At 36.0% G+C, this 102,620-nt stretch overlaps 2 protein-coding genes across 3 annotated transcripts; both read left to right on the top strand.

The window, feature by feature from the left end:
• The first annotated feature begins 10,548 nt into the window (after window positions 1-10,548).
• On the top strand, window positions 10,549-54,013 carry LOC121428697 (TGF-beta receptor type-1-like). Of its 2 annotated transcripts, XM_041625510.1 has the most exons (10): window positions 10,550-10,688; window positions 15,131-15,442; window positions 30,810-30,971; window positions 35,563-35,802; window positions 36,987-37,217; window positions 38,696-38,863; window positions 41,793-41,939; window positions 43,129-43,263; window positions 44,196-44,326; window positions 45,301-54,013. In XM_041625510.1, exons 1-10 carry the CDS (start codon window positions 10,628-10,630, stop codon window positions 45,562-45,564), a joined length of 1,851 nt encoding a protein of 616 aa, XP_041481444.1. In that variant the 5' UTR covers window positions 10,550-10,627; the 3' UTR covers window positions 45,565-54,013. The 2 variants fall into 2 exon arrangements, with proteins under 2 accessions (XP_041481451.1, XP_041481444.1); XM_041625517.1 differs by lacking the exon at window positions 30,810-30,971 and having other exon boundaries at window positions 10,549-10,688.
• Window positions 54,014-55,506: 1,493 nt separating this feature from the next.
• LOC121428691 (protein PXR1-like) lies at window positions 55,507-81,273 on the top strand. Its single transcript, XM_041625499.1, has 3 exons — window positions 55,507-56,122; window positions 76,478-76,592; window positions 80,482-81,273. The coding sequence occupies exons 1-3, from the start codon at window positions 56,082-56,084 to the stop codon at window positions 80,560-80,562; spliced, it is 237 nt and encodes a 78-aa protein (XP_041481433.1). The 5' UTR covers window positions 55,507-56,081; the 3' UTR covers window positions 80,563-81,273.
• Window positions 81,274-102,620: the final 21,347 nt, after the last annotated feature.

The raw sequence follows: 102,620 nt of genomic DNA, 5'->3' as shown, positions 1-102,620 counted from the left end.
ATCTACTGTAGAAAACTGGTGTCACCTTTCACTATCCATAGTTAGAGTACAGTTTAGACCATTATTTAAGTTAAACCTGACTTCAGGCATTGTGGATTTATGAATATCATCATTCGATATGCTATACAGATTGAAAGAATTAATTGATTCAATTGAATTTGTGTTTTATACTTTTTGTCTCACCTGCGAAGCAAAGTGAGACTATAGGCGCCGCTTTTCCGACGGCGGCGGCGTCAACATCAAATCTTAACCTGAGGTTAAAGTTTTGAAATGACGTCATAACTTAGAAAGTATATGGACCTGGTTAATAAAACTTGGCCATAAGGTTAATCAAGTATTACTGAACATCCTATTAGAGTTTCATGTCACATGACCAAGGTCAAAGGTCATTTAGGGTCAATAAACTTAGACCATGTTGGAGGAATCAACATCGAAATCTTAACCCGAGGTTAAGTTTTTGAAATGTCATAACTTAGAAAATATATGGACCTAGTTCATGAAACTTGGACATAAGGTTAATCAAGTATCACTAAACATCCTACATGAGGTTCATGTCACATGACCAAGGTCAAAGGTCATTTAGGGTCAATGAACTTTGGCCAAATTGGGGATATCTGTTGATTTCCCCTCATAACTTTGAAAGTTTATGGATCTGATTCATGAAACTTGGACATAATAGTAATCAAGCATCACTGAAAATTTTGTGCAAGTTTGAGGTCTCATGATTAAGGTCAAAGGTCATTTAGGGTCAATGAACTTTGGCCGAATCGGGGGTATCTGTTGAATTACCATCATAACTTTGAAAGTTTATTGGTCTAGTTCATTAAACTTGGACATTAGAGTAATCAAGTATCACTGAACATCCTGTGCGCATTTCAGGTCACATGGCCAAGGTCAAAGGTCAATGAACTTTGGCCGAATTGGGTGTATCTGTTGAATTACCATCATAACTTTGAAAGTTTATGGATCTGATTCATGAAACTTGTACATAAGAGTAATCAAGTATCACTGAACATCCTGTTCGAGTTTCAGGTCACATGATCAAGGTCAAAGGTCATGTAAGGTCATTGAACTTTGGCCATGTTGGGGTTTTTTGTTGAATAACCATCATATCTCTGTAAGTTTATTGGTCTAGTTCATAAAAAGTGGACATAAGAGTAACCATGTATCACTGAACATCTTGTGCGAGTTAGAGTAGTATTCAAAGTCAGCACTGCTGCTATATTGAACCGCGTGATGCAGGTGAGACGGCCAGAGGCATTCCACTTGTTTATCCTTTTTCATTTACTTTGGTAATTGGTCAATAATAACTGACTAGCATCACAGACTGATGGGCTGTGTACATGTATGGTCAACCAAACATTAGCCAAATCTCTTGGAGAATAAGCAAATTGCTTTGGCATTAACAAATTAACCCACAAGCTTCAGGAACCAGTTGGTTTGTACAAATAACATGTAGTTGGGGAGAAGATAATTTGGTGTAATTTACTGGGTTAAGTTTATGTTTGTTAATTTTAAACTAGGTAGTACTCCAAAGACAGATTTTATGTTAACCTCAACCTATATGCAATATTTCAATCTACTGATTCGGCTCGCGATACCATGAACTATATAACGATTATTATAAACTTTATGGTTGTAATCATGAATATTTCCAATGTGTTCATTACTTTAGGGCCTGCACATCCTCTATATGTAAGTGTAGGCATGTGTGTGTGTTTGGACATGATGATATCTCTAAATCTGTCCTCTCGCCCTTAAAACTGGGCCAAATCATTGCTAAAACAAGTCAAATTGGATTATTCTCACTTAGAGTGCTGACAAAACAAGAGGGTCCATTGTTTTTTGTGGGCTTTTTTGTAATCCAGGACTAATCCATGGATAGTCAGTAACATGAATCATAGAAATATGATAAGATGGAGAACCATAGATTGTTTAAAGGTAAATGCTAGTTTTGGCAACAATATCAAAATGAGTTCGTACAGAATCCAATGAAATAACCACCAAACAAACGTATGAGCCAAAGTATTCTGGAAGAAATTTTGTAATTGCTGAGAAATCAGCAAATAAGCACAGGATTCTGGTAGAGCGTCGGGCCCCGACAATCGAAGCAATAATTATACACTGTCCCACATGCGCTTATCTGTGTTGGGGATCTTCAGTCTGAAGACTTTTCAGCGTAGATTTCAAGATTTCACAAAGTTCAGTTTATGTATAAACTGTACCAGATCTATATCCCTGATGATATACTGACAATTGAGCCTGGTTTTAAAGACTTTCTCATGAAATCAGTGTTTACTGCAACTACTGGAATATCTCTTTAAGCTGCATTGAGCAGTAGTGGATTATCCATAGACGATTTACTCCAAGGTACTTGGTTTGGTTCCTCATCTTTGAAATGTTTTTTCAGATGTATTTTGTTGAAACAAAGAAAAGACCATTCCTTTCTCACTTGTAAAGGTTTTGCTCCTCATTTCAAGCTAATATACCACAACTAGTGTGAACAGCACCAAGACTCAAGGCTACATTTCCCAGAATGTTGCATTGTGGTTAAAGAACATGGCCAGATATGAGGACTTGAGGCGATGGAATAGGTTACACTTCGTAATTCTGAAGGTTCTTTATTCCGAACACGAAATAAGGTTCGTTGTTCCGAAGGTTCGTTAATCCAAAACGAAATAAGGTTCATTGTTCAGAAGGTTCGTTAGTCCGAAACGAAATAAGGTTCGTTAATCATTACGTTTTCGGACTAACGAACCATCGGAATTACGAACCTCATTTCGTTTTCGGATTAACGAACCTTCGGAATTACGAACCTCATTTCGTTTTCGGACTAACGAACCGGAATTACGAACCTTCGGAAATACAAACCTTTGGAATAACGAAGCTTCGGAATAACGAATGTATGCGGATGGAATAAAAGGTTGCTTGAATGAGCATATTGGCTTAAAGATCTATTTTCAAAATATTCTTTATGTAAAAATGGTCTGTTGTAATACAGCTAAGTATTCTTGTTTTCCAAGAAAAATTAAACTGCCAAACAATTTTTTTATTGTTTTATTCCGTCCCCATTAATTCGTAGAGAGAGCAATAAGCCAATGTATATTTTAATATCATTATGATATATTGGTATATATATATATATGTATAAAAATTTTATAAATTAAGCTATTTCAGTGTTCACTTTATAAAGTTCATGATTTGATGCACATGATATATTTGTTTTTTATTCATAACTTTATGAATAAATAAAAAGGTGTCCATAGATATTTATCAGTGTTGGAAATGTGTTTTTTTTTCTTTGTGATAATAATAAATATGGGATAAGGAATGGGGACATCATGGATGATACACATTATATTCAAGTAAACTAAACATAAAAATGCTCAAAATGGTACTGATAAACAATGTAAATTTGAATGTGTGTACTTTAGTTTATTTTTTTTGAAATCATTGTAGATGACACTCTATATAACCAGGATTATTGGTAATATGCATGTATTACAAACAAAATATAATTATAAAAGCATTGGTGTCCTCTGTAAATTATGTGTAACCCTATGTCAAAATGCGTCATTTAGTTTGTATAACTCTTTAATTTTACCATACTTACATTATTGAACCTCTACCTGGGCAGCAGGGGGAAAACTCAATAAGAACCTTTGTATAAACTTCAAAAGAAAGCTTGTAGAATATGTGTCGATTCTCACGTTCAAGCTCACTCTCATCCTTTTTTGGTCACTAACACTTACTATTCATACACTTCAAATTGCTATATTAATGTTTAATGTTAATAAAAAAAAATTCTATTTGACTGGATTGTTTAATATACTGCATGGCCTGATCGAAAAGGGATTTGTTATGGACTGTTTGCATTTACCCATGAAGAATGTCTAGTTATCAGCTTGAAATATCATTAATATTCAACAAAGATATTCCTCCCCACGCAGAGCAGTGAAACTCTGAAATTTCAAAGGGCGGACGTTTCATTGAAGGTCAAGTCCACCCCAGAAAAATGTTGATTTGAATAAATAGAGGAAAATCAAACTAGCATAATGCTGAAAACTTCATCAAATTTGGATGTAAAAAAAGAAAGTTATATTTTAAAGTTTCGCTTATTTTTCTCAAAACAGTTATATGCACAACTCAGTGATACCCAAGAGTTGATGTCCATCACTCACTATATCTTTTGTTTCTTATTGTTTAAATTGTACAATACTTCAATTTTTACAAAATTGACAATAAATGTAAACCTTGACTGAACAACATAATGGTAAACAGATGTGAATTCATGCACATGCATGTTCAGGGAGGAATAAATCTTGATTTCACATGACAAGGGGGAGAAAATAAGTAAATGTCAGATTTCATATAATAGAATACAAAAGAAATACGGAGTGGGTGATGTCATCGGTCACCCCATGTGTATACAGACCAGGATCTGCATATATGTATTACTGTTGTGTGAAATTAAGCGAAATTTCAAAATATAACTTTCTAATTTTACATCCGAATTTGTGCTTGTTGGATATTTCTCTTTTTATTCCAATCAACTTTTTGTTGGGGTGGACTTGTCCTTTAAATGCAGATATCTCTAATACCCCATCCGCTCTAAATCAATTGATTTTCTGAGATTATTGAACTTCATTACAAGGAAAATAGAGCGCAAAAACTTGAAACTTCTGTGATTTATTTAAATTATATAAAAAAAATGATGTATAATTTCTTTGACTCATCCTGAAGCGCTTAATCTTGAATGATTAAGAAATTTCAAACTGACTCGTAAAATAAGACATTGATGAATGTGCAGGGAAGTGACATGAAGTTTCAGAGAATTTAGTAGATCGTGGCTTAGGAATATGAGCAGTGGTAGACCGTGACCCGGAGGAGATTGGAGGGGCACTGTATTGTTTGTGAACAATGCTGTGCCCCTCCTTGCTTTGTCTCGATCCTCCGGGTCATGGTCTGCCACTGTTAATGAGTATGCAAATTGCTGCCAATAGCCACCTGTGTATTAGTTAATCAGATGACAAGAAAATCAAACTATTTAATGGAAAATACATTGTAATGTTACATTGAGTGAATAAATATTGATAAATAAAAATATGTTAAGAAATAATTCAAGCTCTGATTTTGTTTGAGAAATAAAAAAGTAAAATTCTAGCCAATATTTAACATTTTCGAACTTATTTTCTGTAAAAATATAGGTGCATATCTCAACTTTTTCAGGACATACTAGGATTAGATTTGCAAGAGCAAAGTTTTGCTGTTATTTTGGGACAATCCGGGCACTGATTGTGTCAATATCTTCGCGCGTTGTTAAATTCGCGGCCGATCGCGTAATCCGCAAAAATAACAGCTTCTAAAATAGGCCTATCTAATATCTGAATTAGCATTAATATATTATCATTTGAATGCAAATATTGCTTGTCATTCTAGTATTTTAGCTGCCAAAAATGGCTGTCATGACATCCACAACGCTACATTACCTCGGCTGACACTTCTTGACAACAGCCATGACAACGCCCAACGGCAATTCCGTTTTCCAGCTATTATCAACAAGATTTGCATCCCTGATTTGCATACAAATCACAACAATGACGACCAATTAACAACATATGATATTGAATCACTATACGAATGAAATCCCATTCATATCGATATTCACGTTTATCGGACCATCTCCGTTCAAACAGGATCCCCACGGATACCCCATCTAGAACAATTCACAAAGGGATTCCGACTCTATTCAGTCAAGGGTGAAGTGTTCTTTGTCCACCTGCTTATCTGCTCTGCAAAGTGTAAACGCTTTTTTTTTAAACTGCGTTTGGCTCAAGATCGCCTTCCAGTAATGTATTCAAAATCCCGCAACTTGAGATTTTTTTCCCGGGGATTTTTGTTTTTAGCTGGATTGCACTCTGATGAACCTACTCCCATAGCATTGAAGAGTATATTCGGCAATCAACTGATTCCAGCTGCTCCCATGAAGAGTCCCCTCAAGTTGATAGCCATTTCCCGTCCACTGTCAATCCGTCACAAACTAATATTGTTCATGATACTACTGATATTGATAGATAATTGCAGATTACAGAAATAGACAAACACCAATACAAGGAACTATCTGATACAGTTGATAATGACGTTCATTCGGACAGTGACACTGAAAATGCAAACAAATCCTTTGCTAGAAAAGCGTGGCAGAAAATTCAATGATGGGTCCAGTAAGTAAGCAGAATACAATGAAATCCTTGCAGACGCAAATGAAAGCAGATGTGCAAATTATTATTATTATTTTATTTGGCATTAAAAAAACAAAGAATACAAACAGATCAAAGGCAAGATCAATCAAACTTGTACATGATAGAGAAAATAAGACCTGAATGAGAGTTGGAGAGGCTGCCTGGGTATGGAAAAGGCTAACTTAATAGCCATAACCCACAGGTCTTCCTCCCCAAACCTCCCAACCCCATCCAGGTCATAACACTAATGGTGAAAATAAAAATAAAATGAACATATTTAGAATCGGCAAAATACAATGGTCATACATCAACATGTGACTTGGTCACCTCAAGCCAACTCCCACAATACCTCCCCCAATCACATCATTATGTATCTACAAGCACTAGAATGATAAGCATCAAACATTGAAGCAATCGTAGATTTAAAATAACAAATTATAATACTGCATCTACCATAAATAATGGGATATAAGACAATAAGAATATATAAAACCATGTAAGAGTGATCAAATGACAATGTTGAGGCTGAAATAGGCCGGATTAGATTTAGTGTATAAATTATGAATAAACTTGCGCTTTAGTTGAAATTGGTCAATGGGGAAAATAATGAATTAAACATCATAAAAGGAAATATCATATAAATCAGACATCTAATTATTAAAAAAAACACAAAGAATTTCACGACGAAGGAGGTTCAGAACTTTTGAGATGTTTCCAGATACAATTTCATCTTTGATATAGGAGAAATAGGAGACTCTATACTAAAGCAATTAAGAGGGTCATTAAATCTCTAGTTTGCAAAACTCTAAATGGAGTTAGAATTGAAGATGCGTATGATGATGCATTAATCTCGCCAATGAATTCGGCAGAAATAACAAGATCGGATGGGTCGGATGAAATAGTCGTGAAGACCAGGGTTAGATCCAGGATTTTCGAAAAGGGGGCATATTTTTTCCGATGAAAATTTGACAAAAAGGTTCTCACTTTCAAAAAGGGGGCACACTTTAGTAAAAACGGTACATTTACATTGCAAATTTTGATTGTGGCTCTAAAAAGGCCGGGGGGGCACGGGCCGGCTGTGCCCCCCACCCCGATCCTCCACTGGTAAAGACAATGCAATATCCCAAATGTATGAAATTCCTTTGCTACATCCATCATTATGCATAGAGAGAACATGGAGCTATTAAAAAACAAAGAACACACCAAAGTTTGAAACGTGAACCCGGCAAAACTTTCAGCCAATCAGCGAGCCTGGTTCGTCATTAGCAATGATTACATCGATCCCGCCCGTCACCTGAACGTAGATGGCGTTCATCCAATTCGAAGTGGGACAATGGGGGGGGGGAGCTGGGAGTGGTGATGAGTTGAAGTGAGCTTGTGTGAGTGTCTGGGGAGAGAGCTGAGGTGGAGGGGAACATGGGGGGGGGGTAAGGTGAGTATGTAGGGACGGTTCAGGATAATCACCATTCTCTATTAACCTTTAAAATAATCTTTATCCTTTTCTATTCTTGTACAATAATATGTGCAAAAGATATTATTTCTATTCTTTTCAGGGAAAAAGTCATCTTTTACAAAGTATGCTTTTTTATTTTGTCGATTGATACGGCTTTTCCCCTCTGCTTTTAAATTGTTATAGAAGAGACATTTGGCAGTTCAATTTCATTTGTAATCATTTCAAAAATATTTGTAATCTCATTGATATTGATATATTTATTTGTTTATTGATTGTATACATGAAGAAATCTTTATTTATATGAATTGTGATTGTAAACTTATTGCTTTGAAAGAGGAAGAAAATAAAGTATTATTCGAAACAAAAAATCACGTTCCCATAAATATCACTTTTCTCCGGCGAACATCGACATCTGCACCACATCTAATATTGTAGAAAAATTGAATTCTTTCATCTTAATGAATATTTGAATATTAATGAAACAAGTTTCAATCAGGATTAGACCACTTTTCTCTACAACCACATATAATCATATTGAACTAAAAAAATCTGGATTATGTTAAAAAGCATCAGAAATAGAGTAGATAAAGGGTCTTTGAAAATGGTTCAGAATGCATTGTTATCTTCTCACCGAAACTATTGTTTTGTCAGTAGGATAATGCTGTCAAACATCTTATACAGAGAATTCAAAACTGGGGTGTCCGCTTAATAAATAACAATCCCTGATTTTTATCCGGTAAGAGCGGAATTTTAACCCCCCTATTATTAAAAAAAATATAGAAAATTATACTGCTATAATAATATATAAAGCAATGGCAAGTTCCTCCCTATATCAATCAACTCTTTATAACACGAGACAGAGTATCATGTGTGTTAGTCGGCAAGTACAGATTCATATTTGACACTTCAACCAATAGCAGGTCTAGAGTGAAGACTAGACTCCAAAGACTCTGTCTATGTCAAAGCCAATACACACAATGAATCTAGTCTCACGAATTCAGACTCTATTATGCACTATCCGAATTGCGAAAATCAAGGGTCTATGCCTGCAGACTAGATGGACCTCGCCCCCCAAAAAATTCCGAAGGTTTGAGGTTCATAGGACCAAGATATATGAAACTCACTTATCGAGGACACTCAGATGTCCTCTATGGTATCGGAATTTTCGATAATACATTATGTTAAAAGACTGTCTTTTATTGTTTACTAAATAAGATGAACGAATGTGAATGGCTGTCTAAACAACTTTGAATATTCCATTGATTGTCATGCTGAATCAATGCATTGGGATGGAAGAGATTATTGCGTATTTTGCCATTCATACTTTTTGGTTTGGTTTTCTTGCCATTATTACTATAACTTTAATCTGTAGCATGTCCACTATTTTCAAGATTCTTCTTGAATTACTTATTTATTGCTTTCTTTTTTTGTTTAACTTTCTAACTACATGTGTAATTGATTCTTTTAATTTAGTTTGTACAATAAATGTCACATTTGTTTGGAAGTTATTTAACAAATCAATATCTCAATTATCTATTTTGTACCACTTTGAGTACCTCTTAATCATACTGATAACATATAGTTTACATTGCTTAGAAAAGACGAGTGTTCTTATTTTATTCGCACTTCATTATTCAATATTGTTTATCTAGAATCAGTAATTCTGCTTTTTCTATCATGCAATTCATTTTGCTACACCCCTTTTTCTTTCCTAGATTTTATACATGTATGTGTTGCAAATTGGGCGTGGCATCATGGGTGGGCATCAATGTACATTCAATTCAACATCCTTATGCAAAAAAAAGGTATTTTGAATAATGACACAAGATATAAGCTACAAAGTATTTTATTTTATTTTATTTATTTATTTATTATTATTATTATTTTTTTTTGGGGGGGGGGTTAGTTTGTTTTTATTATTTTTGATACGAAGGAACGTTAAAATTTATGTCGTGAAATAAAATGTACCCAAATTTATTCTATTTCTGATTTGTTTGTTCATTGCGTTATCAGCAATTTTTTGTATGTCATGTATATCTTTATTCCTTTGCACGTCCCCTTTGTAAATCAGCCTTGCAACTGAATAGGGCTTTTACCGTGAATAAATAAATGGATCAACGCAAATCAAATTTTCAGGTGAAAAATGTGTTGTATGTTAACTTGAAAACTTGATATATATTTTTAGCTCCATTTCAGCCTAATGAGCAAGATATGTATCTCATCCGACAGGTACGAAGCGCGAGCAAAAATTGTATATTGATCTGTATTCCTTTATTATTTTACAAGTTTCCCCCTTATCTTATTTTTCATTTTCCTTTTTCGCCCCTCCTCTTCCCTTTCCCATTTTTTTGTTGCACCGCTAATGTGGAGGGGGGGGGGGGGGTGAAGGGGCAGCCCTGTAGTCTTCCTAGATCCACCTATTACTTTAGTCTCCTATTTCATAATCAGATAATATCTTCATTGTTTTATGAAACTTTTTATACATACTTTATGAATTTATGATAGAAATAAATTGAATTTAACTGAACGGAATTTTGTAGAGACATTTTTAATCTACAACTTGTAATCTTAAAATTATTTTCTTTTGGGGGCCTACCATAGTCCTGTGGAAAACTGTCGAAAAACCTGCTTCAACCCACCCTCTAAACCGTTGCTAATATCATACTTAGAGCAGTGGCTTTCTTTTTTACCGATATCTTTCATAAATTTTAAACCTGGGCTTTTAAATTTTTGATGAATCCGGGATAAATCAAATTCAAACTTCTCCATCATCAGTATATCGCGCGTAAATCCCGAAATTGCTTGCATCCCTTTTCACTTCCGGGTGTCCCCAGTGCAGCAAGTAGGGCAAAGTTCAAAGACCGATAATAAAAGCTCGGCGATCGACGACGAGGTGAATTTACCAGCATGTAAAGCAAGCTAAAGACTCTTCAAAATGGCATTGAAACATTTTATATTTATCATTTTGGTTGTAATATCATTGAATTTTGTATCAGGTCAGTACATAACCATTCTTCACGTGTGCATTTCCAAAGAACACGTCTTATTTCGTAGAATTTTAGTAGCTTTCTTGCGTTGCTGTGTGCGATGTGTTGCAAAATGGCGTCTGGTAAACTGTTTTGAGTGCAGTAGTGTGGGGGCTGGTCACGGTCAAATCTGCACTTACAAAATACAGGGAGATTCGCTTGGCAGTGGCATTGCTCTTGCCTGGTATCAATCATGTTGTTAGCTTCAACGATAGGTTAGAGTCTACTATAGGCCCTAGGCCTAGACTAACTTCTAAGTTTAATTTGCCTGTTGCTGAGTCTTAGTCTTGTCACTTTGTAATTTGGTGATCGGCATTCTTCGTGACCACAATGTCAATGATTTGCGCACATTATCATAATCATGCATTATAAGATGGCTAAATAATTTGCAGCTGCTGATTGGTCAAAGCGTACCACGTGATCATTCGCGAAAAGTGTCTATCCCTGCACGCCCGTGCAAATTTCGCGCACCCAAATTGTCTAACCCACGGTAAGTGCAATTTCAAAATTTTTGATATTTGATTTAGATCTATTTCATTATTTCTTTCTCATATAAGGTGCTTAAAATTGCGATCGAAATTACTTAGCCATCTTATAAAAGGAATAACGCATTTTACCCGTCGTTTTTCAGCGATATGCAGTGCACTCGAGGTTTTTTCTTCGCATGCACACTCCACACTCGCCTCCGGCTCGTGTGGAGTGCGCATGCTCAGAAGAAACCTCTCGTGCACTGCATATTCGCTAAACAACTCCGCGGAATGCGTTATTCCTATACTATGCAGGCCCTACCGGCCGGTACTGTGTATGATTGATGGTGGGCCCCAAGTCTGCGCACCTAACAATTTGAGTTAAGATTTAACATGAATTTCTTCTTATTTCACAAAATCTTTCAGTTGATAATGTTCCTTACATCATAATGAGTTAGTGTGCCAAATATCTCATAAAAATGTGAAAGAAATATATGATTTTCTTGGAAAAAACCTCGGGCAGTCATTTTCAAATTGAAAAAAAAATGGTACCCCATGTCTGCGCACTCATTCACTTTGCACACGATTCGGGGATTTTGATGAAAAAAAGGCTGCATTTTGAGGCTGTCACATGAAATGCCCTGAATTCATTATTTTTCCACCATTTTGAGTCGGATTTTTTAATGAATACCTGTCTATGTATTGCATGTGTAAAGTTTGTGTTCATTGCGTATCTTCTTTTACTAGAATCGCGCAGATACGCGGGTGCGCAGACTTGGGAGACTGCGCAGACATGGGGGAACTGACCATACCTAACGTTAGTCGATTTTCAATAAAAAATTTCTCACTATTCACCCAAATTAATCAAAATCATAAATACCTGACGGAACGTCACGGAAGGAAGATCCCACAATCACATTCGCTTGACTGACGGAATTAGGGTGTGTTTATTCGACACTTTTTTACCCTAGAATCATGATTAGAATCATGATTCAAATCACGATTCTGCAGAATCACGATTGCGTTTAGTCGAAAGTGGAAATAACGTCTTTCAAATCACAAACATGAAACACGGAAAAAGGGGCGTTTGGAAAGACGTTTCTGTAGAATCACGAACGAAAAAGGTCGTATAAACGTCATTGTGTCGTGCTTCTTCCGGGTTCGACTCAAAGGCGCGCGCTGTGTTTCGTGCAGGTTAATTTTCGTGTAGCAGTATTGCCAGTGTACTAGTACCGGTATATGCCAATTGTCACGTGCATTTAGAAATTATCATTCTGTGTATTGTACCCCCGGGGTTGTACTGTAGCGTCATTTGTATATTTCATTGTTTTCATCAATCATATCTTCAAGTTCCAAAGGCACAAATTGGACTGACGACGAACTCAGGGCTCGGCTTGTGCTTTGGCCTGAAGCAAAAGCATCCCTTACCGGGATTCACAGAAATAAGACGATACGAATCCCTTTCATCGGCGCTTGGGAGGGAGGGATTTCTTCGGAGATGTGGCACCGCCTGTCGAGACAAAATTAACAGAATTCGTGCCCAGTACTACGGCTACCGAACACCATTTTCGATGAACCGACAAGATTTAATACAAGTAAACAAAAACAATACGAGGTACAATACACGGAATTCTGGAAGTAAAAGGTTTATTTTTCGGAAGCCGAGTAAACGTTGCACAAACGATCGCGCGTTAATAGCTTGGGCGGCCGGCAGCAAAAATCTAGCAGCCGACTTGAAGTTAGAAACAGGCGCGAAAATGTTGACCTATACTTCCAGGGTCAAACTGCGCACTGTGATGCGCACTGGATCGGCCCGAATTCAGGGAGAAACAGCGTTAGAAAGATGGTCGTATAAACGCTGATTCTGTCGGATCGTGATTCATGTTGCTGTTTTGAATCATGATTCAAATTGTGATTCAAATCATGACTCTGGGTTGAGGTCACATAAACGCAGCCTTATACAATGTATGTCAGTAGAGGCGCAAGGCCAATATTGGAGACTGTCTCCCATGAGAGAGATTATCTCCAATATCAGAGACTTTCATAAACAATTTTGGTATCCAATTTCAGAGACAGTCTCCAGTTTTGGAGACCAATTTTCTTTGTTTACATTTGCTTAAAAAGGATTACTTTGGCGGCAAATAAAAATGTGATAAGCAGATTCCTCATGAAATATTACCCCTTTTCACCGTCTACTTTAAAAATTCACCGTCTACTTTTGTTTTTATAAGGATTTTTGTTGTCATCCACACACAAAACAAACGGGCTTCTGACCTCGGTGGGACAAAAGTTTGGGTGGAAAAAATCATACTTTTGTTGGTGTTGTTTCTTTTGTTCTTTTGCAAAGCAAGTCTCCAATATGGGAGATTGTCTCCCTTATTGGAGAGAGTCTCCCATATTGGCTGTGCGCCTCTACTGTAAGTACAATGTAGGTCAAGGCCAGGGTTTCATTGGTAAAAACTAATAATAGGCCTAGCGTAATCAAGTAAAGACAACAGTCCATGAATCCATGGCGATCGACTAGAGTCTAGATCTAACGAGTAACGTTCATGTTAGATCTAGTGGCTGAGTGCGCTATTCTGAACCATGATAAATGTGAACGTTTGCTTTTTTGCTCCAATTCTCAACTCAACAATTAGACATTGATACTGTACCATTTCCATCTCAGTCAAAAACTTTCCCTTGTTGAAATCATCTTACAATCTTAGTGCCTCCGATACATGTATGTCCATGTCCAATAAGATCACAAGCTTTTTGCACATCTGTTCACTATCAATTGTGCTACTTTGGCTTGATAAGGAAATAGAGTTACTTATTTCTTTGCAACTTGATTTTGGTAAAGGCCTCGTATGCAACTTTTTAATACCGGATTCTCAAATTGGAAAACTGCAAAAGTTGCGAAATGCTGCAACACACATTGTAACTTTTATCCAGCAAGTGCAGTGATGTCGCCTCCTATTCTGAAAGTCTATTGGTTGCCCCTGAGAGAACATATGATCTTCAAAATCCTTCTTTTTGTTTTTCACATTGTCAGTATCCCCCAACTCCCCCCCTCCCAACTCCTCAACTTCTAACCTATTACAAATTCTGGTTTTCAAAAAATCATGGAGGAATGGGCCTTTGCTCCCTCAGGGTCGACTCTGGAATTCTCTTTCAGAGAGTTTGAAAACCCAGGTGTCAGCAACCCCTTCAGGGGCAACCGATAGACATACAATGGTGCTTTTAACAAAAAAAAAATCATTTATGTATTTCCTTGTTTGAATCTATATGTTTTTTTCCTTATATTTTTGCTTGCTATTACATCTTGAGCATCTAATTAAGATGGAAAGTGTGCAATTTTTCTAATTATTATTAATATGATTCTATTGTGGGCAATATATTTGGTGTTCCCATCAAGGCAGTCAGTGTTATATAAATATCATAAGAAAATAATGTCTTAATGATTGAGTGGGCAAGAGGAAAAAACATGTAACAAGTGACATCTCTGGAAATATAAACAACATGGCAGATTGATAGATTGTTGATTATTTATTTTTAAAAAAATCAAGAGAATTGAATCATAAAAAGAAAGAACTATGTAATTCTTCAGTTCATAACACATTGAGATGTAAGATGATGGAGATGAATAATACATGTGAGTTTGTTTGTATGTTTACATGAGGATGATGAACAACAACAAAAATACTGTAGGGAAAGGAATTATGAAGAGAAGTCATATATGGAAGTAAAATGGTAATGGATAACATCACAAAAGCTGTATATATGTTCAGTATGTACAGGTGAAGACAACCTGAATGTCAAGTAAAGTGTCCTACATAGTTTAGATTTTTTGGGGGCTATTTTTTAAGATATTAGATGAGAATGGAAAAAGGTACAGTACCATTTGTTGTTTTTAATCTTTTTTTTTTATTATTAATGCACTTATTCTTGTGTTCATTCTTACAGGGAGTAATAAAGGCTTGATTTGTTCATGTAACCAAGATATTTGTGCGAGGACGAACAACTCGTGTGTTGTACAGACAGATCACGGATTATGTGTATTCAGGTTGGCCCGCGGGATAAAACAAGAAGAAAAGCGATTCTTGACGTGTGAGAATGAGCCTCATGGTGTTCCACCAGAGAGATATTTCTCTTGCCAGGACCCACCACCGTCGTCATTGTACGTTTCACTTTGTTGCACAGATAGTGATTACTGCAATGGTGTAAAATGGAAAGATGTTCATCTGGATCCATTAGAGCCACAGGAAACTCCACCAGGTAAATGATAGTGATAATAATAAAAATAAGAATGGTATATTTATTCAGGGTAGCCACTTCATTTCCGAAAAACTGTTCTCCCAGCAGGCCTTGCTACATGTATTATTATTACCCGGGTAAGCTAGGCTACCGATTTGGGTACACACAACTTTTTGAGGAATTATTTCCTGCTGGTACCCATTTACCTAATCGGGGTTGAGTGCAGCACAGTGTGGATATATTTATTGCTGAAGGAAAACATGCCATGGCCAGGATTCGAACCCATGATCCTCAGTTTGAAAGGTGAAAGTCAGTACCACTAGACCATGACGTGCCAAAATAACCATTTTCCTCAGATTGTAGGTTTTATAGGGAAAGTTTACCCTGACTTGTAAAAATAGCACAAAAAGAAAAAAACTTTAAAGGTTAGAGGAAAATCCATCAAAGAATAAAAAAAAAATCAGAATTTTAATTATTTAATTTGTGATTGTACATGTATGCGAACAGCTTTCTTACAAAGCATATGGTAAAAAATCAATAAAATGTAATTTTCTCAGAAAACAGATAATAATTTTTAATGATGTCAATAGACAAATAATTTCACACCCATCCCTAAAAAGAAAAAATTGAAAAGTCATCATGAACCATTGAAAACAAGAAAGAAATTCTTGTATTTTATATTACATCTGTCCTTCACGTTTATAATTTCGTGGAACTCAATAAATCGCTCTCCTTATTTTTTGAGGAGCTCAATTGAGCTCCTCAGAATCGCTCGCCTTGAGGAGCTCAAATCAATTCAATACAATACATGTATGATGAATTGTAGATTTTTCGTAACATTGTATATGCAATAGCTGTGTAGCTATTAATCTGTGGTGAAACTAGGCCTGGGTCAATTCGTTTACAAAATTTCGCGCTCCTGCCAAAAAAAATTGCTAAAATTTCACATTTTACATCTTTAAATCCCTGAAATGGCCATCTATTTTCTATAATTCCTTGAAATTATTTTGATTAATAGTTCAAAACTATCACTTATTTCTGGGTACTCTCGGTAAATATTGTAGTCCCACATGTAGACTTCAATTCTGTTGCCATGTAGGGTCAATGAACTTAGACCATGTTGGGGGAATCAATATCAAAATCTTAACAAGTTAAGTTTGTGAAATGTTGTCATAACTTCAAAAGTATATGGACCTAGTTTATAAAAGTAAGGGTAATAGTGTATCACTGAAGATCCTTCATGAGATTCAGGTCACATGACCTAAGATCAAAAATCACTTAGGGTCAACAAACTTTGGCCATGTTGGGGTAATTTGAGGAATTGTCATTTTAACTTTGAAATTTTATGGATCTAGCCCATGAAACTTGAACATACATGTACAGTACATGTAAGAGCAATCAAAGTATCCTTGAACATCCTATGCAATTTTCAGGTCACATGACCCAGGTCAAAGGTAATTAGGGTCAACAAATTTGGTAATGTTGGGGGTATTTGTGGAAATTAGTCAACATAACTTTGAAAGTTTATGGATCATGAAACTTGGACATAAGAGCAGCAATGTATCCTTGAGGCTGTTCTCACTACGTTCCTAAAACTAGTTTACTGGAAACTAGTTTAGTGGAAACTTGTTTAACACGTAGTGAGAAGAGTCAAAGCGGTCTTGGAAGCGATCTTCCAAACCAGTTTGGAAAACCACCTCGCGATGTAGTTTTCAAGATCGCTTTGCCTCGTTAAACTGGTTTTAGCGTAAGTGAGGACACAATCGTTCTTTGGGAAGCGATCTTCGCACATTTTGAGCGCGCTACTCTACACAACAGGTGTAGAATGCCTATGCTGCGGTTTCGAATTTCGCGCGAAACGTCTCACCCCACTGAGAGCGTTTCCATAGCAACAAGAGCGCTTTACGTGAAGTGATTTTGAAAATCACTTTCGTGTGATCAAGTGAGAACGCTAGCAAGGCGATCTTCCAAAGTGGTTTCCTGAATCGGTTTCCAGTATTTTAGAAAGCGTAATGAGAACGGCCTCCTTGAATACCCTGTACATGTTTCAGGAATATAGCAAAGGTCAAGGCTCATTTAAAGGTCTTCTGTGAATAATTATTCATTAGCTGTTTTCAAACTCAAAGGCAGCACTGTTGCTCTATCGAATTGCGTAATGCAGGCGAGGCTGCCAGAGGTGTTCCACTTGTTTAAACTTGTTTTTTACTTTTGACTTTCTCTTTTTTTTTCTGTGGTGTGAAGAATGCTTATATTGAAATTCTATTTGTCAAGGGGCCAGCATCATAATTAGAGTGGAAATGTACATGTACATGTGTGGAAATTTTTCGTTTGACATCACAGATGGAGTCAAATTGTCAAAGAAATTGGCAGGTCTTACTTGGCTCAGTCAGTTTACAGCAAAACATTTTTGTTATGTACTGTACATTTTCTTTATCTGGTATCTTATTTGTCCACCCTAGAAAAGGGTTGATTGGAATAAAGAAAAATCACACTAGCATAAATGATGAAAATTTCATTAAAATCGGATGTAAAATAAGAAAGTTGTGAAATGTTAAAGTTAATTGAGTACCGTATTAATGAGTACCGGTATGCAAATAGCTGCAAATATATGTGTGTAGAGTCAATCATATGACAATAAAATCAAATCATTTCATGGAAAATACATGTACATTGTAATATTGCAGTGAGGGAATAAACATACCCATGTTTAGGAAATGATACAGGCTCTGATTTTGTTTAAGAAATAAAAAAGTGAAATTCTATTTACTATTAAATTTGAATTACTAACTTTTTTTTGTACAACCTAATAGGTGCTTTATGTATCTCCATATTTTTACCACACGTTGCGCAAATTTGCGGCTGATGGGCAATTCATGAAATCCGCCAAAAAATAACAGCTTAAGTACACACATGCTCGGCCAGTTGGCAGAGCAATCTTGATACATGTACACAGTAGCGTACACATGCTCCAATCTGAACACGCTCACAGCTTCATGTAGCTAGTGCTAGACCAAAGATTCTACTGTACGTGTATACTGCCATGATGCGCGTGTGATCTACCACACGTGTACTCTACAAGTCAATGAGTTCCGGAGACCCCGTTTTAAGACCAAGGTTTAGTTCCAGAGCCCCCTATTTTCGAATTTGGTGTGGCATGTAATGTATAAGGATCAAATCGAGTACCCCCTTAAGAAAAAAAAAAATTCTTGATTTTAATAATTACACATGTACCTTTACCCCCCCCCCCCCCCCCCGCCGAGTACATTTACATATTCATGAATATGAGCTGTAGGCATTTTTTTTACTTAAAAGAAACACAAATTTGCACAGTGAGTTTGATGTCTCAATATATCATACAGTGGCAGGAAGTGAATAAGCATGATAATTGATCAATCACGAGGCATTAGTTATTTTAACGAAGTATAACCGAGTTCACTGGGCCCCTTTGTTGCTTCATTTACATGCCTGACAGGTGGGACAATGTACATTTAAAGGGGTCTACGTACCTACATGTACTACTTACATGTTAAAATTGTAGATTACTGATAATTTGTGGTTCCATGCTTTTTATACATTGTACTTCTACAGTACATTTTATGTACATCATCTTTTTTTCTTCTGTGTTATGCCATGTCTCCAAAGGACTGCGGATGATTAAACAGGGAATTGTCACTAACAAAATTACATGGTTTAATTTTAATAATACATCAAACAAAAATTTGAAGCAATGGGCAATTAAGAGTACATTATGTAGAAAATTCATGCGGATTTATTTTGTGAGAAGTGTATTGCTATACATGTACATGTACACTTCATTTTAGCGCATTCCAATTCAGATAATGTATGTTTTTACCAGTCAGACAGCAACATAATAAAATTAAAAAATTTACATTTTAATATTGATAAACACAATGACAGGCTTGGATACTCACTTTCAATTTCAAAGTTTGCTTTTTTTGGTCTTGCCCTTGCCCTCCAGAGATGATGGTGGTGTCTGTCAATTGTCTGTCCATCACTAGTGTCATAATGCATAACCTGGCAGCTGCTGGTCCCATTGCAACCAAACATGGATGGTAGATTTTGGGATACCATCATGTGAGGTCATACATTTGAGATCATATTGTTATAGAGTACTTTCATGACTTTGTTTACATCTAGAAAATTGATGGCCAGGGGGCCTGCCTCTGTTAGGAAAGAAATCAGATGTAAACATCCCAAACCAAAATGGGGCCACCTTTTAATGAGCCTACCCAAGTCTACCTCCAGAGGTAGTCTTGGGCAGGCCCCGGACCACTGATTCGAAAAGGAAACACGTGTACCTCGAACCTGTCTTGATGTGTTCGCCAGCCGTCGCAAATTACATGTACGTCATAGCGCACAAATTTCCAGATACTGTATACACTAGGAGAGGGGAAAAGTGTACATTTGTAGCAATTGAGAAGAAGAAAAAGTGGGAAAGATTATATGCCAGCCATGGCGTAATTTCCTTCAGCAAGAAATTTATCCACATTTTGCTGCACTCGACCCAGGTGAGGTGAATGGGTATCCGGCAGGATTAATTCCTTGAATGCATGAGCTCTAAAAGGCAGCTCGAGCTAAAGCCGGGGTACATGTACATGTAGTAATAATAACAACAGCCTCGGAATAGAATATTTTTAGATAGATGGCGTCATATAAATGCTTATTATAAAGTTTATAAATATTTTGTGGAAACAGTATTATGCATATGGTCATGAATATTCATTAGGTGGGCTAATAATGTTACTTTCCCACTTTCTTTTTTTCTTATAAATGTTATATTTTTACAGGAATAATGCAAATATTTAAAATCCAATAACTTCGTTATTTGTTATCTGATTTTGATCAAATTTTCAGCATTTTGCTCTGTGAATTTTACTCTATTTATTTGAACAGAAATATTTTCAGCCTGGACCATCCCTTTAACTTGGATTGTAACTTAAAATAAGCTTGGGATACAGGTCTGTAAGCACAATTAGAGGTAACATTGTATAGTACATGTATAAAGGTCAAGGTCATTTAAAGTCAGAGATTTCAGTTTACCTGCATGACTCCCAGTGTGAAATCAAACTTGGTTAGGAGTGTAATTGGGGGAAACTTCATGCACAGACAGTAGTGATACATGTAGGTGGGCAAGTGACAATCTGGCTATATCATGTACCTTGTAATTTTTTAATTATTCCTCCACTTTGAGATGTACATGTACATGTACATGTATGTACAGGCACATTAATGATGCAAACACAATTGCATTATGATGTAGCCAATATCCTGAGCATGAATCTGAATTTGTCAACAAATGTTTTGAAAGGACATCATAATACAGTATTCTGTATTATATAACACAACATACATGCAGATCCTTGACAGCTGATTGGGTGAATGCATGTCCCGGGGGGGCTGGGGCACTCGACCCAAAAAACGGTGGCCTTGGAGCGGGCTTATTGTAAAAAGGAGGGTCCTCGGAACGGGCTTCGGAACGACAAATGTTTGTGAAAACGGGGGTCCTTGGAACGGATCGCCAGCGTGTGAGTGCGTATGCATCCCTAAGGAACGGTCATGCGTGCATGATGCAGCTAGTGCGGCCGGGGGAGCTCTGCGGCCGCTTTTCACCAAAATTGCAGCTCATTCAATGCGATTGAAGCGGCGTAACGAAAAATATGCGAAGCTTCGGAGCGGATTTCTTGTTTTCTCGATAAGAAGAAAATGCTATGCATTGGAGCGACTTTCTTTGTTCTTTTTCTCAACAAGGCATAAATGCTATTCCTTGGAACGGAAATTTGAGTGTGAAAATGGGGGTCCCCTCCGCGGCACATACCCACTATGCATTATACATGTATACTGATTGCTCCCCGGATGCATGTCACATGACATTCAGAAGAATCAGCTGTAGAATGCCAACACATGAAAGGTGTGCAATAGACTCTTGCACGCTCGAGCAAGACAGCTGGCAACACCATGGCAGTGCAACGTATAGGCCTACCCCTTTCATAAACCCAATTATGCGGCTATTAGCAGCATAATTTGGTCGTAAAATCAGAGGAGGACCAGAGTTATCCGCATTATTTTGATGCTGCAATTATCCGCATAATAGCAGCATTGGGTCCAGATTTTGACTTTATGAACGCATTTCGCAAGTAATGCGGATGATTGCCATGGTGCGGTCACAAGGTCACCCTTTTCCAATGCAACCGCATCGGAGGGGGTCTGTGCGTTTGCCATGACGATTGTCCGCCTTTCTCAGGACGGGCGCTCATAAAAATAGTGCGGATTATTTTTGGAGTTTGTGAACGCAATTTTTATTGAATTATCCGCATTACTCTTAGGCCGCTAATTGGAGGATGGGTTAATGAAAGGGGTAGTAGATTCCAAACGCAATGTGCGTACATACATGTACATGTAGGCTACCATGGGCCATGGCCTGCGCCTACATAATAATTGCATGCATGTACCCACATCACTGTATTACATGTACATGCACCACGCGCAGGTAAAATGATATTTACATGTAGCAAAATCAAAGGCTAAAATAAGACCCGAGTACATATAAGTCTTACTATACCTGTAGTCCCGTTCCTCCATCATAGGCCTAAAGTTTGATCTTTTTGTGGTTAAATGTATTTGGTCAAGTTAGAGTATGCCTACAAATCATGTGTTGTATAAAACAAATTTTGATGTTTTGTCATTCGTGCAACCGTTCAAATATTGAATTTGGTGCAAGTTGAAGCAGTCCATTCTATTCCACTTTGTGTCGTTAAGTAGATTCTTTCAACTTGCACGCCCATGTACATGTAATATTCAGAACGATCGCACTCATAAAAATTGAATATTTGTATGTATACAGTATACACAGTGAATACATGTACCTGTACATGTGTATAATGTTGTAACCGATTTTAATTCCAATTCCCGATCCGATTTTCTCCTTTTTTCTACATTTTTCCGAACTCTGATTTTTGACCTGTGAGAAGAAAATCGGATAAGAAAAACCAAAAGACAAAAGACATGCGGTGACATGTTTGCCATCAAATTGCGCTGATGATTTGTTTTGATTTCAGACAAAAACGGAAGGAAAAGAAGATAAAGGAGAAGAAAATTATGATTTGTTTTGATCTCCGATATTAGCGGAAAGGGAGAAGGAGGAGAAGATGATGATTTTGTTTTCATCTCCGACATAGCGGAGGAAGAAGATGATGATTATTTGTTTTCATCTCTGACAAAAACGGAGGAAGAAGAAAAACAACAAGAAGATGATTTGTTTTGATCTTAAGCAGAGGCAAATAAAATTTAGTTGAACATGCTGACATGCGCCATGTTTATGACTACATGTATGCGTCCTCTAAGAGTTTACGATTACCTCGCCATCACTACGATGTTATAGAGAAGGTGAATATCGTCGTAAAAATTTTGGATAGTAGTGCGTCTTTTTCAGTTAAGTACTGCGACCGCTAATACAATGTAGTTCACAACGGATTCCGCCATCACTACATGTACATGTACGATGTTGTAGAGAAGAGGACTATCGTTTGAACGGCGGTAGTGTCGCGAGCTGCATCATCATTATCTTCTTTTCCTTCCTCCGATTATGTTGGAGATCAAAACAAATCATCTTCTTCCTCCGCTTTTGTTGGAGATAAAAACAAATTCTGTCATCATAGTAGCTTGCCGCATTTGTCCACGTGCCGGCCACCCACAAATTCTAATGTTTTTTTTTGTTTTTGAATATCTGCAGATCCAATATCCGAACCGATTTCAATTTTAGGAGCAAAACTTCCGAACCGAACTCCGATCCTGTTATCGCTCTAACTTACAACATTACATGTGTATATTATTTTCAAATTGACCCCTACATGTACCTCATATATTCACATAAGGTTAATGATCTTTGTAATGAAGATGACGGTTAGTATAGCATGTGACAAAAATATCTTATGGATCCATGTATCAACCTTTATTTCTCTTCACCAGTACATGTAAATACTGGACTGCACTTAGAAAGTTTGTATATTAGTACATGTACATGTACATGGAGCTACTCAAATTAAATTTGCATTGTATTGTAGTGAATCAGTGTTGACTCAGGGAAGTTTTCTATAATACCTCCATGGTTCGCATTACTGCAAGCAAAGCAGATGTATGCTCCCGGGTTCCTGGGGTGCAGAGCAGTGCCTTCTGGCTTTGTGTGCTTCCCTCATAAAACCATAGCACCAATAGCAATGCACAATTCCTTGTGAGCTGTACATTCATGCATCGCCAAATTACACACATCAATCGCAGCAAAAGGGTGCATTGCATTCAAAGGGTTTGAATGTGTAATTGTGCGGTTGCAACCACATCGCACATTAGTAATTCAGCTCCCCACTACATTTATTCCATTGTGAAGTACTACAATGTAGGAACATATTCTCTATGTTCTGTATAATGCACATGTACATGTGTAAATCTACATGTACATCATGCGGCAATATCATCTCAATTGGTGATTCGACACAGCAGAGCTCGCCTTCATATTTCTTCAATCCTCATCTTCATACAATGGTTATAAGGTTCCATCTTCCTTCCCCTGTACATTTACATGAATCTTCTATCAGATGATAAAATTTAGCGAACCTACATGTACATGTAATTCTAATATTAGTATTTCTGTGTCATGCTATTTTTACCCTAAAATCAGTTACATGTAGGCCTAATCATCTTTTTGTTTTATACTAAGAAAATTACTATTAGAAATTGTCGTATTGAGGTACACGTAGTCACTTCAAAATGGGGATAAACCAAATATAAAGAATTAAAATAAGAGCTGAAAAGTAATCACCAGACTGGTTTATGGTCTTGTGTAGAGGGTGGGGGGGGGGGGCACCAAAATGCAAAATTCATATTTGAGCACCACAGAACAAGTTACATTTAAGTCTTATTTCAGAAAGATTCAGTAATCCATTCAGCTAATTAATAAAGTATTTCATCATTTAAAGCCAGAAAAATGATTTTCCAAAGTTACAGGTGTATTGTTGGGACACAAAAGGTTTTGAAGTGGACACTTTTTATATGCCCGTCCTATGGGACGTACATGTACATGTATTATGGTATCACAGAGATGCCGAGTTTAAAAAAAAATGTTATGCGTGAGATTTTCATGACTCGGCGTCTCTGCGGCACGCGACCATTACTTACACTTGTACGTTTTGAAAAGGCACGCGCGCGAGATATTGGCTTCATCATGATATCAGTGGAGTGTTATGGCCCAGTCGATTAGTCTTTGGATTTTGAAACAGAGGGTTGTGGGTTCGAATCCCAGCCATGGCGTAATTTCCTTCGGCAAGAAATTTATACACATTGTGCCGCACTCGACCCAGGTGAGGTGAATGGGTACCTGGTAGGATTTATTCCTTGAACGCTTTAGCGCCTACATGTATTAATATGGCGGCTCAGCTACGTACAGTCGGGGTAATAATAACACAAGTATCAAAGCGCAGTTGAGTACACTGTATATGCACATAAAAACTGCGCTATATAAACAGAATTCTTATTATTATCGATCCATAATACAAAACCATGCGATGCACACACGCGATTCATTGTATCACGTACTGACTGCACTCTCGAGTCGTCTCGCATTCCAGGGTAAATGCGACAGCGTGTTAAGGCTGTTGGTCAGTGCGTATAATCTAGCGAATAATGCTACTTTTTCTCTTTTTCTGTCGGGTCCCGATGCGTGAAAAAAATGGGTGCCATGCATGAGATCGTGAGACTTGGTACGTGTAGCTCTGGTGTCACGAATAAAATAATGCAGATGGACCTTTTCAAAAAGTTCTTTGTCCCAGGAAGACCACAAAGACCATTGAAATATTGGTCCAGTATTGAGTGAGATCTCAGAGATCATTGAACGTTCATTGAAAGACCATTGAAAGATCAAGCGAGTTTTACGGTCTTTCATGGGTCTGGTTCAGCAAGACCTGGGAAGCATTTCATCAACATTTTCGTCTGTCATGTTGGACATAAGAGCAATCAAATATCCATGACCATCCTGTGCAAGTTTCTGATCTAATTTCACATTTATTTTTCCTGAATTTTTCAAAGTGCCATTTAACACACAAGTCTATGGGAAATGTTTTAGGCGTGTGACACCATATGGGTATCTCTATAAACTGAACAACCCCCTCTTTGTCAGGTTCTTGCCCAACTGGATCTGTGTGGGATGTGCCCTTTTGCTTTTTTGGTTGATGAACAGTAAAGAGTGCAAGAGAGTGGAGGTAAAGACCAAACAGGATCAGTGTGCAAATTATCACAGGAAATTGGTGTCTGACAAGAAGACAACTCTCCAGACTCTGTCTCATGAGAATTTAAAGATAAATGTATGCGTACATAATGAGCCTTACTGTATTCCATATTATCAATGGCGGATCCAGTTTCGCCAATAATGGGGGCCAGAAAATGTTTTTATCCATGTTTTTCCTGATTGGTCGCTTATTAAAATCTGATGTGTATTATTATTTTTTGAGGGGGTTAAATGTAGTCCTACATGTATAAAGACTATCATTCTTGAAAATGATATAGGCATCGATATTGAGGCCTTTAGTAATGTGAACGTGAAGCATGAGCTATTTTGATTTTCTTCCTCCTATCTTTCCTCTTCTTTCATCTCCTCTCCTCTCCCTCTTTTTTAAAAATTTTTTTCATGCCCCCGCAGACGAAGTCCGGAAGGGGCATTCAGCGTTACCCCTGTCCATCTGTCCTTCCAATCAGTCCGTCTGTTCCTCCACTTGGTTTACGCGCAATAAGTCGAAAAAAATAATTGATTTAAAAAATTTTGGGTCTGTAGGTAGATTACACCAATTCAGAGTCTGCAGGTCAAAGGTCAAGGCTCATTAAATATGCGAGTTGGTTTTCGCATGATAACTTGTGAAATATTCAACAGATTGTAAAAAATTGGGGTGTGTAAGTAGATGACACCAAAATGCAGGCTAAGTTCGAATTCGGAGTCCGCAGGTCAAAGGTCATTAAATATGCGAGTTGGTTTCCTCATGATACGATTAGCATGAATGACAAAAGCCACCACTTCCGCCAGTACACGTGTGTGGAACGTCCCGGCAGGCTAATTATTAGCCTCTTTGTCTAGAACGGTAACTTAAGCCAGATACACTGTATTGCAGAGTATGTTCCTCAATCTGTAATGCTTCTCTAACTCTCTGCTAATGCCAGTAGGGGACACATGTGACCAGTCTACTTTAGGATCCGCTGATCGATGATTGCAGACTTGTCTCTCTCGTCTCTCCTACCATTGACCTTATGTTCCGTTAATCCGAGTGTTAAGGAACGATCCGTCTCGCTGATGTAAACTTTACCGCATTCACAAGGAATTCAGTAAATTCCAGAGAGGTCCTTGGAATTGCGCTTGTCCTTATGGGTAGTGAGGGCAGATTGAAGCTATTTGAGGAACTATGACAAACCTCAATGTCAGCTTCTCTTAAAATCCTCTGAATCTTGTTAGAGGCTGCTCCCAGATATACGTAAGAATGACTCTCCCCTTGGGCTGTTCTGCATGAGGGTTCCATGGGGGGGGGGGAGCTCAGTGCAGATCTAATGTGAGGGGTAGTTGCATTTCAAAACATGTTTGATATTCTCAAGCTCACCTCTCGGGTGGATCTGGTGACTCTGGTCACTAACCTCATTTGCTCGTTTGACTAACGTCTTGTTGATGGATCTCGGCACTGATGGGTGGTGGAATGAACGATACATAGTTAAGTCCTGATCAGTGTGAGTAGGTTTGCGATAAACCTGATGGGATAGGGATCCCTGTGCCGTCCTTGTAATCTTTGTACCAAGAAAGGGGATAGACCCCTCATTCTCTATTTCCATGGTGAACTTGATACGCTCGTGTTGAGAGTTGAGGTGCTGTATTAAGAAATTGGTAGTTTCCTCAGCTCCATGTTACCAAACCACAAAAGTATTGTCCATATATCTAAGCCACACTTTGGGTTTATGGGTTGCTGACTGGAGAGCCGTCTCCTTGAAATGTTCCATGAACATGTTGGCTACCACAGGGGATGGGAGACCCCATGGCAGCCCCCTCCATTTGTCTATAGAATATATCCCTCCATCTGAAAGAGGTGGAATTGAGGCATATCTTGAGCAGGCTATGGATCTCTCATGGAGACAACTGTGTCCTGTCAGAGAGAGTTAATTTGTCAAATTTCAATCTCTCAAGGATGATGATGCAAGCATCATTAACTGGTACAATCGTGAACAATGACTCAACATCAAACCTGATGAGGCGGTTATTGCTAGAGACGGTCATTTGACAGATCTGCTCAACAAAATGTTTAGAGTTTCTCACGTGATGTACGCCCTGACCAACAAGAGGCTGTAAGATGTTAGTGAACTGCTGAGCCAATGCGTACGTGGGAGATCCTCTAGTAGTAGTAGACACAATAGTTCTGAGGTCTAGATAAGACATTCAGAGTCTGCAGGTCAAAGGTCAAATGTCACAGCTCATTAAATATGTGTGTTGATGATATCTAATGAAATATTCAACATATTTTTAAAAAATTGGGGGTGTATGGTTGTAGGTAGATGATGCCAAAATACAGGCTAAGTTCGCATGACAACACATTGGTGAATGTATTAATAGGGACTAATGGTGGAATCTATTCTATTCTTTCTCCTCATTTTGTACATATTTTATCTCTTTTCATGTGTATATTATTTTTGTATATGCATATTGGTTTCTGCATGATATTAAGTTCAATCATATTGAATGAATTTCTTATTGCGTAAAGCGGGGGCATCTGTGTCCTTTGGACATGTCAAATTTCTGGTTTCTTTCTCTTTCCCCTATATTTTTTTTCTCCGCCTTTGCGGGAAGGACGGGGGGGGGGCATGACTACTTCGGCCCCTCATGATCTGTCAATGATATATAAAAAAACAATAAAAATTGTATCATTTCTCAACAAGCTGCAAAGTAGTGTCGTTTGCAGGTTTTGATCTTTCAATATAAAATTTCCCATGAAGATTAAACAGGAATTGTGCAGGAACTTTAAATTGACATAATTATGCTTTAGTTCATGTTTATTTTGAAAAGTTTACTTTAAACACTAATAATGGTGGGGTAAAAAATAAAGACAAAAAACAAACATTGAAAATAAAAATTTTCACCCAAAGTTGCTGAAATTTCACATTTTGCAAATCTTTCAATACATCTATGAAATGGCTATCTGTTTTCCATATTTCCTTGAAATTGTTTTGATATTAAAGTGTATAGGGACAGCGATTTTCCGTTTAAAAAAATTGCCTTTTCCGTTTCAGAAAATCTCAAATTCTGTTTCAGCATGTCAGAAAACCAACAACACAAAAGAATCACTTCTAATCGGATCTATGCAGGTGCATAAAATATTTTTACAAACATATTTAGCATGCTTACATCCTCACCTTTCACATTATTAGCATTATTTTACTGTGAAGTGATATTTTCATCGATAATTTGGTTTTTTTTTGGACATCGTTATCATCAGTCAACGACTTTCGCCAATCCGCCATCTTGGACTTTAAGACCACGATATCGTGCTGTTACATCTTCAAATGTAGAGGGCAGCAACACGCGACCGTTTAGTTGGAACGATATGTGTGCATGTGAAGCCCAACCCGGTGGGTCGGGTACGGCCGCAGGGTACAATCGAGTGTGCTGATGTCGAATGCAGTCACGATGTGTGAATTGTCATGATTGTAGCGAAGTGAGATCGTGTTTTCTAGGGTTTTGTGGCCATTTTAATATTCTCATTTTGTTGTGATTTTGGAGTAATTTCTGTTGCTATTCTGTGTATTTTGAGGGAAAATACTTTTTCTTTGATTTTCCGTTTGAAATGCCACTTCCCGTTTCAAAAGGCCCTTTCCGTGAATTCCGTCCGTTTTTTCCGCGATCGTGGAAAATCACTGTCCCTAATAGTTGGAAACTACATGTATGAAGATAATATTTATTTAGATTATAATTTAAATCGTGTGTTTTAGCGCATCATTCCGGAGCAATGACTCTTATTTTTTCTATTATTTTCATTAATTTTTTTGCTTGTCACATTTTTCAGAAAAATACATTGTAGCATCTCCTTTTAATAACCCCCCCCCACATGTAGATCCACAGCAGACAGTTGGCACCCTGTATAAGTGTCACAGTTTCCATGTGTGGTAAACATGTACATGTACAGTGACATTTATTATTCTGTGGGATTTGCAATTCCTTGAAAGAACTTTTATTAAGTACAGATGTATGTAATTTGTATTGTAAATTTATGTTTTTATGAAAGTTCAAAGTAAAGAAGGAATGTACATGTAGACAGGGATCACAGGACTAAATGCAATGAGACTTGTCAAAAACAAAATAATAGAAGTGATAATAAAACAATATTAGTTGACCAATAAAAGTTTAATGTCTACATCTTTATCTGTTGATTTTTTTTTGTATTTTGCATCAAACAATGTGTGAATCACTTAAATTCACAGTATATTTTGTATTAAGACAATACTATGAAGCAATTGATCTGTACAACTTTCAACAATACTTGACCTTTAATCTGTCAACGGAGGTCAGAAGATGGGGTGAATTCCTGCTCGTCCTCAGTTTTTGTGTCAACTCCAGAAAAGTCTGGTCGGAAATCTAATAACAGGAAAAGCGGTGACTCAGATTTCCTGTAACTTTGAATGTTTGGGGGAATAATTTTGCCAAAGTGTTATTCCTATTGTGGTGTGATAGGGATTGGCCATTGCATGTTTTTCATTTGCACATGTATACACTTCAGGAGAAACACTGTGTTCTTCTTTGATGGATTGAATACTGCACCCAAACATTTTTCTAGAGGAAGCTCTTCTTAAGTTTGGAATAGGGTGTTATATTTCCACAGCATTTCGAAGGATGTGTATTGTGGACTACTACAAGCTTCATGTAGGCCTACGTGTACACTTATGCTTGTATAATACATTGGGTCTGGTGCTTACGTGTTGTGTGATGGTGACGTTCTTCTATAGAGCAGGGCATTGAATTCAGCTGTTGATACGATTGCAAAACTTTTCTTTGACATATTCCCGATAAAGTGAATTGCATTGCATCAGAGACAATCTGTGTTTTTTTCTCTGCAAATGTGCTTTAATCTATACCACTTATGAGGATCTACATGTACATTGAATTAGAGACTTGATTTGAAGAGAAAGTAGTAAACTTGAGCAAGAAATATGTTCACTACGCCAGCTATACGATCTCAAGCAAAACGTAGAACCACCATGACGACGACCATGATGTCAGTTGAAGACCGTCTTAAGTACCACATAGAAAAGACTTACAATGAATCTCTTCTCTTTCCCCCTCCTACTTATCCACCTGATCTAGACCAATGCCGCCAAGTTCCGCAGAGAGGACCGTGTAACATGCACGAGACGCGTTTCTTCTATAATCTCACAAGTTCTAGCTGTCAGGAATTCATCTATGGAGGCTGTGATGGCAATGACAACCGTTTTATGGATTCAGAATCCTGCATGGATGCATGTAAAGGTAACTTTCATTCTTATCAATTTGACTGTTTGATCTCCCTTGAGTTTCTTTTTAAAGAAGGCCTACAATCGGGTGCTACATAACTTTTCAGAAGCACTTGCCCAGTCGGGCAAGTAAATATTTAAATAGTTGAAATAGACTTGCCCAAAAATCTAATTCACTTGCCCGAAAAAAAACCCCTGAAAAAAACGTTTTACCTCTTCAAATGAAAGTACATGTATTGCGGTTTTATAATCCATTGACATATTTCTCTCTTTTGACATGAACTGATCTACCTTGTTATAGCATTTCTTTTTCAAAAGTGATTTTATCTTGCCTGCCATGACCAAAATTATGGTCTAAATCATATATTGACCTTACTTTTTGTCATTTTACTGTGAGAATTTTGCTTGCCCAATTCAGGCAAGTAGTTTTGGTCTTCAAAACACTTGCCCGACTCTTAACTTTTACTTGCCCTGGACAATCGGGAAAGTGCTTATGTAGCACCCTGCTACAATGTACATGGGAAAGTTAAGTTGCATTTATTAAATTTCTTGTTAATTTTATGTGTCTACATTTGGCAATTTGTGACTACCACATATATATATTTTTTTATTATGATCCTATTCCTATCATATTTCGTGATTGAATGCGGTTTCAGACCGCCTCGAAGTTCGTCAGTTCCAGGTATTCTCTGATCGGGAAATTTACCCCAATCAGAAAATACCAAGTATTTTGGTAATGTGAAAGCAAACTACGCGTAATCTCCCCGAAAGAAAATACCCACTAAATAGTAGGTACTTGGCGAAATTACAAGAACTTTCGCGGGGATTTTTCCAAGGTCGCAGGTATTTTGGCGATGTGAGAGCAAATTACGGGAACTTTTAGCCCAGCGTGTCGTTGGGCGTCGTTGGGCGCGGGAGCTGTGGGTGGCTGCTAGGCTAGTGATTTTGAATCTCGCGCCTTGTCTGCTCATCAGACCATACTATGCGCATGCTCGTAACTTCAGGAACTTATCCCGAAGGGTATGTTTCGGGGCGGTGTGAATGCAGGAATAATTAATGGGTATTTTTTAGCCGAAAACAGTTCCCGTAATTTAACGGGGATTCTTGTGATCGAGGCGGTTTGAAACCACCTTATGTCTATGTTATTTTTCAGCGTTCAAAATTCAATCGATTGCATTTTTAGTTTGGTGGCAGAGGATCCATGATTTTTGGTTTACCCTGGTATTCTATTTGATAGCTCTGAGGAGTCAGAGTCAGATACCAAAAGTCATAGGTCCCAGTCATAGGTGTATATTAAATAAAGTTGATATTCTTCACAAATTGCATCATGTCATTATCTTTTTTTTCTTTGGATATAATAAAAAGCTATTAAATTGTCAATGAATATTTTAAAATCTGTTTTCAATTGCCAACTTCTAAGCATAATTTTGTCAATTCAACGTTACATGTAGTGGAGAAAATAAATATAAAGGCCTAGTTCATTTAAAACATGAAAACAAAGTTGATTTGAATAATTCAGGTAAAATCAGATAATGCTATTTTTGATGATGATTTTTTAATACTATTTTTACATTCAAGACTGAATGGTTCAATCAGATTTTCACCCACAAGACATACTTGTCATCCATGTGTGTAACAAATCCAAAAGTTTCTACAGTTCAGGTGTATATGTATGTGAACATGTAATTCTGTGAATGACACATGTACATGTAGGTTCAAGTTTTGTCAATGAGCTTCTCCATAAAAACACAGGAAAACAATGTAAGGCTTAACCACAAATCTATTGTCTGTTTCATGGGATATATACATGTACGTGAATACGGTGTATATATGTTTCTACATGTACATGTGCAATGTAACTTGGAACTGCAATAATTTCAATATTTCCACTGTCCATGGAAATAAAGACAATAGTTTGTTCTTTCTTTCCTATTAAACAGACTACAAAATGTAGGCCTACGTGTATTGCATGTTTATGTGTAGGTATTGTACTTTGCCTGTCTCTCTCACATCCTTCCTAGATATCCGATCTGATGCGTGATGGGGGGGTGTACATGTAGTTTGTTAGGACAGCCGTTTGTTTAATACCCCTTTCATAAACCCAATTACTATGAATTAGGCGGCTAATAGCAGCATAATTTGGTCGTAAAATTGGAGGAGGACAAGAGTTATCCGCATTACTCTGATGCTGCTTTTATCCGCATAATAGCGGCATCGGGATAAGATTTTTAGTTTATGAACGCATTTCCAAATAATGCGGATAATTGCCATGGTGCGGTCACAAGGTCACCCTTTTCCAACACAACCGCATCGGTGTGTCCAGTTGTCATGGCGATTATCCGCCCTTTTCAGGATGGGCGCTCGTAAAAATAATGCGGCTTATTTTCGGAGTTTATGAACACAATTTTTATTGAATTATCCGCATAATTACTCTTAGGCGGCTAATTGGAGGATAGGTTTATGAAAAGGATATAAGTGTCTACATATAAAGGGGAAGTTCATGCTTGTGTGAAGCTGTAGAAGTTTAAAAATGTTGAGTATTGCGGAACATCAAAATGGATTATAGAGTAGGGGTCCTACATGTACAAGTAATTCTGCCTGTGATTTGATTGAAATAAGATAAGCCCATATTAAAAATGGTGCATTTATGTATATTAAATTATCAGATTTGCTTTGATACTGCTTTGGAATGGCCAGCCTGTATTGCCTTTTAATACACATTGGGCAATAGAACACTGCATCAAGAGGTGATTTCAGACCGCCTCAAAGTTCGTCAGTTCCAGGTATTCTCTGATCGGGAAATTTACCCCGATCAGAAAATACCAGGTATTTTCGCAATGTGAAAGCAATTTACGTGAACTTTTAGCCCAGTGTGTCGTTAAGCGTAATTGGGCGCGGGGGCTGTGGGTGGCTGCTGGGCTATTGATTTTGAATCTCGCGCCTTGCCTGCTTATCAGACCATACTGCGCATGCTTGTAACTTCAGGAACTTATCCCGAAGGGTATGTTTCGGGGCGGTGTGAATGCAGGAATAGTTAATGGGTATTTTTTAGCCTCAAAAAGTTCTCGTAATTTAACGGGGATTCTTGTGTTGGAGGCGTTTGAAACCACCTAATGCAGCATCGAAGTAATTACAAGTAGTGGCATTTGTAGACTTATCCCATCATGAAGGATTGAGACAATACACCCACTTTGTCTTGATCTGTGTGACCTTTATTATGACAAGGTCATAGTGATGGAGGAGCTTACTTATCTTGTCTAGACATGGATCCTTTGGGCTTTATTCAATATACACTTTTCTATCCTACTTGAGAGAAACATACATGTACATTTAGCTTTCAAAGACTTTTTTTCAAACCACATTTTTTTTTCTTCTGTAAAAATTATTATCATAACACAAGCATGCAATCCCTGGAAACGGTGTGTTCTAAGGGCGTTTCTGAAGACCAGCAGAATTTGAGATACATACATGTATCTACTTCTGGTTGGAGCTCACGTTGCATTCAAAGTTTCATTTGGCAACCTGTACAGTGTTTTGGCTTCTAAGAGAGAATCAGATATGATGAAAAAAAATTGCCTGAATGCTGACCACTGACCAGCAATGACCATCTATGTTTGTGGTAACAGCCCCCCCCACACAAAAAAGCAATGAATTAATGTACAATAAGTTCATTGAATTTACTATCTGTGCTTATTTAAACATTGGCTAGAATGTAACTACATCAACATACATGTATTACAATGTGTAAAAAGCCATATCCAACAATTGCCTTTGTATTAGTGTGTTCGTGACCCTATTCTAATTACATTCCTCTTTAGATACATGTAGATCACGCTATGGATTCGTTGACCCAGTTTAGATAGGTAGTTGAAGCACGATCAATCTTGTTGCTATGGGGACATTCTCAGCATTAGGCAGTGGGGTCAAAGGTTTCATGCCCAATTTGAAGCCAAGTTAGACTTTTGTCTTGCCTTTGAATTCATACAGATTTCTTACACACCACTCTGGGTAGATGGCCCTTCCTGGATCAGTGGCGTTCATACATGTAGTTTGTTCTGAACTGGTTAAAGAGGCAAAATGATTGTAAAAAGCACTTGGAAAGTGTGGTTTAGTGAACTGCTTTAGAATATCACATACTGAAAGATCAATTCCAAGATTGATGGGGGGAGGGGGCTTTAATAAAAGTCCTTAGTAATTAGAAAGTATTCATCAACAGGACTGCATGAATATACATAGGTTACAAATACATCATTTCACTTCGAAGGACAACATGTTCTGAGTGGTATATGGAGGAAGCCCTTGATCACCTTCATATGTATAACAAAAATAGTACATGTGCTGTATTATATCATTTTAAAAATAATTTCTTACAAGAAAATTTAATCGAAAGACCAATAGCCAATAAAGAATTTTAGAATCAATGGCATGAATGTATTTTGTTTGTGTGGAGAAACATATTCACTTTTTTTTCTGTCAGACTTATCAAGGTTACTTCTGATTTTTCACATGTACGTGGACACTTGTTTCCGTAACCCCCCCCCCCCTGAAAAGGCTCTTGATCCAGTTACGTAAAATAATTTTTGCTGTTTTGCCTCTTTATTTTCCAGATTACAGGGTAGGTGGACCCGAGTCAGGTATAAGCATTGCTGGTGTAGCAGCACTAGTGGCAGGACCTATCTGTCTGATCTGCATATCAGTGACAATCTACCTACTCCTTAGACAGAGCCCAGGATGTAGAGATGATGGTCATGGTCAGATGCTTGATATTGGATCTAAGGATAAACTTATCACATCTCCACAGCTCAGTGATCTGGTAGTGGATCCAACCACATCTGGATCAGGATCAGGTAAAATAAAAATATCTTCTGTAAGGAAATAAACCATGGAATGAATAACGTATGGCAGATTTTATTTCATTTCATTTTTTTGTGGGGATTGGTGCATTTATGGATAAAAAATGGTTATTTTATTGTCTCAGTCAAGTAGGTTTATGTTAAAAAGGTCCATTTAATTCAGGTCTTCCAATTGATATAAGAACAGTAAAATAAAGAAATTGAAGTAACTAACTTCTAATGATGAAATGAATGTAGAAAGGGTTCAGATACATAAGGGAAGTCAAGGAATGAGGCATGATACAGACAAATCTGCTATTTCATGCCTGCAATCTGCTATTTTGTTCCAGAGTATTTCAGGATTTTGTGAGCTTTGAAAGGAAGATGTATAGTGAAGTAATTAAAGTTGGCTCGAGCCTCGAGATATGTGTAAATCATTGAAAACGGCACATCAGTATCAGAATTGTTTTGTCAGTCCCCTCTGAAAGCAAAGTTCTGTATAGCATGAGTTAGTATAGCATGAGTTAATCAGCCTGTCTGCTCTTTTTCAATACATTACTAAAGATGGATAAAAGGCAGCAGGTGGTTGATACCTAAGCCTTTCTTTATACCTAAGCCTTCCTTTATACCCTAAATCTTGTTTTCAACTCATTATCAATATCTTTACTGATAACTTTGTTTTGAGAAAAAGAGTTAAAGAATTTAAAGAGAATTTTTATTGGGGTGACCATATAAACTCTTGATTATTGCATCCAAGATTAAATAAATATAGCTGACACAGGCAATACGATGAAACTCACTTTGTAGTTGCAATCTGTATACCTATGGGTTGCATATCCTCTGGTAATACTATACCATTGCTTTTATGGACATACATGTAGTAGTGTTTCTGTTTAATTTCTATGAGTACATGTAGGCCCAAAATATGGTAGTGTGCTTTTCATTTCTAGAGGTTATTTCTGTTACTTACATGTATGCCCTCTAACTATTTGAAGAAGGATACAGTTGTAGGTAACCTAAAGAACTCTGAAAGCAGACAGGTCACTATGCCCATCTATATTAACTCAAGTAATACCATTTCTGATTCAGCACATCTTATTGAGAACAATCTGTAACAAAGATTGTTGACTAGTTCAATTTCCACGTCAAGGTCAAAGAAGGTTATTTTATATGTTCTTCTTTCTGGTTTTATGTACTAGGTTTACCACTTTTAGTCCAGCGTACCATCGCTCGTCAGATTGTCATTCAGGACTGCATTGGGAAAGGGCGGTATGGTGAGGTGTACAAGGGTAAATGGCGAGGCGAGTCTGTAGCTGTGAAGATATTTAGCTCTCGTGAGGAACGTTCTTGGTTCCGTGAAGCTGAGATCTACCAGACTGTGATGCTTCGACATGAGAACATCCTTGGTTTTATTGCTGCAGATAATAAAGGTAATCAATGCTTTGGATATAGGATACGATAGGGATATATCTGAGGAAGAAATATTGAGTATATATGCATTTCAGTACATAGTGATTTGAATGTGGTTTTTGTGCTAATTGACACTGTGTAAGTTTACAGTATATTGTTATTAACCTCATGAGGAGTGTAAACCTTACAAACAAAATGTTACCACCTCCTACGAATTAAAATAATAAAAGGGAACAAGACTGAAATTCAATCTAGATTGAGACCTGGTATTCTTGTTTGTCCTTCAGTAAGGCTCCCATAGTCCTGGAAAAATTTGTGGTCATGGAAAGTCAGGGAATAGTAAGGGAATTCGTGAAAAGTCATTGAATTGCATTTACCTCTTGGCTATGGCAGCTTTCCATTTGGTCGTGTCTTGCAACTCTCATACTCTGTGATCTTACTTTGCTATTGTAATTGGTATCCATAATTTCCATTTTTGCCAGTTTTGTGACATCCAAAATTCTACATAACTCCCGGGACATCACAGGAAGTCATGGAAAGCAGCAATTTAGTCATGGAAAAGTCATGGAATTCTGTTTTTCAATTTCTGTGGGAACTATGCTACAATGAATTTGTCTTGCCCTTTTCCTCCCTTTTACAACTACTTTTTTTTTTGAGCTGGTGTCTAAGGCCCTGCAGTCCCACCCTACGGGAAAAAAGTATGAGGTGTAGGGTAGTGAATGCTAGAGCAAGATTTGGGTTTATGATTTCCACATTCTAGGGGTTGAAGTTCAGACATTTATTCTTTTAAAACTAAAGCATTTTATTTCTTATTTTCTGTTTACTGCTTAAAGACAATGGATATTTAAAAAAAGAAAACAGCCACAAACCCTGAATTATCATTTTTGTCTCTCAAGTTTTGTTTTGGCCGGTGTAATCAGGATGTAAATTGTATTGTTTTTAGATTTCTATTACTATTCATTAGGGCTATTGTGTTTAACACCATTTAAACAACAGCTGAAAGGATAATGATGATGACAGGGAATGCATACTCATTAATATCCTGCAGTAATTGGCACATATTTACTAGAGTATAATCCACCATCATGTGGTGAAAATTGTATGTATTCAACAGGGTCAAAATTTTCCAAGCAATGACAGATTCCTTATATAGCCCATGATACTCATTGTATTCCTTTTATAGCCCATGATACTCATAAAATTCATTTTTTACATAGTTTTTTCCCCATTTTGCCTGTAAACTAATGAGATCGTCCTTTTGCTTTAAACCTCATCTTCATGGCTGTGTCATTCTTGTCCCATTTCATTTGGATGCCTTGCTCTAGGTCATCTGTTTTCTTCTCCACAAGCCTCCCATTGCTTTCTTTGCAGTAGGGTATTAAAAAGGAATAAATTTGTTGCAAGTAATTGATTCTATGAAGTACACAAATTTATAATGCACTTGATTACTCTTCTTGTATTTTACAACATGAATGTGGAATATTCTCTATTTTATTAGACAATGGAACATGGACCCAGCTTATCCTTGTCAGTGACTACCATGAAAATGGATCCCTCTTTGACTACCTGAATGCCCATTCAATTGATGTACCTGGAATGTTGAGAATGGCACTCTCTATTTCTACTGGACTAGCTCATCTGCACATGGAGATTATGGGCATGCAAGGTATGGTGTCTTTGAATGAAAAAAACCCCCAACAAATTGTTTAAACAGAGGTCTAATACTGCTTTAAGGAGGAACAGTTTTAGTCAGAGGGTTGTAGACCTATGGAATAATCTTCCTTCATCTGTTGTGTCGGCACCATCTATTGACTCTTTCAAACATAGACTGGACAAACATTGGTCTTGCCGTCATCAAATTCTCCCCTAAATGATGAAAAAAAGAAAAATATCCGTCCACCCTCCATGCAACATGCATGCATGTAATTCACAAGACATTTAAATAGTGTTGTTATCTAGAAAAAAAATCCCGGTCCGAAACTGTCCCGGCAACTTCAAAATTTCCTTATCGGGATCCCGGCTCGTCCCGAATCCCGAAACATATCTCCACGCACAAATGCAATCCAAAAGTGTATACCTACATGTACATTGCGCACTGGCGGTGCACCAGACAGTCAAAGCATAGAACTATTAACTGTTAGCTCCATGGTCAAAGTGTGCATGCCACCACCGCAAATTGTAAACATTCACTCAAAACGTGGGGAAAATAATGATGAGACAGTCAAAGCATGCCACCACCGCAAACTGTAAACATTAATGACCACTGACATGACCCGAATTATGTTTGAGTCGACCCAGCTGCTGATCTGACAGTCCAATAACACACGTGTCGGTACGGTGCCACTGATCTGTGGTCGGTGCGCACGTGGTTGAGAGTTATAAGCAAATTGCGTAATGTCTTGTCAGTGCGCCTGTGGCCCTAGCTAACCCGGAATATGGATTAACTTTCAGTTTCACTCTCTCTCTCCCTCTCTCGTATTCTGAACAGTATGATATCACCAAGGAGATATCTCCTTGATATCACTACTACTGAGAAAAGTGAATACTATCTTATCAGAGAAGCTTATTTGGAAATTTACACAAGATTAGTCCCGGCGGCCAGCACTTCGCATCAAAACAACAAACTCATTTTTTCTTTAATCATGAATTACTTTCGATCGAGAAAACATTATTTGAATAGATACTCAGACTATTCACAGTAAAAAAAATATTTTGAACAACTATTTAAATATTAAGAAACATTGTTTAAGCCAGTCAATATACAACTATTTTTAAACTATTAAACCAATAAAAAAAAATTTAAACTTTAAACAGTTTGTTTTTAAATATTTTTTGCAATTTCCAAGGATATCATTTAAAACTGTTAATATCATTGATAATTTGTTTGATGCATTTAACAACATATTTTTACAACATATAGGGTATGATATGACTTTCAAAACAATGTTGTTTCAAAGTTTAAACAACGCCACTTTAAACATCGCCAATTCTAACAGCGTTTTGGTACAATTTTATAATTTAAGTCGAAATATATCTAGTAGAAATGATTTGACCATAGAGCTATTAACAGCTCCATGATTTGACCGACTGGTTTGCAATTGTAAACATCAAGTCAACAGATGACAGATGGTCCCCAGTCGTGAACGACCAAGCACTTCCCGTAACCCCCCCCCCCCACCCTTCTCTCTCTCTAGCTCTCTCTCCCGGCTCTAACCAGCTGAAACATGATACGCATTCGTCTAGTTGTTATTTGCAAACCCTTTCGCAAGAAAATACCCCAACAAATACAATCATCACAAAATTAATGGCGACTTTTTTTAAATGACTAAATTTGCAAATACTCATAGATCATCATCGTCAATTGTTAGTAAATTATTTCATGATAAATTCACTAGTCCATACATATCATAGCAGATTCAACTCGAAAGTATGGGGTAAATGAATGACTCAGTAAAACGAACTGAGGCGAAAGAGGTCTGCACATGAGACTATACAGTAGACGATTGTTGTCTGTGTATATCTCTCGGGGCCGTGTGCAAAGCTAGATTGCGTGCATGCTCATGCGATCGACAAGTACAGATAGCTATGTAATTGCGTAATATTTCGAGGTGCATGTGCACACAGCCAGTTGAACTAAATTGTTCTCTCGTATTTCGTAAGTACAATTACTAATTAGGGAAATATTACAACATGAATTTGGCCATTATTGATTTTATTTTCCTGCCGGGATACGGTCTAAGTTGATTGATCCCGGAACCGTCTCGGAACCGTCTCGGAGCCTCAGATCGCCGGGAATTCATCCCGATCCCGGACCGACTGACAACACTACATTTAAATAGTCATGTTGGAACAAGTACAATCAGAAGGAACGACCGGAAGTCTCGACAGGCTTGCCTTCTTCCATACACTGATGATGATGATGAAATTATATGATACATATCTTTCTTTAGAACCACAAGATAATTTAGGCCATTCCAGCTTCTGTAGATTGTCTATGGGGACCTGATTGCTATATACTTGTCCCATTGAATGATGGTGCTGAAGAGAGACCTATGCAAGATTTTTTTTGTACAAGGAATTTATCCTTGAAATTTCTTGCGACAGGGGATCTCTCAGGATTTGCTCAGTTATCAGGATAGCATTTTTTTTAATACTTAAGGTAAAATGTAGGATGCAAAACCCAAGTATATCAAGGTGAAAGTGATGAGGAATGTCTTCATGTATTACCATCTTGATATGTGAGATATATTGAATCAATTTTTGGATCTGTCGTGTTGTGAAAATTTTTATTATTTCATATATCATTACATATTTTAGCTTTTGAAACCATGTATGAAATATTAGTTTATGAGCCCTTTGTAATTAAAGAGTTTTTATACAATGGACAAGGATAGTCCAACCTGTAGAGTACTGGCAATCATGCATCTGATTAAACATGTACGGGGAAAGGGCAATTAGTAATAAAAAAAATCTTGATATACAGATGGCAAACATGTATAAAATTCTTTGAACAATGTTGTCATACCACAAGTCATCAGTTAATACAGATGAATGCATCAGCCAGACTAAAATGATTTTCTTGTTTGTATCTCCAGGTAAACCAGCCATTGCCCACCGAGACATCAAGTCCAAGAACATCCTGGTTAAACGCAATGGTCAGTGTGCTATTGCTGATTTGGGACTTGCTGTCAGACATGACTCTGTTACAGATACAGTGGATATCTTCCCCAACAATCGCATAGGTAAATTGAAGCTTGTGAACAATTTTGATAATAGATGATAGAGAGATGATAAAAGTGTTAGTTGATGAGCTAGCAAGGCTCTTGGCAAGTATTACTGGAATAGCTTTGGTAAGAATTAGAGGTAAATTGCCACTTAGTCCTCACCCACTTTGTCTACTTTACAATTGGTCTCATTCCATATGGTCTATTCCTTCGTCTATAACCGGTTCATCTAACCGTTAGGTCTAATTACTGTTAAGCACATTTTAACATTTCGTCCAATTTTATTCAAGCTATATTAATTTTGTTAAATATCAATGTGGTCCAACACAATTTAGTCTAGACATTATTAGATGAACTGTGTATGGACCTAATTTTATTTTGACAATGTGCAAAATAATAAGTAGACAAAGTGGAAATTAGGTCATCCGAGAATCATCTGAGAGTTAGACCATCTGCCAGTAGACCAAGTGGGCTGATTTATGATGGTAGACAGTTTTGGAATTTGACCATGTGCCAGTAGACCAAGTTGGTTCAGCTATGATGGTGTTAGATGATCAGAGAATTAGACCATTTGCTAGTAGACTAAGTTGGTGTAGCCATGATGGTGTCAGACAGTCTGAGAATTAGACCATCTGCTAATAGACCAAGTGGGTTTATCTATGACTAGCAGCAATTAATTACCCTTGGCAGCACAGGGGGTAGGAGTCATTTTTCTTCATCATGCTGGGTGTGTGTGTTTGTGTGTGGGGGGGGGGGAGGGGTGACATTCTTGAATGTAGAGGTAGACTGCCTATTCACACTGAAAACCAAGCAGTTTATGGATGAAATATATTTATATAACTGATTCATAGCAGAATTCTCTTTCAATAGAGATAGGATGTTCAATTAAGTTAAACATCTTGGGTTTAATTGGAGGAAGAACTTCAATAATCATTACAGAGTGAAATCCAAATCTAACTATAAAATGGAAGAATGTAATAGAACATGGTGTATTCAGGAAGCAGTCAAGGGGCAATTATTGTGATATTTAGAAATTTGCTATGATGATGATGATGACAGTGATGAACTGATGATGATGAAAATGATGGTGATGATGATCATCATCATAATGATCATGAAGATGGTGGTGATGATGATGTTGATGGTGATGATGATAGTGGTGGTGATTTTGACATTGATATCTTTCTGTGTCTTGATATCATTTCAGGTACAAAGCGTTACATGGCTCCAGAGGTGTTAGATGATACCATTAACATGAATCACTTTGATTCCTTCAAGCGGGCTGATGTATATTCCTTTGGATTAGTACTATGGGAGACGGGAAGAAGATGCTCAGTATTTGGTAAGATTCCTGCTTTCCATTTACTAGCAAAATTAATGTGTCACGTATACTTGATAGTGAAAATAGTGATTGTTTTCGAGATTCAGAAATTCTCTCGGGGGGTATTGATCCTACCAAATATCTTTCTTTTTGATAAGGAGTATTAATATTTTGGATAGAGAAAAAGAGCATTATTCACTCTTGTGTTTGTGTGTAATCAGTCTACAGTAATATGTGTGTATGCATTCACATATAGCTATTAGGGCAATCCCATAAAATGATCAACATTTTCGTATGACCAACCTCCCCCTGCCTAGCAGAGCGAGACTATAGGCGCCGCTTTTCCGACTACGGCGGCAGGCGGTGGCGTCAACATCAAGTCTTAGCCTAATGTTAAATTTTTGAATTGACATAACTTAGAAAATATATAGACCTAGTTCATGAAACGTACACATAAGGGTAATAAAGTAAGTATTACTGAACATCCTGCCAGGGTTTCAGGTCACATGACCTACGTGAAAGGTCATTTAGGGTAAATGAACTTTGGTCATGTGAGGGGTATTTGTTGAATTTCCATCGTAACTTTCAATTTTTATGGTGCTAGTTCATAAAAATTGGACATGAGAGTAATCAATTATCACTGAACATCCATCATTGAATATCCTGTGCGAGTTACAGGTCACATGACCAAGGTCAAAGGTCATTTAGGGTCAATGAACTTTGGCCATGTTGGGGGTATTTGTTGAATTACCATCGTAACTGAAAGTTTATGGATCTTGTTCATAAAAGTAAACATAAGAGTAATCAAGTATCACTGAAAATCCTGTGCAAGTTTCTTACTAGACTTCATTAACAAAAAAATAATAAGTAGGAGGAAAAGCTATAAGTGAAGAAGGTGGGGATTAGAGTGGATAAGTTATAATGAAATGCCATATTTGTTTTCATGTATATAGGTATCCATGAAGAGTTTTGTCTACCATACCACCCATGGGTACCAATGGATCCTCCTATTGAAGAAATGAGGAGGATAGTGTGTGTTGAGAAGAGGAGACCACCCATTCCTAACAGATGGAACAGTCATAAGGTAAAATACTAGACAGCTATTTAATTATCGGGAATGTTAAAAAGATTGCCATTCTTCAAAAAATCACCAGACAATGACTACTAGTCTATTTTTTCAGTTTTCTAGGTGAGAATATATCATTATAGTGGCTGCATTAAAAAATAACGTTCTCAGCATTTAAGAAAAGAATGCTGATGTTTTTTTTAACCCATGATATTTCATTCCATGATGCAACTAGTAAAATGACTAATATGTGCATAGTTAATCCCAAACATTATCCTAATCCTGATACTAATCAATCTTTCTGAACCAAATACTGTGTCACAACCCTAACCCTTACCATATGTCTTCAGAGATAATTTTTGTCTAGATTAATAATTGCAGTAGGTAATGTTGGGTCTCTGATAATTCCCTCATTTAGGTATGCTCTCCACAGCACTGGCTTCTTAATTATATACCTCCCTTCCCAAATGTATATATCGTTAGAATGCTATTAATCAAATGAAAACTTGTGCAGCCCTTTCATATATCTTTTTCTCATATAGATTCATTATTTATATTCACATTTGTTTTCATTCCTTACAGTCATGAGAATTTGGGCTGTTGGCATCATTTGAAAATTATGATATCTGCATTATATATACATACATGTATATATATATATGATAAGATAGTTATAGTATTGGCATATCCATAACAGAAAGAAATTAGTCTATTTCCTTTTATTTTAATTCAATTCTTGCTCCTATGATCTCATTCTTTTCTTTCATATTAACTATTTCCTGTCTATCACTCTCTACACAGTTAAGAATGCACTGAGTTGTGATGTCTTTATGCCATTTTATACGTACCTTCTTGAATATTTCTTTTGCTTCATTTTCAAACATCTGTGTTGATTTCTATTTAACATGTTTTCAGGCTTTCTCACTTTATTTAAAACTAATTGAACTGGGATCACTTTATTGATTTTCATTCTACCCTTGTTGCTTATGCAGATCATGGAATCTTATGCTAAGGTGATTAAGGAGTGTTGGTATCAGAACGGAGCTGCCCGTCTCACTGCACTTCGTATCAAGAAGACCTTGGCTGGTTTGATGGGACCCTCAGAACCCGAGGTCTTACTCCCACCGGCAAACATGCAGAATACATGTGACCCCTCGCAGAGCGGGGACGACCTCAAGGGGAGACTGCCCCCCTCTGCCATCATCCCTACCTCGCATCCTCCGGTTGGTCCTAACCCATACCCCATCCTCAGCTAGTGGGGGGTTTTACCAACAGCTCTTTTGGTGAAGGATGTCTACAACTTTGTTCTGAGATAAGAGTTCTTCTGTCAGTATTGTTGATGGATGGAGAGATTCTCTGGAACACAGACAATGGAAGGTGGACTGTATGCTTTGTCATGTGAGATTTGTGCAAGTCACCATAAAGAGAACATGGGGAAGGATAATGTGATATCACTGTGTCATTATTAAAATGCATCTAACAGACAAGTACAGCGAATATTGTGCATTTTAGAGACCACTGTTTTGAGAGAACAGCTCCTGACTTCCCGTTACTAATCACAGAAACATTGCGTGATTAAGACAACATTACATGTTTCTTTAGTATCCTACCATGTTAGGTATACAGGACTACCTGATTCAACAATCCCCTTTAAAACAGGCTCTCTCGATTATAAAATGGAATGATTATTTCTGAAGTTAGTTGGTGCTTTGGACAGCCTAATGATGGAAGTTTGACCCTACTGGTCTTGGTCATCAAAACTTCGGATCACCTCTTACTTGGTCAACAGAAGTTTTTGTCTGCAAGAAGTGGATAAGTGAAGCTACAATCCTAGTGCATCTTGTGTGGCCGTTGAATCACGGCTGCTTGAGACTGCATCTCGGAGGAGCATATCTGAGAATAACCAGCATTTAAATCAGAAGAAATCGCTTGAATGAGAATGTTTAAAATGACCAGAATTATTATAGAGTGTTGAGTTCGTTTTCATCTATCTAACACAAACAGAGAGTGGCTGGCTGGTAATTATCAGATTACCAGTAATAGATTTCTGCTCCTCCTACTTGAGACATCGATTGTGTTTTTTAAATCAACCAAATGAGCTGGGGTGCAGAGAGCAGACTGTTGAATATAGAACCCAAGTTTAAATGAGGACCAGAGAAAGAACAAATTTGAGTCATGTGAAAGAAATCCATTAGAGGATAACGATAACAGATAGTTTGTACTTGACATTTACAGTACACATGCACTGTGAGACAAGTACAACAAATCCTTAACATTAAAAGATATCAATCTAGCCTTTATTTTATTAAAGTAAATCTTTAAGATAGATTATGATACAGGGTTAGAAAAGTCTTTGAGAAAGATGGTTCCTTGTTGGTAGGACAATGGTTTGTAAGATGAAGTCACCAAACTGGCTACGAGGAGATGAGGCAGCACCTTTGCCTCAATGGGTCAGAAGAAGAGCTCTTCATCATAAAACTCATCTATTCAGGAACCCGATTAGCATGATACCTCAAATTGCAGACAAATAGGTCTTTAGGATGATATCTTCTGTTACCTTAGCTTTTCTTGTTTATGTAAATCAAATCAAGCAGTGCAAGGTAATTTCTCTATTATAGTGGATGGGTTAGTCCGTGAGAATCAACCTTTGATTGGTACAAATAGTAAATGTAAACAATTTGAAAGCTCAAGTGTCATGTAAGAAATAGTTTAGCTTGAAGATCCTTCCAAACTTTTTCTTTGTAGTCAAAGTAGCGCCAACAGAATGGCAAGATTATCTCAGGTTTTCAAAATTTAGGAACGTAGCTCAACTATTACTCGGCGCTGTATTCATATCAACATTACTCGTCAATGCATAGTGCAATTAGGAATATCAACCTAGAAATTCAACAACAATTTTGTTGAAATTGAGCATATTTGTCTAGAAATGCATCATGAAGTAAATCTGCTTGAAGAGATGGATTTCGGAAGCTAGTTTGTCATCTTATTTTTTGGTCCAGCTTGTATGTAAGCTGTGCCTTGAATTCAGAAATAATCAAAAACATTATCAGAAAAATTTGAATTTTTCTCTTGTTACAGATATAAATTGGATGGACAGAGAATGTGTTATTCAACAGAATCCCAAATTGAAAACTGTCATCTGTAACTTTTTGCAGGGTAGATTACAGTCACAGTTCATCATTCTCTTGTATATGAATCTTTTAAAGAGAGACTGAGAGAGTGTGTGTGAGAGAGAAAATTGATATATTTGTGAACAGCAACAGATATATAATGAATTATTGGATTGTCAAAGTGATCTCAGTCCAATAGCCTTGTTTTCATGTTGGTGTTTTCAGATATATCAAATGATGGCAGGTGTTGATAATATAGACCTTGATATCTAAGCTGAGTTTGTACAGATCTAGGACAGTGAATGGATCAGCATGATCAGCTTGTATAATGGGAGATTTAAACGGTGTGTAGGAAATATAGAAACAAAACATAAATGTACTGTTTCATTCTATACATAGAGTCTGTATATAACTGTGAAGTGAATGACTTGTTCATCATGAAAATATTCATTTTGCCATTCTCAATGTAACATGCTGTACATACCGCTGCTTGTAAATACATGTATAGTGTGTTGTAGCAAACCCATGCCCTATCCAGTCCATATAGTGTAATGTATCTCATGTATGAATCAATATTCAAAATGGCTATTTAGAATAACTGTATGTATATAGCAATGTTGCACATTATGTTGTTCATGGCTGAAAAAAAAATGATTTGGGGAATATTGTGACTGAAGTACACAGAATGCAGGAATGATTGTTCAAACTCGTATATGAAATAAGAGCACCCATATTTGTTTTGTGTATACATTTGCAAGTACATAATTAGATATAAGTGAATGTTTGTTGTTTATGATACCTTTTCTTTCTCACTTAAATGCTGACATTCTTGTAAGGAAAGAAGATGATAAATTGCTAAACAGTAGGGGTTATGCACCAAACAGTATTGCATTGTTCACTCGAGTGATAAGAACTTTAAACAGGAACACATACAAGTCAGCTATGGGTAGCTTTCATCAAAAACACTGAGAGTCAAACAGGATGGTATGCAATGATTGGAGAATAGGGACTCATTGCATAAAGAGTTTCAACTACATAACTTTGCAAGAATGGTAACTACCGTTGATACCTTGATTATGATTAGCTGCTGAGCCCTGTTACTATGGTAGTTGCTGTAATAGCAAGATTACAACAGTTAAAATCCTTTTATCTCTGATGGGTATGCAAGAAGACAGCAATGCTTTTTTAAACTAAAATTACTGTAGGTTTTTTAAGAAAAATATTTTCCCCACAAACCCGTATCATGTACAGGTTTTTCTTGGACAAAAATTGAAAATACTGTTTGGAACTGAATCTTGACTGAACTTATGGAAATGTTTGGGGTTCAAAAATGTTTTTTTTTCATAATGCTTAATGAAAAACTCACTTGTATGAAACAACTGTCCAGTTCTCCTAGCAACTCTAAATCATGTTAATGTAGAATTACTATATATTGATGTAGTTGATAGAATTGCTCATCAAATCATGACTAAATTGTTTATTGCAATAGCGAGTATCCATTGTGATGATTTAATCATGCTGGAGATGACTAAACTTGCTAGTACTGCAATGTTTGTGTGATCGAAAAAATTAATGAGGAGAACAATTCATCTACCCTTGTTCCTGCTTATCTTCTATATCTGTCTTTCATCCTCTTAATTTTTTTCTGGTTTCTTTTTCAATTTCTCAAACCCTCTTCTTTCTATCGATTTTTTCAGTGTAGTCATTCTAATCTTGCACCCAGAAACAGATATGATAGTAATCTGCTTTTAATATATCGAAACGACGTCTCTAAGCGCTTTACAGATAATGAATGATTATAAAATACAACATTTTAAATGTCATTTCTTTGAGAGTATTCATACAATTTTTCATCAACAGTAATCTTCCCCCAATATCTATCTTTGTCTTTGCTAAAATGCATTGTGCATTTTGACTCCGAGAGGTCACATTCACAGTTCCAATTTTTTTTTGCTTCTACAGGGCAGTATGAAATCAGTGTAAACAGAGTTATAGTGCTTCTAGCAGATTTCTTTTCAAAACTCATTTTTCAGGTGCATTTGTAATTGAATTCTCAGTAATCACAAAGACAAAAATTGTATGAAAACATTGTTTTGAGTTACAAGCCTTTCAAAACATTGTACCTGGTCTGGAACTTGGTTTGAATGACGCTTACGTCTTTATATATTACTCTCTTCTCTCCCACCTCATATCTCTTTCTTTTTCTCCCTCTGTCTATCCTCTAGCATTCTATCTTCTTTTTCTTTCAGTTTATCTATCATATTTTACAGTCATGTAATAACCTGCCCTACAATGTTAAATCTGTATGTTGTTCACCTTGCAAAGAAAACATTGATGCTCTATTCATACAATGGTAGTAGATATGTTCTGATTTCTGTATCATGTTCAGTTTTTGTGATTTTGTGAATTCATCATGTGTTAGGATTTTAAGATATGTGTATGTGATTCTTGTATCTGCTCACAACAGCAATTTTTAATGCTGTTCAAAGTTCACCTGCAGAAGGGCATAATAGTACTCAAAACATTAATTTACAGCTGTTTATCGCTGGATGCTGTATTTTCAAAGTCTAGGTGGTGTAATGAAGTATATGATATGTCATGGTTCATGAAAAATTTCAATTTTCTTTATTCTTTAAATACAGCCTTATCTCAAATTAAGCACTGCCAATTGGCCATCAATTTCAGTCAGTAAACTACAGGTACATATGTTTTGGCCCAAACTAAAGACCATTTTATGGTTACTAAAAAGTGAAAAAGCACTCTTTACTAAATTGTGATGTTATATTTATCATTTAGTTTTTTATATGCCCTTGTGTAGGAGAACATATTGATCCAGTATTAATGACAATGCTCTTGTGAGTGAAGACTTCTAAAACTTCATGTGAATATTATATGTGAAGTATTTACCGACTATAGAAGGTAAATGCTATCTGATTTTATTTCTGTCCTCTTCCTTGTGATAATGATGCTGCATGTGAACCTTGTTCAATGAGAAGGTGAATTTAAAGACAGAAGTGAGACAAATTTATCTCTCTATATTTTACAAAATGTTATTTTTTATACATTTTTCTGATGTGGACTGGGCGATTCTCCTTACAAAAACATTAACGGCTGCATTGATTAAGTGTATTAGGTTGGTTTTTCTCTTAGAGTTTAATCAACCATTATAAACGTGTGTGTCCAAATTTAGTTTTAATCAATGATGATATATAAGCACTGTGCTGCTACATTGAATGTCTACCACTAGAAAGAACCAATGGAAAACTATAAGATACTTCATGACTATTCTAAATCTCTTGTAAAATTTAGACAATGTGAGAGCTACAGCCTTTATTTGATAAAATTCTGTATATTTTGTGTTATGTTTTTAATGCTTATACTTTTAGAGAGATTTTGTGATGAATGATGTGTTGTTTAAATCATATTTGGATTATTGATGATTTTGAATTGACTTTTAATGATTAATGATTTGTGTGTATGTAGCCTATTCCATCTGTCTCTGGTTTTCATCTCACTGGCAAAAAGAGGATGTAAATATACCCCTAAAAGAAGAGAATCACTCACTTCATCACTTAACACAGTAGGAGACAACCAGTTATTCTTGTTTGGATTGATAAGAATTATGCCAAACATCATAATAAGTAATATGAAAGATTCAGTGGACCTGCTGCCTCCGTACATGTAGGTGCATATGTTGATAAGTCTATTGATATTTTTATTCAAATAATAGCAGAATTGAGTTTCTGTAAAAGGGGAAGCCATATTAATTGATGATTCCCTAATATATTCTCATGTTTTTTAATAATGGTATTTTAATAGTGGTATTTACTATAAATGATCCCTAGATCTCAGTGTCAAAAGTCTGTAAAATGTGAAAACCCTGAAGACCAGAAAGTATTTTATGTTAACCAGAGAGCAGCTGTATTATTGTTAATGATGAGAGGGCTAAATTGTAATGAAAATGAACTACGCAGCTGTTATACCAGAGCTATGCATTGGCAGTAGAGCTCTTAAGAAACAATAAATTGCTTGTTTTGCCTTTGTTTCAATGAGAGAGATATTACAGAAAATTTTAGCGAAACAACAGATTTATTAATATAGATTTCTTCATGTGTAGTGTATTTTTTAATTTCAGGATATTTAATAATGAAATGCTGTACAAAGGATAAGGGAGTATTTTTAATGTTGAGAATGACCTTATTTGGTTACCATTTCTTTATGTGAATAACCCAAGTGGCCAATTTGTTTTCTTTTTTTTTAATTGAAGTGACAAAAATTTATATTACTGTTCACTGTTGTTTTTTTTCTGTTCCTAATGCTCAGGCATAGGTTTAATTTCATCCTGAAGTTAATTTGTAATTATGTGCATGTCTGTTTGTGTGTGAGGTTGAGAGTGTGTTTAGGGATGAAATACAAAGGCTGTTATTTGAATTGCTGTCTGTATTCAATGACGAGGTAGGTCATCTTTGTTTAGCTTCTTGATGAATGATCTTTATTTTCTTATGATTTTTTCATGGTTTGAGAGATGCTCTCTTTATCATATACTATTCCACATAACTGTTCGACAATTTATGTAATATGATATTGTTTTCACTTTGTTTAACAATAATAAAGCAGAATAATTATTACCTGGTACTATAAAAACAAAACAAAACCCAAAAGATTTTACTTTGTACAAGGAATCAATGACAGCAACTCCCATTTTTGTGATAATGATGATATTCGGATCAATGTAGCACTAGTACAAAGTGCTATTATAGAAAGTTAGTTGCAATTTGTAAGTGTATTAGAGACTCAAGAATCTCCTGGGAGTCCTGGATATCACGTTTTCACCAAGAGAGGCATCACACACACCTCTATATGGGAACAGTCGTGAATACATTTTATGATATTGAGAGGCTATAACTTGTTACTTATACTTTGTATATATGTCTGATAGCTGCATATCAGATATTCTTTTCGCATTTACTGTCCATTGATTTCATTGTTGTATAGGTGTTTATGTATTTCACTTAATATGTAAGCACACGTGCACATGATAACTGCTGTATTTTGATCCATGCATCACCCTCTCATAATACTTGTATGTTATTAGGTAGAGAGGATGTGAATAAGGAAGATTATATGTGCCATAAATATAGGTTGTGTACATGTACTAGAAATATATATATATATAATGATACCAAATCAAATTGCATAGTTGTTAGTATGTTTATGTGGATCTCTGGTATTGAAAAGGGACACCTGTATGGCCTTTTAACGTGGGGCAGGAGTACAGGAATTAGAATTTGTGAGTTGCGAAGAATAACGTGTATTCATGTATCAAATGTACAAAGAATGATTGACTTTCATTTTAGATAGCCTTTTCCGTTTACGTGTATGACTCTAATATCTTAGCACTGTGGACACTTCTCAGAATATAAACTGGCTGTAGAATGTTTGAGTGGTAGCATACATTATTGAAACAATGTCAATTGGTATACTGCATTTGTTGTTATCCTGTATATACATTCTGTGAATTGGTACCTTTCATTACCTCTCTATATGTAAAAAAAAAAGAAAAGAAATGACAAAGCTTTTAATTTTTTTTTAATAAAGCATCAATAAAATTGAGAGCAGGATCATGAGAGTTTGGACTTATTTTGCTCCTACAGAAGAGTGAAGATTTTATTAGACAAAATGTGATCACTAGAACGCAATTGACAATTCTCTGTCATGGTGTGCAAGCTCACCTTCCATTGTATTTTGTGCCACATTCTTTTTAAAATAAATTTTACCATCAGTAATGAACTGTAGGATAATATTGAAAGATTTTTGAATTCTTAATTATAGATTCTGTTTTTAAATGTTTTATTAGATTCTCTAAAGTTTAGGTGATCAAACAGAAATGTGTTAGCATGATTCATCATAAAGCATTTCATTTTTGAACGATTAATCACCATATAAGAATTTATAAATTTTTAATTATGAAAAGTATTCTTATTGGCTGAAGTGAGTTTTCTTTTAACGAATAAATCCAATTGATAATTAATTAAATTCTTCAGAAATATGTTCAGACTCTCACTATCATGTTCCTCTCATTTTTTTTTCAAATTCAAATTTTTTTTCAGGATGGACTTCATATTTTAGGCGGATGGTGTAAATCAAGCAAGGGAAAAAGTGTGAAAATATTTGATACAGTGGGTTTTCATCATTAAATAATGCAATCTAAATTCTAATGGGCATTTTAGTTCATAATGTTAAACATTTTCAGCTTGATTTGTAAGTATTTATAGGTGTTCATGTTGTTTACTTTTATTTAGGTCCCAGAAGCTGTTTTAATTTTTTTTTATTTGTTGTTGGAGTATAAAGTACACATTAAGCTTTTTATTAAAATGTAGTTTCATTTTATCATGATTTTTGCAAAACTTATAAAAAAGCATTAGAGCGTAAGTGTAAGCTCATGCTTTGGTTACCATTGTCACTGTTGTCATTAAATGTGTCATTGTTGTTTGTGTGTTTGGCACATTGTGTAAACACTATGTATTTTTGTATCCTGTTTATCGCTGTGTGTTGCAATGGTATCGTCCAATAAATGATTCACTCATGTTATGGACTATTTCTGTTTTGTATTATTTTATTTGAGTATCGTATTGCGATTGAACATTACTTTACAGTGTCAAAGACTCAAGAGATTGCATACAAACACACACACATCCACCCCACGCGCCACACATAAATATTATTTTTCATCATGTAATTTAGATCCGTCTCCGTGACCATCTACGGTAAATTGCCAATTCATCTACAGCCAACTCGTCCACTCACCACATGGTCTACTTTTATTTAGTCTAATGCCATTCTGTCAATCAACATTTCTTCTAAACATTATTTGGTCCATTAACCATTTGGTCCAATAATCACTTTGTCTAATCACCATTTTGTGTCATAGCCAGCTGGTCTAATATCCATTTCATTTTCATTCATATTGCACAATTAAGACTTAGTCCAATTAGACCATCTGGTGTATGGACTAAATGGCTATTGGACCAACTGGTTATTAGACGGAATGGCCTTGGACTAAGTGAAAGTAGACCATGTGGTGAGAAGACGAACTGATGGTAGACAAACTGATATTAGACGAGTTGGACGAATTAGCATTAGATGAATTGGAAATAAACACCATCTACCGGGGTCAGGTCAGATACTGCCCCTTTTTCGTCTAATTGGTAGAATGAATAGGAGTAGGAAAGGTGTGGACTGTGCTTTTGTACAATACCTCTAAAAAAATAAACAAAATAATAAAAAATGATTTATGGCGATCATGTTTTTTCTGCTCTTGCCCCTAAACTCTGGAACAATCTCCCCATCTCCATTCGTAATGCATCCACTGTTGAATCTTTCAAAACACTCCTCAAATCTCACCTCATTAAGCAGTCCTCTTAATTCCATATCCTGTTCTCTCTCACTGTATTTTGCTACTTTTTTCTCTTTCCAATGAGCGTAGAAACTGTTGTATTAAGCACTATGTTAATTATTATCATTAAAAAAAATGAATTAAAAATGATTTCACTATTTGTTAGTCTTACCCCCTCCCCTTTTTGCTGCTCCTAATGACTACTTACTGTTGATCCCTTAAAACTTGCCCCTTGCATAGAATGTCTACTGCCATTCTAGCATCAATGGCAGTAGCCAATCAAAATCAATGATAAGAGTAAGCCTAAAACAGCAGGTTTCATCACTGGCGGCGGAAGCCAAAAAAATTAGGGGGGGTCTACCAAAAAATTTTTGATGGACACATGTAAAAAAAATTTGACAAGAAAAAAAAAAAGGTCATTAACCTAAATTTTAAGGGGGGGGGGACAAGACACATTTTAAGGAGAGTTCACCAGTATTTAGGGAGGGACGCAGAAAACAAAATTGACAAGCAAAAAAAAAAAAAAAAGGTTATCAACTAAAAAATTTTGGGGGACTGTCCCCCCACCTAATTTTTTTTGGGAGATCTGTCCCCGCTTCCTCCGCCTATGGGTTTCATCCCCCACCCACACACCCGGGCCACACACACACACACACACGACAACAAAAAGACAAAACCATGAATTAGATTTGATATAGCGTCATCTGCGTTATATACACGAACATTCGAATTGATTTTGGTGCAAAGAAACGCTCCAAGCGGAGCCAGCAAGAGCTAGAGAGGTGAATGACACCCACCCCCTGAACAATGGATGCGCCGTATTGACTTCGCTGGCCTAGAGGATAATTTGGGGCGGTTGTTGATTGTTTATCTATCGTAAACCACCTTGTTTTATTCCACGTGCTTTTCCGTTGCTATTCCGGAGTAAATGATGGAGTCACTTGTTACCGATCTACGGAAATATTTCATATTTTAGCCGTGATTTGGTTTGTAGGTCTTGTATCTTGAATTTCTTGGACCTAAATCCTATTCGACTGGGCATCTTCCCTTGAAATTTTCAGCGGGGTGTTGGTCCGAATGGTGGTATCCTAGCTTCGGCGCGACCCGCAGCTGCAGGGGCTGTTCAGGGTCTGCGATCAGTGCATTGTGCCCGGTTTGTGCTTACTGACTGGGTGATTTCAATGTATTGTAGAGGCTAAAACGCTGCTGGATTGCATTCAACAAAGGACACTTGCAGATTGGGTCGTGAAATTTATTTTTAGAGAAAATGCCGCTTTCTTTTGAGAGACGTTGGAGCTTGGATAGAAGGTAATTTCTTCAATTATATTTTTATGTGTGTTTGCAGAACTTGAAGGCTAGAGAGTGTAGTGGGGTCAGGAGGATGATGATAATAATCACCCCGAGAGGATTGAGTATAAGGTCGAGACTCTCCCTTTTTCTCTCTCACAAAATCTACCCTGATTGGATTGTAATTAAGAAAAAATAAAATTGATAGATTCATACATTCGAGAAGCATTTACTATTAATCTATTTATGATGATCTTGATATAAATGAATGATCTTGATAATCTGTGCTCTTATTAATATTACTGGTATTTTGTGAGTGAACAGGTGGTGGCACAGTGGAACTGTTTTTTAAATGATCTTTGACTTGTCTGGTAATGTTGATTAATCAGATTATATTGAGTAATAAGACATGCCATAAAACAATTTTGTTTTTCATTTGTTTCTCATGTAAATAATAAATGGAAGATTATCAGTTATGAAATTCAAGCTAATTATTAGTTACATGTAGCTTCATGACCTCTGGCTAATGTGCAATTTATGAGACCCCCCTCTTACAAACAAAATACCTCTGTTGAATTCTCACTTAATTTAAACTAAGATAAATTTGTTGATTAAACTACTGCATGGTGATGCCTATATATGATGAATGGTAGGCCTACATTGAAAACAAAATTGTTGTGAAAAAAATAACGACAACTGAGCATGACATTAGGTGGCCTGTCTATATACCTGGGGTGGTAGCATATATTTTTCAACAGTAATAATACTGCCCAAGCACTGTTCTGAAGATAAAGAGTTAGAGTGGGGAAGAAAATGACAAATTTTGACGCATAATGAAGAAAACCTGGTTTATTATTCATTTTTTAAGAGAGTTTTTTTTTGAGAGAGAGAGTTTAAATGCATTTGAATTTCAAGCTGTATTTTTCTTCATGTTTTAATAGTGTTCCAATGGAAACCATCAATTTAGGAGCAACTGCTTCTTTGGTTTCCAGCTGTTTTGTTTGTTACTATATGTTTTTATTTGATCCAACAAGCTTTCATAGTTTATGTAATGTATGAACGGCTCTCTCTTTATGTGTAGGCTACCTCCTGTATGATTCAATAAATGTAAGATTGGATCTCAAGTTTCCCCATTGCTTGTACAAGGTTGAGCCAATCCTTGCATGAAGTAGGAAGAGGATGATAGAAGGGGGAAAAAATGGAGCACAAAATGTACTTGGTAATGAAGAGCATTGGTCTATAAGATGAGTCATCTCTGTAATAAGGAGGAGGAAAAGCCGTCATGGCATGTTCGATTTAAAGCCAGTGTCATGGACTTGGACACGTGTATGGTTTAGACATATGTTTGAAAGCAGTATTATTTACAATTCGCCTGTTGAAGGTTTTCATTATTTTTGTACCTACTCAAACATGTATTTTGTTGTTAAGTTACACCAATAAAATATGATTTGGGCTAATGATCATTATTACAAATATTTGCCTAAAATATGGGAAAATATTGAATTGAGATCCATTGATCATGCCAATAAAAAGCCTTTGGACTATGAAGTATAATTAAATCTAATCTTTGTTGTATATGAAGTATTATTTAATTCATTCAGTTGCATATATGTGTTTGCTGATGCTATATTACTTTCATCATGTGAAAGGGAGAAGGAGAAGAAATAATTTCTTACATAATTTAATGAAAATTTACTCAGAAGAACATCAGCTGTACAAGAAGAGCTTCTTGTACACGCAATGTTCCAAGTGAATGCGATTGCAAAATTTACTCTGCTTCAAACCAGATCAATTGAAATTGAATTCCTTGGAGTCAGATTGATTTTGTACAATCTTGTACAAGGATATTCAGCAGGACAGAGGAGATATTGCTTGAATATGAAACTTGCCTTAGGATAAATCAAATAAAATTTGGGGGAAATGAAAATTTGTGTAAGAAAGATGGCTTGGGATCTTAAAGGTTCCCTAATAATTAGCTCAGATATTCCTATGAAACAAAGCAATATTTTGCCTGTATAAATTCCTCTTATTCTTATGATAAGGTTAAGAAGTTAGGAATTGTCAGCTTCGATTATTATATTCTTTGCTCCAGATATTCAGTAGATTAGTGGATAGTGTTTTGTTTTCTCTCTTCTATCTTGTAATACAGTAGTACTTACATTTTTTTTTTTGGAAGTCATATCCATTGAAGTGGATGAATGTACAAATGTATCTACAATGTATGTATCTGGTGCAGGAATATATTTTTTTTAACTAAAACAGAGTAAAACAATTACTGAAGTTCTTGTCTCTTGATTGATTTTGTCTGCTTTGAAGCAATTGTTCATAGAATACCCCAAAGCTGGAATCTGTTCGAACCCAACTGCAAGAATTTAATTATGTGATTATGGAAATTATATCTTTGATGCAGATCCATTTTATATAACTTTTCAAAATGAAGAATAGATCAGCTTGCTTAATGATCATTTGCTTATATAGGTTAGGTATACATTTTGGTTTGTAAATCATGAAGTAGAAGTTTGAAAGTCAAGGCCAGTACTGTAGTTGCTGTCAGCCTTGTGTGGAAGTTCATTGGCCTAGTCTTGTTAAGATTCTACAAATCTTCATGGACTTACTCCCTCATCTGGAAGTTGTTGTGAGTAAATTAGGAAGTAATGGGGCAGGGAAGCTGTCACAGATGTTGCTGAACTTCGAAACAAGTTTGACCAAATCCTGTAGAGCCCTGGGGTGGAGAAGGGATGATTAGAAGTTTGGGAGTGAAGGTACATGACACGGCATTTTGGTGAGTTTCTTGTACCTTCCAGGAAACTTTGAATTGTCCTGACAATTTTGATAAAGATATGCAGAGTAAATGCTTGGATGATCGTGCAACTTAAACTCTCACTATTTTCAGGTAAATCTTAAAGAGCAAATCCACTCAAAAACTTTTTTGGGCAGTTTGTAAAGATTTGCATTATGTCACAAAACAGAAATGCACATCCTGGACAGAGAGTATACAGTATGCAAGTGAAGTAACCAATGATAATGTCACTAAATTTTTATGTACTTTATAAAAAGTGAAATATCAAATTTTCCTCATGATAATGTGATACAAGGAGGAATCAACATTGTTACAACCTTCTATGGTATGTTTTAATGCTGATATTTTTCCAGAGTGCGCTGTATCCAGTCCTATTTGAGATTTGAAGTAAAGATTGAATTGAATTAAGATGATTATTTACTTATTTCCAAATCTGGTAATATTGCATGGGCCGTGGAAATGGGGGGGGGGGGCTCCACTTTTTCCAAAACCATGTACAAAAACATAAAAATTACCATCTGATGATGATTTTTTGCATGGTTAGCCCCCCCCCCCATTTTCAAATCCGTTCCATGGCCCCTGTATTTATGTTGAGTATGTGACATCAACTTTATCATTTGCATATGATGTGCAACTGTTTGATTAAAAACAAGCAAAACTTCAAAATGTCACAACTCTCTTATTCTATCTGAGTTTGATGAAATTTTCAGACTTAAGCTTGTTCATTTTTTTTCCTATATATTTAAATCCACTTTTTGTTAGGAAGAACTTGACTGTTTTGGAGAAAATAAATAATATTTTGTCAAACGAGATAAGATGAAACAAAACAGTGATACTAAAAACCAACGATATACACAGCGTAAAGTGGCTTGGGTCTATTGAAACATCGGCAAGCAAATTACATATGTAAGGTAAATGGTTTAAACAAACAAATTAATTCAAAGTTTCATTTACACAGGAAAAAATATTCATGGGTCCATAGTATAAGTCAGCGTTTAAGTGAGTGTTGCTTGAGTTATTCAGAGATGATGACTTCTGAATGTCAATGCTATGGTTTCAGAAACCTCCCTTTGCATCCAATAGTTTAAACACCTGTATTGAATCAGATTTTCTATTTCGTAATTATTTCAGGCAAACTAATAATGAATGCCCTTTTCATGAAAATTTGGTTGAAATTGTGTTTCAGAATTTCTAACATTGCATTCTTGGAAACATTCATGTTTTGTTCAGGTTTTGTCCAATTACTGGCAAAAAGGGTACAATTTTGATTGGCCTTGTATTTTCTGTTGGGATAGGGCCTCAATGTTTCCATTTTCTTTTCTGAATTTTTAAAGGACAATTCCACCCCAACAAAAACTTGATTTGAATAAAAAGAGAAAAATTCAACAAACATAACACTGAAAATTTCATCAAAATCGGATGTAAAATAAGAAAGTTATAGCATTTTAAATTTTTGCTTATTTTCAACAAAATAGTTATATGAACGAGGCAGTTACATCCAAATGAGAGAGTTGATGACATCACTCACTCACTATTTCTTTTGTATTTTATTATATGAAATATGAAATATTTTGATTTTCTTGTCATTGTCATGTTAAATAAAGTCTCTTCCTCCCTGAACACGTGGAATTCCATTATCTTAACATTTTGTGCTTCAGGCAACAAGGTCCTAATCGTCAAATTCGTAGAAATTGAAAAATTGTATAATTCAAACAATAAAAAACAAAAGAAATAGTGAGTGAGTGACATCATTGACTCTCTCATTTGAATGTAACTGGCTCGTTCATATAACTATTTTGTTGAAAATAAGCGAAACTTTGAAATGTCATAACTTTCTTATTTTACATCCGATTTTGATGAAATTTTCAGCATTGTGCTTATCTGATTTTTCTCTATTGATTCAAATACATTTTTCTGAGGTGGACTTGACCTTTAATGTATTTAATGGCTACATTTACATGTACAGTACACTATTTGTGTCCATCGCTGTAGACTAGTCCTTAAGTAGGCCTAAATTAGTCTGCAGGCACAGACCCTGATTGGAACTTTGCTCAACAAGTGTGCCTACACACAAAGACTCGCACATACCTTCAGTACACTAGGCATGAGTAGGCTGCAATTCAGACCCTTTACTCGAGTGAAAGGTTTGCACAGCAGACTAGGCCTAAATGATGCTTGCTTTTCCTTGTAAAGTTCAAAATACTAGTATGGAAAGTTCCCAATTCCACTCTTAATGAAGAATAATTGCCCCAATGGATTAAATTGACTGGTCAACTTGAAGAAACTCCAGGGAGTGTACTTTGAATTGGGCTTTATTATTAGGCTGTTTTTAATTTCCTGTTTGTAGTTTTTCTTATCTTAACTACAAGTTTGTTTTAGATATAATTGCTGGTCATAAATTGCTAATACATGTACCTGTAATAAATGTATGTTTTTCTTTACTCTACCTTGTTTGTATACTCTGGGGATTCTACATTATATCAAACTACCACCAAAGTAAGTTGATTTGAGTGGAAATTAGGAAAATCCTTAACTTTTTTAACACTGTACAAATCTGAAAGTTATGGCATTTTAAATTTTGCATACACTTCTCTAATGTATGCATATTTTTTTCTTCTCAAAAACAGTGCACAACACATGTATAAATACATGTATACAAAGAAGGGAGCCGATGATGTCATACAATAGATGAAATATCAAGTATCTTGAATTATCCTTCATGTTAATTTTCCTCTGAAATTTATGCATGATTCCAACTACAGTATAATTATGATTCAATCAAAAACTTCCTTTTGAAATTAATGGATCTTTCAATCGTCCTTGATGTGCATACATTCGTCTGTTTTGTGAAACAAAAACTTTAGACTAACATCTGATTTTGATGACTATTTTGCCATTATGTTTGTTTGACTTAATACTGGAGGCCTACATTACATACATGTACACACCTTTTCCTATTATGTCATTGTACATGTAGGCCTAAGAATATAGGCCTATATGTACATTTGTAAATCAATCAGTCAACATAGGCCTATATGTATTGATTCTTCCACACTATAACACGTTTTGATTAATATTTCTTTGTGCCTCTGCTTCAATTCAGCCACTTTCTACAAGGAAAGTCACCCACTCCCTTTGTAAAACAGTCATTTTCTTTCTTATCCTCAAAGCATTTCAGGACCTTGGACTCCTGCATAACTTGACTTGGAGGATTTCATCTGAAATGGCAGGTCATTTAAGGTCACCACAGCACAGTAGATGGGTGTTATCCATTCATCTTAAAAACACATGTGAACTTAGCCTTAAGGTTGTAAGCTCCTGTGGAGTGAAAAGGGAAGGGATGGAAGCATGTTCTCACTCCTGTAGTCTTGACAGGAAAATTATTGTTATTTTTTTGTTAGTCGCAGTGGGTACTTTTCCCAACCTATCGGCAAATCTTAAATATTGGGGAAGCTTTAACATATTGCAGCGAATGGGGATTTGTTTCATGTCACTTTTAATTTTCACCATCTCAGGGGGATCAAATGGCCCAACCAAGCCCATTTTCAATTTTTTGAGAACATGTCATTGATTTTTTTTTACTAAACGATCTATGGGGAAGCTACTTGCATATGGCATCACAAATTTCAAAAAAATAAAAAATTGTAATAACTTTTTAATATTTGATGGATTTTCCTCAAACCTTGAACATAATTTCTTAACTTTTTGTGTAGGTGAACCGTGAACTTGTCCGGATGAACCCCTGTAAGGACCTGAAGTTAAACATTTCAAGATTTCTTTAACTATTCAAAAAAATTCCTGCCTCGGACTGTGATGTCACTGTACATGCAGCTTTGCAAACAAACCTTCCTAAAGTCTGAAATGTGGAAGGAAAGTTTTAGGTCCTTTCTACAGGCTACAGCTTATTTAAAAAAATAACTTTGCTAAAAGCATTCCAATTTGGTTCTGCTGAACAAATACCAAATGTAGCAAAATGATTTCTACATGTACTTTAATGATAAGAGCTACTATTATAATAATAATAATATAGGATTTGTATAGTGCATATATCCACCTTGCTAGGTGCTCAAGGTGTTCCTATTATTACCCTGGCTAAGCTTGTCTACCGATCCAAGTGCACACAGCTTTTTGAGGAATTACATGTACTTCCTGCCGGTACCCATTCGCCTCACCTGGGTTGAGTGCAGCACATTGTGGGTAAAACTCTTGCTGTAGAAAAACACACCATGGCTTGGAATAGAACCCACATTCTTCAGACTGAAAGACAAGAGTCTTTAATAACCACTATGTAGACCGCGACGCCCCCCCCCACATTCTGTCAGAATAGAGCACAACAGACAACATAACATTATGTTCTCTAGACGCTGTGTGTGAGAAGTAGGAACGTGCCCTTTATAACCACTTGTGTTTGAACCCAATGGAATTTTTCTTTTTGACCCCAATTTAGGAACCTCCAAATTGAGATGATTTTGAGTCCTGTGGGTGGTAAATATGGAAGCATAATATGGCTGCCTCATGTTCCCCTTGCTGCTCTCACAAGAGAGTCATCCATTGGAATATGAATTCACTATCTTCCCTTTTGCATGCCTAGCATGTATCAATTTGGTTTTGAGAAATAGGAGTTGGAATTAGGATGAATTTTGTGATAACTTTCATGGCTTCAGGGGATGGCTTTTTTCCTTAGTTTTTAATACATGCACAGGTTGGGTGTACATTGCATTCAGGAATTTGCCTATTGAGACTCAGAATTTGAGAAGCAGTTGACTTTTGAGTTTTGAGATTGAATAGGAGATGCTGATTTCTAATACATTTATGAAAAAATTCCTGAATTATATCAGGGAGTGTACACTTGTACAAATGGGAATCATACAAAAAAGAAATGGTAGGCCTACATGTATGTAGCCATTGTGTACTCTGCATATATTTTCATTTAATTCTTTAAATAGATTTTATATCCTATAGGACTATAATTGATCAAAGATGTGTTTCTGATCTACAGTAGTTTAAATATCTGGTATTTGTCTGACCTTCATGAATCATGCTGGTGAGAAGGTAGCAACACTTGTTGATCCTGTGAAATAGAACAAACCACTCATTATTTTATGTGTTTGTGATTTGAATACTAGTATCTGTTTATTGACCCATAAAGTTGATTTAATACCTCTCATAAAAATCTGTATGGAATCTACAAAGATTTGATTAAATTTTGACCTCTTTTATTTTGTTAATTGTACAGATTGGCCTACATGTACTTGTAGGCCTACATCTTTTGAGGGAGTTCTTTTAAAAGGAAAGGTACAAATATGATAAATGAGTTGCTTTTTTTGTTCCTTTAAAATATACTGGTAAAAGTGTTATTAATTTACCAATATTTAGCAAATTTCTGGCATTCAGTATTTACTACATGTATTTCAAATTTTGTAAAAAATGGATTGAACAATTTCTTTTCTTTTAACTGAAATGTATTACCAGAAATGATTGATAACAACAGAACAAATGAATAAAGTATTAATAGATGAAATCAATATGTTTTTGCAATGACTGTATCATATCTAAATGCAGATCCCTTTTTTGTTTAGAAAACAAAAGTATACTATAAAGGTCAGAATGCAATTGCCTTGTAGACAGAGGAACAGACTGCACATGTACACTGTATTACTGTGCTATTTTCTCTCCATTTAAAAAATTATAATTTTTCATCAATTATCATTAGCATGGTATGACTACATGTACATTATGGATACCAGTATTCCTCATGAGCCAAACATTCATGCCAAATTTCACTTTTTCTAACACGTGTATGCTCGAATGATGGCGCAATTAAAATGAGGCTGATATACCCAGGGTGTTAGTCACTGCTTTCGTTGATGACAAATGTTTGGTCTGGTAAAGTGTAGTCTTCTCATCTTCCAGAATCTGAAGTGCTTGAACTTCAGAATTTGATAGCTATTTCTAAAAAAATATTTGAACCTGTTCTATGAAAAAAAATGGATTCATCATGGACCGATTGACCTGTCTAGCCCTAAATGTAGATGTAAATGTAGGCCTATTTCCTCATTGGCAGTTTCTGAATGTCCAAATTTGTTGTTAAGTCCTCCTAATAAAGCATGAATTCAATGTAAATGAAGCAATTTTCCCTTTTACATATGTTTTACAGCAGTTATGCACTAATACAGATCATCCATAAAATTTTCAATCATTTAAGTGCGTCATTACGTAATCAGAACAATGCAATGTAATCAAATGGCATACTTATTGTTTGGTCTACTACTTCTGTTAGAACATACATGTATGTGAGCATTCAATTTATAGAGTATGCATTTATGGCAAATTGATATGTGTAGTAGGCTGAAAGGAAGATTTGTACATGTTAGTGGTTTGATAATGATTGCTCAATATTCTGTAGAAAGGGGTTTGGAGATGAGACTAGTGCTGACTCTGTACTTGTCAATTTGCTGTATTTTCATTGCCCAGAGCAGAAGAGAGTTGAAATCACACACATACCATTCCTCCAGGCATTGTAGGGGTTAATAAAATTGAGATGCAATAAGTGGTTTTTATAGGGATTAACATGTTCAGTGCCGGCATTGAAGCTGCCTTCTAAATGAGTATCGTATGATTAGATTAATATGAATTTGCATCCCAGGCTTTAAGTTGGTGAAAGGTATGAAATCAGTGAAGTAGGATCCCTTGCTTGTGATATTTTCCTTCAGGCTTTCTGGAATCCACGAGATACAGAGGAGAAAGCAGATCTGTGTTAGCAGATGGCAATGTTATATACCCTGGTAGAGTGCAAGATAGATCATGATTAACGTACTACAATCTATGTTATTCACATTGAGTCATTATAAATCCTCATATAGTTAGCTGACAGATTTGAAAATCCATGGCGTTCTATAATGATAATGAGCTTTAAGTGTATTGCACCCCCCCATTTCTAAATTTCACAACTCTAAACTTCTGTATATTGAAATATTTTCTTTTTGAAAATAATGATATTGGTCACACTGTAGGCCCTACATTATTTTTATGATTTCTTTTTTCTTATTCTCTATGTACAGTAGGCCTCTTTGTATATCGTAGTTTTGGTTTTATTTGAATTTGCAGCCATGGTGTTACATGAAGGCGGAAATTTCATCAATTTTGACTCTCTAATGATAGAAGATTATAGCAAGGAAATTCAGAACTATATGAACATGCATTATAAATAGGTATCCTCAAACAAATAATAACAACAAATGATTATATGTTTTTTGGTTTTTTAGGTGAATATCACTGTTTTCTTCAAATTCTTTTCCCCTCTGCTCCAAGCATTTTGTTTTTATATAGAGCATTCACCCATGTTGAACATTATAATATATTTTATAATGATAATGGTTCCTACAGTACTACTCTGTAAATTATTTGTTTTGCCACATCGTGTGCAAGGTGCATTGTGCCAGAATCAATTCAGCATAGTTTATATTTGAGCTGTAATTGGATCTTGTGTCCATTCAAACTACTTCATCTCAGAGATAATTTATCATCTCGTTCCTTCTTAGGAGACATCTTAAATTGATGGATGACTTCGAGTTGAATGTCTTGACAATTATCCTTGTCATTCACCATAGAGATTGCCAATTTGCCATATTTTGGGGAGCCTGGCGATTTATGGAGGCCCTATATTTCATTTTTCAGAGTGCATTACAGTGTATAGTGGATTTGGAAACATTAACATTTATGTTGTGGAGAGCATTAAACTCCATTCAAACTCTAATAAGGATAATTATTTAAACTCCATTATGAGAAAAAAAATAATGCAACTTTTTCTGCTTGCATGAATTGCCTGTACATTTTTGTGTGGATACATTAGTTAGAGTTTTGTCGATTAAAAATAATCTAAGATAAATTTTGTTCAAATGGTCATACAATGTATACCCCTCTATTCATGCATATAGAGATTTACATAGGCCTCCAGACTGCAACTTATGCACAGTACTTTATACATGTAATCTGTGGAAAACTAATTGTATACCTGCATTTCTACTCATGGAGGTACAGGTACCAGTAAAAAGTTAATACCCTCTTTAGCATTACAAAACTTTGGCACCTGTTTGCACCAAACCATACCTCGTCTACATATTGATTGCGTTTACATCTCTCATACATCTTTGTATATATTTTGGGACCTCTTTTCACCCCCTCATGACTATTGTTACTCTTCTATTCTCTACTTTTCAGAGCGGAAATCCTCATTGTTTGATTAGCCTGCCCCCCTTGGGTGACCTTCAATATAAGAATAGATACATTCTGCATTAAGCTTATTTTATTGTTGACTGGATCTGTCTGTTATCTTAGATTTTGTAAAGCAATGATAAATGTGAGCATTCTAGAAATTAGCTGAATCTAATCTGCAAGAGAATTCTGTTGAACATTTCACACTCTTCGAGATTGTAACAAAAATAAGAATACCGGTATGTCTATAACATTTTACATGTAACAGTTCTTGTATAGCTCATGTCACATTTTAAATGTCTCTATGCACTTCCAAAGGACTTGGATTGTATTACCCTGGCTTGAGCTTGGCAGGCCTTACAGTGCACAAGCATTTTAAGGAATTCATTCCTGTCAGGTAGCTGTACCCATTTACTTCACCTGGGTTGAGAGCAACACAATATGGATCATTATCTTGCTGAATAAAAATTATGCCATGGCTGGTATTTGATTTTACGACCCTGCTTCAAAGCCACTATGCTCGATGTTTGGCTACATGTACATATTGATATTGTAGTAGGCCTACATATACACGCAACTTCTCTTCTATCCTATCTTTTGGTTGGTGCCCAATTCAACATCTCCAAATCACTTGAGTTTGGAAGATAATTTCCAAGAATTTTTCATTGAGAGCACAACGTTCTGATTTCAATACCAAATTGTCTACATTAATGATTTTATGTGAGAGTCATGTAAAAAAAAAATCTTTGGCAAGCATTTGGTCATTGGCTTTCATAGAAGGTCTTTTTTTCTTAGATGAGACCAAGTTAGAATGGATTGATCGTAGGTGATTGAAGCCTCCAGGTTAGTCTGTGTCAGAGAATCCTGTGTACCCTCAGGTATTTGTAGAGTATCTGTCACTCATTCACTGTCAACTCAACTCCTCAGGTAATAATGGCCTGTTGAGATATTCTGAAACTTATGGCTTGGGTATGTTCAGATACGCCAAAATGGATTCTGTTCAATCCTTGTTTTCAGGTTACATGAATTTGGGGTATATCATTCACAATATTGAACTTGCATGTGACCAAATTTCAGATCAATTAAAGCCTAATCAGGTATTCAATTGCAATATCAAGAAACCAAGGAAATGCAGAGGAAGAGGATTTTCTATTTCAACAAAATGACCCCGAGATTCTTCCCCATGCTGAGGTTTATGCAGTTTAAGCTGTTCTGATTATGATTTATAATTAATTAGACAGGATGTAACTTGAGGATGAGGGTTGAACCAATTGAGTACATGTGAGACATGAGGTGCCTTGGACAATCAAGAAAAGCAATGAAAAAATGAAAAACTCACAATGTACAAAAAGTTCATTTCAACCCACCTTTGAACTTTATTAGTCGCTATGCTTCACACAGTCTTTGAATTTTGTTTCTATTTGTTTTTCCACATCATGTTTATAGAGCTGTAATGTTTAATCAAGCGGGCAAATGTGACTGCAGGACAACACCAACAAGTTGTAGGAATGCGTGTCAAATGTTGGCAAACTATTGACACTCCTGTTTAATCCCACACATGCATGACCCTGCAGCAATAAAGGTGAATCGTTAAGGTGGTGTACTCAGAAAGTGCAGGCAAACCGCACACATAAAAAAAATCAAAGTGATTTTAAATTTTTTATGTTTCAATCTATTTTGTAAATGTGTTGAAGCAGGGAGCTACATGTATTTCCTGGCTGAATACGCATTAGGCCCTATATTTCTGATATTTGCAGTTTATTTTCACACAAGCAGGTGTGTTATTCTGTATGTTTATTGCAATCACTTAAAAAAGCAAATGTAAATTTTTCTTTCAATGTATTTTGTTCTTGAACAAACATGTAGTGTAGTTCTTGCCCCCGAACTTCTTATAGTATCTTTATGCAATCTTAAGTTCTATCTCTTCCAATGGTTATTGCACCTTTTTAAAATGTTTCTGTTACTTTTAAAATTCAGACAGCCAAAGACATTTGGAAATTCCATGTAAATTCTTATCTTACCAACAACTCTTGCTACATACCATTTCATAACTTCCAACATGAGACCTATGAATAATTAACTGCAAAGTTATGAGGGGGCCAAACATGGTATATGGGGCAAATTTTGCAAAAAAATTTAATATTATATAAACTGTTATAATATTTCATCCTTTTTCCTTTCCTTTCCCTTTTTCTTTTATCTCCCCCCCTCCCACCCATTTGATCGTGGAGGTTAAGTCACCACCCCAATGTGCAAGTGATGGCAAACTATCCATTCAGATGAATAACATTATTAGATAGTACAATACATCCACATGAAGGTTCCTTAAAGGGGAATCCAGCCTTGGCCATATAATGTTGCGTTGGGAAGGAGAAAAATGAATTAAACAGAATGGTGAAAGTTTGAAAGAAATCGGACAAGCAATAAGAAAGTTATAGCTGCTTTAAAATTGAGATCACTAATACCATGTAGATATCAAATTGGCAACTGGGTAAGTAAATTATGACAAGGGGCAAGGACAACTTTCCCATAGGCCATGTACTTTATTATCAGGGATTTGTGGTTTTCTCCTAATTACCCATTCCCCTGGGGCAGTAATCTAAATATAACCCAGGTAGTATATTGTTTAATGTCCTCATGAAAGAAAAATACAATTTGAAATAAAACTTTTGGGGAAAATGACATTTTAGCCATAATATGTATTGAAGTACATGGAAGAGTAGTCCTTGCCTTACATCACTATGACATCATATAAGCGGCCAATTTGAAGTCTCCATAGGTATAGTGATTACCAATATTTACAACTTTTAAAAATTCATAACTTTCTTGTTATTTGTCCAATATTGTTCAAACTTTCACCTATCAACTTGTCTGATTTTTCTTTTTCTTATAAAAACAAGTTTTTATTTGGGTTGGATTCCCTTTAAATGGCCTATTGATTTTATACCACATACTAGTGCAAGGAACCCCCATAAAGATTATCAGAATAGGTTCTCTAAAAACATTCCTTGTCATACTGTCTACAGATACCTTTCATCACTCAAGCTATACATACCTTTGTCTTTCACAATACCCTGTAGGCTTGAGCAGACATTTTAGGTTATTGAACCCCTTGAATCCCTCAGAACGGTAGTATGATGAGAGACATTCATTATTTTGGTTACTATTTTTCTTTTCTCTTTTTTTTATCATCATTATTATTTATTATTATTATTTATAATAATCTTTTTTTTGGGGGGGGAGGGCTGCTCATTAGCAGTAGAAGGCAAAAAATTTAGGGGAGGTCCACCCAAAATTTTGGAATGGACACAGGTAAGAAATTAGACAAGCAAAAAAAAGTTATCAACCAAAATTTTAGGGGGGGGGGTCCACCTGAATTTAGGGGGATGCAGAAAACAAAATTGACAAGGAAAAAAAAAGGTTCTCAACCTCAACACCTCTCCCGCTTCCGCCACCTACATGTATGGGGCTGCTTATATAGTGACACAACATTTTTTCCTGCAAATAAATTGCTCTGGTCTTAATATCTCATAGGGCATAGCCTAGGGTTTAATAGAGAAAAGAAATTGTAATAGAGTTTTTGGTTCAGAATAGTGTAAAGGTAAGGATTGGGGTTTATTTAGCTTTGATATGGAGGTTGGATTTTATGTTTGGCTATAAAATGTGGAGAGAAAGTCTCTTCTGAAGACCTATAATGCCAGGATGCTATGATATCACCTTGCAGACTTGCTATTCAGCTAAATCGGCATGACATGTAATCATTCACTGGGGACCTACATGTAGTTGACAAAGAGCAAGGAACTCTAGAGACATCTTAGCTTTATTGCATATGTGAGCTGACGTAGCAGTGGAATAATAACTTCACTTCATGAAGAAAGTTAAGAGTCTTAAAACTTTTTTTTCATGAACTGAACTTTACCCTGCTGCAAGAGTGAACAAAATGATAGAGTACTGTCTGTCTACTTCTGTGTAGGTTCTTTTACACCAACTCAAATCACAAAAATCTTGGTATTTTGCCAGAGTAAAAGCAATGGCAAAATACTTTCTGTGGAAAGTTGGAATATATTCTCAAAATTCAAGATTGTATTGATTTTTGCAATATGAATGCAAATTACAAGGACTCTTGATGTAACAAGAATGCGGGAGCACTGGTGTCTATTCAGGCATATCTGAATCTGCGAAATGGATTATTGGATATTTTGAGGTCAAATTAGAAGTTCTTGTAATTTATGTGTATTTTTGTTATCAGGCAGGTGTTAATACACCTTATGTTCTCACTTTCCTCCCACACTGGACTCCTTGAACTTGATTCAGAAGTTTGGATGAAGGGAAGGTCAGAAGGAAAGAGATGAAGATGGAGGGGTAGTAGAAGGATGACAGAGGGAGTACACAAATCCTTTAGACAGGTTACCCCATCCACACATTACCTCTCCCTCATGAGTACCTCAATATATGTATTAGAGGATTGTAAGAGGAAGAAAGACGAGAGAGAATGATGGAAAGAACTGAAAATGAGGGGATGGTAGGAAAATTATGATGGGTCTAGTGATGGAAAGTATGACAGCTCTGAGATTCCTCCTACATGTCAACTCTTTGACATAGAAAACCAAGAAGTGGGCTGAGTATGAGGAAGGATACAGATGGAATAGACTGATGATTGAGAAGGGGTCTCGATTGAACAAGTCACACTCACTATTACTTTATTCTATTGCCTTAATGCTCATGTGTAGGCCTACATGTAACATGTATTCTTAAATTAAAATATAGACCTAATTCTTTTATTGGGGTAAAATTGCAAAGTCCTAAAATTGGTACAAAGGGCCTTAATCACAAGGGTGCAATATATGGCTCAATACTAGAATATTACATTCGAAAGTATGAAGTGCAGATCAGTGGAAAAATTGTAATCTTGAACTAAAATGCAAAAAGGAGATTGTTCCTATTGATAGATATTAAGGGATCTTCTGCTGTTTGTCAATAGAAATAAGACCACTGGAAAAATTGTAATCTTGAACTACAAGTAACATACCAATAGGAGATAATTCCTCTTGATAAACTATGATCCTCTGCTGTTTGCCAATGCTTCATCAATAGTATCAAGCATATTCCTATCCTGCTTTATCTCCAGTGTCTGGCCAATTAAGACTTGACCTTGGAATGCATCGTTTAGATAGAGTTCATATCTTAACATGCAGAAGGACATCAATCTTGCATCATGTTCATATTCCAAGGTCCTTTTGCTTTTAACATGCACATTTTATCTGAGATATCAAGTTCTAGAGCAAAAGGGTACAAGGAGTCTGTGGGAGGAGGCTGCTAATTTAAGTTTTGCTCCTCGGAAGGGTAATATAATTTCCAAGGGAAGAGGATGTTTGCAATGGGAGGTAGTCCATATGCCAAGAAGGGGTGCGCTATTGCCCCCCAGGGATGGTGGTATAGAGGTGTCTTCAGGGTCATAGACCTGCAAGATAGAGATGATCTGGAAGGATGAAACCTCTTTGACTTTAAACAATTTTAGGTCAGACTCTAATATTAACATTGAATGTCAAAGAAAACTTTTTTGTGTACCAGCAAATAGGGTGTGTTCTAAATATTTTGGTTTTGATTAGACTTGGAGTGAGACTACAGGTTCACCCTGAAAAAGTGTAGAGTTCGCTCTCTTAAACCAGGAAAAACATGCCAGTCTATATATACTGTATTTACTGGTATTATCTGAGTTAGTACATTTATAAATTTCAACAACTTACTTTCAAATAAAAAAATTGTATTTGCTAATAAAGGAATAAAGGAAAACACAATTGTTGAATGCAGATGGTGAAATATTTTTTTGATAATTTGTATTTCCCATCATATTGACTTTGGGGTAGGAGTATTTCAAATGAATCAGAGAGATTAGAATGAACCTGATGAGTGGGTTGAAGTTTAATGTTCATGGAGGTGATATTTAAAGTAAGTGAATTATAAGTATGGAATATCATTATTAAATTTTAAGGCATACATGTACCACCAACCCATTCCCATAAAACTGCTTTAGATCTGCTTGATAAAAAACATTTTTCAATATTGCTAGATTAATTGTATTAATAGTAAACATGAATTCCTTTTGAAAATGTATGTTGAATCCTCAAAGCTGAATGTTTTTCACAATGAAGTGTGTTTCAGTGAGAAGACATTGTATCTCTCAAAGTTGATCCATTCTGAATGTTTACCCTATTCAACAAGCACGTCACCATGATGAACTGGCTGAGAAGCGCTAATGTGGGGCCAAATGAAGTGAAATTGGACGTGTTAGAGTCGGATGCACTCTATGCATAAAGGCAGGGGATGAAAAGGGGGGCTGCTGGGTAGGAAGATACACATAAGATGTGCTGAAATGGAGCTTGGATGCAAATGTGTAATGGATGCAGGGGAGTGGGATGGGGAGGAGGGTATGAAGAGGAGGATGAGAGTACAGGGAAATGAACAGGTGGTGTTTTAAGACTGGTCTTGATTTATGCGATCTTAAAATCGGTTTTGACCTTCAGATACCTGATAAAAGATGAGGGGAGGCTTGTACAATGTACTACTTGGACATTGGAGGGTGGAATGTAGAAATGGTAAGATGGGGAATAGACAGGGCTAGATGATTGTATAGTGAAGAGATACATTGTAAGAGATAACTGGTATTGAGGTTCAGGAGAGAGAGAGATAGAGGGAAATAAAGAAAAGAGATAAGAGGGATCGGTGGAAAATAGAAAATATTTTAATGTTTGACATATTTTGTGAAGGTGATACATTTTGAATTATATTCATATTTGAAATATAATATTAGACATAGTGTAAGAGTTAAGACTAATTGATAACAAACTAAATGAACTCCCTTGAGATGCATAATAAAGAAGAGAATGGATCAATAAAAATTGCTTCCAATTACCCAATTTTTTAATGTAATTATACATGTAGAATGTCAAATTAGACAGACTTACCTATATTAAACTGTAAATATATTGTGGTGAATCTTGTGATGTATTGATATTTCAGTATCTATAGATCTTTATCAATAACAATCACAATCATCGGTTAATTTTTAGTTTAATATACATAGTACGTAGGCCTATTTAGCAACACTGCTCTATTTTTAGTGATTGCTTCAGAAGGCTTTTAGGTCATTGGCATGAGCATATGTTATGGATGAGGGCCTATTATTACCGTTTCTATTATTACATGGTTGACCACTATTAATCTAACGCTGAATCTGCTGTAACATATGGTTGAAATATTGCTAACATGCTACTTGCAGTGGTATCCTGTCTCTAATCGCATTAATACATAATGACATCACAAACTGCTATAAAAGTGACCACTGGGAATATATTGCAATGTAACTTTAATCAATATGTCATTTACTGCTCACACTGTTTAGTGGTCATTGGGGTGCATTTCTAGAAATCAATAATTCACAAAGAGGATACGAGTTGTAGTATTTTGTGTGCAAGCCGAATGAGACTTTGTATGAAATATTCATTGGACCAGGCCTACACTTTATACTGCAAATGAAAATACATGACCCACACATGCCTACCGTATCTTGATCTTTCTCGAAAATAACAAGCATTATCAGTATATTTAGGAGTCATGGTAAACAATTAGCACAGTCAAATCATGCCCACACCCCTCATATTGTTTTGTAGTCTACATTTTTTTTTCTTCAGTTTTCCATGTACTTGTTCAACAAAATGGTATGACACATTCAAATTTTATGTTGATGATAATGAGAGTTGCAATCATTCACACTATTTCCGCTTAAAGTGATGAAGTGCCCTTGGATAAAGGTATTGTGCATTCATTTTGTCCTCAATATTATAAGTAACACAAAGTCCATACATCGTTTTCTATCTACCCCATTTAACTGAAGTATCTTTACGAACAAACACAATGAAGTGTATGCATAGCGCAACTCCTGAAGGAGAACTAAGATTTCTTTTGATATTTGCTGTAACCATTAATTGGTGTATGGTTGACAGAGCAACTGATAATGGTTTTGAGCATTGGATTAAAGTCTACATGTATATGAGGCTATTCTCACTACGTTCCTAAAACTACCTTACTGGAAACCGATTCAGGAAACCCCTTTGGAAGATCGCTTTGCTAGCGTTCTCACTTGATCACACGAAAGTGGTTTTCAAATCACTTCATGTTAAGCGCTCTCGTTGCTATGGAAACGCTCTCAGTGGGGTGACACTTTTTTCGCGAAATTCGAAACCGCAGCATAGGCATTCTACACCTGTCGTGTGGAGTAGCGCGCTCAAAATGTGCGAAGATCGCTTCCCGAAGAACGGTTGTGTCCTCACTTACGCTAAAACCAGTTTAACGAGGCAAAGCGATCTTGAAAACTACATCGCGAGGTGGTTTTCCAAACTGGTTTGGAAGATCGCTTCCAAGACCGCTTTGACCGTTCTCACTACGCGTTAAACTAGTTTCCACTAAACTAGTTTCCAGTAAACTAGTTTTAGGAACGTAGTGAGAACAGCCTCTATGTCTCAATGGAAGAGCATGATGTGATGATAGTGTTACATTCCATTGTCCTCTTCACATTGGAAAGTAATACTGAATTTTCTTTTCAAACTGTTAAAAAGGGAAATTTGCATTCATGCATTTGCCCATTGATATTTATTATTTCATTCATGTATGTATATATATTCCTTTGTTTTATTATTTAAAAACATAGCAAGAAGATGATAATAAGATGCAGTGGTGTAAGCAGGGGGTGGTTACATGGGTTCAAACCCCACATAAATTTTGTAGAGACCCAAAACCCCTAAATTTTTCTTGAACCCCCCCTTTCACAAATCCTGCGTACGCTACTGATAAGATAATGTAGAAGTGTTGTGGCTCAATGGATAAGTCTCGGAACTTTGAACCACAAGATCCGGGGTTCAAATCCCACCGCAGTACTTGTGTCCTTTGGCAAGGCATTTATCTACATTTGTCACTCTCCATCTAGGTATAGTTAATGGGTACCAGGTAGGAAGGAATTCCTTGAATGCTCTATCGTCCGATCAGGATAGCCATGCTAAAGTCAGGGTGATAGTATGTAGCCAGGATGATGCAGCACTAAAAACATTTGTATTAAGTGCTATATATTGCATATTATTACTCCTAAGATGACAGATAAGAAAGATCTATTTGTTTTCTAGTTATTTTTTGTTTGTTTAATTCATACATTTATTCCTGTAACTTTTATATATTTTTTTATTTTTCCAGTTAAAATGATTATTATGCAGGTTTGGGGTTTTATTTATTCTTTGGCCAACAAATGCTGAGTTTTGTGTTCCTTTGGACATGAATTATTAAGTTTTCATTTTATTTTCCCTTGATTACAGGAAAGATGACAAAAAGGAGGATAAGAAAGATGACAAGAAGGATGACAAGAACAAGGATAAAGATAAAGAGAAGAAGAACAAGAAGGAGAAGAAAAAGTACAAGACTAAGTTAGAGGTAAGATTAAAATGAGGAATGCTCCATTTCTTTTCTGATTTAAACCTGTTTTTTCTGTTGGTCCTGCTGGGTCAAAATATGAAAAACAGGTATTTAAAGTTTTTGTAAAACAATGGTTGAAGCAGTATCTGCTTGATGAGATTCTTTCCAGTATGCATTCGTATGCAGGCTCATCAATGAAGCAGTGATGTGATAAGTGATACAGCTCCCTCTACAGGACATACATGTATATGACTATTCAATCACTCTTTCATACTGTGTTGGAGCAGTATGTTGGAGCAGTATATAGAGGTATGTTTTTCAACATACCTCTATAAAGAATGGGGAGATATACTACATTACTGCATTTTGAGTGGATGTAAAAAAAACCACACACACATGCAAAAACTAATGTACCATTTAACATATATGTTTTGATAAAAACATTGCAACCTTCCCTCGAGATGGAGTCATTTGAAATCAGCCCAGAACCATTAGGAGTAATGAGGTGATGTGATGGATTCAGAACCGTTGTTTCAAACACAACTGTGTTTTTTTGCCTATTTAGGGTATCACAAGAAATGGTAGTTCTAAAAATATAATGCTGCTCATTAAAAAATAACATGGAAGGAACATTTTATGGTATTGGCCCCATACACAGAAGGCAAGAGAAAGAGAGAGAGGGGGGGGGGGGGGGCTTGAACAACACATGAAAAGAGTCACATAGATATACTGTACAAAGTGTACATTCAGAAATATTAGTACATTAATTTTTACAGATTTTGCAGCAAGATCGGCCAGAGTGAATTTAGAAAAATACTCAAATTTATGAGCATTTTTTGAACCAGGGTTTAACAGCCAGTATACTTTTTTAAGGAGACTATAATTTGACCTACAGAGGGCAACATTTAAGCAAGAGAGCTTGAATGCTGCATCATGCACATGCATTGCAAGATTCTTTAATACATGTTTTTAAAGTCACAGATCGGTATTTTAATTATGATGTTGCTTGAAATATAAATTGCTTAATTGCTGTTTGATCTATGAGTGCTTAGGTCTATCAGACATGTCTGATGCTTTCTTGAGAGATACTGATGTTTGTATAATATCAAGCCTTAGTTTTCAAGAAGACGTCTTGTTGATTGCCCAGGTGGGTCGATTGAACCCTTACACTTTTGCACTTTGGATGGCCGTAATACCTCCTGGTCTCTACCCGGCACTCGGCCCCATACTTTACCTGGCAAGCAGTGGCTCCATTTTGCCTTTCTTATGTCCGCCCAAAGAAAAGTTGCGCTGAATGTCACAAAAGCTCATGAATCAAAGCAATGCTGAATTACGTGGCTGTACATGAAGAGCTAGAATATGAGCAGAAAATACAATTTTGTTGCCTGAAATGTTAATTAAAACCAGCAACAAATGGAAAAGGAAGTGACTCTGTGATTGTGGAGTGTGCAGCGTGAATGCAAGAACCCGGCTCCGAATATGTTTTGCAGTCACCCAGTGTAAAAAATTAATCCTGTGAAAATAAAAGCATTTACCGTAGATAGGGACAGACAGAAGGGATTGATCAGATTATTATCACTGATGAGAGGAGTGATGAGCTAGAAGATAAACCACAATATCGCCAACATGACTCCATGACGGCCAACTAAGCAGACATTGTGATCACCTCATCACCAGGCATCATGAAATTTGGATTAAATTACATAGATTCTTTGTCGCCAAATAGGAAAGTACATAGGCTCCAGAAGTATGCCTACTTTTTGTATGGTTTGTCAAGCAATTCTGCTTTGCTTCATGAACTTATGCATGGGGACTGTGCATAGTCAAAATTGCTTTCAGGAAATTGAAAAAATAATGAGTTTGCACAACAAAGAAGGGAATTCAAATGTGTGAGCCTTCCAGAGGTCAGTTTTTTATGTTGATACGATGAAATGTTAAGTTTCAAGTGTTTCTCTTCGTTCATTAATGGAATTTGTTTTTAAAATGGGATTTGAAAGAAAGATATACGAGAGAACAATAAACAGCATCTATGTGAGAGCTATATGTATGATTTTTCATGCAACCAAGAGGATGTTTCATAAATTAGAGCCAAGTTATCTATGAACTTTCTACAGATGTTAGTAACACTGAATAACACAATCACCATTGCAATCAGTATTATCTTGTCATCATCATTATCATCATCATCATCATCATCATCGTCATATCACTTTTATCATCACCATCAATATTTTCTACCACCATTGATATAATCATGGTAATTTCCATTATATTCATATTTGTAATAAGTATGATTTCTGTGTTATTTTGATATAATTGCCCTCGTTCTGTAAACTGTCAGTCATGCTACAATCCATCTTGAAGACCAGATTATAACTCCAAGGTCGATATCCTTCTTCTCCATGAATAATCTTTGAATCTTCCCCATTGCTATGGCCAACAACATCCCAACACCTCACCCAATCTCATTGCCAATTGTCTCCATATTACTTTCCTGTGCAGGGGGAGTAAAGCACACAGGGTGATGCCTTGTAACAGGGTTGTGCATCACTCTTGGATGATGATGTGGTCCGAGTGGACGGGTAGTGGGAACCACAGTGCCACTCCATCTACAAATCTCCCTGTTGACTCTTGGGTGACAATATACTTGGGGAATACTAATGCTTTTCCAAATAACTCTCAGATACATCTTGTTTTGAGTACAATCACCTCCCAAGCCCCAAGCTAAATGTAAAGTCATGAAGGGTATATAATCATTTGCATTTGTGTGGATTAAGGAGGGCCCTTCATGTCCAGTTGATAAGCTATTTTGGTCAAAGATGGTAATTGAGGAAGGAACTTGAAAAAAATAACAGCTCCTCTCTTTGCCACAAACTTGACTCTGATTTGTATAAAACATCTTGATAATATTATGCATCGCTATTGATTGCAAAATATTCTATTTTTAGAAGAGCAAAATTTCACCATGTAGGGCTTTGCCTGAATGATTTGCATTTTCTACAGATATTGTAATTTGAAAAGTGATGCAAATGCAAAGAACATCTGTTTAATGATTATGAAATGCATTTCTATAAAACTAAAGGGTGAAACATTATAATTAGGGAAAAACATTGGTGATTTGCATGACAATGTTGTAATGAGTGAAGATTTTTATGAAGCTTGAGCTGTAACCAAACTCATAACTGGCACTGTAAACAAACATCTTGAGTTAGCGAGCTGAGAAGCAATTATAGGAGGTGGAGGGTACCCTATCGCTCATATCCACACACACTCATTGCAGGGCGTTGACATCTCTTTGGAGAGATAAATCTTACCTACATGCAGGCATCGTAGTGTGGGACTGAAAAAAAATGTAAAGGCAGTAAAAGGATGTTGTCCTTAAAGAGAAATTTAAATGTGACTAGAAGAAAAATACTAATGAACTTGTGTAATTTTAATTGGTAATAATAATCTGATTGTATGAAACAGGGGAAAATCAAGGATTTGATGCAGGCAAGCAGTAGGCAACAAAACATGTGAATTAAGATATTTCAGACATGACAAATTAGTTCACAAAATATGACAAAATTAGGAAATGCATTTGATTTTTCTAAAGGAAATGATTTTTGGAATATTGATTTGAGTATGTTTAAATTCATTAAACACCTCAAATACAGATATTTTACTGTATGGAAAACATAACTTAGTATTTTTCAGTCATATTTGATGAGGAGGGATTTTAATGAAAGCATTTTTACATGTACTTTGAATAGAACAATGTCAATTAAATATCGGAACTAACAGAGGTATTTCAGTATTAAATTAAAGCTCACTTTATACAAGAAACTTAGCTGACTTTACATCACACATGGAGCAAAAACCTTTGAATACCCTTTGCTACCCTCTTTCTCTATGTCATGCTCTTCAGCGTAACGAATCGCTTGATGTTTACGCCGTACAGTCACACGCGACAAGGAACCTGCAGGACGCGGCAGCGTGGCGCCACTGACTGACGACTCCTCTGACAGCTTGCGGAAAGTTTAAGGCCTGCAAATTGAGAAGAATTCAGCCTAGAAAGGAAGGGAAGTGGAAAAAGAGAAGAGACACAGATTTGCATTTTTTTGTAGTGGTTGCGTGAGATCGGAGACTACTGGGAAAACTTGATAGTGCAAGAGGTTATCTGTACGTCTCTTCTCTGATAGTGATGCATTTTGCAATACCCTAACGGTATACCAATGCACTTTAACTGCTGTATTTTGTAGTAGAAAATTTGGTTTGCTTTGCAAAGTCTGTTTCTTTTTAACTTACTTCTGAAATATTTCTAAGTATCATTTTGGGGGAAAATTATATCATTTTGGTTCTCCAAATTATTTTCAATTTTATCATGCTTGAACCTATGCTTAGATAGAATGTTTGATGCTAGAATATTCATCATGCAAAGTATCTTTTTAATAACATTTAATTGGACTCTGATTTTTGGAATTTCAAAATTCATTTAATGAAAAGTACATATTTGGATGCAATATCAGAATTGAGGAAACTTTCTTTCATGTCAGACTAGTACAAATCTGATCATGAAATTAAATTGATTTGTAAATTGTTAAGACTTTCTCTCTTCTGTCTAATGATATGATCACAGTATGACGGCATTCAAGATCTTTGCTTTGTTTTGAAGTCCTTTTGGACTGACTATTCATATTGGGATGCTACATTATGAGGTTATGGTAATAAAATATTTAATATGTATAATCAGGTTCTATCCATCTTTAAAAGTAATTCACAAAAATAGTCTTATTTGTAAATAAGAACATTTTGAATGCAAACTGATATTTTCCTGGTTGTTTCATGAATTTAATCTGTATACTTCTCCATTGCACTTTTGTAAATCTGAGGAAAACTAACACTTGAATCAGGTCAGGAAGAACAAGCAAGAAGTGAATGGATGTAAACTCATGAATAGATGGTGGGAGAGAGAATGAAGATGTGGGGATGAAGTTAAAAATTCTGTTGCCATGGAAACATGAAACAAGCATGATGAGAGGGACATCTGCATCAAGTGCTAGCGTGGAGAGTAGAGGAGTGGGTGACAGAGTGGGAGAGGGCGGGAGAGGAAAATGAGGAATGGAAAAGAAGAAGTGGTTTTATACCCTTTTCATAAACCTATCCTCCAATTAGCCGCCTAAGAGTAATGCGGATAATTCAATAAAAATTGCGTTCATAAACTCCGAAAATAAGCCACATTATTTTTACGAGCGCCCGTCCTGAAAAAGGGGGATAATCGCCATGACAACTGGACACGCCCCCTCCGATGCGGTTGTGTTGGAAAAGGGTGACCTTGTGACCGCACCATGGCAATTATCCGCATAATTTGGAAATGCGTTCATAAGCTCAAAATCTTGTCCCGATGCTGCTATTATGCGGATAATAGCAGCATCAGAGTAATGCGGATAACTCTTGTCCTCCTCCAATTTTACGACCAAATTATGCTGCTATTAGCCGCCTAATTCATTTTAATGGGGTTTATGAAAGGGGTATTAGAGTTGGCATCACTCTGTGGTTAAAAGATTTTTCTAGTGTTACTTTCAGATATTTATGAAGGCCATGTGGAAAGATCTTGAGGAGAGGCAGTCATAGGTTGGTTGATTTAGTAATAACTTTCTTTACTATCAAGGGAGCTTATTGAAATGAATCTCATAAAAAACATATACCACAAAACAATGTAGCTTTTTGACAGACAAAATGATGATAGGTATAATATTGGGTATTACACAACCTCATTATTAAAAAAAGTGGCAGGTAGACTAAATAGTTATTATACAGAATGCGATTGGACTGACCATGTGGGATGGCCTGAATGGATATAAAACAAATTGGGTATAGACCAAATGACAGTCTACTATCTATCCGGCCATTCACCTCCCTAAACCTGGTTGTACTTTTTCCAAGTGATAACAACAATCTTGTTATCTGATTTGATTAAAACCAGGCACCAAATTATCTATCCACGCTATCCTTCTTCCTCCCTTCCTAACATAATATAATCCTATCCCCATTTCTCATCTTCTGCAATCGTCAAAATTAATTTGGCTTAGGTGGGATTACAAGTAAAAATTGACCTGAATCGGAATTCTGTGCTTTGTAAAAAAAAAAATGGGAGATGGGCTTCCATTGTCTTCGGTTATTCATTGTTTTGGATTGGATATATGATGGTGAGTTTGTATGGTTGTTAATTAATTGAAAGGAAATAAACTGGGAGTGTAACAGGTTGTTCATAATAGGCAATCCACAGTATGAAATCTAACAATAAACTTGCATTTCTACAGCACCTGTGAATAGAACACAATAATTGAAATGGATTTCAATGGCCTTCCATGCTTCGGAGCAGGCAATAAGCACTTGATCTAGAGTTTATTGACTCTATCCAATATCTATAGATGGCTATTGCATTCAATCAAATTTTGATAAATTTCTCTCCGAGCAGAGAAAAAAACATATTTTTTTTTTACATTTTCATGATTATTCATAGTTCAATGATTATCTTGAATTTCTAGATTTCTATTTTTGTTAAGTCTTTGTTTTTACAGATTCTAAGTGAGGGTTCTACAATATTTGATAAAAAAGCTATTCATTGCTTTAGTTATCAGAATCAGACACTAAATATCAAAGTGGACTGACGAAAGGGAGCCATACTCAATGTGAGTCAAACTGAATGAACCTTTGTTTGCAGTTTTTACACATTATGTTTCCTCTCCATTTTAAAGATGCTAGATTGTGAAGCCAAAGCAAATCAAATTAAATGTTTTTCCTATACATTTTAACACATCTTCCCATTGCAATTGCAATTCTTCCCAAAGATCTACATTTTATGACAAACTTTTACAAAAATATGTTACATTGGCAGCAACCATAATTCAATTCTCCCAAGGCCCTAGTTTCAAACTGCATGTCACTTGTGAGTTGCACATTACTTTCATTATTTCACCATACATGTACACTGTAGTGCCGTCACATTGTTATTCATCAGCTTTTTGCAAACTGGGTCTTCTGGTGTAATATATAATATTGAACATGTAGTTTCGTAAAAATAATAATGATAGTAATGATGATGATAATAATAACATTTAGATTTAGATTTAGATTTATTTCCGTTCAACAATTTTTTTTTTTCAGAATACAATCAAAGTAACAATACATATTCAATATAATAGATATTACAGACAAATCAATGACATTTCGTAACAAATGTTGAATATAAATTAAACAAAACTACAATTTGTTGCAGTAATTTTATCAATGAAAAGAAACAAGAAATGAACGGAGGGACTTGCCAAGAAAAGCAAAAGCTTGTAAAGAAGGCAAGCCCCTAAACTTAGTTTCAATGCTAATTATAAACAAACTATATATACAACTATATACAAAAATCGAGACGGACGCAGAAGACAAACTTAAAACAAGTTATCCACAAAATGTCAAAATAAAACGAATAAGCGACAAAAAATAAGAGAAAGTAGATCAAATAATAATAATTACAGTGGTAACACACAGAAAAGGACTTACAAAATTATAATAGGGAGGGTAAAGTGGCAAAGGAAAGAAAGAGGGAGATAAGGGAGGTGCAAATAAAAAGTGCAAATGAAAAGAGGAAACATGGCAGGTGCACAGGTCGTAATGTATTGTATCATGTTGTAGTGTTGTTTTTATAAGTAATGTTTGACAAATTTTAAAGGTTAAGTTATTATGTAGTTTTAGGTTATGTGTTAGCTTGACTCGTTGGTGTGGAGTATTGACAAATGAGCATCTTTTTAAGTTTGCGTTTGAAAATATTAAGGTTTGTAGATTCTTTAAAGTCGTTGGGCAGTGAATTCCAGTACACAGGTCCAAAAAAGATAAAAGAGTTTTTCGCTAATATAGTACGGGTAGGGGGAAGGTGATAACAGTTACGTTGTCTGGTTGGGTAATCGTGTATAGAGGAGTTTTTACAGAACATATCTGAAAAAATTGTTGGGAGATCATCTTTGTTTAGTTTATACATAAATTGGGCGAGTTGGAAAAGATATAAATCGCTCACTTTAAGAATATTATTTTGGAAGAATAGTATATCTGTGTGTGATCTGAATTGGGTTTGAAAAATTATTCTAAGAGCCTTCTTAGAAACATCATATTTTACCCAGGGTAGCCACTTCAGTTCTGAAAACTGTTCTACCAGCGGGCCCTGCTTAACTTGATAATGTTATTATTACCCTGGCTTTAGCATGGCAATGTTGATTGATTAGGCACTCAAGCATTCAAGCAATATCTTTCTACTGGGTACCCATTCACCTCACCTTGGTTGAGTGCAGCACAGTGTGGATTCATTTCTTGCTGAAGGAAAATATGCCATGGCTAGTATTCAAACCCACGACCCTCTGTTGAAAGGCAAGAGGCATAACCACTAGACCATTTTGTGCCCGCCAGTGCTCTATGAAACCATTTATTGGATAAATTACATGGCTTTTAAGAGCCAGATGGTCTTTAGGAGGTTGTGTGTATTGCTATCTCCTGAAGATGTGAATGTATAATACTATATAAACCCCTCAAAAAAAGTTTTGCAACTCAGTTTTGGGGGATGATATCTTTTTGGTTAATGAAGTATAAAAGATGAAACTGGTATCATTGGAAAGCTGAATTATTCTTCTTTACAATGACATGCCATTTGCCGTGATTATGTAATCATGGAATATGCAGTCTCCCTGAACATTGAGAAAAGTCAGAAGTGAAATGTTGCAAAATGCATTGATTTCTAACAAGAGTCTCCATTTCTATAGAATTTCCACCATGCAGGTGACAGTGAATGCACTCGGTCCATCCTCGAAACAATTGGAAATTCCCCATTGGAAACGACGCATTTTGCAACATTTCATTTCTAACATTGCTGCGTATTATCATGTCTGTGTATTTCATGATTACACTAGCATTACAAATGACACATGATTGTAAAGAAGAATAATCATGCTTTCTAAAGATATCACTTTTACACATGATGATGGCACATTGAGAAATTTATTAGCACTCAAACTTGCAGTTTGATTTGCAGAACTCAAACATGACATGGCAACGAATTTTGCAACATTTCATTTTTTACATTGCTGCATATTTATCATGTCTGTGTATTTCATGATAACAATAGCATTACAAATGACACATGATCGTAAAGAGGAATAATCATACTTTCCAATGATACCACTTTTACATATGATGATGGCACACTTAAAAATTTATTAGCACTCAAACTTGAGCTGCAGAACTTTTTTTAGGGGTTTATATAGAAGTACAAGGATACAGGCAGAATACAGTGCCCAGAGGGGTGTGTTTGGTAGTAGTTGGGGAGGGGGAGTATCCTGGGGGACATTTCATCAATATTTTCGTCCGGCAAGTTGTCAGATCTGACAACTTTCCTGGATTCTGATTGGTTGAGACTTGAGAAGCACTGTTACTATAGTAACTATCGGATAAAATAGGACTTGTCGGATAAAACATCCAACAAGTCCTTTCATGAAACGCTCCCCAGGATCTTTTTTTTTATTTTAATGTCTTGTCACCAATGTAAACAAAAGGGGGTGCAACAGGTGTTTGGTCATTATTGATGTCCCCCATCCACAAAATTTGATTGATTTTTTTCCTTATATTGATATATAATTTTGTCTGTATTTAAATCAAATTCAGTTTTATTAGAAATACATACATTAGATGGAAAAAGGGGTTGTATTTTTTTATTGATTTATTCTTGGTTTGTCTACATGGGAATAAAGGAAATTTGAATTTGACATTGGATTGGGAGGGGGTATAAATCAGTTTTGAATCCTATAGAATGAGCTGTGATATATCTGAGAAAATGATTCTAGGAGACATGAGAGTGAGGGGGAGAGAAAAAAACCTTTGACAACAGGCAGCGTAGGAAGAAATGAAAATTGAAACAAGAAAGACGGAAGCCCGTCCAGCTTTGTTACCTCGGCTTGAATAGTATGAGTCTATATTATCCCAGGGACATGGTGGCCTATTTGTCAACGGTCCGGGCAATTCTCTGCTTTTCTTTGATTAAGTCTTGTTAATCCTACACCATGACGTCAAGGGAGTGAACCCGCTGGCCAAGAAAGTTGGTAATATTGTCACAGCAAGGCAGGGCAGACAGAAGAATTGATTAAAAAAAGGAAAAGGGAAGGAAGGGAAATAAGAGTGAGCATAGTATAGAGATGGCAATGCATACTAAATATTCTCTTCTACAATATATGGCAAAAGAAATAGCATCGTCCGTACAATACCCAAACAGCCTTTACTTACCAGAAGGAAACATTTTTTTGACAGGATAAAGTTTCATTTCATATCTTGTTTAGATTCTTTCATATCAATCATATAAGTTTGGATCTCTGAAGTGGAAGTGAGAAGGGACTGACACATCTCGCCTCAGTCATCCCTCAAAGCCAGAGAGAAAATGAAAAGAAATGTCAGGAAAGTTCACATCCTTTATTTTCTTCATCATCCTCAATGTCAATTTGAGTGTTTCTACCTCTGGCATTGTTCATTTCCAGGTACCCATCAATGTGTCAGAAGCAATCTTGCTGCAGATATGAAATCCAAAACCAACAATGATTTGAGAAAGGCTTCCAAGAGTACAAAAAATATCAAAGTGAAAATGATGACTAATGATGTTTATACTGTTTACAAAATGTTTGTAAATATTCACTATTTGCTTCAAGACCAATTTCTAAATTACTTTTGTTTACTTAATGAAGTGGTTCAATAAATAAGAACCCCTCTCCCAGAAATCCCACTTTGTTGAGGTAATAGAAGTAGTCCTGCTATTACCCATTATTGATTTTTAATTTGCTGTTTAATTGTGCAATTTTTAAAGTTATGGAGGTAGTTGGCAAATGATTTGCTTACTTATTGGCTACCTTTAATTTTTTTATTATTTTCTTTGGGATATTAAAATGAGTGTTTACATTTTTTTTGTTTTAGTTATTTATTACTCACATATTTCTCTCAACCTGTACCAAAATAAAAGTTTTAAGAAAAGTAAATGCTTATGTATTGATTTGAAATTTATAGGTCTTTTACAATTAAGAAGTCATGCACTGAGGGTTTGGTTGGGAGCAAATCCATAAGTAGAGTTTTAAGATTAAAATTCTAAATTTTCTAAATTTAGATTGGGTTGTATTCACAGCCCTATGAAAACAGAACTCATCTGATTGGTAGGAGTCAATTCCAACAAATTTTCATCTTTCTACAATCAATTTGATTTGTACCTTGAGAGCTTTCGCCTACTTGTTTCTGCAGGCTTCTTCAGACTAGCGCAGACTCAACGTAGATGGGGTAGCATTGGCAGCGCGGAAGTTCATGAGAATGGGAATGTATGTAGTATAAAGTTTGTATTGTCTATTATCTCTGTTCATGGAATGTGCCTGGTTCTTCTGGATATGAATGGCCTCCCTGATCCATCTCGTGTATTCATTGTCATCTCTAACTAGGATCCAGCTCTTGTTCCTCTTTATCGAGTGGTTCCCTTGGGGCTTAGTAAAAATATGTCGCTTTTAACTAATCACTTCTTCCTTGTTTAAAGTAGAGGTCTAAAGGAGATCTTTGAAGGAGATCTTTGAGAGATGATTGAGGCATTCTTAACTAGGTCAAGTTCATTGCCATGGTTTCTTGTGATTATTCTCGTCTGGAGGCTATACACCTGCACAGGTTTAGTTCAAGATGTTTCCTTAGGAATGAAGATCAGAGAAAGGATGCCATTGAGATGGAGAAAGAGAGCAACAAGGCAAAAAGAAATTTTCCTTGGCTCTAGAAGACATAGTTTACCCTTTATTGGGACTGAAGGATTTTGCTTTTAGATGATAGGAACATTCTAGGTCAAGATTATTGTCTAGGACAGGAAGATCCATGGGCTGGGGTCTTTTTCCGTTGGTCTTGAGGCCATATCACCTGTGCAGTTTTAGCTTATTGACTCTGTAGGAAGGGTTTGGCGGAAGACAGGAATCGATGGTATGAAATCAAGTAGAAAAGGAGAGAGATAAAAAGACAAGTAAAATAAATGTTTTTAAAATATAAAAGAGATCAAGGTAAAATAAGAAAGATGAGCATCTGGAGTAATAAGTTCACAAAGTGATGTGATGTATGTATTAAAAAATACAACAGAATAATAAGAAATGAAATTTGAAGGGGAGTGATAGAGTTATAGATTTAAGGATCTGATGGCCAGGTGATAATATAGCTTTAAAAGGCTTAAAGGTGTCGTTCTGATGAATTAAATGCCATACAGTGCGTCCCAGAAAAAACGAAACCGAGATTTAGCGATCATTTATCATTACTTAATCATAAATAAAATAGACAAATGACCTACCAATTTAAAGCGTAGAATCTCCTCTTTCATCTGATATTACTTAGATTATTTCTCATTCACGCATGAGTGAGCAAATGCAATTTGAAGAAAGGATATCAAAAACTCATTTGGCGGGGGGTATCTGGGTTTCAAAAAGAAAACCACATTTTTGAAAAGTTCAATATCTCCTCTTTAATTTGATACCTAAATTACAGAAAATGGTCCCGAATTAACAAAGTTCTGGTCATTTGAAATAAGGCTTGAATTTCAATAATTTCATAAAATGAAGAGGTTCTCCAGGCTGGCTTTCAAACTCTCTCGACACTCTGTTTTGTTGGCGATCAGCCATGCATTAAATCTTTTGTTCACCATGCGAAAGCTTCTGTGGGAAACCGGTGAAAACACGTTTATCTCATGAAATTATGGAAATACAAGCCTTATTTCAAATGACCAGAACTTTTTTATTTCTTGACCATTTTCTGTAATTTTGGTACCAAATTAAAGAGCAGATATTGAACTTTTCAGAAATGTGGTTTTCTTTTTGAAACCCAGATACCCCCGCCAAATGAGTTTTTGGTATCCTTTCTTCAAATTGTTTTTGCTCACTCATGCGTGAATAAGAAATAACCTGAGTAATATCAGATGAAAGAGGAGATTCTACGCTTTAAATTGGTAGGTCATTTGTCTATTCTATTTATGATTAAGTTATGATAAATGATCGCTAAATCTCGGTTTCGTTTATTCTGGGACGCACTGTATAAATGTGAAATATTATCATTATTAGGTCAATGACTAATAAATATATATTAGAGACGAGATTTGAGAGAGTGAGAACAGGGGCAGGTAGAGATAAATGATGAAAAACAGTATATGATATGAATAAAGCTATTTCTTTGCTCTATTGTGCTAGACCTATTCATTCATTTTATACGCTAGATATGTTATTTGCCGAAGAGCACGATTTGTAAACTTACTGTTTCAATGTTATTTCATGCTATCAGTTTTGATTATGTATATTGTAGGATAGGGTTCCACGTTCCACTAGCAAGCAGTACTTGCTATTTCTGTGGAGTCCTTTACCTATGAAGTATATATGACAATTTACCATGTATCAATGTATTTTGATGTTATTTGACCAACAAATTCAGTTCATTACAGTTTAGTTCAAATATTATTGCATCTGTTTGGCATCTTCGTGAGATGTGAACTCATTATTCCATTAATGCAAAAATAGATCTTGAGATTTCTGTTTATTCATTTAAAAAAAAAAGAGTGGTAGAAAGTGTAATCAGTGAGTTTGTACTGATGTTTATATTGTATTTTTTTTTAAAACTGATATGTATTGTAAAGTGACCTTGATAAGCTTCACCCTTGCAGACAGTTAGCCCTTTAAAATGGATATAGAAATCAAGTTCACCTTGCACGATGCCCCATAATGCCTCCGATGGGATCCCTGCCCTCTGTCCCACCTGGCGCCTGATGAAAGCAGATATGCCGAAATGTCAACCGGCCTTGTCCATGGCCTCTCTAAGACACCTCTTAACGAGGCGTCTAGAGTCTGCGGCCAAACACCAAGGTCTTTCATTTCTGTGCGTCCGCCAGCCCACTTAAGACAGCCCCCGTCCTCGACCACAGCGTCTAGCTTTACACGTGTGAGGGCGAGACACAATGTCGCCATCGTGTGCCAAGGCCTATTGACGGGACTGACTGTAGAAGAAGTAATCGTAAACACATTGTAAACAAGCATCTGTGTGTTTAACATTTCAGCTGATGCTTGAGTGAAAGTGAGAGAGATTGGGATAGAGAAACAAACAGAGAGATGTAATGATGTAGAAAGAGAGAGGGACAGAGATGGAAAGACAGGTAGAGAGAGAGGGGTAGAGGGAAAACTGGAGATTGAATACCATGGAGATATGATTGTGACTTGGATGGATTTATTCAAAGTGACTAGATGATGGAAAAGGGGGAGGAGGGAAATTCCCTTTCTTCTCCATGGGGTAGAGAGTACGCAAGCCTGATGAAAGTATTTTGAACTCTTTTTTAAGATACACTACATAATACAAGCAAACTTGATTAATAAACGTTTGTGTAGAAATCAAAGCATTTGGACAAAGGGCTGTATGGATAAAGAAAACTGAATTGAATATATTCATTGAAACTACTTAACCACCTCTATTACTCTAATGAGCAAATCTTTTTTGTTTTAGCTCATACTTTTTACAATTCTCCCTTTTGAGTCTGTTGTTTTCGTAACTCAAAATTTAAAAATAGGTTTTGATGGAACAAACATTTTATATTTGTATTTTTGAATTGTTTAGGAAAGCGACCAAAAGGAACTCAAAATTTCAAGCAGTAATTGTGCATCTGCAATTATCTCAACTTTGTAAAGGATGAAACTATTTTATCCTGTTACATGTACATGTATATTTCCATTCATAAAAAAGAGTGTTTATCATCTGGTATGTTTGTTTGAATGGAGTTGATGAGAGAAGACTGGGTAGAAACGTTGATAAAGACTGTTTAGGATAGATTGTAGAATGTTTGGATTATGTGAATTGAAATGTCATGACAGAATGGGATTAAGAGGATCAGTATTATTTACCATGCAAGATGATACACTTGGGTATGGGAGGGAAAGTTAAGTATGGGTGTATGAGATAAGAATGAGAGAAGAAGAGAGAGGTAGTAGAGAGAGAGAGAGCCAATTTGGTACTGCATTCGGTCTTTTGAACATTTACAATTAAAATAATGCCGGGCCTACCCCGTGCTCAGCCTGGCTTACTTTCAGTGTAAACAGGGTTGACAAGATTGATTCGACAAGGAATCAATCTTTTCAAGGGGGGGGGGTGGAGGGTCAGGGAAGAGAAATGGGAAATGAATGAAATACAGTATATGTTGGGATATAGATAGATAGATCAATAGGTAATATTCTCTCGCCTTCAATAATCTATCTTACCTGTCCAATATCAAGAAAACATGTATAGAATCCAGAAAAAATGAAGTATTTAAGCTATAGCTAGAGATATTGTTTGTTTGTTAGCAGTAATTGATAAATGAATTATGATGTATGTCTCTGTATGAATTTCCAACTTGTAGAAACTTTGTACAAAAGAATTTCTGGTACCAAAAATAGTATTATGTGTGAGAAAGAAATTCTTATTACATTTACAGGAAAAAAAAACAACACCCAAGATGTTTGCAGTATGTGTGAAAACTGACTTCATTAGAATATTAAAAAATTAGGAATGATTCAAATAGGGGGGGGGTTACATATGTATGTGTTTCATGCTTCTAGTTTATTTGTGCATTTTATAATTGAAGAGTGCTCTTTTATTGCATATTTTGTGCCTGTATCTTTAAAATTCATTGTACGAAGCGATGTTTCTTTGATATCAAATGACGATTCTTCGTTTCACGTTTCTGATCCTTGTAGACTTGGAGAGCCATGAGAAACAATATCGTGCAGCGGCGACGGCTGCATCCTGCATTGACCCCTGAAGGCAGTCTGTGGTCATGTTCATACCAGGAATATAATCACGTCCAAAATTGTATTCCCGGTCGTGCAGTTGAATATGTCTTGCAGGAGTTATTTAGAATAATTTTTTGTCATTATTATATATGAACTGGTAAAAGATTGTAAGCTGGTATAGTTAAGCTAATGGCAAATTTCATTGAATTAGTTTAAAAAATCACCATGTGTTACAGGTTTTACATGTGCATTAAATTGTAATTGGAAGTATATTGAATGCTCCTTCATAGGTTTGCTGGATTCCATGAGGCTATCCTCAGGTAAGGTATCTGGTGTATGGTTGAAGGGTTTTTTTAATCAGATAGAAACATCTTTTTTTTTTTAGATATGTTCACATGATCATTCCATCAGGTATACTCTCTTCTTTTCAATTATTGTCAACAGACAAGTTAAAAAAATGTCATATTTCTTTTTTGGTTAAAGGTAAAAGCTAGTTTTGGTAACGATATCAAAATGAGTTCGTACAGAATCCATTGAAATGACCACCAAAGTGTCTGTTTGTATAAATAAAACGCATGTGCTAAAGGATTCTGGAAGAAATTGTGTAATTGCTGAGAAATCAGCAAATAAGCACAGGATTCGGGTAGAGCGTCGGGCCCGACACTCTAATCAATAATTATACGTTGTCCCACGTGCGCTTATCTGTGTTGGGGATCTTCGGTGTGAACATTTTTCAGCGTAGATTTCAAGATTCACAAAGTTCAGTTAATGTAACTACCAGATCGAGATCCTTGATGATATACTGACAATTAAGCCTTGCTTTACAGACTTTCTCATGAAATCAGTGTTTACTGCAACTACTGGAATTTCTCTTTAAACCCATTTATCTTTTCTATAATAATAATAATAATGAAAATAATATGTATTTATATCGCACCATTCATCTAGAAATAATCTATTCCGAGATGCATTGTTATTGTTATTACCCCAGCTTTAGCTAGAGCTTAGTTTCAGCGCTCAGTGCATTTCAAGGAATTAATCCTGCTGGGTACCCATTCATCTCACGTGGGTTGAGTACAGCACAATGTGGGTAAATTTCTTGCTGTGGGAAAACACTCCATGGCTGGGATTTGAACGCACATTCCTCTGATTGAGAGAGTTGTAACCATGGACCACGACGCCCCCATCTATCTTCTCTACATGGATTTTTAGTTAACAATTCCCTGTTCAACTTACCTGTCAATAGTGCAGTGGAATTTTTTAAAATTTTAATACATTCCTTAGCCTCTCTTTATCTTTTTTCTCATTTTCTTTTGTAGATTTTAAACATTTATTGAAATGTTGAATAGTCCATGCTTTTCTCTATATACTGTTTCCATTACATAGTCTTCATTTTGCTCTGAATAATGCCTTTGCTTACATGTTAGGACTGTCTTTTATCTATTTGCCTGTCAAAATCAATCTTTCTTTAGTGTCATTATTTCACAATTCAACTTTTGTATTTCTATTTATACTTCTTTTAAAATCCTTTCTTTCTTGCCTCATCTCCCATCAGATACGCCCACTTCTCCTGTCTCCGTAATTCATCTTGACATCTGACCATAATAGTGTTTTTCAACCAGATATAAGGCCCTTGCACTTTTGAATGTTCCTTTACTTGTCCAAATGAATTTCTTATTGTCACTTTTCACTCAGGTTTTTGAGCAGTGTGACAAAAATTCACGTTGTAATTCCATACATCAGATATAATTCCATCATATGCTTCTTATATTCTTCTTGTATTTGTCTCCGTATCAGATCAATGCTTTAGTCCCAATTGTAACTTTTCTTGTCAGGAGAGAGACAGCATACTTCCTGCCAAACATTCTTCCCCCCTTAATCTCCCCCCCCCACTCTCTCTCTCTTTACTTTTTCTCCATAAAAACTCTACAATTCTTTCCTCTCACATATTTTCCCCTGCATATTTTTTTTGCTTCTGGAGCTGTACCTGTTTAGTGATGTTTTTCAGCGTTTATGAATTGAATTTTTTTCTTAATGATGGCGTGTATATTTTATATGTGCACTTACTATAGATTTAATTACAGTACATGTAGGTTAAGTTTGTCATAAAATAGACAGGTGATATTTTAAGTGAACAAAATTTTCAGCTTATTTACTGCAGCATTCTCAACAGCTTAATTTCCCAGGTAAAAGTTCTGAACCTATATTGATTTACTAAATATTTTTTCCTTTTCAGCTCCTCCTTTTTCTTTCTCTGTCTCTCTCTGTATCTCCAACTCCTTTCCTCTCTTTTTAATCAGTTTTTCATCACATCTACAATGTACCAACACGAATCTCCATTGATTCTTCTTGTCACAACGCTCAAACACACACGGTGATGATATAAATAGGTCTCCTTTCTCAATGAATCTCACTCTCTCTCTGCAATCCGGTCGAGCTAGAGCACGGCTCACATCCTCCGTGCCTGGCTACATCCGTTTAACTTCCCTCCTCTCTATCTCTTTCCTCTTCTCTTTATTCTTCCTCCAAATGTATATGCTCTCGACCGACAGAGGATGCCCAGTGTTAAACGCCATGTTATCGTGGGCCTGGAAAAGTAAATATTGTACACATGGAGCCTGATATTGTCAAAACTTTGAATGGAGGATTGCCTTGGCATACCTGTAGAATACTATAGCTATCAAATATTTGTTATTGGATGTTTGATCGATACTATTCATGAATCCGGTCTCACTTTCATCACCGAGTTCTTTAAATGATTGAATTGTGTACCATATCTTGACCTTGAATGGAAAACCATATATGTGGATAATCTACAAGGATTGTTATATTGGAATCTTACTTTCTATCGTGATTGGTTCAGAAATAAATTTGGTCTACTATGGCACTGAGGCGTACCTTTAAGGTAAGTAAATTTCTAACTTGATCATATATGTGGTCCTGAATTTTTATTTCTTGGTTTTAATTCAACGGACAAGAGTAATAGATTTCCTTGCTGTCATTTTCATGAAAATAGCGAAATTGAAAGGTCAACAATTTGTTGTTCATCAGTTGCGAACGATACTAGATACTTTTTACAGGTCATTGTAAGGACCAGGAGGAGGACAGAAGAAACGTTTTTTGTATACTCCTTTCTTTGAAGTACGTACCCTATGGTTGTAGATGATTTGGTTCAAACTGCAAGTATTTTACAATAATGTCTTGGTAAGATATGAAGTAAGTACTTCTTCAGTACTGAAAAGAAAATAGTGAGGCTTATGGTAATAGAGAAAAAAATAAGAGAGAGAGAGCAAGAAAGAGGAAGAGAGACAGTGACAGACTGAGAAAGAGAGAGGGAGATTTTGGATTTTGCATAATGATGGTCAATTAACAATTGCTGTAAGAAAGGTTTTATTGGGAGCTACTTTTGTGAATGGCTAGTTGATTCTATTACTAGTTATGGACAATTAATATACAACAGAATGTATGCATTTACAGGTAGATCCTTAGTTTGAAGTCCATTGACACTTCTCCGCCTCTCCATCACCTCCTATCGTAAATATAAATATTGTATAGGACAACCTCTTTAATAGCTGATCAGAAAGGTCAAATGCATCCTTTAATCCATCAATAATTGATGTCTTACCTTTTGAGCTTGACTAATGGCATGTTTGCATACCTGACATCAAAGATGCTTGCTGCCAAGCGAGCGTTTAGAGGGTTAGACACCGGTGGCATTAGGGATCAATTGAAGGAAAATGTTTCTCCTTGCAGTAGATCAGCTGGCAGGGTTTCAAGGTCATTAAGTTGAGATTTGTCAAGAGTGAAGGAGACAGGATTTAATGGAAGATCACATGGGGGATGGTAGGTTGGGTAAAGATTGGACTAAGTGGTAAAAGGGGAGAGAAATTGGAGGAATGTTGGAGGGGGAAAGGGGTTGAATAGAGAGAAGAGAGATAAGGAAGGGAGGGGGCAGTATTCTTAATAGGTTGAGGGGAGAGGACCAAGTTCTGTTTATCCAGGAGTAACAAACACTATTCTGTGTCCTGATGTGAGAATATTAGTTTTTTTTTCAGAAAAACTTAGCTCAGTACTCTATCTGGGGGGAAAGTCCCAATGTTTGATATTAAGGTGAATAGTTTTGACAACATTTCTGATGCAATTGACATTCCATATTTATCATAAACGTTTGTCTCTAAAATTAAATGATTGTTCTCCACAAAGTGATAAGACAAACAAAGTGTATTCTCATGTTGCCTGATTGATGAGGTTCCTATAATAAAAAAAAAATGTTTTTTGTCATCAAATTTACTTCTATTTGAGTGATGCTATTGTTCAGATTAGCATGAATGTTTCAGATCATCAGGCCGTGTTGTATTGTGTATTTTTGTACATAAGAAAGCTTGAATCCTAAAACTGTTCCTAAGTTCTGTAATCTAGCTCACATAATTATCTCCCCTGACTTCTAATTATGAGTAAAGAGTGAAGACACATTTTCAAGAAATTTATGATATCTATATAAGATATGAAGTCACTAAAGTTAGATATTAAGAAATAAATGATTTTCCAAGTAAAAGAGAGTGAGAGGGTGGAGAGCAAGAGAGGGGGAGAGAAAGAAAAGAAAAGAAAAGAAAAAAGAAAGAAAGAAAGATGGAAAGAAGGAGAGGAGGGGGGGGGGTCAGAATATAAAGAACAGTAAAGTCCTTTAAAGGAGGCTGTGCAGAGGCTGTTAAAAATAATTTGTTTTTAGATGCAACTGTTAATGAGAATCTTAAATGAAGGTTTTGTAATCAATTTTGTGTAGTGCTTTACACACCATAATGAGGTATTGTCATGCAGTAATAAATCATTTCCCCTTCCATAATTTGGTTCCAAAATCAAATCTGCAACTCTTCATGCCACGCGATTGTTACGGAATCCACAGCAGCATTCTATAGTGTAAGCGCATTGCAATGTAGGAGACAGAAGTCTTGCTTGATGTTTACAGATTGAATTAGTGGTCAATTTCAGGGGGATTGCTGCCCCCTTCAGCGTGTTGCAAAGTTTGATACCGTAGCTTGCAGGCTCTTTCCTCTGTTTCTCTTTTAAACACTGCAGAACTAATTTCTTGCGTAAGTAGGCACATCAATCATGCGTTGTTGTATAGTTCGTATTCAGGATGATAAACCCCTTTTCTGAGATATCTGCTATTTTTTAAAACAATTTAATATTTTCTGTTCTGTCGGATAGGCTCTGTTTTTTCTTATTTTTTTCTTTGGAAGCAATTTATTTGTCATTGTAAAACAGTTCAAATAACTGCAAAGAGCTAATGAAAAAAGAAATACAAAAGTGTTTTATGCTCAATATTGTCTTAGCTCTGTCACTTGCAATTTGTTAGTATAGAGATATGCCTACATTATTGATTATAAATCCAAGTATTAAGAAAAGAGGAAAATCATTCTTTGATGATCTGTTTATTATATATATATATATAAACATATACATATATATACATACATATTTCAAAGAAAAAAAAGATGGAGAAAATAGTCAATATGACTTGAAAGATAAAAGAAGAATCCCCTTTCTATTTCTGACAAAACTCAAGATGTATTGATTTTTGCAACATTTTCAAAATTATTCAGATGTCCTTGCTTGAACTCAACTATTAAAGGTTAAAACTAATACATCATCCTGTTCAAATGCTTTATCCCATTATATTACTTCACTGATGTGTACAAATCAAATTCTTTTGTGTCACTGGGCAGTGAAATTCTTATTGATTTTTGACCAGTGTAAAAATTAAAACTCAGAGAGGAATGACCTCTTTCCAACCAAGAGACCTAAAGGATGGATGCACCTATCCTCTTTAAAATCCTTCACAATTTCTACGTAATGAGCTGAATTTGACCCGATTGTGAAGCGGAAGAAACAACGCGGCTTATCCCCTTTATACATCAATGATGTTAAACTTTAATTAAAGAATTAGAATTATATATGAGCTAATAATGCTCGGCCCTGTGCTGCACTTTTATCGGTTGGGGATGATGCTGTTCTGTAGCAAACTTGCTTATAGTGTTTTTTTTATTGAGTTGAATTGAAGGTCATGGATTCATTATTTCTTGGGTTCAGGATGAATGTGTGCTTAGTTTTGATGAATAAAATTATGTTTTTTAAGTGTCATGTTTATGGCATTGATATTGTGATATAGGTGATGATGACTACAATGATGATAGTGATGGAGAGGGGTATGATGATAATCTATTATTTACCCAGTGTAGCTACTTTTGGTTTATCTGCTCTACCAGCGGGCCCTGCATAACATAATGTTATTATTACCCTTCCCCAATCTAAATGCTGAGCGCCTAACAAGAAGGCAGAAGGTCCCCTTTTTAAGTAACATATATATAGCACTTCATAACGTTGGTTTCTGTTAGCGTTTTACTTTGTAATTCTTATTACCCTGGTCATGTAAAATTCATCACTGTTCCACTCATATAGTGCACCATCTCCAACTCCCTAGGGAGCCCCCTATTGCCAGGCAACCGTTTACGGTGCACATGTGCCAATCAAATCAAATCCTACCAGGTACCCATTTAACACCTGGGTAGAGAGTGACAAATGTGGATAAGTGCTTTGCCAAAGGACGTTAGCACTGGGTGGGATTTGAACCCCCGATCCTTGGTTTAAGAGTCAAGTTTGACTGAACCACTACACCACAACACCTCCACACGAAGTCTCACCTCCACATATAAAGTGGTATGACTCAACCAGGAATTGAACCCATGACCTCCCATTCATGAGGCAGGCTCCATACCACTGAGCTACCATGATGATAATGAAGAAGAAAATGATGGTGGTGATACTGGTGATGGTGAAGATGATGTAGGAGAAGAAGATAATGATGAAGATGATGATGATGATGGTTGGTTTTTTTAAGTTATGAACGATATTCCCTTTTAGGATTACAAGGATTTTTATCTTGTAGGATGAAATAATAGATACCAGCTGATAGATGATACATTTTCTTTTACAGTGTTCAATTGAATTGATTAAATTTGAAATGTGATAATTGAGCTTTAAGGCATTGGTCACTAACTGTGTTGTGATAGAAGTGCATTCTATACAGCATGGTTTTTGAATAGATTAAAATGATCAACTAACGATTGCATGAGATTATAATGTTTCCAGGTGCGTTCTTTAGAATGAATTGATAAGTATCGACGATGGTTGTTTGTAAACTGGCCAGGTACGTTCAGCTCAACAAGGCCATCCAGCAATTAATCTAACGGTCGTGGAAAAGAGCTGACATTTACCGTTGTGGAGATAAAGGATTTATTGGGTGGAAGGAAATTGAATAAAAATCCAAAATGATAACGGCCATCGCTCAATTTAGGAGAGCTTTTTCGTTTGTTTGAGTATTAGGAAGAATTATGGGAGTTTGTGAGGAGGTGGGGGGGGGGGATATGGAATGAAGGGTGACAAATGGTGCTATAAATAAATGGTTTGTATCTAGATAATATAAGTACATTGATTTTAAGCTGTTGAAAGACAGGAGACATGAATGCAAAATAGAATTATAATAATTTTGTGAAGAAATCACAACACAATAATGAACAATATTCGGCCTAATTGTAGTTGGAAAAGATAAGGTAATCTAATTACATGGAGAGTTTTCATACCTGTTTGAGTGTATTGTACTAGAATTTTTTTTTACAAAGGATAATGTCCAATCATTTTTATATTTACAGATTTTTATACTGGTTTGCCTTCAACATTGTTGCAAAAGAAAGGAGACTTCAAAGTGAACTATTAGCTCCTCCTGAGGATTTCAAACAAATTTGCCCTGCGTGGTGATGCTAGATTTCACAGTAACCCCCTTTTCCCCTATATACCACTTTGGCAAATACACCTGCCAGTTGCTAGTCTACCCTTCAGAGAGGAAACTAGGTTTTGTTCAGAATCATGCATTAGTCTAACTCTAATATATATATGTTTTTACAGATATTCATTCACTTGAGACTGTAAAACCAAGGTTTAGGTTGCACTTAATTAAATGTAGATTAAGAGGTTTCAAAGATTTTTTTAATGCCATTGTGCTTTTGGAAAGCCTAATAGAATAAAGAACATAATTCATTTCAATTGCTTTTCATACTGATGCTTTAAATGAAGATGCTATCTTGTTTTATAATGCGTCTGTCATAATTTTTTTATATTTACATTGAGCAACCGATACCACATTCCCAAAGGAATACTTAGGAGTTAAATTTCTAAATATGATAAAATTCTCTTTTCCCTACTGAGCGATGTTGGCCATTAGCTGGATGTGATTGAACGAGATTGACTTTACTCTATTTGATGATAAAAAGATGACTAAAAACTAGCCATAGATTCAGAAGTATGCATTTTCAAGGATAAAATAGTAAACTATATTATTCGAATTGTCTAGATTTTTAATGGATGATTATTGAAAACCTAGATATTTTGTAATTATTCACCAGCTATCATTATAGTTTTCAAGACCTATATGAAAGGGTATTTGTAATATCTTAGAGATTCCTGGACAAATTAATACTTGTGAAGTAAAATTTGTCTGATAGATTGATTTGAAAATTTTAAATTAACATTAGCCATCTTGTTTCTTCATAATCCCTTCTGCTTTATGAAAATGAATGCCATCAGCAATTTTAATTTTGCAAGTAGCTCCACCCCAGTCCTTACACCATACTGTGGGCATACCTTATAGTGTAGCTCTATTCATTATAGTTTAGGAATGCAACCTAATATCAAAGTTTTGTGACCTGCGGATCTTCCTAGAAGCTAAGCTGCAATTGATATCCTCTCTTCTTATGGTTCCTTTTCGTGTAAGATTTATTAAATTCTGAATTCTAACTCTATCCATTCTATCTTCATAGCTCATCTAAAACCAAAGGGGGAATACATCGCCCCCTCCAGCTATAGCCCTGCAATAGAGCTGGGGTCTTGCCTATCAATTATAAAGCCCGGCGGGCTCGAAATTACATCGAATCAAAATTTGTTGTGGTTATCGATGAAAGGAACACTGCAAATCAATTGATGCCTCAAGGGAAGAACCTGCTATTATTACCAATATATATTGGTTTCTTTCTCTAGATCACATTTCAGGTTGCAAGCACGGTTATGATGTGGTGTACTTGTATTGAATTTGATAAATTCCAATGGAACAGGATATTTAAAAATGATAGAAATAATTAATGAAGATATATTATATATTTTTATTGTTTTGATTTTAAATTATCATATTTATAATAGGATACAAGACTGGATTTAGCACAGATTCTTTTCATGCTTTTTATCCGTAAATCTTGATGCTTTCAAAAAATTTATAAGCCATGGAATATTGAAATTTTGTATTTTGTTAATAATATTCCAACAAGAGTTCTGAAACTCAATTACTAGGCATACTACATAGGCTTTCGCATCCTACTGGGTACCCATTTAACACCTGGGTGGAGAGTGGCAATGCGTGGATTGATGCCTTTGCCTTTGTGTATGATATAATAATCTTCAAAACACATGCTGAGAAAATATTGTATCTAAGATGTGAATGAATGCCTGTAGTAAATATTGGAACGAGTGTGTCCGTGGAAAGGTAATGAAATGTCAAAATAAATTCCTTTGCTAATGAACAATTACACTGAACCAAATATGACAAGTGCTTAGAGACTGGTATAAATGCAATCATGAAGAATTGATTTGATATCAGATTTTATCGTCATGCTGACGCAACAATATTTCCTCATACTTTCCGCTCGCAGCTCCGATAAACACAACCTTATAAAAGTGATAAAGAGGATGGTTTCCTTGTTGCTACGGGGTTACCATAAAGAGGATGCTCTCTCCGCTTGGATAAGGTCCTCTGATCTTGTTAGAGAATCATCTGATTAGTAAATTTTGCTCCCTTTTCTTTGAGATCTTCCGCTACCAATATCCAGTCTGTTAAATTCATCCCTGACCAAGGTGTAATGCCTCCTTGCTGTTGTCAAATTGAATTTACATCCCATCCCAGGATTCCCAGCTATTTATGAGATTATCTCAAAGGTTTGTGTTTGGATGCAGAGAGGTGAAGATAGTTTTTATATCTTTGTAACAAGGTTTTTAAAAGTTCATTTAGTTCAATAACTTCAATTCAGAGAAAATGTTTTAATGAGTTGATGGAACCTTTAAGATATTGTTCAATTTTCATAGCCATAATTATCATGATTTATATGTGTACAGGTTTAAACATCCTCTTCAAAACTCG

The sequence above is a fragment of the Lytechinus variegatus genome, chromosome 1, assembly GCF_018143015.1.
Source record: "Lytechinus variegatus isolate NC3 chromosome 1, Lvar_3.0, whole genome shotgun sequence".
Classification (NCBI taxonomy): Eukaryota; Metazoa; Echinodermata; class Echinoidea; order Temnopleuroida; family Toxopneustidae; genus Lytechinus; species Lytechinus variegatus.
Note: the sequence above shows the minus strand (reverse complement) of the source record. Positions and strands in the feature narration are given on the sequence as shown.

Coding starts and splice junctions, on each gene's coding strand:
- LOC121428691 (XM_041625499.1), top strand. CDS start 56,082: ATGCCGCTTTCTTTTGAGAGACGTTGGAGCTTGGATAGAAG. Junction 56,123..76,477: donor CGTTGGAGCTTGGATAGAAG/GTAATTTCTTCA, acceptor CCTTGATTACAG/GAAAGATGACAAAAAGGAGG. Junction 76,593..80,481: donor AGTACAAGACTAAGTTAGAG/GTAAGATTAAAA, acceptor CATGCTCTTCAG/CGTAACGAATCGCTTGATGT.
- LOC121428697 (XM_041625510.1), top strand. CDS start 10,628: ATGGCATTGAAACATTTTATATTTATCATTTTGGTTGTAATATCATTG. Junction 37,218..38,695: donor TATTGCTGCAGATAATAAAG/GTAATCAATGCT, acceptor CTATTTTATTAG/ACAATGGAACATGGACCCAG. Junction 43,264..44,195: donor AAGAAGATGCTCAGTATTTG/GTAAGATTCCTG, acceptor TCATGTATATAG/GTATCCATGAAGAGTTTTGT.